Below are 144,179 nucleotides of genomic sequence, written 5' to 3'. Positions count from 1 at the left end.
AGGGTGACGTGAAGCATCTGCAATTGTTAAGATCTGTGAATCGCACGAGAGCAATTATTACCCAAGACTTTTGTTGGAACGCACTCAAGTGTAAACAATGAATTTATTTTTAAACGGCTCGTAGAAGAATAGAAAGGTACGAGAAATAAAGGAAAGAAATTAAAGGAAAAATCGAAAAAACCAAGAGAAAGAAAGAAAACGCAGGTAACAGTAAAATCAGCCTTTATAGTATTTGGCTACTAGCCAACTAAGTCTGATAGTTGGTTGGTTAGGTGCAATAGTTGGTTAGATAACTATTGCTTTTCGTCATACATTCGCAGATAATTAACAAACACCGAGACAAACACCCCTATATAATTAACCCTTTAGATATTAAGCCTAGAATAGAGGCATGTATACTTGAAGAGATTGTCAGGGAAGCCTTGATGATCAGTAAAAAAATTACTAATTGGTTGTCCAAAATGAGCATACAGGTAATTGGCCCGATGTTATGAGTCATTTGTTCGATTTCTTCCTATCGTATATTATTATTGTATATAGTATATTGCCTCAAAGGTTTTCACTTATTATCGTTTAAAACACTATACATTGCAATAGTTGTCATAAAATTTTACAACCTTTCTGACGTCAGAATATAAATAAATGAAAAAGGCCTAACGATTAAAAAGCAGCAAGTACAGAGTCGTTTATAGCAAGCTTCACACATGGTGTGCCCTGAGGTTTATTTACCATCATTATTTGGATCATCAATAAGACATTAGTGCAAAATCACATAAATCCATGTAGGTAAATAAGTAAAAAACAAAAACCAATCATTAAAATGCCTGCCATGTGTTTTTTTATTTCCAAGCAATACTGCCAATCCAGAGGCATTTTATTTTATATGGTTACAATCCAATCATAATTTAATCAAAAATTTTAATACAATTTTTTTGTAAAACTCCATCATAAATTAAATTACTACTAGTACTTAGGATTCATGAATCCTATAAAAACTCTCCAGGCGATATTAGGGACATGACTCGAAACCGTAAACTTCGATGGTAGGTAGTACTAGTTATTTCACATACTTCGAATGCAAATGGTGCATAGAATTATGATTGTTGCATATTAAAATTATTAGTTAATCGATATTCATTTATTGCAAACATGTTACCGCATCGCATTCGACGATAATCAATATCTAGCACTACCATCATAATACGTAATTCAGTACCACGGCCTGATTATTATAGTCGGCCTTGAACAACTCCATGTCAGATGATTAGGAGGCAAATTGCAATAAAATGTTCCTATAAAAATTGTAATATTTCTGCAAAAACATTAATATAGTGACGAAATAAGATATTTAATAAATAAATCATTGTAGCAATCAGATATAATCCATAAATCCTCACTATCGTCACGAGTCCGTCACTCGACCCACCACTCTGTCATTCCACTCGTATCCAATCTCTTAGTTTATTAATATAACCAATCCCTCGATCACATCGACCACACCAGTACATCCATACCCGCGATTATAACCTCACGCCGGCATCTTTATTATTGTATTTATTTATTATTGTGACGATAAATAAACTCTCACCTCGAAACTTCAATCAAGACAACATTCTCTCTCCACACCCATCATCCCCAAAGTGGTGACCCTGGCGTGATCAAGCAAACCCGGTGTGATATCAATATATCGCCAAACTGGTGACTCCATCAACCCCAAATCATGTATTAAGTAAAAAAAAATATATTTTATCTTAATTGAGATAATTTTATGCTGATTGTCAGTAAATATTTAATTATATAAATACTTTTTATTTGAAAACTTGTCTACTCCCAATATTTTTTTGTATTTTTTTGTAAATAGGTTGTTTAATACAACATTGTAGAAATTAAACAACCCCGACCATAACTGTACTTTGACAAAAAAGTGAATTGAGGCTATTTATTTTATGAGGCCAACTTAGTAATTCAACCTCTTTTTCTTTCATAAATAAATACCATCGTAATTGTTCTTGATATTGTTGTTCACGTACTATCGAATTCCGTTGAAATACAAAGCATAAAACTTTAATAACGACAAGCTAGCACTGTCTATTTTCTAACAACCAGTTCATACGTATGTCCATATAAGGCAAGCATGTTTCATTATTTTTCTCACGAACCGCCACTTGTTCAGCTCTTTCAGGATTCCAGTGACGCTACGTGAAGTGAAAAATAATATGAAATTGGTCCTAGGTATATAAAATCTATTGCTAACCAATAAATCACACGATTCTATTTGTATTCAGTCATTTTCTCGTTTCGGACACAGTGGCAATCATAACATGGGCCCACACTTCAAAATGAGATTTAAAATTATGACACAATATTGACATTTTCAATTACTATAATATTTCACTCACACCTTTGTTTGTTGTCCGAAGTGGTGAATAAAGACACCTTGGGCCCATGGGACAATTTGTGATTACTTGCGTTAGAAATAGATTTTTTCAGTACAAAAAAATCGTCGTCAATCTAGTTTTTATTTCCGCATTAAAGATTGTGTTCTATAATTTTATATCATTTTTAAATAATCTTTAAAAATTGTGAAACGTTTAATCTACAAAATTTAATATCTACCAGGGCCGGTATAATCCGATTAAAACAGTATTTCCCAGAAAATGGAAAAGTTTACGAACCGGAGTGCTCGACAGTTTTCTGAAGATATTTACATAGTTAACAAATTTTACGTGAATTTCATAATAAATAAGTGTTAGATTTTCTATTATATGGCATGTCTAGCTCAGACGGTCAAATTACCTTTTCCACGAGACAGCGATAATTTTACCAATTTCACGAACAGGAACGGCGCTCCGGTGCGCTCCGGTCCATTTCGAGCCCTGGTATTTCCCAAAATTCGCGGGAGCAATCGAGGTAGAAATATAAATTCATAAAAGAACGCCAATTCTTCACTGCATCTTTTTGTTTGTTCGTTTAAGAATATGTGTTTCCAGGGTAACCGGAAAGAACAAAACGTGACAAAACAGAACATGAAAAAACAGAACGGTGACAAAACCTCAATTTATCTATTTGATTTTGGTAATCATGCACGACTATTGCCACTCGATTACTAAAGGTCTCATACTTTTTCTTTATAACTTTAAGGTGACCTGTATGAGCATTGGTTAATAATAATCGCTGAGAAGCTATTGAAAAATGCATTATTTCCAAAACAACGGTTTTGTAAAAAAAAAATGTACATATACCTAATAAACAGTTGACTATTTCGCTTAAAAATTGTAAAATATTTAATTAATAAATAGATTTCACAAAAATTAATGTTTTATTTATACCCTGGCTGTTCTGTTTTGTCATAGAACAGTTTCCAGGGGGTTGAGAGTATTTTTTTTCTGAAAATGATACTACTTAACTGAATAATAATTGAACTATGATCAGTTGAAATATTTGCAATGTAGCTGGACGAAACCAGTTATAATCGTTATTAAATTTTATGTGATTGATGTTATTGACAGCTAGTAACAGTAAGTGAATAAATTTTATATCCATTAACTGATAATAAAAACAACGGATACTGAGATGATTACGACTTCGTGTTGAGGCTATTGAATAGTACCTAATATTACTATATACCTCATATAAAAAAATAATATACATATTATATTTATCTAATCTAACAATAATTACTTTATATATAGGCTACGTGAAAATAATATAAATAAATAAATCCGTTTCATTTTTCTTGCTTTTTTCATATCTTGATCTGATATCGACTTTAATATGCACCGTTATATCATAACTCCTGACATTTTAACGGCTATCTGGGGAACTACCAATCTATCATTAATCGTATATACAATACATAGAGCGCTATGAATTTGCAACCATGACATGTTGGTTGTATAATATTTCCTTGCGTTTTGCTTTGTTCCATGTCAGGTGTAATTCATTAAAAATTTTCAATTCTATAATATTATTTAGAAAATCATCAATTCTAAACAATTTTAATATTTTTGACGGCCCGCCACTGTCTCGGCTATAATAATACACGGTTCAAAGGCTAGTCGTGAAGGGTCCTCAAAACGACAAACGCTGCTGAATGAGAGCGTATTTTTTGCCCTTTACTTGGTTTGCCACTGTGGCCTAGGCAGTAAAATGAGTCCGGGACACGTTTTTGAGGACATTTCAAAACACAATGCGTTTTGATACCTTCACGACTTTCATATAGCTTTTCAAACTATGAACTGAAATAGACTATCTATTCCAGTACGCCTATTGTGTATATAAACCTACAACAATATCCACCAAGCAACTGATTCCTAGTACAATCAGATAGCTGTGTGTATTTTGGTCGATGATTGAACTACCTACTGTCTTAAGGCGATACTTCAGTGAAACGGCAAATAATTTTCAACTATAGGCGCGATGAAATTTTGGACCCGCTGGCATTCGGAGAGCGAACGTCGAAGTGAGAATACATCAATTTGTTTCGTGATAGCGACGGGGGGGTATTAATTCTTTAAGTGTGTAAATATGACTAAAAACGTTACCCATTTACTTGAAAAAGAAAACATGTCAATGAATATATTATTATTGTTACTAATAGAACAATAAATTCATACGTTAAAGTTCCCACCACCACCCGTCATATATGCACAGCCGTGGATATGCACGGTCGCTTACCATGATGCTTTAAACGTGTCTGAAAGAAGTGATTTTAAGTGCTCATTCCGTCCCGAGACGGAGCCGCACGGGACTGATGCTGCAACCATGCACCGTAGTGCTTAAATAAAAAAGTTAAGAAAGATTTTTTTGTTTGTTTTTTGGACTGGCTCTGCTGTCCGCTGACGTTAAGCGCTTTGTGTACCCGCATACTGAGTGTCACGAATTGAAATGGATGGGTCTACAGAAGAGTCGGAACTATCCCGCTCCCCATACGACGCTGCAAAATTCTCGAATGCCGCAAAGTTTGCCTCGGTTGCTCTCAGATCTGTTACTAATAGAACAATAAACAGAACATTAAATGGACGCATGTTGTATTAATAGGGCATATGACTGACTGTATGACAAATTATATTTCGTTCGGCATGCGTCATTTGCACCCGCGACCCGCAATCCGCGCATCGCCTAGCCACGATCTTTTTAGACCATGCCTCAACTGAGGTATAGCCTTAATATATGGAATAATATGCGGGACACGTATGATTCTCGCAATGATCCGAAATCTACTACAGCGACCAACATATTATATTGCCGTCAAATGCATGATAATATCATGGGGTTGCAGCCAACAAAGTCGACATTTTGACTATTTTGAGTTAATGATCAATTATGTGTATTCAGTTAAATCGGTTGATCTAACCTTTATTGTAATAATTACACTTGCAATGGTAACATAGCGATAAAACTTTCTCAATTATTTCAATGCGCAGTAAACTATCAAAAGATGCTATAAGATTCCTATAAGATTCAAAAGTTTTTATATAAAATAATTCTATTCGTAAACTCAGATGATTTGATAGAATTCTTTTAAGTTTCTATAATATTAAATTTATCTACGCGCTATGCCAACGTGAGTGCAAATATATAAATATCAATATCTTAATAATCATCCTTATAATTTAATGGGAAAATGAACGATAACCTAAGTTTGGCCGGACAACGTCGCAATGCTATCTACTATAGGTATATTATAACATTGAAGTTAATGGCCCTACCAAACCATACCGCCCCCACCACACCCGGTCTTAATTGAGCGTATCACAGGACTCTACGTTTGGTTGTGAAGCATTTTTTTATGACTGGGAATGTCTCAGGTGCAGTTTGCCAAGACTGAAGTCGCAATGCACTCAAATGTGCTTTGACTGAATTTATATGACTTAGTTAAGAGTTCCCATGGGAGAGAGGACCACGTAAAGGCAACATTAAAAATTGTAGTACCTAAGTAACAAAAGTTAATACAAAACTGCCGAACAATCTTAGTGAAGAGATCTTCACGTTATCTATATTATGAAGCCGCAAAATTTATAACAATACATCGATAACTATGTGCATTAGATTTTCACCATAGGGCATCATTAGAAAAGGGGAAATGGAGTAAGTCTATTCTACTTCTATTCGCCACGGTTGGTGCCATGGTTTGTAGAGTCTCCTTTGAAGAGGAACAAGAATAAGCTATTACTGAGGCTAAGAACAGGGCACACAATGGGTAAAAGATTTGATGTCCTCATGGGGAGAAGCGATTCGTAGCTCTGCGATGAATTTGATGTTTTAGAGGACATTGTACATACAGAAGTACAATGCCTTAAATATGAACGTCACAGAGTACAGCTGCGAATTGCTGATATGTATGAGAATGTCGACGAATTGAAAGGTGCCCTGGCGGTGGGTAAGACGGAAGAGCTTGGCAAAATTGTAAAGTTCTTCAACAGAATAGGAGTGAGGACCTGATTGACGAATCCCCTTCTAGAACAGAAGAGGCAATATGACAGCGAGTCGCAGTCAAAGCCTAGGTAAAATCACAACAAAAAAAACTATGCATTCTAAATAGTATTGTCGTCAGTTATAATCTTTTACTTTCATCAAACATACAGTATTCGCCACAGCTGTTCTCTGTAATCATACATACATACATACATTTTGACTTGATCTTTTTTATTGAAAAGTCATTAAACGGAGGCTCTAAATAATATATGATAAGTCTCGGAAAGCTTTCCATTACCGGCCGGTCTGTGGCCACGCTATAAATCAATTCAGTTTCAAGTGGTCTGTGTTATTTCAGATTCAAATGAACTAAACTCAATAAATCATAATCCATCAAGCTCGGCGTCAAGTTTGGAAAATACAATGATGCTATACAGTGCGCTCTTCACAGTACATGAGACCATGTTATCATATTTATATAGTAAAATAATTAAAAACATCTTTAGGACAAAAACTAATTTATTAGTTAAGGAAATAGTACATAAAAAATAATATAACTAACATAATAATAACATAATTTAAAAACATCTCAAGCATAAATACACACTATAAAAATTGTTTACATTAATCGTTCGACGGGACTTGAACCTATATCTGCTGGATTCGCGCCAGTATGTTTTACAAATCAAAAATTTTCGATTTCGCCCGTAGTTTATTAAATGGTAAAACATTTTGCCGCAAATCCAGCAGATATAGGTTCAAGTACCGTCGGGTGTCGTAATTTAACGTCTTTATACAGGTTGGGGCGTGGGAAATTCCTTTTTTGAAAAAGAAATAAAAACTGTACACGTTTCAAATTTCTTTATTCTTATTTTTCACATTTTTGAGAGATTTGATTTTACATCTTTTTAAAAATAATATCTTGTAAATATACCTCTCCACTGTCAATATACTGTCTCAGTATTCAGTCTAATTCAGCAGTTTCGGTTCACTCTTTCGAGCATGCCGACCGGTACATTAGCAATTTTAGCTCGGATGTTGTTCTATAGGTCTTCAAAGGTCCGTGGGTAATCGTTATAAAACCAAAGATTTGAGATAACCCCACAGGAAATAATCACAGGCGGCTAAATCAAACGAACGCATAGGCCAGTTTATGTCCCCTCTTAGGGAGATCAGCCGCCCGGGGAAGGCTTGTCTCAAATAAATCCATGGGCTGTGACCCTATTTTGCTGATACTACATAATATTGTCCAGTTATATTTCTTCAAGACCAGGAAAAAAAAACTCCTGGTACCAAATAACGGTCTGAATTCATGGTTATAGTACAATCGTTTTCTGAAAAAAAAAAAAAGTAAGGGCTGATGATCCCTACTCTTGAAATTGCACACCATACCGTGACACGAACTGAATGCAGGGGTCTCTCATATAGTACTTTGGAATCGTTTTCACTCCAGTACCGCATATTCTGTCACTAATATGAAAATGTACCTCATCAGAGAAGAACACAATTATTGCGTCGATGGGTAAGGTATCAACTAGCAGCTCACATGATGTTTATCGGGTTACATAATCACACAAACACAAACCTTAAGTCCAGCACCTCTCATTGATTCCCTTTTCTCCCTTCTGTTACCCCACTAACTTCACCATGCCGTTTTAAAAAAAGGAAGTTCCCACGCCCCACCCGTTATCAGTAATTTATTATTATTATTATTAATATCATTAAATTGATTGCTATTTCTTCCAAATACTAATATTTGTGATACAATATAATAATTCAATGGTATTTTTATAGAATGGAAATTTTAAGTGTTTTCCGCTACTTTGAATTTGTGTTTTTACTCCCTTATGGAAAGTATTGAATAAATAATAATGTAAAGTTTAGATTCAATAGTATATTAATAATACGTCGAATACTTTACTGCTCGTACAAAAGACTTCCTAGTCATAACAATAAATTCTGTTTTATGAATACACTTGACTTATGAAGGGAAAACATCGCTTTTGTGTCCAATGTGTAGATAGGTAAATTTCATATATTAATTCAACATTTAGCGGAAATTCGCTCAAGGATCAGAGTCTGTATGCGAGGACCTTTCTCACACCATTTGCGCAAAGTGAGTTGAAATGAGGAAATATGGTGCACGAACATTTTCACAAATAAGAAAGTGACTTTAAATTTCGGGAAAGGAAATTATAGCAATGCCGCGTTGTCTACGTAAACTAAAACCACAGTGCTGCGCAGGGAATATTTTCTTTTATATCCGGGAAAATGGCATAAAAGCCTACTTACACGCATGCCTATAAAAATATATTAGTTGTTTAACCCACCTAATAATATTTTATCATCTATTTTATTCGAAGTGATATACGGCCGTTTACTTACAATCTGAATATTACGTTATTATTCTTCATATTGAATGTTTTTAGCATATATCTTAGTTGTTCGTGTTGACAGCTGTTTCTGACTATAAACACATATTCAGTAACACATCAACAATAAGGTAACTAAACGTTTGCAACTAACAACCTACTAGCCAACTCGCCAACACGCAGAGTTGTGTTGCGGGAATTTCCCGACGGGAATTCTCGAGAAATTTTCGAGATTTTCCATCCCGAATCTCTAGAATTGAAATTTTTAACATGTCGGGAAATCCCGGATCTCGAGAATTTTTTCTGGGGATTCGGGATTTCTTTATTATCAAATATTAATTGAAAAACTATTTTCTATATGAACAAAAGTGGACAGAAAATACAAAACGTTCAGAGACTGATCGGGGCATTTAACACAATTAAGCCAACGTCGACTCAAAATGAGCGCAATTTTTGCAACATCAGGGAATTTTGTGTCTCAAAAGCGTACGCGACTGTCAGATTCAGCGATTGACAGTCTGTGTTTTTTGAAATTCTATTTTAATAAGTAATGTTTTGAATTATTTTTGTTTACCTACTTTTATTTTGTTTGCCATCTTACATAAATAAAAAAAATCATATTTTTTTGGAATTTGTCTGTTTTTACACTAATTTTAGGATTTTTACAGGTTTTTTTAAATTCCCTGATATCTAGAGAATTCTATTCTGGAAATCCCGAATCTCGATATTGAGATTTTCTCAGGAAATACCCAACTCTACCCACAATCCAACAAAAGAGATGGTGCATTGTGTTTATAATTTTTGCACAAGTGGCGTATTTCATTTACTTCATTTATAATAATATTATTTCGTTCACTATAAATATTTAGTTCCACAACATTTAAAAATTTTCGGTTGTTAGAACAGTTTTAAGAAAAGACTAATAAACAGATCTATATTAATTACGTTATCACTGTACTTTTTTGCAATCAATGATAAAAAACGTTACAAAACAACATTGAAGTATGTGTAAAAAGTAGTAATTAAATAATAAGATACCATACATAATTTGTAAATACGCTAAAGAAATATATACCTTCTAGAAAAAAATCGTTTTATTTTTAAATGCGCCACGGAATACAGAAGGATAAGCTACGTGTGTCCTATCTAATTGTTACGAAATTAACTAGCGGTTCTTAAAATTCTCACTGAATTGCATTCTAAATTACGTTTTTGTTTTTGTCAATCTGCTTTTGTATTTTAAATCAAAGTATTAATGTTTTATATTCATTAATAACCGATTTCAGGACAATAAAGTCAGTTTAATGAAAAAATATTTTATTTATAACATATTACGGGGTCGCAGCTATGATTTATTCTGGATCGGAACCGTTTCCTCGTGTAAAGCCTATCAGGCACCATTAGCGAGGGGTGCAAGACTAGTCAATGCGCTCCCCAAAGACGCAGACATTTTAGGTGACGTTCTATTTATTTTGTATTCGAAATTTTATTTTTCTCAATAAAATTGTTTTTCTGTTAAATTATTGTTATTATATATTTATTCTCTTCTTCTCTCTTGCAACGGTTATATTTGTTGTAATGTAAATCTCATGTTGTGAAAGTCTTTAATTTAGATTTGTTATGTCCATAATGTTTTGTTTTCTTAAATAAATAAATAGTGCAGATAAATCTAGTGCCTACAATCTACAGACAAACCAAAAAGATCGCAACCTAAAATGTTATTGAGGATTTACGAATTAACTTTGAATGACAGACAGCTCGTGAGTTCGCAATGCTTTTAATAAAATGGACACTTCATTGGCTCGACGTACAAAATATCAAGCATTCTTGAAATTCAGCTAATCTAATCTTTGGTATAGTGTAAATGCCGACAAGCCAAAAACTCTCACTATTAATTGCTCGTCAACGTATCTTGGGCTTAACCTTTCTTTTACTGTTCTAATAAATTACATTCTCTCTTGTGGCATAACATTGTGTTACCGAACTATTTTTACACTATGTCATTACTTTAAAATATGCTGTCCTGGCTGGTATTTTCTCATTTGAAGCATCCACGATGACTTCAGAAGCAATAAAGTGAACGTCGGAGACTTTCACCTGATAACGCCTCTTCACTCGGATCAGTACATAATGAAAACTTGACAGACCTGCGCATCTATTCTATACAGAAGACTGCTTTTGGCCACTACAGCAGCTATCTAGGGTTGGTTTGTATCGAAGTATTAGCACTTATTGTAATAATTAAAATAAGTTGGCCGTCTAAACAGTCAAAACTGTCTATCTCGCTCTAAATTTTACTACACCCAAAAGAGGAGCTGTTAAAACATGGCACTTATTGTAACAATTACAACAAACTTACTGTAATTGTTACAATAAGTGCTAATACTTCGATACAAACCTACTCTAGATAGCTACCGTAGTGGTCGAAAGCAGCATTGTGTATACGTATAGAATAGATGCGCAGGTTACAGGATATATTGTTACAATAAGTGCTAATACTTCGATACAAACCTACTCTAGATAGCTACCGTAGTGGTCGAAAGCAGCATTGTGTATACGTATAGAATAGATGCGCAGGTTACAGGATATATTGTTACAATAAGTGCTAATACTTCGATACAAACCTACTCTAGATAGCTACCGTAGTGGTCGAAAGCAGCATTGTGTATACGTATAGAATAGATGCGCAGGTCGCAGGATACAAATCACAGCGTATGAGGACATTTTTTAGAATGTTTTGAAATGTGTACAGAGAGGTAAGAGGCCAAAAACGCGTTTTTTTTTTAAATCTAGGCTTCATATATATTAAGATCATTTAGTCAGCTCTACCAGATTTTTTTAGTTTCTTCTACATATATTTTTATTGTTATTATTCCTTTTTCTTTTCTCTTATCTTCCGTGACATTTATTTTTAATTAAAATTAAAATTTAAATTAAATTTAGTAAAATTATACTTGAATAGGTAGTGATCTCAATGTATAATGACATAGGTATCCAAAAACATTCGCAGGCGTGACCTCATAACCTAGTGACATCTATGTACACCGCGTTATGTGCACATTTAAGACCAAGTGTGTAAATTAGTACCCAGTATTTAATGAAAATATCACTTTTGACTACTTATGTATTATAAATATAATATAACGATTATTTTTTTATGAAATGAAATAATTTAAGAATTAATACCCCCGTCGCCACCACGAAACAAATTGACGTGTTCACAGCTCGACGTTCGCTCTCCAATTGCCAGCGAGTCCAAAATTTCATCGCACCTATAGTTGAAAATTATTTGCCATTTCACTGAAGTACCGTCTTAATGTTTCTTGTAATAGCACAAAGAAGTATATGAAGTGAATATTAAAATAGTAAAGAATCTGTGTAATGTAATTTGACATCAGAGGATGGGATGGGTATGGTTAACACAACAAACACAAATAGAAAGATCTCATTAAATTTGTTTTTTGGCAAACACTACATTCTGTAAATAAAAATTAAACGTTATCCCGTCAATCGATTCCGCAATAAATTCCGATAAAATCAAGTGTTTATGGCGCGAAACATTTTGATGGCGCGAAATTCTTCACCACTGTTTGCGCACTTAGGTTGGGCACTAAAACTCTGAAACGTTCTGCCCCGCGAGTATCTGAGATAAATCTCATTTTGTTATCATTCCGCGAGCAGAAATCAGCGCCGGAATTTTCCCTCCCCAATTATTTACAAAGTGCGTTTCGACAATTCCAAAATTCGGCTTGAAAATAAATAAAAAATATTCCAGTAGGTAGTAAATTTAGCTTATATCGCAGTGATATCACACCTTTTTCTAGTTGTTTGCTTTTTAGTGAAATAATATAATAGCTGTGTTTAGACCCTAAGTTACAAACACTGTGGCAATTGCTTATGCGTCAATGACATTGAGCTACTTTACGAGCTGCTTGTTGGCGAATTTACAATCTGCCTGTAAAGTCGCCCAGTGTCATCATCGAACAATCAGTAAACAATCTACCGAGAAAAGTTGAATGCCAGTCAACTTTACACACTACACGCCGGCGTGTGGGCCTACTGCGTCTGCGCAGTAGAGCGTAGTAGCGACCACCCGGTAAAAAACGAACTACGTTCTGTATAGTCGCTAGCTTGGCTTCTCAGCGAATGGAAAGTTTTGTGTGTCATCATCACGATCACAGTACCTGAATCGCCCGCTTTTAAATTCGCCAACAAACAGCTCGTAAAGTAGCTCAATGTAATTGACGCATTAAAAGCGTACATAAGTGAAACGGAAAATAATTTTCAACTGTATGTGGAACAAAATTTCGGCCGCGTTGCCATTCGGAGAGCGATAGTCGAGGTGTCCGCACGTCGATTTGTTTTGTCATGGCGTCGGATGAAAATATTCTTAAATCGTGTAAATATGACTAAAAAACTTTACGTATGTACTTAAAAAAGAAAACATGTCAATGAATACACTATTAGTATTACGAATATAATAATAAACGTAACATAAAAAGGACGCATGTTGAATTTTTGTAAAAAATTATATTTCGTTCGGCTAACGTCATTTGCACAATCCGCGCATCGCCTAGTCACGGTCTTTTTAGACCATGCCTCAGCTGAGATATAGCCTTAAACTTTGTGTATTATTCATTGGTAAAAATAATTTCATTAAACAATTTTTAACCAGTGGAATTTGGAAAGATCCTTACGCCGTCAAGGAATTGGAAGGTTAGTATTGTTAATAACCTGATTAAAATCTACAGAATACGATCGCCAATATTAAGGGCCTGTGTACCCTGTAAAGGTCTAAAACTAAGAATTAGTGATATCTTTGGGAGCTAGTTCTAAATAATCTGAAAACGTTTGTAACCTAACACTATAACACCTCAAACTTACATTCATGTCCAAATGATTAGTAACTATATCAGTTGACTATGTCTCATTAAAGCAGACGAAACCGGTCCAGATTATTATTAAATAATGAAATAAGTACTAACTACATATTGTGTTTTGTTTTGCTTAAGCGAATATTATCATTAAATGCAGAAGTCTATTATAATATATATTGGAATATGTCATAAATTAAGACTATACAACTTCTAATAGATTATATTGATGAAATAGATAAAAGCCTGTGTTTTGCTATAAAGACCAAACATTTCACTCGGGGTTTTTTCATCATAGACAATGTCAATGGGTTTGACTAAATCAAATATACTTATCATCCAATGCATATTTAAGATGATTTTAAACATAGCATCGACTATTAAAAGTAAGTCATTTATAAAAACTAACAATAAGTGCGAGCGATAAAGCGTTCGGAACACATATAAACTCTAAAATATACGTTAGAGTAAGATAGAAGAAAGACATTTAAATAATCTACTTAGTGAACGCGGTAAATATTGGTGTGACTTGCTTAGGGAAAAACTGCGAGTACCCACGTGTTGATGTAATATATTTTGTTTTATGCGAAATATAATGTTAATGGTGAATATTTTAGTTAATTTAGTAAGTATACAATGTGGTTAACTGCGTTGTGTTTAATTTTAATAGCCGTACTGAGAGAGAATGTGGCAGTATAAAGTTTCATCGGTAAGTTAATAATAATAAAATGTTGGTTCCACTGAACGTCATACGTGAAAACGGCTTCATATAGTCGAATAATACCCTCTATTTATAGTATTACTACTCTGAGTTTGCTCAAAATCGTACAAGTGACTATTGCTAAACAATTAATACTCAATCCAATCTAAATTTTGAATATATTATTTTTCAAGAGCAGATTTAATAGACCACACGAACGAGGTAAGTATGTCGGAGTAGTTATTTTTTATCATGGCATTTCAGCGGATGTGTGAAGCGTGGGGAAAGTAAAATAATTATAATGTGATTTATATATTATCAAGGGATGATATATTTTATGATGAAGTGTGGTGTAGGTATATGAATGTAAACGTTGCTCTAAAAATTTTTAGGTAAGAACAAACATTGCTCAGAGTAATGTGGCAATCGTCACGACAAGAGATACCGGCTCGAATATTGGATTTTGCTGATAGTGCCGGAATCCATGACGTTTTTAACCGTAACCTATCATACCTATTAATCATTTCAGGGTTTCTATGGATTTCGATGCCCTTATTTACCAATTGTGCGAAATATCCTTTATTCCGACCCAATATCTTGGTTTCAAAGACAAATTGGTGTCCTGTATCCATCGAGTGCTCGGCAATTGCTGACATCGTGTAGTGTGTAAGTCGGTATGCCCGCTCGTGTTTTTTTTTTCTAGATGCCTTTATGGGTACTTCGCATTTACGATCGAGGTTTCTTTAAGGACTTTGGCACGCAAACTACTCTACTTGATGCTAGTCAAATGAAAATTGTGCCGGCTGAGAGAAGAGAGTTTTTTTCCGTGGTAAAAGAAATGTCGCGTAGGATTGATATTCTGAGCATAATCTTATCCTATCTTATACGACTTCAGTCACTAGATTTGAAATGCATGAATCATCATTACATGTCACCATTTAATATTTTGATTCTTTTTATTACATCAATACAAAAATTAAAAAGTGCATCTCTTCCGGCCTCGTTTGCCATGGTCCCGGAAGGTCTCGAATGCCCGCATCTGCCATCTGCAATAAAAAGTTCAGGTTGTGCTGCTCTTTGCTAAAAATTTGTCAATCTAGGAGTAAATGTAGGACGTCTTGGTCGCTTCCGTCGTCGCATGGGTACTTTCCATCAGATGTTATTTTAAACCGGTGCAGGTATGCTCGCATGACTCCGTGACCTGTAAGGATCTGAGTCATCTCAAAACACATGCCCGCTCGTGTTCACTCACACGCTTCTTTACCATTTGGTACAGGTTTGGGCTACCTACCTTTTCGGGCATCCGCGACAGCTCAACTGGTACACACCTGCCGAGTCCAAAGGCTGCAAGTCCTTTACTGGTCTTACTACTTTACTGTTTCCGAAGCATCCTGGAAATGGTATCGTTAGTGTTTTAATATAAGGCAGATAGGCCCGGCCTTTAAACTGTATCTCTTCCTCCTGACTAACTTAAGGTAACTAACTTAAGGGGGAGACGCATGCCAGCAGAGAGCCTAGCGGAAATATACGCAGCTTGCAATTTGAGATTTTTTTGATAATTTACAATTTCATCTGTATTAATTAATAAATATTATTTATCCGAAAACATTAAAAAGATTTTTTATTTTTTTTTAAACTTAAAGATAAACTTACAATTGTAAAAAAATGTAATAAAATGTGAATTCGTCGCAAGGTCAAATCTTATTACTGCATTATATGTTATGGTCATAATTATCATTAAAATTTAGTTTATTAAGTTTTAGATTTTCTGTCGTTTAGATTTTTGACTAATTCATCGTTTTAATATTTTTTATATTTATTTTTAAAAACATCAATTTTTATAAAAAAATAAATGTGTATAACTTGAAATCCTTTTTATTTATATCAACTCGAGCTTCAATATTGTGACCATTCCTAAAATAAAATTTGATATAAATAAAAAGGATTTCAAGTTATACACATTTATATTTTTATAAAAATCGATTTTTTTAAAATATATATAAAAAATATTAAAACGATGAATTAGTCAAAAATCTAAACGACAAAAAATCTAAAACTTAATAAACTAAATTTTAATGATAAATATGGCGATAAAATATAATGTAATAATAAGATTTGACCCTGCAACGAATTCACACTTTATTACATTTTTTTACAATTTCCAGCTTATCTTTAAATTTAAAAAAAAATAAAAATCTTCTTAGTGTTTTCAGATACCTGTTTATTAATTACTACAGTTGAAATTGTAAATTATCAAAAAAAAATCTCAAATTGCAAGCTTCGTATTTTTCCGTTAGGTGCCTCTTTTCGCCTCTGATAGTATAAGCGTCCCCCTTAAAGATTAAGGTTGATATTGTTTTTAATGGCTTTTTGTATCATCTTGTTATAATATCCGTTTGCTTGAAGAGTCTTTGATACTTGACATACCGCGGATTTTAATTAATACGATGATTCGCAGATTCGCCGAGCTCTTTTCATATGAAAAATAAAAAAATATGTCTAACAATAGGTGTACAACAGATATGTACAGTGTTTTGTTTAATTTTTAGTTTTGAGTGTCCATAATAAAAAGATATCTTATTACTTAAATAAAACTAGGTTTAGATATTTTTAAAACGCATTACCTTCCATATAATAAATCTGGTAGTTTGGGCCTTTTTTTATTCCAACTCTTTATGTGAATACGTGATGAACTTATGATTTGCAATTTAAATTTGAAAAACAAAATAACCACTAAAAAGGTATGCCACTCTATGACTCTATAACTATATCTAGTACAAAGGAATTGGTTGAAAAATAAAAAGAAAATAATCACATAACTAGTCACGGTGAATTCACGTAACAGCCTTCGATTCGGCCTAGTATATGGTTAAAACATATCCGGATAAAGAATACGTCATGTGCTCCTTGGTCTACTCTCATTAAATTCGTAAAATGAGTCCCCATGATAACTTCACTTATGCAGCACATCTGAAATGCTTACACCGGATTCGATTCAGACACAAGATACATTTACATGGAAGCCCGATATTAGCCAATCGCGTCGCCAGAAGGCCAATTCTTGAATGAAGCAGTAAAAAACACCGCTTTAATGAAGCACGTAAAATTTTTAGTTTTACAGGAGATATTGTGTGTTAAGAGCTTCGAACGAAATGCATTCGTGCGAGTGAGAAAGCATTCAGCATGCTTATACCTTATATCCATGCGTTAGAGTAAGATAGAAAGTAAATATGCCAAAACTAACCGTTTGTGAATTTCATAGAAAATAAATAAAATTTTTATCCATTTTGGTAATGACTTCATATTTAATCAGTACTTACTGTTAACGTTGCATGATTAAATCATTCATTGTTGAAGTACGTAGCCAATTAATCTTTAAACAAGCTAGTTACGTCTCCAATATAACAATATTACAACACGGAATTTCCGTTGTATTTTGCAAACAAGCATGTGTGTTTCTGTATTACAAAATCACAGTAAATATTTAAGTGAGAATTTAAACACAAACTAATACTTTCAGCGGTAATAGTTGTGTAAAAGATAGAAAAAATAGAATAACAGCCTGCTCACTACGTACAAATTTTTGACGTTTAATAATATGTCAAAGTCAAATGGAGAGTTATTAGCGCCTCTACCGGCAAAGCGTGTATAGTTAAATTGCATACTGTACTCGACACCACCGGTCGACATTTTATATACTTCGTTGTAGTAGGTTTGCGCTTAGGTTGTGCAACCGGTAATACTGCTTCATTCAAGAATTGGCCTTCTGGCATCCTCCTGCTTACTCTCAATCTGTAGCAATTCCTCTCCTGCAATCCAGATAGGATTTCTTGAGTGAAGACGTTTATTTAGTGAAAAAGTTGCCAGTGTAGAGCGGAGGTTTATCTTATTACCTAATTATTAAAACTAGGTTTCGATATTTTTAAAACGCATTACCTTCCATATAATAAATCTGGTAGTTTGGGCCTTTTTTTATTCCAACTCTTTATGTTAATACGTGATGAACTTATGATTTACAATTTAAATTTGAAAAACAAAATAACCACTAAAAAGGTATGCCACATCTGGCGGCCAGAAAAGTTGTGTACGTGATGTCGTATTCTAGAATTAGGGGGTGATAAATCCGAAGGCAATCGCTCGAAAAGTAATTGGTGAAATATTACCTTCGACTTGTACGGAAATCAAAATAATGCTTTATTTTGTCCCTATCCTGTATGCCTAAATTGTACCAATATACCATACTTTACAAGTTTTTGTTAACCAGTATCATCATCAATAGAATAGACTAGTCCATTGTCCAGTGTCCATTTCTCAAACCAATATCGATTATACAATATTGACACTACTTATGTCCTTTTAAAATGATGTCCTAACTCATATTATCGTCACAATAAAGTCAGGGTTAATAGGTGGTTTTTTCTCTATAGCCTTTAATACTACTTATGTATCATGAAAATGAAAAATATTAAGTACAGTTCGGTTATGAGGAATACTGTCAGCGGAAAACACATTTTGAAAATAGCCGATATACTGGATTATTTGTTAGGTTAACCTAACCTAACCTAACCTAATCTAACCTAACCTAACCTAACCTAACCTAACCTAACCTAACCTAACCTAACCTAATCTAACCTAACCTAACCCAACCTAACCTAACCTAAACTAACCCAAACTAACAAATTAATAATCCATATCGGGTATTTTTAAAATGTGTTTTCCGCTGTATTCCTCGTAACCGAACTGTACCAAATATAAATATTAGGCATATTTTCGTGATTAAATAAAAACTATATATAGCTATAATATTTTCAAGCTACTTGGATAATGTGGTCACGTTGTTAGATGCAATGAAACTAGAGCCCTTCGTAACGTTTATAAATGAACCATAGCACTGTATAAAGGCAAGAGTATGACTGAAAGGAGAGAAATAATGCTCAGGATTGAGGATAAATATACCTATGGAAAGGTTACGCAATTGACCACAAACTTGAATAATCTTTTAGTGTATTCTTTTTATAAGTGAACCGGTTCTGGCGAATTATGAAATTGTTTGAATTATGTTTTATAAGTATAATAATATTAATGTGTATTAATCAAAGACATCAAAGAAAATCTTCTTACATACTCGTATTATAAATGTAGTCTTATTATTATTATTAAACTGGCGCTAGGGGCCGTTCAGGTCCATGGCCGACTGCACAACGTTTTTCCAGGCATCTCTGTCCAGCGCTCTCTCTTCCGAGTTGACTATCCCCAGCCTTTCCGCATCCCTTTGAATGTTGTCCGCCCATCTCCGTCGAGGGCGGCCAAGAGGTCGAGTGCCAGCTGGTGTGCCTTGTAGTCTAATAATTGTAAAATATGAACAGATAATTTTAATGCAAACTCTGAAAAGAAAACGGATTTAAATTGTTTTGATATGAAAAAGGCCCTTACCTACATCAAACTGAAATGACCGTTAGCAATTTTATAATATAAAAATGCCATAAGGCTTTATCTAGAAGCAGATTTATTAACATATTAGTAATTATTTATTCATTTTATTGAGTATGTTTATATTAAAAACTTTAGAGCTGTATCTAATAAAATGGAGTTATGATTATTTTGTCTATCAAGAATGGTGTTGATTTCATGTTTTAAATTTAAGTACATATTAAAATCTATAATAATTTAGTTTATACTATGATTATAAGTTATACTTTGTTGTATGGTGAAAAATAAATAGAAACTCACCGAATAAGTACCGCTTACTCTCTCGACGAACTGAAACCTCACTTAATAAACCACTTTTAGAACCTATGCTAGCCATGGACTCTATTACCAGACGCAGCATCAGCTCAAACAGGTTCCATGATATCGTAATTTTATGAATTCGGTTGAAATATGCACTCTATATTATATTTCATTGTATATCTATACCAGTGAGGTAATTTTCTTCCAATTTTCTTCCAACGTGTTAGTTTAAATAATATCTATAATACCCTTACATTAATTAGGGATGTCACATGGAAAGAAAAAGTATTGACATCTATTTTCGGTATTGTATGGAAAGAATTAGTATTGATTTTTAACAATAGTATACAATGATATAATTTATTCAACTACATATAAAATATACAAAATAAACTCTGCAGATAATACAATATGGCTGCATATTGCAAGTTATATTTTAGATTTAAATTGTATAACTGTCTATAAATATGATAATTTTAAACGTGGTTTAGTGAATTAATAATATAAAAGATTGAGTAAATTCTCCGATATGATTTATAAGTTATATAAATATATTTAAATACTAACCACATTGTGAACATTACAAATTATAAGTACAATAATATATTCACGTAATTATATTTAAATATTTTTTAAACATATGAAAAATAATTTAAAAAAATATATATACCATGTTCAATCCTAATAAGATCATAATATTATATAACAGATTTTTTTATTAAGAAAAATTAATGGTAGCCAATAGTTCAACATGTGATTTTTTCCAGACTCTGGATTCGAACCCGGAACCCTTGACATTATAAGCCGACGCAGTAACCGATCGGCCATCGGCCTTAATTACAATGTAAATAATACAGTGCGTAATGTTTCAAATACATTATTATCACGTTATGTGCTGTCAAAAAAGTGTGTAATGTCGTTTTTCTTGGTTATCAAACTGATGCTCCCATCCCGTAGCATATTTTGAACCTTTAATTAATTACACAACCATTGTCGGTTAGCAAAATCTGCCGAAATCGCCAGAACAACCATCAGGTCACCTCACGCGTACCGCGCTACATCGGAACCGTATGACTCGATGAAAGTTAAATGACGCATGTCAAAATCGCGTGCCCTTTGTTATTAGTGGTTTTCTATTAAATTATTATATATGTATGGTGTTTACATTTATTATTATATGGTCTGCAGGTTGGCAGGTACGACCACGTAGAAACTGTTAAAATTAATTGAAATTAGCATAAATAATAAATAATAATCCAAAATACTAATACATTAGAGTTAGCACTCTCCATCATTGAATTTATAGAGATAGTAATCATTCAAAATATTCTGCGGGATGATGAAACTATAGACTAAGTTTTTCGCTGTATCAGAATGTGACAGTACCTACCTACGTGACGTGATCATAATGTAATTGCAGCTTAAGAAACAATGTAAAGAAATAATAATTGTGACTAGTATGAATAATGAACAATCTACTATGTGAATTAAATATACCTTATTTTATTAAATATTGTTAAAACGATGTTCATATAATCAATAACCAATTAATATTACTAATGGTAGCTAATCCTTGCAAAAATTAACCACTGATGCTCCCGGTTTCATAATAATAATATATAGTTATCAGGGACATACAGGTAAACACTAGCAAGTACGAGAGAGTTAAAATGAATTTATTACTAACGTAACTAACCTTTTCTACACCTTTCAATATTATTTTTAAATATAATGTTTCTTTTTCTTCTTCTCCCTGGTGCTGGAATAATAATATAGAAGTCTTCACTTTCTCCAGGAACTGCCTGCATCCAGGTCTGTCCAAAGCTGCTTCGAGATCTTTAAATCCAACTTGACACGAGGTCGATATGATGTTTGTTTCCCTTTCTGGTTACTTGATTGTCAATTTCTTGGTCATGAGGATATAATACCATATGATGTGACACACTTTGATGGACTCTACGATGCGCAGACTCTATCCAGTACAAAGGATTTGGTTGAAAAATATAAAGAAAAAAATTACAGAACTAGTAACGGTGAATCCACGAAACAGCCTTCGATTCGGCCTAGTATATGGTTAAAACATATCCGGATAAAGAATACGTCATGTGCTCCTTGGTCTGACTCTCATTACATTCCTAAAATGAGTCCCCATGTTAACTTCACTTATGCAGCACATCTTAAATGCTTACACCGGATTCGGTTCAGACACAAGATACATTTACATGGAATCCCGATATTAGCCAATCACGTCGCCACGCATCCTCCTGCTCACTCTCAATCTGTAGCAATTCCTCGCCTTCAATCCAGGGAGGATTTCTTGAGTGATGACGTTTATTTGGTGGAAAAGTTGCCAGTGTAGAGTGGGAGTTTCGTGTTTGCCATTCTAATTACCGTCCAATCAATCAACCCTCGTTTAATTAGGCAGTTACAAATTGCTTGATAAATAAATAATGAAAAGCAGACATTTTGCTATAGATTAAATTGTAAGAAGCATTGTCTCCCTTTAAGAAAGCGCAAAAAAACTGTCAAACGATGGAAAAGAAATCGCATTTTTTTTTATTTTTCTCCATTATTAGATACAAAATAGCTGACGCGCTGTTTACATTTTCCTCTGTCGAAATAATTACCAAAGTTTTTCTTTCCGATTTGCTTTCGAAGGGACAAAGGCGTCTCGTGATGGGTGTTTGTTTTTCTCTAGCAGTGTTTGTTTATTATAAACCAGGGGCGCACAAATCCCAGAGAATTTTCAAACCTAAAAAAATATAAACCATACACATAAGAAGGTTAATTTTTATTTTTATTTCAAAGTATATTTTGTACATCTCCGTTATCTCTTGTGCTTTAGGTTCCATGACTTAAAGGATAAAAATGATCGGATTATGCATTGTAGGTTAAACTGAGAAAACGTTCGGATGGGATTGTATTTTTTATTCATTCAGGACAGTTTAAAAGTATAAACATTCCATACACGTCGTACAATATAATATGATATAGGTTAGATAGTATATAGATTTTTTCATTTAATCATTTCGCTAATATTACTAAAACGAAGACAAATAAATATCTCTCTTAGCAAGAACATTAATTCACTTATGTATGACAACAGGCAAACAATAACCGTACCTAACAATATCGTGGTAAAACTATGTTTAAAATAATTACAAGATAAAAAAACTTTTTTATATACCACTTTTTTAATTTTTTTGTTAAATCATATAAACTTAACAATTCTATGTATTAATAAAAACTTTTTATTGTACTTGATAGAAATATTCAATAAATATTATTATGACATTTCAAATTGATTTCCATAGTAACGCACGTATATATTATTAATTTAGTTGCTAGGACACACTTAGCAACCAATAATAGTTAGTAGTAAATATTATTTTTAACGATTTTTTCCGAAACATACAAAACAGAATTAACTGAAAATGAATTCAATTCTACTTAAAGATGGCTAAAAGTATTAAAAGAATGCATTGGCATCGTGTTCTGATATATTCTAAAAGTTTCAAATGTCTAGCTGGTCGGGAAGTTAGTTAAAAATCGATTGCAAGATTTGTACTGGATAAACAACCACCGGACAAACAAGATACGAGCTAATAAAAACGTGGTAATAATACTTAATGTTAGCACTGTAGTCTGCTATTATTGCGTTTGATTTTAGCAACATCAACACTTCACTTCAAAGTTTAGTAGACATTACCATATTTTATCATTTTTCTTTTCTAACCAGACGAATGAACTATGATAAAATGGAGAAAAAAACTTCTGTCATAATCTTTATTTGTACGAAAAGTTATGCATTTCAAATAAATATTATATTTATGGAACTGAGATTTTCTAAGTGATCCACTGTTATTTTTATATTTTTACAGGTGACTCATCTCCAGGCGGGTGCGGTAGACGTTAAATAATTGCAGCATAAAATTGGGTAAGAATATTGCAATAATTATGTTATTTTCCATGTTAACGTGTGTTTTGTATTAGTCAGTATACAATAAATTCGAAGCCTAATTCAAATCGGGGATGATTTTAGTTATTTTTTCCTGTCTGTCACTGTTTTAATCAGAGGCGGAGTGCTGGACTTTCACCAGTTTCTAAAATTCTTGAGCTAGGACATTTTTCAGATTCAGAAATTTATATCGATCGAGATGTCATATTAAATGACCAAAGTATACCAACGTTCTTGTTTTTAATTACCTTATTATTTTTTTTGTATTTATGGAACATTGTTTTAGTTACAACCAATGACATTAATATGGACGAAGCATCTAGAAAATAAAATGACACTCACTTTGTTTCGGGTCTGCCGGATGGCGAAATTCATATTTTAATATCGGTATCCTACGCTCAAATGAACATTCTGCTTGCAAGCGGTCTGGCGACACCGCTGGGTCTGCCCATACAAAATTTCTGACTGTCAGGTTTCGACTTCACCATTATTATTGTGTTACAAAATGCCAATGTGCCTAGTTAAAAATTGTAAAAAAATCTACTAAACACTCCAAGAAAGATGGGATATCACTTTGCATGTGTTATTATTATTTATTATTTATAAAATGCCATTTTAAGATATTGATGAATGTTTATTCAATGCAATTGAATGACAGGAACCATTGGACAGTCAGTCGCCTGTGATTTGCTGGGCTCACTTGCGTCTAATCTCCGAGAAGTCGTAAGTAACCGAGAATCTGTTTCTAGCGCAATGAGTCATGACACTAATACGCCATTACAATAAAGGTTATATTACTATAAATTCTCGAAGCTTGTATCGCATAATGGAAACGGATACGTCAATGGTCACGTGACATCTACTTATACATCTGTGAATGACTTTCATGGACAATTTCTCGTGCGCGCCTGGTATGAAGTGAGTCGTCCATTTAATATGTCATTGGTTACAACGGACAAATTTTTCGATGTGAACTGTCTATACATGCTTTTCCATCCACCACCCGCCACGTCTCCACACCGTTATGCAGGCGTATACCGTGGCGTAACTAACGTTATACGCTCTTCCAATTTGTGCCAAAAGTTTCCCAGGAGCAACTTCCCAAGACCTTGGTTGGCATGCAGTATAGTGTGCGTCATGAACTTTCTATATTGCATTTAATTTGCTAGCAATGTTTCAGGTGTGAAAATGCATTGAGTTTCAAACAATTGTGTATGTGCTTATGCAGTTGTGTAGCGCCATATTTTTACAAGCAACTGTATATATTTTTGGTGTTATACTTCTTTTGGCACATTTGGGAAATCAGATTAGAGTGTATTTTTGGCTTGTGACATGTAACACATAATTTATTTTTAAAAAAACGCACTCGATTGGATTCGAACCACCGATTATTCGGTTATCAGCCAAACGCACTACCTTTACGTCATAGTATGATACTACAATCGTGACGATTATACAGTATAATATTAATTTTAGAATTGTTTCGTTGAATAGGGAGCAAATTTATTATTGTCGGCCATTTGCAATTCCTTACGTAAACAAACGATTTGAGTTGGTACTTTAGAAATAAAAACAACAAGAAACCATTATATAATTTAGTAATATAAGTTAAAGTGTATAGAAATAAACCAACGGCGTTCCAATAAGCGGTCCTTTTACTTGAGTGTGTAATTTAACAAGATAATTAAGAGCTAGTCAAAGAATCTAGTTTATCACAAGTTTTGTTTTTGTTTTGTTACTCCAAAGAAGTATAACTTCTAACACACACCGATTTTTTTTTTGATGAAGTTTATACAGGTAATTCTGTAGTCTGTCTTAAAGGATTTGAAAAGGTTTAAAATTCTTATTTCGTATTCCGTGATGGTGTATATTGATTTGAACTATAATCTTAATCGCACACTCTCGGAAAATTCACTAGCTTCCATAATATCAACTTGACTGTGATAATTTTCATCTTAACAGGAGATAAATATTATGAAAACTCGTGCGAAACTCCCGGGTGGCAGAATTCAGGGGGCGGCGAAAGTCCAAAAAAAAGACACTTCTAAACGATTTTATTAAAAGTATATTTTATTCAATTACATAAACTGAAACTAACGATGAGATATATTATGAAATACATATTCTGTACGTTGCTTACTGTCAAAAAGCGGCACTCACCATAGGAAAAGTACTACAAGTATAAGTAGTAAAAAGATCGCCTGAGGTGCAATTATTCTTATAATATAATCTTATTAAATATATTTCTAATAAATTTAGTTATATTAATCACTACTAAGGTACATAATATGTATATAATATTATTATAATTCAGTATGTAAAATATGCCACATTTTTTTATATGAGTATTTTGATGAAAATTTTTTTTTAATTCTTTTAGGTTTCCACTACATTGTTTTTTATTTGGAGGGGCGGCAATTTTCGGCTGGCACCCGGGCGGCTACCATCCTTAGCGTGAACATGAATTTGAAAAAAATATTTTATTAGTTTCGTTATATATTTTTCACTAACTACCCTACCAAAAAACAGTTACAGAATAAGTCTTCCTGGCGCACTTGGAATACTGAATAATGAAATTCTAAATTTAATAATGTAAGCTTTTAAATAACTCTATATATAGTGTATCGCTATAGCGTCCCTAACACCTTATTGGCGTAGCACCCTCGGTATAATAATATAATGACACCAAAATAATATTATTATTTTGGTGTCATTCAACAGATGAATAAACGCAACTCCCAGATTGACAATCCACTCTCTTTAAAGAATGACTTTAACATCTTTGAAAGGCTTTCCCTATTTTGGGCACAAATAAATTAGCAATCAGCTTTCAGTGTTTTTCCGAGCAAGAAAAACAGAAGTGGGATTTATTTTTTATTTTTCCTTCGCTCCTGAAATCGAAAGCTTGTTGACTGACCTCGAACTTAGAAACACTTAGCTACCATTATGTGAGCATTAAAATAATTATTACAACATGTAGATTTTTTTAACTTATTTTTATTTTTTTAATTTTATTATAAATTGACTAGATTGATGGTAAATTATTTATTATATTATATTATTTACTACCAATCTTAATTTATAATAAAGTATAATATTATTTACACATACATAATATAATATATATCTTATATAATTTAATTATGTCAAAAATGTGTTACTAAAGGGCACGGTCTAAAACGATCGTGACTACGCGACGCGAAGATTGTGCAAATGACGCGTGCAGAACAAAATATAATTTATTATAAAAAGTTTACATGTGTCCATTTAATGTTACTTTTATTGTTATATTACTAATAATAATAATATATTCATTGACATGTTTTCTTTTTCAAGTAAATGGGTAACGTTTTTTAGTCATCTTTACACGATTTAAGAATTAATTCTCCCGTCGCCATCACAAAACAAATTGACGTGTTCACAGCTCGACTTTCGCTCTCCGACTGCACAGCCAGTCCAAAATTTCGTCGCACCTATAGTTGAAAATTATTTGCCGACTGAAGTACCGTCTTAAATTATTAGTTTCGTTTCGTATAACAACCAGTTTTATTTATTCAACGTTGCTTTGTATACATTATTACTAGTATGTACTCATAGTATTGCAAACCATAATATAATTAATAGTATTGTACCCACTAAAGTTTTAGTCTCACTTAAAATACACGAAAGCTAAATATCATAATATAAAATATATACTTATTTCGTTGTACGTAGGGCATTCATTAATTTATTTTCTGCAGTATAAAATTAAATGCTTTGATATAAATTCGTAGGTTGGGACTAGTCTCAAGGTGCATGCAGAGTTTCAGATCAGTATAAGCCGGCTCGCACATCACAACTCGCCTCGTGTGCCTGGCCGCCATAAATCAAAACTTCCGAGAACGGCTGGCCAGTGTTGCATGACACAACCTCGCACATCTATCTAGCGACAGTCGCGCGTAGCCTTCGAAACGTATTGATATTTCAATGCGGTGATCGGCGAGCCGGTATAAGAATGACCAAATTGTAGGTGTTTCTTTGTGACATCGACCCTCCGACTCAGAGCCCGAGAAGGATGCAACGTGTCAAATGCAACAGCCAGATGTTTTTTTTCAGACGAAACAGTTGCATTCGATCAATCTGCGAAGCTCCATTTGGCAACGCGTGTTATGTTGTTTCGTTAAATAACGATGACGTCACATCGACGTATTCGACACGTTTTTAGACAAGACGAGTTCTGATGTGCGAGCCGACTTATTCTGACATTCAAAGTGACAACAAGGTAAACTGATTTTCGTGTGAGGCTACTAAGAAATTGGGTTGATTTGGAGTACCGTTCGGCGACAAAATGTCTCACCAAGGAAAATAAAAAACTGAATAAATTTCATGAAAGCATAGTGGTAGTTTAAATGTACTCTACTCCCTCAAACTATAAATCAAATTTTGGCGTTAGCAGTTTATGTGGGGTAGAAAATGCATTTAAGACAACTCTGGCATATCTAAATAAATGTGAAAGAAAGTCGAATGTTTAATATTGCTAGATTGATGACTGAAGGCTTATTGCATATCTGAAGAAAAGGACATCTTGGCCGGTAGTTCGAGGAAAAAATAATAAAATGATTCATGCCATGAAAAATCATGCCAAAGATTAGTGCAAAATGGGTCCCGTTAATTCTGATGCGATTCCGAAATAAAAAGGATTTCAAGTTATACACATTTATATTTTTATATTTAGATTAATATTCACCGCTACTCTTGATGACTTATTCAAGAAACTTGATTGGGAGGAAAAATGGGTTCCAATTAATGGGAAACACGTCAGTCACCTGCACTTTGCAGATGATATTGTTATATTCTCACAAGACCCGAAGGACCTCCAAGGTAGAAAATGCAAGAACTCGAAGATGTCAGTCAAACGGTCGGCCTAAAGATAAATTTCTCAAAGACAAAAGTGATGGGGAACTGCTTTTCGGACCCTGCGATTATCTGTATTAATGGCACCCAACTCGAGCAAGTCAGCAGCTACGTCTATCTCGGACAGCAGGTGCCCATAGACGGAAGCATGCACGATGAGTGCTTTCAGACGTCTAAGTTGTATCTTCAAGAATGACCTACCATTATGTCTTAAGCGTAGAGTGTTCAACCAATGTGTGCTGCCCGTGCTCACGTATGGCTGCGAGACGTGGACCCTCAACACGAGAGATGTCCAAAGGCTAAGAGTCGCACAGCGAGGCGTGGAGAGGTATATGTTGGGCATCACGCAAAAGGACCGTAAGAGAAACGAATGAGTTAGAAAGCAGACATGAGTACGCGACCTAATAGACGTTGCTAAACAGCTGAAATGGAGATGGGCGAGGCACATTGCTCGCCGAAAGGACGGCCGCTGGACAAATGCCGTCATCCAATGGTACCCAAGAGGCACAAAACGGTCACAGGGTCGCCCTAAAAGCCGCTGGATTGACGAACTGATAAAGTTCGGCGGAAATACGTGGCAGCGAACGACACAGGACCGAGAGACTTGGAAGAAGCTTGGGGAGGCCTTCATCTAGCATGGGGTTTGACTCCGGCTGATGATGATGATATTTTTATAAAAATCGATGTTTTTTTTTAAATAAACATAAAAAAATATCAAAACGATGAATTAGTCAAAAATCTACACGGTAAAAAATTGATAACTTAATAAACTAAATTTTAATAATAAATATGACCATAAATATAATGTAATAATAACGTTAGACATGACATAAATATGTAACAAATTCACATTTTTTTACAATTGTAAGTTTATCTTTGACTTAAACAAAAAAAATCTTTTTAATAATTTCAGATACATATTATTTATTAATGTAAATTATCAAAAAAATATCTCAAATTGCAAGTTTCATATTTTTCCGCTATGTGCCTCAGCTGGCATGCCCAGCCTCTCACCCTTAAAAATTGTCTTACAATAATTAATCTAATTGAAGGTGAATTTTGACGTACTTACGTGTGGTTTTTTGGTGATAAGAAAAAAGTGTGCACAGATAACTCACTGCTAAGCTTTAAATACGTATTTAGTCATAATAAAATACGTCAAGTTTTATATTCCTTTGGATTCTTTTAAACCCGTGATAACGAAATTGAAAATTCTATTCAGGATTGTAATACCCAACCTGAATATACCTACAAATATTTTTCTAACGTGTTAATTACTTTTATAAACCCATCCAAAAACCTTCTGTTAACTGTAGGTAAAAGTATGATTAAATTTTTTATAATAAAAAAATAATTTATACACAAATTCATTAAAAATATTTACGTTCAAATAAAATTAATGAACTTTTTCGCCATTAAATTAAACCTTTATATTTACACATAACAATGCGTCAAACAAATTTTATTAACTATTCCTCCGCACTCAGCGTTGCGTGGGCAATATTTTACCACTGCTTACTTTAAAATGTTTACTGAGCACCATAATTTTAAATGGTTAAACCAAATCCCTTGACCTTTTGTTAAATTTGAGACTCATGACATTTGGCAGGTTATGCTGAGCTTTTAAGTAAAGGCTATTTGATTTTTTTCACTCCAAAGATTATATTAATGTTAATAACAAGCAGTACCCGTGATTTACAAGAAAAAGGTTAACCCTTCTTAATTATGTATTAATTAAAATAATAGCTGGGCATTACATGCTTTTTGAATGATTTTTTTTTTGATAAAAATGAGAAACTGTTATCTCATTTTCTTATATATATATCATATCTACAAGTATTCTCGAAGACACATTATAGTGATATACATATTGTTTTATATTTTAAATGTTGTTTAATCCTGTTTTAATTTTATTTATTTATTTAAAAAAAAACACGTTGAGCACATAACAAATTATTAATTCAAGACGTTCACAACATGACAGTTAGAATAAAAGTATAGTAAATCAACTAGAGAAAATAAACAAAGCAAAAAAATAATTTTATGGAAAAGAAATTAAAAAAAAAAACAATAATAAACAACAATAATTCAAAAAAAATACAAATTAAACGATAAAATAGAATGTTAAAAACAGAATGCATAATGCATCGCTAAAATACATATATTTGAAAAGTAACGCAGGCCGCATCACTGCTGGTGTGACGAAAAAAAACATTTTTGAGATTTAAAAAATTATGCGTGTTTTTTAAATTGATCGTGTGCAATAGCAACACTCTTATACCAGATCTTATGTGGACCATAATGACAATCCTCTTCGGGTGTCACTATCTGTGCGTCAAAGTCGAAACGAATCTCAAGATATACGAAATTCCTGATAATAAATGTGTTTCGGGCCGCACATAAAAGCTTAAAGGGTCGTAGGTTGAGTATCGCTGCTCTAGGGAGTGCATTGACCAGCGGCACAGTCCTTGCAATTGGTGCATGGTGAGCCTGACATGAGGAAACAGCTTTCACCCAAAAAAGGTCACGCTGAAACCCATGCATGTAATTGACGGGTGCATAATTTTTTTTTTTTTTAATTTTTCATTCTTTCAAATTCTTTTAAATTTAAATTTTTACCGGAATATCGGGATTGGAAAATGAGAGCAGGGAAAAATGCTTTATTATTACTATGCAATGGACAGAGATATCTCACATGCCCGTGCTCCATTCTCAGTTGGCACGCTCAGACGATTCCACAGTCTTCTGACTTTTGAAATTCAAACATGTTTGATATTTTACTCTCCTAGTTGCCAGAATTCGTCCGTCAATCACTACATTCATTCGTTTTGACATTAATACGCAATCATTCAGACCGAAAAAAATCTGTAATAGTTCTAAACATTTTTACAACGTTTTTATTAGGTTGTATTCTTATTTGTCCGGTGGTTGTTTATCCAGTACAAATCTTGCAATCGATTTTTAACTAACTTCTTGACTAGCTAGACATTTCAAACTTTTAGAATATATCAGAATACGGTGCCAATGCATTTTTTTAATACTTTTAGCCATCTTTAAGTAGAATTGAATTCATTGTCAGTTGTGTATGAAAAGTTATTTCGGAAGAAATCCGTAATCCAATCCACTATTATTGGTTGATAGGGGTCTGGGGTCCTAGCAACTAAATTATTAATATATACATGTGTTACTATGGAAATCAATATGAATGTCAAAATGACATTTCAGTATTATTTATATCAAGTACAAATTGTTGTCAAGTCAAGTTTATGTGATTCAACAGAAAATTTAAAAACGTTGTATATAAAAGTTCTTTTTATCTTATAATTATTATTGATTAATTTGTCAATTTACATATTTAAACATGAGAGAATTTGAATTTATAAAGTTTTTAAAGAAAACGTAAAATTTGTGTTTTTTTCACTCCTATATTATTTTATGGAAATTTGTATATAAATAACACAATATTTCTGAATTATCGGAACACATTACGATATATTTAACTATTGCAACTGTCAAATTAGACTTTTTTACTTGTTCGTTGGTCATAAACAGAGGGTAGAAAAATCCTGCGACTTATTGTCCTCAGACTTTTGGCTCGTCAATGAAGCGCCTGCATTAGTTTTGAAAAATGTATCTATATATATTATTGATATATATATATTTTTCTTAGTTTTGTATTAAAAATATATATTATAGATAATCAAATTACCTAACAATCATTAATAATTACAATATAACGCCACGGTTGGGCAGTCTTAATTATAGCACGACGCGAAAGAAATATGTTTACACCAAATTTATCTTTTTTTTGACCTCAGGGTCTATTATCTCTGAAAACAAATCGGTGGCACCCATATTTTTACCACGTTTTTATTAGCTCGTATTCTTGTTTGTCCGGTACAAATTTTTTCTTGTTTGTCCAAGATTTGTATTGGACGATTGAAGATTTTTAACTAACTTCCGGACTAGCTAGACATTTGAAACTTTTAGAATATATCAGAACACGACGACAATGCATTATTTTAATACTTTTGAATTCATTTTCAGTTAATTCTGTTTTGTATGTTTCGGAAAAAAAATCGTTAAAAGTAATATTTACTACTCACTATTATTGGTTGCTAAGGGGATCCTAGCAACTAAATTATTAATATATACGTGCGTTACTATGTAAATCAATATGAAATGTCAAAATGATATTTCTGTATTCTATAATATTTATTCAGTATTTCTATCAAGTACAATAAAAAGTTCTTTTTATCTTGAAATTATTTCATTTCTATTTGAAAACTAACAAACAAGATATTCAAAAATTAATATTGTATGAGTGTATAGTTTGGAATACATGGCAGTACTCTACTTGTGCTATGTATACCTACCATCACCCCCGTTTTAACTTTATTAGTTTTGAGTTAATCAAATTTAAGCATTATATGGTACTAGATTGTGGTACCAAAGTTTTAAGGCGATTGAAAGAGTATGGGCAAGAGAGATTATTAATAAAAATTCGAAATATTAACATTTCTTTTCAAATAAATAAGAAACATGCTAACATTGTTAACGATATTATGAATACCCTAATATTTTAAATAACATTACCATTTTTCAAATTACAACTGTAGCAGTTGTCGTTGGCAATATAATAATTCCAATTATTGAGTTTTTTTCGTGGCTCGGGGACATCATTTTTCTTAAACATCAGACATCCATTGTCATCTTAAGAATCTTGATGTCTGCTATTGACATCTGAACTAATAGGTAGGGGAAAAGATTTTGCTCGGGACAAAAAATTAATCCAGTCGATGTTAAATCCTAACAACAGCCACTCAATATTGTATTTTTTAATATCTGATATTTTATTTTGTATTTAAAGATTAATATTTTTTATTTGTTAAAAAACACATATTATAATAAATACTTGTACATATCTACTTCTTTATTGTTCAATTTATTCAGAATTCGTTAAAGCGTGCTTACTGTTAAAATATTTAGTTTACGGTAGGTAGTTAGTGTTGTTAAACCATCAAATATTTTTTCGCAATTACTTTTATAAATTGAGTTCTGAAGACAAGATCTGTAGAGAAATCGTTTAATTACAATTATTATTAACTACAATATGCATTTGGTACTGAAAATGTTTGTGCATATTTGATATTCAATATAGTGTCATATATTTTGTGATTTCAATATAATATAATGATTAATATGATTTACGCTAGTAAAATGTATGAAACTTGGCGGTAAAGACTGGTCAAAAAAATTAACAAAAAAAATATACTTTACACAATCACTGCTAACGTTTTAATTACCACATTTAAATATCAGTTCTTAAAAAAATATAATCGGTCATCTCTGAGATGGCATCCCTAAAGAGAGACAAATTTTGCACTCGTATAATGTGTAGATAGAGTAACTTTTTTAGTCCTGACAGAATATGTGCGGGTTATTCAAATTATATGTTTGTCTCACTTCTTCTAATCCATCCATGAGTAATTTTCTCCGATTTGTTCAACCGCGAAAAAGACATGCGTCAGTACTAAACATTAGTCGGCTCGCACATTGGAACTCGTCTCGCCTAAAAACGTGTCGAATACGTCGATGTGACGTCATCGTTATTTAACGAAACAACATAACACGTGTTGTCAAATGGAGCTTCGCAGATCGTCCGAATGCAACTGTTTCGTCTGAAAAGATGCATTCAACATGTTGCATCCTTCTCGGGCTCCGAGTCGGAGGGTCGAAGTCACAAAGAAACACATACGAATTGGTCATTCCTATACCGGCTCGCCGATCGCCGCATTGAAATATCAATACGTTTCGAAGGCTACGCGCGACTGTCGCTAGATAGATGTGCGAGGTTGTGTCATGCAACACTGGCCGCCTGTTCTCGGAAAATTTGATTTATGGCGGTAAGGCACATGACGCGAGTTGTGATGTGCGAGCCGGCTTACTCTACATGATGGTTACGATGGTTGGATGGTCATTTTCAAAGCGATCGATTTGGTGTTATAGGCCATCCATGGACTGAAACCGTATGCGGTTTCGAACCGTGTGCTATATTAAGCTTATATTTTCTGGTCATGGAAATATATTTCCACAAAGTATATTATAAGCATCTGATTGTATCCATTTATACCATACACTTACACTTACAAATTTAGTGAAAATATATTTTCATGAACAAAAATCATAAGTTTAGTATGGCACACGGATCTAAACCGAATACGGTTTCAGTCCATGGATGGCCTCTTAATGTCGTATGTGGTTATGTTTTTAGGTATTTACTTATGATTTATATTTATTTTTTAGTGCGTAATTTATTATATATTCAACATGATTGTTTCTAGTTATCAAATTATGGAATGATTTTTAAATTTCTTAAAATGCCATAAATCACAAAATCTAGATGCTCTAAGCCTAACCATAATTCATTAGGAAACCTTTTAAATGTCATTGATTTCGTTTATCGTTTTATTTGTGTGTACTATCAGTAGTACTCACCATCATCATCGCCGTCAGCCGGCGACGATCTACTTCGAGATAAAGTCATCCCTAGGTCTTTTCGCTTTTTTCAGCTCCCTGTTCTTACCCTTAGTTTGTTGTTGATCCGCTTAATTCGAATGCCATTGGTTGAAAATGCGGTACAGTTCGGTTATGAGGAATACAGCGGAAAACACATTTTGAAAATACCCGATATACTGGATTATTTGTTAGTTTGGGTTAGTTTAGGTTAGGTTATGTTTGGTTAGGTTTGATTAGGTTAACCTAACAAATAATCCAGTATATCGGGTATTTTCCAAATGTTTTTTCCGCTGTATTCCTAATAACCGAACTGTACCAAAAATGCTTTTGTTCATCGGAGCTGTTTATCACCACTTTTTTCATCATTTATAATATGGTATTAATACATTCTTGAGACCTGTAAGTACCTATGATTCTCCAAATGTGCACTGTGTTCGAATACTAAAGCTTACCTCCCTCCAACAGACCATTTCATCTATCGTGCTAAACTATATAAAATAAACGACTCCCTAACTGTTACCTGCATTTTGACAAAAATATGAGTTAATAATATTCATTTTATGAGAGCAGAGATGCTTCGATAATATTTTCATTGGCAAGCCCTTGCGTTAAATGAGAATTGGTCGTGATGTAGTCGATTATAAAATATGAAAATGCGGATTTGCCGAATGAAATCTCGACAGTAATTCGATTGATAAGAAATCTGGGCCTTCGTAAAAAAATCCATTAACCATTCGATGTCAACCATTAATCATTTTTGGGTAGGGGGATTCCAGGAATTTCATTATGTATTTTCAATATTGGAAAAATCAATGTTTTTTTCAAACTGTGATTCTGCATTATTCACATTTTTTTACGATACAAGGGTAATGATCTGATCTGAAAACAAATATATCATAACTTTTTTAGGTATTATGAACATTTAAGAGTCTTGACCTACTCAAAACAACTTTCGAAATCGCGGACGATCTGGGGCCCTATGTTAGAACTTGCGAGTGCAAGCCGCCCGGTCGACATGACCTCATATGACATCATTGTGACGTACTACCGGAGTGATAATAGCATTCGAGTAAATAACGCTGGTCAGACAGTGGCGTTATTCATTGTCATCATACACATATAAGTGTTTCATCATAATAATATCAATGGTGAGCACTGTGTGCTGGGCGGCATGCCTCGAGCGTGTATTGGCTGACGTCACAATTACGTCATGTCGTCGGCTGACACACGAGTCGATGGTTAGGAAATCGCGGTGCTGGTGTCTCAGTTGCTTTGACCGAGCATCCTAGACACAGTCTAGACATCTCAATTTCCACCGTCCAGGTATTCTCTAATCATGAAAACTTGAGTATTGTCGAACATAAGCTGTATTATTTGTTTTTTTATTAAACACCACAACAGGCCGTAAAGCCCAAAAATAGTGGTAAAACTCCCAGGCTTGAGGAATTTACATAGAACTCCACGATGGAAGGCCAGCGCCTTGCGCACTGCACCACGAGAACCGCTTCTTGTCTACGTGTTAAACTGTGAGCTAACAAACCTCTCCTATGCAGTTAACCGTACTTCCGTTTAAAATGAGTAACGCCCCTAAATTTATCATTTCGTTTTACGCTTTCGTGGTATACCTACGGATCTATCAATTTTCGTTATTTGATGCTTTTTATAATAAAAATATATATTAAACGATAAGGGATGATATTAAAATTACTATTAGTAAACTTTTCGTTTATTGCGAAGAAGAAAAAGAGTCGCATCTAAAAAGAGAGCCGATATATTATACACGCGTTGCCGCCATGACAGGTACGTCACTGAGAAGTCTTCTATATGCGACTACAGCGACTTCCGGTTATCGACGAGATCTTGTTGTTGGACAGTATGTACATATCATTCTTGCTAGTTAACTTTACTATACAATCAAAATAAACATTCGCAAAACAATACCTACAATTTTTTTTTCTGACGCATTCCATACAATAATGTTCCGTTCTTTCACAAAATAAAAAACCGAAAATTAACCTTCCAATCCGTAGCAAGTTTCATTATTTCCTATTGTTACCCATAATATTTATAAGATTTTCTTTCTCAAAATATTTATGTTGTTAATACTAGCACTCGATATGTTTCATAATATTAGACCCACTATCTCAACCTTTTTCGAGGGGCCACAGAGAACACTGAAGAAATTCTCATTCTTGCGAGCGGGATATAATATCAATGCGACAGCAGGCTTTGCAGAGAATTTCCTCCACGGTTAATATACCGCACCACATTATACTAGCGGGGCTTTCCCCCATAAACCGCTTATTGCGGGAAAATCTTTTTATTACGTGGACGTCTTAACTAACTCTTCCGTTTCCTGTGTTACTGATAATAAACAAGTACAGTATAGCCGGCCTCGTTTCTGAATGTAATGGGAAATTCCCTTATAAAAGGATTTTTGTTCCCTTATTACAAAAAGCAAATACTGTACACGAGGACAATAATAAATATTATGATGATAATTGTACATGAGGCGGTAGTAAAATATATAATCTTTTTTATTTAAATTGCAATCTACAACATAACGAGTATGTGCACTATTATTTAATCACACATTGATATATTAATACTATCGACCGAAGGTACTTGATGGAATTTGAATTTAAATTCTAATGGATTTAAGTTTTGAACTAATCCATTTGAGTCGTTTTTTGCAACCCTGGTTTCGCCTTTCGGCATCTTCAGGCACTGTGTATACTCACCAAAAGGCAAACACTCTCTGATAACGAACACCATTAACTCTAACGTATATAACAAATCAATACAATAAAGTAGGTAAAACTTTTCACTAACCTATTAAGTCAAGGATCAAATAAAAAATACAACAAACAAATTAAGAATAGTTGAAGTATTTGTAAAAAAACTCCATACCTTATAATATATAATTATATACCTTATATATACCTCGATAAGCATTAAATCAATACTCGATAAGCGTATAAGTTACTAAAGGTATTAGGTACAAAACTTAAATCCATTAGAATTTTACACATTGATATAGTTGGTAGAGCTCCCGTCTCTGAAGCGATAGGTTCGAGTTCGATGTAGGGTTACCAACCTAAGACCAATCTATTTGTTTAGCTTTTCTTGTTAATGACATTTTTCATTCAAGAATTTGATTTCCAATCAATAATATATTTTTGCGTGTAACAAAATGTCGATTTAAAATTTTCAGGATAAAATAGAACTGTTTTTTGCCTCCGGGGAAATTTCGAGACATTTTGTATCCCGGATATGATCCAACAGGGATTCTCAACAGACTTTGTTTCACACATTTTTACGGTACAGTTTTTGTTACTCATGAATAGGGACCATACCGATGAAGTGGAGAAGCCTCGGCTTACTTATAAATTATTTTTTTATCACACGCCTACCGTAATCAAGATGGCGTTGTACTCTACCCCTACCGGAAGGGTAGGAGGCCATTGGTGTTTATGATGATATATAAATCATTCTTTTAAATAATAAAAATAACCGAATAGTTAACAATCAATGCTTGTAAGAAGTTAATTCACCTCCTTCTTTGGAGAGAAAAGTGGTAAAATAAAATTTGTAAGTAATTCATTTTTCAATTAGTATGTCGACTTTTAGCCGTTTTTTTTCACGAAGTTTATCTCAAGACAGCTTTTTGAATATCTCACGAGATCTTGCTTGAGGCGGTCACATCATTTTTAGATGTTACAATTCTTTAAAATTTGAAATTATATCACACATGAAAACATTAAATAATAATTAAAATCAACTAAAAATATTGAATGATGAATGAATTGTAATCGAGATTTTATTGGAGCATAATTTGCTTCAAATTTTCATATCTTTCAGTACTTACCACTACTGAAGGGGGGACATGCTCAGCGTAGGTCAAAATGGAGCTTTATTGCATTTTCAAAGCATGATCCTGGACATTCATAAGGCTTCAAAATTATAAAAATAGATTATCTACAACGTTTAAGGAATGTCCAGGATCATGCTTTGAAAATACAATAAAAGCTCCATTTTGACCTACGCTGAGCATGTCCGCCCTTGAGTTATATAAAATATAACACGTCAGTACTGCCTTCCCATTTGTGGAGTAGGAATATATTTTAATTGGCTCTACAATCATAATCAGACCGTGGTACGAACTCGAGAGTTCCAAAGATCTTCGAGTGCATATTTCATTCGTACCAATGAACATGTTTTTTTATCTGAAACAATCAATGACATTATTAATGGACAACGCACTCAATACAGTTGCTAGCAAGTAAATTCTCGCATAGCGACATTCGAACATGTATAGGTAGACGTCACGCAATTTCTATTATGCGATATCACGTACAGGGAATTTATAGCAATATCACTTTTATTGTAATGGCTTTTGAATAGTGTTTATAGTGTCAATGTTCATTTGAGCGAACCCGTTCGAACCGAACTATTCGGCAGACCCTATAAAAAGCATTGGGAATTTATAGCAATATCACCTTTATTGTAATGGCGTTAGAACAGATTATGCCATTCGGCAGACCTGACAAAAAAGTAAGTGTCATTTTTTTTCCAGATGCTTCGTCCATATTAATGTTATTGGAAACAATATAATCATTTTCTACAGACAGTTTACCTTTTGCATTCAAATTATAAACAATAACCAGTACTACGATCAAAATTTAAGATTGCATGCTGTCACTTTGCCTTTCTATAATCCTATACAGAACTTGGTCGCTTCCTAAACATGTTTCTTAACTGATTTTTACGAACAACGGTTGTTATCATTCGTTTAACCTATATTCTTACCCTAATTTCAACAATATACACATTTCTCAGACAAGAGAACTCAAACTCGTGACCTACAAGTAAAGCAGGCAGTTTGCTACTCTTTCATCGTGGGGGACAAACTTGCAATAAATGTGATCAGGATTTTTTGTAAGAAATGTTAAGGGGGGGACATGCTCAGCGTAGGTCAAAATTCAGCTTTTATTCTATTTTCAAAGCATGATCCTGGACATTCCTTAAACGTTATAGATAATCTATTTATATAATTTTGAAGCCTTATTATCTTTTATATTTATTTTAAACATTTGATGACTGCATAAAGTATTTTTATTACATAAAATAGTATTCTTTTAAACCTCTCGCTCTAATGTTTTAGAATATAGTCATATTTCAGTACATAAATGTGCAGTGTTGTTAAGATTTTTTACATTTATTAATCTTTAAACGCATTTATAAAACCATCAGTATAATTTATGTCGACATTACTATAGTGAAATATTTACGATAAAAAATTATATTGATAATCTCTGTGATCCCAAATTTGACAAGAATTAGGCATTTTATTATTCAAAAAATGGGCAAGATTAACACATTTGAAGATAATTCTAAAGATACTTATTATAAGCTATGTCTTTGAACATTTAAGTGTGATAAACATCTTACGAATTATGATTGCTTTATAATAATTATTGACCTAAGAATAAGGTAGTGTTTTTTTTTAAATACGCCATTTCTTCTGGCATTCCCCAGTGGTTAAGCTACAACATACGGCCGTAGCCATAAATTGACAAACTAAAACTGAAGTAGGGAGTAAGAACATATTAACGCGCGTGTTTGAACATGTACCTAACCGAAAACAAAATCTTTTTTTACCTACTCGAAATGATTATAAAAGCAACAATTACTAAGTAAAAGATAAAAAGAGAAATCGTCATCAATGCTACTCACCTCTAACAAGTGAATATAGTAATTCTATCTGGGACAACGAGTATATATAGATGAATGTATATTTGATGATTTCTTCACAATAAAAATCTGGACAAGAGTGCTTTCGGCTACCTGAATAAAGTCAGTTACTATTGTGTTTTAAACGCAAATCTTTTAACCAGTATGTACCTACTTCCGACAATCACAAATGTGTGCAAAATATGGACCCTCGATAAATAGAAGATACAAAAAATATAAATTAGCGCAACGTGGTATAGAAAGGTGCGTGCTGAGCATAACCCGAATGAATAAACAATGGAATAATTGTATAAGGAAACAGACAATAGTGGTTACATGTAAATTGAACGTAAAACATTTCACGGTGGCACTTTTCGCCGCGAACTTTCTTATCGGAAAGAATTTTATCAGATTCAATATGAATATTTATTCAATTTCCATAGCTGATTTTGGTAAAATTCAAAAATGAAAACCTAACCTAACCTAGCAAATAATCCAGTATATAGGCTATTTTCAAGATTTGTTTGCTGCTAGTTTCCTGTAAAGTGGAAACCGACACGAACCGTGTTTTATTTAGACATGAATTTTATATCAGTAAACCCAAAGAAGTTGAACGGTCTGTAATATGCAGCCATATATTTCTGATCAAACATTTCACGGTGAAGTGTGATACGGCGAACTGCATACGTACAAGTTTCCGGATACGGGAAATAATACCTATGCTACGCAATAGAATTCCCTAAAAACATTAAAGAGAAATAGGTATGACAGATTTTTCGAGGAAGAGATAATTTCTAGACAAATTTAATCATCAAATGGTACCCTAATAGTTGAAAACATCCAAAAGGTAAACTTAGCAATTAATCCAAAGTACAGGAACTGAAGGAATGGAAACAGCTTGAACTGGCCTTCATTCAGCAGTAGATAGATCCAGGTTGACGGTGATGATGATAAAAAGTCAAATCTTTTGAAGATTGTATTATCGATTTAGTGTAACTAACTATACGTTAAATCAATCAGGTACGTAGTGCCGGTAGCGCGTCGTATATAACTTTCGTGAAAGTTTAAGGAAGTCTAAAAATATTACCTACCTCTTATACCTACTAAACTTTTAGAGGTTTTAATCAAAAACTTTTCACATTGAAAAGCGATCTATCCTCGTTTAGTGGCAAATTACTGGCATTAGAAAGGGCGTATAGTCTAGAAAGAAATATAAAATATTAGTTGTATTATAAAAATATTTATTATTACATATTCATTCAGTTTCCTTTTTTAGTGACTGATAAAAATAAAATAATTACCCAATATTAACAAAAATAAATTCAATATTAATTTACAATCTCAATCCTTCTGTACTAATTTTATAGCGCGAAATATTATAATGTACATTTTACGATTATCACAATTTGTGCTTATATTCAGAACTTCTATAGAGTATTATACATCACTTGATTTTTTACGAGGTAAGGCTGTTATCTATTTGCCCATGCTTTAAACCAGACACGCATTTTAAAAACAGTAAGCACCTGATTTATCCACTCGTATGCTCTGCACATTATTATAATACCTAGTTCCAAATATATATTTCAATTTTTAAAAGCCCCAAGTAGTGTATATAATAATATGCATCACAGAATTAATTAATTAATTGTCGTATTAAACTGATTAAATAATGTTATACTAGCGAATCTTCTTATTTGACCATATCTTCGTACGCTGAGGATATCCTGGCCTTATTACAAAACTAATGAGAAAATTTTAATCCGAGCCAAAAATCTAAGATAATATTTTTATATTCATACATAGCTACAATCAAACGCAGAAAAACTATATATTATACCTGTATTTGTATAGCTATATTTACCACAATGAGAAATTTTATTTACATCTAACCAAAGGGTTGGAGAGAACCCTTTTTTGAGTTGCTCCGTTCCGGGACCTAATACTTGCTCCAGCTCTGCTCCAGGGTCTGCTCCGTTCCGGGTAAAAAGTTTTATTATGTATTATATGTTTACATTTTTTTTTTAATTTAAAAAATGAGTAGTTTTGAAATAAGGGTTATTATTCGTCCAACAAAATCACGGCAGCAAATCGTCTTTCATTATCTGCCTCTTCATCAAAACAGTGAGGTTATTTACCACTCGGCAGTGTTGGCGTATTTTAAATAATTCTAATGTTGCAAAGTGTCAAATACAAAATTTTCATTCGATTTTTGGACGAAAATTTAATAATAAAAAAAACACCGGAGCAGTAGAGCACTACAAATTTTCGGTGATCCGGTGTCATGTTATTTACACATGACACACTTTCTTGATCTCATCACCCACGACCATGCATCTTCCCAAGTCTCATGTTCTGCGGCACTCTATTTCCCCTCCAATTCCCAACCCATCATAAATCCTACCCACATTTCTCCTTACCTTCTTTCATACGTGATACTAGGTAAAACCCCATTACTCCACTGCTCCGTGCTCCTGCTCTGAGCTCCGCTCCAACGCTCTGCTTCTAGTATAATATTATAATGAATGACAATTTTAAGGGTAGTAGAGACATAGGCAGAAAGAGATTTACTTAGTTATGCAATATCCGTACCTAAGTAGTTCACTTTCCATGGCAGTGAACTGATACTATTGGCTCAGAATAGGGATATGTAGGTACCAACCTTCGATAGAAGGCGGCACCTAACGAAGTAGACTCGTGTAAAATAACATATTACAGATCGATATATTAACCACTGCCATTATCATATAATTCATGTTTTAGTGCTGCCACCCTTTCTGCGTCCGTACAAATTGAAATATTATACAATCAAGTTAGAGAGAACCAAACCGCCCTTCCAAATTGAACTTTCAATTCAATCGAACCACACTCTCTAGGGTTTGGCTTAGAGAGAACAAAAACCAATCCACTGATTCTTATAACAAATTCTTAAATGTACGAAGGTGTGCTTCAGTTATATTAAACAATTAAACAAACCTAGAATTCTCTTTAGCCCAATAATTAATATTTATTTAAAAAAAAAAATACTTCTCTGATATTTTTCACACGGGGAAAAAATTAATTACATTACATCACCACATTTGATCCTAAGAGGATCATATTATGGGCCTCCAAAGAGTGGAGGTTGTATTAAGAGATGTTTTATTTACGATAAATGGATGTTAACTATTTTCTCAGGTCCTACATTGATTATAGATACACACTTTAAAAACAAAAATCAAAATGTCAGACACGGGATTCAAACGTGGGACTCTCGATAGACGACCCCTCGGACTATAAATAATAATAATTTTCAAGTGTTGTTAAATACATCAATACATTTAAGCGCGTACATAAGTGAAACGGCAAATAATTTTTAACAGTATGTGACACGTAATTTCGGCCGCGTTGCCAATCGGAGAGCGATAGTCGACCTGTTCGCACGTCAATTTGTTTTTTGATGGCGTCGGATTAATATATTCTTAAATCGTGTAAAGATGACTAAAAAACGTTCCGCATGTACTTGAATGTCAATGAATATAATATTATTATTACGAATATAATAATAAACATAACATTAAAAGGAAGCATGTTGAAATTTTATTTTCAAATTTTATTTCGTTCAGCTAAAAATAATACATAATCTGACGTATAAATAATAGTATTAACAAACATTGCGATATCAGTGTTGCAACCCGTCGATATTGAATGTTCCTTAGAACAATAATAATTATGACCGCTAGAATTTTTTTACTTCAGCGTCACGTTCTTTTTTCAAATCGTAATTTGGTGAAAATTCATTGGATTTGTAAAAAATGAACATTTTTTTTTCATTTCAAACCCTTTGAAATAAAAAAAAAGTAAAGTGTCATTAGTGATTCAATACGTTCGATTTAGTGGGGGACTAGGGATGGCTTCGCAGAATGAATAACCCCAGGGTGGATCTCTCCTCTGATTTAAATTTAAATTAATGCGTTCATTGCGGTAAACGGATTATCGCGTTTTAGGCTGTATCGCAAAAAGCTATTTTTAAGTCCACCTTTTTTCTTTCGGTGGAAACGAATGTACAAAATTGCTGTTTAAATAAAATATAAAAAAACACGAAAAAACTTGGCGAAATTGCAGATACGACAAAAACACAAATTCTAATTCAAACAAATTTCGGAGAATTGCGAAATAAATTTCGATTCAAAGTGTTCCAAGATGTTACCGTAACAGCGCCATTTTACTTTAGGATTTATATTTGTACTTTAATGAGAATATTTTTTTCGTTTTTTTCGAATTAAAATAAATCAAGCCGAAAAATGCACAATACTTTATCTATCATGACCGGTGTTACCCACTTAATTAAAAGATAAACTTTAACCGTTTCGCCATGGAGCATTTAATTACCTATTTAATTACCACATTTAAATAACATGCCATTTATATCTATTGGCCCCCTAATGAGCGCACAACAATTGTGCCGTCAGCGGTCAATGAGTTAATTAATTGTTCCGAGATGGTCAATAATGATGAAACATTGGTAAACTTTTGCAATTTACTTCGGAAATATGTTACTTTAAATCATGGGTGGCCAACCCGCGGCCCGCTTTGTGTCAACTTGTAGCCGTGGAGCAGTGCAAAAAAAATAATAATAATATCAAATGCTGCCGCTAGATGGGCTAATTTCGCAAATTGAGATTCGATATTGGCTTTTAAGATTTTAAAAAGTACCATGTACTGTAAACGCCATTCTCCGTAGACGTGAATTTATTACCGGGAAATTTACAAATGGAACATTGTGAAATATGTTGCGATGAACAGCTGAAGGAGAAATTCCATCAAGTTGGTTTGGAAGAGTTTCACAAAACATATTTGGATAAGGAAAAATCTCCTGCATTTTACAAACATGCTCTTATGGTGACTTCGCTATTTGAAAACACTCACACGCGTGAATAACTTTTTAGTCGGATGAAGCATAGCAAATCCCGAGTGAGAACACGAATCACTGATGTGCATTTGGAAAACTGTTTGCTTGTAGAAACAACCTCACTCGATATCGATATTGATGCACTTAGTTCTGCCACACAAAATCAAACTTCTCCCTAGTTTATGATTGTTATATAATTTTGTTTATTTTTTATTATTTAAAAAAAGTCTAATCTAATAAATATATTTGATTCTCATTTCTGTTTTATTTTATTAATTTATAATATATATTTCTATTTTGTTTTGGATAATCGTATTAAAAATCTGTTGTGCGGCCCGGTAGGAAATCTCATTTTTAGAATCTGGCCCGGCTGCTGAAAAGGTTGGCCACCCATGCTTTAAATACTCATTGGAGTATCACGTTTTTGTTTTCGGAATGGTATGAATCTGTGACATACCCACTCAAAAATAAATATTTTTCTTTATTAATTTACCAAATACTATTATTACATGTTTTTTTGAAAACAAGATTCAAGAATATCAGACTGTTTATTGTGTGTATTTTCAAAGTTAAGCAACATTGCAGTACTATATAATTATGATGAATATAATACATTACAAGTTTTTTTTTATTATAATTAAGTATTAATAACTATTTCCTTGCTTTTTCGTACAAGGTGGTTGTTAGTAATTTTGAACAATCACTCATTATTATTACATTATGAAATGCGTTTGATAAGATTTGCTTTATCGCACCATTGTTCTGATGTTCTAAACGACTATCTAATAATAAAACTTCTTCCTGTCAGACCTTGATAAACCGCTTGACATATTTTACACTGTAGCGATTAATATCACAACTTTACTGAAGTGAATGTATGCAGTGTGCATTTAATACTTGATACCAAACCATAAATTCGATACTCAAAATATTTAGTAAAGTTATTCGGCAATATTTTGTTTTCTTCATTAGACTTTTATAATTACACTCAGGCTTTGAGAAAAACACATAAATATTGGGGTGCCGGACGAAATCCCGAAGGCCGAAATCCCGAAGGCCGAAATCCCGAAGGCCGAAATCCCGAATGCCGAAATCCCGAATGGACGAAATCCCGAACGGCCGAAATCCCGAATGGCCGAAATCCCGAATGGCCGGAATCCCGAAGGCCGAAATCCCGAAAAATAAGAAAATATAAACAATAATAATTTTCAACCAGCGGTACGCAAATAGGCGGCGCTTTTTCGAGAGTGTGTAATTTTACAAGATAATAAAAATAGTTTTATAAAAACTATTATTAATTATGGATTGAAGCATAAAAATAATTTTAAACCAGCGGTACCCAAATAGGCGGCTCTTTTTCTTGCGTGTGTAATTTACCGAGATAATAAAAACAGTTTTATAAAAACTATTATTAATTATGGAATGAAGCACAAAAAATATTTTCAACCAGCGGTACCCAAATAGGCGGCTCTTTTTCTTGCATGTGTAATTTACCAAGATAATAAAAATAGTTTTATAAAAACTATTATTAATCATGGATTGAAGCATAAAAATAATTTTCAACCAGCGGTACCCAAATAGGCGGCGCTTTTTCTTGCGTGTGTAATTTACTAAGATATTAAAAATAGTTTTATAAGAACTATTATTAATTATGGATTGAAGCATAAAAATAATTTTAAACCAGCGGTACCCAAATAGGCGGCTCTTTTTCTTGCGTGTGTAATTTACCGAGATTTAAAACCAGTTTTATAAAAACTATTATTAATTATGGAATGAAGCACAAAAATAATTTTAAACCAGCGGTACCAAATAAGCGGCGCTTTTTCTTGAGTGTGTAATTTACCAAGATAATAAAAATAGTTTATTAAAAACTATTAATATTTATGGATTGAAGCATAAAAATAATTTTCAACCAGCGGTACCCAAATAGGCGGCTATTTTTCTTGCGTGTGTAATTTACCAAGATAATAAAAACAGTTTTATAAAAACTATTATTAATTATGGAATGAAGTAAGAAAATAATTTTCTATCTCAATACAGATAATTTTTTTAAATGTCCCGGAAAAAAACATTCCCAGAAGAGCTAAAAAGGCTCTCAACTTTCATTCATCTGAATAAAAGTTGGCAACCCTTCATACAATTTATCATACTTACTATCGAATGAACAAAATAATTAATGGATACATATAATTAAATCCTTATGAAGCACATTTTTAGATTATGTTTATAACCAAAAACTTTGGTAGGGCCATGGAATAGTGATTCCAAACGGGTATCGGAAACGATTATGAAATATACTGCAGAATTTCATTCTATTTTCTTTATAAATCATAGAAATTCTGACAAAAAGTAAAAATAAACTTTTCCCACATTTTTTTTATACTACTAGTATGTTAAAGTAAAGATGTCGCTTGTGGCGCAATTTTATTTGGTATTAAAAAAACTGTACTGTGAAAAATATGTACGCCATAGCATATTATATTTTCGATGAATGTTTATCATTTTTTAGCATTTTCTCCCTGGTGAATTATCTTTTATGTTGAAAGTTCACTGTTTTTGTGGAATATAGCAGCACTGGCTTTGCATATTATGAGGCTGTTAATTTCAAAGTTGGTAACCTGCATATTCCACCATTTTGAGACACTCGCAAACAACAGCTGTCAAGCACATTTAGGACTACAAATAGAATATTTTATTTTTGCAAACATATTAATGATCAATTAGGAAAAGCGAGTAGTAAAATAAAATATCCTTAACGTCATAAGAATTAATAAAAAATCATGTATAGAGTTGATATATATAAAAAATGGAGCCTGATGAATGTATTCAACTTTGCACTCGATTTCCTGTTTAATTCTATTTAACTAACAATCGGAGCTGGATTTGATATTTTATGAAAATACATATGTACGATGGAATTGTACTCACAGAAATTGAGTCAAGAACAATATAAATAAAAGTATTTATGAAGGTTACCGACTTTGAAACTAATAACCTAATATTATTTATGTTGATTGAATTATTTCAAAAAAATGCAATTAACAGTGTGACATAATAAGTCACTAAAGATAATGATTATAAGGAAGAATTTATATTTGCTATCATTCAGAATAATTTTTATGGCTACCAATTCAATAAAATCAATGTGAAATCGCTATTATATGATACATATAAAAATGTCCCTCTAGTAATCTAGTTGGTCAAAACTCTGATGTGGTTAAATTAAATATTAAATTAAAAAATGGATAAAAAACGATAATTTGAAAGTCCGAATGAAGTTATATGTCAACCAACATGTTAAGTATTTTTCAATGTACTGCGTAAATATTATAATTTGTAAAGTGTGCCGTGACATGAAAAAGGTTTGGAATCACTGCGATAAAATTAAATTTTCTTCAACGTTTTTGTACATAATTATATTTATTTCATATCATTACTAGTCCAAGTCGACCCTAGGTCTCGAAAAGGTCGCCAGTGTTAAGCTAGATTTGATATAAATAAAAGAGATTTGACGATTTTCAAAAATGAAATATAGAAAGTATGATTTATTCAAAAATATTTTTATTAAATTCAACAAACTTATCACACTACATTTTAGTGATAAAAATACCGATAAAATATGATACTCGTACCTATAATAATCAAAGACGGGTGTTGAACGACCGCACATTTTACGACGGTTTTTTTAAATTGTGAGTTTTAAGAAACGTACATATTGATTAGTTAAAATACAAAAAAATGTTATTTAATTGGATGGTAGGTTTTAGAGTGGTGAAGGGTGGAAGTCAGCTGTTAGGATCTGACATAAATGATGCATATTAACTTTGTCAGTTACACGTATTTGTTTTTATTGAACTAAGACTATTCCCACAATGACCGCGTGGCTTAAGCGTCGGCCTATAGCTTTGTGGGTCCCAGGTTTGAATCCTGGGTCTGTGCAAGTACACATATTGCCTTTTCAATTTGTGTATGAGTCAGAGTATGGACCTAATGAGTTGAGGAAGTGGCTGACATCCATTTCTCGTAAAAAAATAAACCTGGATCGGACATGGTTGAAAAAAGAAAGAAAACTTACAGATTGAGTTTGGAACATGACTACGTATTAACAAAGCTAATGAAAATGTTATGTATACCTGATAATTATTAATAAAAGACAGCTTTATCACTTTCGTTCTCAGATAGGACCACATTGAACTGTCCATCATCAGAAATCAAATTCCGATAAAACCTATAATCAATATACGAGGCTTGTATTACAAGCGCATTTGATAATTATGATTAGGTTATTACCCATCTAAAATGATATTTAAAATGAAAATTATTTTTGGGCTTCATTCCATAATTAATAATAGTTTTATAAAACTGTTTTATTATCTCGGTAAATTACACACGCAAGAAAATGAGCCGCCTATTTGGGTACCGCTGGTTGAAAATTATTTTTATGCTTCAATCCATAATTAATAATAGTTTTTATAAAACTATTTTTATTATCATGGTAAATTACACACGCAAGAAAAAGAGCCGCCTATTTGGGTACCGCTGGTTGAAAATTATTTTTATGCTAGAATCCATGATTAATAATAGTTTTTATAAAACTATTTTTATTATTTTGGTAAATTACACACTCAAGAAAAAGCGCCGCCTATTTGGGTACCGCTGGTTGAAAAATATTTTTATGCTTCAATCCATAATTAATAATAGTTTTTAAAAAACTATTTTTATTATTTTGGTAAATTACACACTCAAGAAAAAGCGCCGCCTATTTGGGTACTATCACTCCCCTCCATTTTGGCGTGTGTGTGTGAATTTTTCAACTGTCACTTTTTGTTTTGTTTTCTTTTTTATCGTCTGTATTTGGGATGAAGGTGGATAATTGACACACTGGAATGGTTTCGGAAACGACGAGGTTTATTTGGTGTTAATATATACTATATGGTTACATTTTTTATCATTTAATTCTACGGAGCGCAAAATGTACGCGTTCGCGATTTTGCTGCTTGTCGCGATCTGCCCGCCAAAAAAAAAACCGTTGGACTCGCGAGCTGTGCACAATGCGACGTTGCCATACGTGTTTTTTTTGGACAATGTTGCCGGTCAGATATTATTTATTAGTGGTATTATACATTATTTAATTATTTTCGCAATCAGCCGTTATTATTTGTTGGCTTTGATACCGATTCGGGCGTCTCCAGGTACACAAAGACACACCCAAATGGGGACCATACGGGGGTGTCACAGTACCGCTGGTTGAAAATTATTTTTATGGTTAATTCCATAATTAATAATAGTTTTTATAAAACTATTGTTATTATCATGGTAAATTACACACGCAAGAAAAAGAACCGCCTATTTGGGTACCGCTGGTTGAAAATTATTTTTATGCTTGAATACATAATTATTAATAGTTTTTAAAAAACTATTTTTAATATTTTGGTAAATTACACACTCAAGAAAAAGCACCGCCTATTTGGGTACCGCTGGTTGAAAATTATTTTTATGGTTAATTCCATAATTAATAATAGTTTTTATAAAACTATTGTTATTATCATGGTAAATTACACACGCAAGAAAAAGAGCCGCCTATTTGGGTACCGCTGGTTGAAAATTATTTTTATGCTTGAATCCATGATTAATAATAGTTTTTATAAAAATATTTTTATTACTTTGGTAAATTACACACTCAAGAAAAAGCGCCGCCTATTTGGGTACCGCTGGTTGAAAATTATTTTTATGGTTGATTCCATAATTAATAATAATTTTTATAAAACTATTTTTATTATCTTGTAAAATTACACACTCAAGAAAAAGCGCCGCCTATTTGGGTACCGCTGGTTGAAAATTATTTTTATGGTTGATTCCATAATTAATAATAATTTTTATAAAACTATTTTTATTATCTTGTAAAATTACACACTCAAGAAAAAGCGCCGCCTATTTGGGTACCGCTGGTTGAAAATTATTTTTATGGTTGATTCCATAATTAATAATAGTTTTTATAAAACTATTTTTATTATCTTGTAAAATTACACACTCAAGAAAAAGCGCCGCCTATTTGGGTACCGCTGGTTGAAAAATATTTTTATGCTTCAATCCATAATTAATAATAGTTTTTATAAAACTATTTTTATTATCATGGTAAATTACACACGCAAGAAAAAGAGCCGCCTATTTGGGTACCGCTGGTTGGAAATTATTTTTGTGCTTCATTCCATAAATAATAATAGTTTTTATAAAACTATTTTTATTATTTTGGTAAATTACACACTCAAGAAAAAGCGCCGCCTATTTGGGTACCGCTGGTTGAAAAATATTTTTATGCTTCAATCCATAATTAATAATAGTTTTTATAAAACTATTTTTATTATCATGGTAAATTACACACGCAAGAAAAAGAGCCGCCTATTTGGGTACCGCTGGTTGAAAATTATTTTTATGCTTCAATCCATAATTAATAATAGTTTTTATAAAACTATTGTGATTATCATGGTAAATTACACACGCAAGAAAAAGAGCCGCCTATTTGGGTACCGCTGGTTGAAAATTATTTTTATGCTTCAATCCATAATTAATAATAGTTTTTATAAAACTATTTTTATTATCATGGTAAATTACACACGCAAGAAAAAGAGCCGCCTATTTGGGTACCGCTGGTTGAAAATTATTTTTATGCTTCAATCCATAATTAATAATAGTTTTTATAAAACTATTTTTATTATCATGGTAAATTACACACGCAAGAAAAAGAGCCGCCTATTTGGGTACCGCTGGTTGAAAATTATTTTTATGCTTCAATCCATAATTAATAATAGTTCTTATAAAACTATTTTTAATATCTTAGTAAATTACACACGCAAGAAAAAGCGCCGCCTATTTGGGTACCGCTGGTTGAAAATTATTTTTATGCTTCATACTATAATTAATTAATAATAGTTTTTATAAAACTATTTTTATTATCTTGGTAAATTACACACGCAAGAAAAAGAGCCGCCTATTTGGGTACCGCTGGTTGAAAATTATTATTGTTTATATTTTTTTATTTTTCGGGATTTCGGCCTTCGGGATTCCGGCCATTCGGGATTTCGGCCATTCGGGATTTCGGCCGTTCGGGATTTCGGCCATTCGGGATTTCCGCATTCGGGATTTCGGCCTTCGGGATTTTGGCCTTCGGGATTTCGACCCAAACCCAAATATTGTGCCTCACTGACAATCGAACCCAGAACTCCAATGCCTTACGCCCTTGCCCAAGTTTAATTCAATTCAATTATAATTATATAGGTATAAATGGTATAATATGAGGCACCAAGGCTAAACGGCCTTTTATCCTCGTCATCTGTAGTATTCGCGTTTGTATACCTTTACAAGTTCGGTAATGTCCCACTAAATCGTCTAGTTATTCAATCTTATGTGTTTGTATATCTTCAAAAACCATCGTTATTACATTTAAGATAACTAGACAATAGTGTGTGTTGTGTTTGAGCCTACTTATTGCTATAAACATTTATCGAGTGAAACTATTTTTACGCACCTACCCTCCTGGGGTTATCTTACACTCGGCAGAGAGCCACCAGACGAAATTTCAAATGAAGTTCAGCGCATTCAACTTTAATTGAAATTTTAACAAAATTTTCCACTTTGTCGGCCAGCCACAAATGTTTATTTATACAGGAATTTGACCAGAAACTACGCATGAGTGTTATATTAACGTATTATAAAACGAAATTAAATGCCAATATTAGGCAACTGAGTAGATTTCTTTACCCGAAAACTTCAAACTAGATGTTTTATAATAAAAACTAAATCCCCACCATAATAACATATCAATTTTTAAAATTGGATTTTGGTATACCTCAATGCCCCACTGTAATAATGACAGACTTCTCAGGTTTCATAAAGAAATACACGTAAAGCCATTCTCAATTTCCTTTATGGTAAATTTTATTCTTATAATATGGTATTTATATTATAATGTATAATATAGGTACTTTTTTTAAATGACAGTTAGTATGAATATGTATTTTAAACGGGTGCTTACTGAATCAGTATCACAATATACATACTAATTTCTTTTCTTTCGACCATGTCCGATGCTAATAGGATCATATGGGCCACTACAGGGTGGAGGTTTGTATTGACAGATTTTGTTTGTACGAGAAATGGATGTCAGCCACTTGCTCAACCTATTTTACTAGTAACAAATAGAGATTGCCGTCGCGGACATAATTTTTAATACCGGAATTTTGAGATGAACAATTCCGTATTAAATATTCTGGGATTTACAATACCAATATAATATAATATATAAATCTATACCTATGTACATTATTTCACATTTAGTTTTTAGCATGGAAGATGTTTTAAAGATGCTAAATTTTACAAAAAGAGAAAAAATTACGTTAGTTTTTAAAACTGACTAGTTTTATTTTTAATTAGATGATGTCAGCATTATTTAGCAATATATTTTTGAACATATATAATTCTCATAAAAAATACGACACTCGACGGGATTCGCGCCAGTGTGGGTTTCCACAATGCTTACGGGCCCTTTTAATTAATTTTGTAATTAACGTGTTAATTTGCATTTGAAAAGTAATTAGCAAAAACACAATTTTGTGCGGCCCGTAAGCTATGGGTTAAGCTACGGGCTACCTACTTAATTACGACGATTTTAACTAGTAGTTCATACATGAAATGCTTATCAAATTCCGTTACAATGTTGGCTATCGGTTTTTGTATATTAAATCAAGGTAAATATCAATAAAACACTTTAATTACTCACTGACATCACGGATCATTCCATTATTTAGTTTTTATAGGTGCTTAAACTTGCTAATAATTTAATTAGATATTTAATAATCGTTGAATAAAAAAATGTTTTATTATAATATATATTTTTAAATTTTACTTTATTCGAGCTGAATTAAATTTTACTTTATTGTAATTTAAGAAATTCCGCTATTTCGTCATTAAACATTTAAAAACTAATCGCGTGTAATATAATAACTGGATCCTGAGACTTGAAGATAAAAAAATCGAATGATATCCCCAGATTATAAACTCTAAAGCAGTGGTCTCCAAACTCAATACGGATGAGAACTACTTTCAGAAATTGAAATTGTCTGGTGAGTTACTTATAATATACATATTCTTTCTTTATAATTTTTTATCATCGTCCTTTATCGTATCATACATCATATTATTATATTACAATAAATTAGGACATCGGACTTCCAAGAAAACATGAAATTTGTACTTTAATTATTTATAATATTAATAATTGAAAAATATCTTGAAATACGTGTGAGTAAAAGTAAAAAAATAATAAGTGGAAAGAATGACATTCGCCTTCCTCCACAATTTTTTCAATTCTCAGTGAGTACCTTGTTACTCCCATCTGAATGCAATTATCAAGATGTACATCTGTGAATCGGTTTCTATATTTACTTTTAACCACCTTCATAGTGGAAAACGTTGATACACATAAGTAGGTAGAACAAAACAATGCCTTCATTTTGAGCGCAATTCGATATATAATTGGATACTTTTCTGTTGGGACAGGCCATGCAGATTCCATAGTTGAGACAACACTCTTAAGCGACAAATCACATTCAAATTTATAAATATGATTAAAATATCCTACGCGTGCTACCGAAAATGCCTCCGCAAGCTACCGTTTGGCGATCACTGCTCTAGAGTCGAGAGAACAAACCGTTTGCTTCGAAGAAGAGTTTTCTTTCATTGAATATTAGTCATACGTGTAGAATTACAAAACAAATTACATCTAAACATAAAATAAAACATTTCCTCTCTGGCTATTATAACGCATAAATTCTGAGAGGTAGCGTGAAAGTTTAAAGGCATTAATAAATGAGTTCTTCGTATTTCGTGAACATTTTAAACGATGCCTTGTTAATCAGTTAAGTGCTGAAAACAATACGAAATGTGCTTTACTCGTTTATCGCCATCTTGTGATGTTCATTACTTTTCTCCGTGAAAGAAAATGGCGGTCGTAGAACAGTGACGTTCACTGTCGTATTAATAAACAGGACAACCTAAAACGTACTACTTTCAATAGTTTTCACTATCTATTTAAACGTGGGTAAATATAATATGATTCATAGATATTATATTATTCTTCATATCGAAATTTTAATCGCTGATATCTTTCAATAGAAATATTGTTTAATACAAAAAGTTTCTACTACAACTTTTATATAAAGCTCTTTGTGTCACATTTTTATTTATGATTTAATTATTGTAACCGGCAAAAATGTTATGATTGTGTGCATTGAAAGATGTTTATTCATAGGCAGCCTGTTTAGATATTATGTTATAATTATACGTGCTGTAGTTGTATATTTTATTACGTCGGGGTCACCATTTTTTTATCCCCAATGCACTCATTACTTAACTATATGTTAAGGGTTTTCCGAAAGGTTGCGGCGGCAGATTACAGAATATTACATATTGTTTTTTATTAAAATACTTAGTAGATACGTAAACTGTATGTATTGTTATGAATTAATTACATGTGACACTATTTTTGGTAAGTTGAGTTAATTAAGTTTATTTATTGAATTTAATTTATGTAGTATATAGTCGATGCGGACGGATACGGATAAGCGACTGATGGACACTGTGTAGAAATATTATATTAATTAACCGGGTTTCACTCTTTGACCCACATGTATCGCTAAAATATTTAAATATTTAACTATGGTCTATTTCTATCACAAGCGATTACAGCTTAAAGCCTCAATTACATTGAGCTTCTTTACGATCTGTTTATTGGCGAGTTTACAATCTGCCTGTAAAGTCGCCCAGTGTAATCATCGAATAAGCTAATAAGCAGGTTGTAAACACTCTACCGAGAAAAGTTGAAAGCCGGTCAACTTGCGTACCAACCTCCCGGTAAAAAAAACGGACTACGTTCTGTCAAAATAGTCACTGGCTTGTGGCTTATCAGCGAATGGAAAGTTTTGTGTGTAATCATCAAATCGCAGTAGCTGAATCGCCCGCTTTTAAATTCGCCAATAAACAGCTCTTAAAGAAGCTCAATGTAATTGAGGCTATAATATAAATTCTTTGATTATGGTATAAGTTAAACACGTATGGAAGTAAAAAAGAAAATTACCATGTTCAAGCCTATGTGGAGAATGACGTGGGCATCCACCGAGTGAAGGTTCTAATCGCAAATCTTTGTTTTTACGAGAAATAAAATTTATGTCAACTGCTTGCTCAACCTATTGCGTCCACACTCTTTAACGTCATTACCGCTCGACCACCGTGGGTCAAATGTTTGTAATAATTATTAAAACAATAGGTAATATCTACAAAGAGAAGATAGGGGACAGAATAAGACTGATTTCCTATCTAAAAAACATTTTTAATTCAATATTTAAAGCCACAATGAATAAAATTATATTACCAAGCTTCTGAGCTGAGGATATGGGCGTCCAACAAGTTGGGTTGTGTTAATAGACTTTTTACAAGAAATAATTGCAAGCAGTTTATTCAATTCATTGGACTTATCACTATATCATACTCAGATTTTAAAAACAGCATGCATTTTATGACTAGTCGTGGGTTCGAACCTGTGATCCATGACTTCGTAAGTATGCATACTCTACGTTCTAAGCTAACAATAATGAGATGAACAAAATAAAAACATTTTTGGTTAGAAGATCTCCTTTTCTTATGAAATTCATGTTTAAGATTTGTATCTGAATCTATGAATCAGATGTACACACACATAAGTTTACGAATGATCGCTGTGGCAAATACTCAATAATTCAAGCTGAAATCTACAAGCCGTAAACATGTCTGAGTAAGCTGTGTATTTACCCTTGTGTCAATCATCCCCTATAGGTGAAAATGGTACTGAATGTAGCCGCAAATGGCAAACAAGGATCATTCCGTTAATACTTACTCGATCCGATTACTGACCTCAATTGGAATAACCAGCTGTTTCCAAATAAACATTAATTTTAGTCCTTCCCCAATGGACACCTGAATTATAGGCAATATTATCGGATTTAATTATTAAGCACCTACCCTGCGATTCCTGCGGTACGCCACTTTGCTCAACACTGCCCGTGCCTCGTAATTTCCAGTTAATGGTTCGAGAGGAACTATGTTCAAAACGCCATTGTATTTCATTGCGGTGCGTATTGCCTACCAGGTGCGAACACAAGGGTCCGGACCCCACCCAAAAACAAAAAAATCAAATTAAATGGAATATTACTTTACTTCTTCTTCTTTGTAAGGAACTCATAAGTGAATATCGTGAACTGGGTGGATTGGCTGTTGAACAGTCTTCTCCAGGGGTTGGCCACACTCCTCTAGACATTCTAGAACATGCTAAACCTGTGACAGACACTAATAAATAGGTCCAATTATCTGATCCATCCGAAGTTTGCTTTGATATTCCGATGCGATATGTTGAAAATATAAGACAGCGCGGAAGATACAAACAGACACTATCGATACTAATAATTATGACAAGCCGCGCGCATTCGATAACCACTTGTAGATGCGATGCGAACGTATAATTAAAAAAAAAATAGCGCATAATTAAAAATGTCTACGTTTCTAGGGAGTGCATTGACCAATCGCACAGCCCTCGTTATTGGCGCTCAATAAACCTGACACGAGGAAACTATATTATTATAAAGGACCACGATGGCCGCACGGCTTAAGCGTCGGTCTATAGCATCGTGGGTCCCAGGTTTGAATCATCGGTCTGGCAAGTACACATATTATTTTTCAATTTATGTATGAGTCAGAGTATGCACCTAATAGTTTGAGCAAGTGGCTGACATCCATTTCTCGTAAAAATAAAATCTGTTAAGAGCATACATCAGTGAAACGGCAAATAATTTTCAACAATAGATGGATCGAAATTTCGCACTCGTTGCCAATCGGAGGAAGGTAGTCGAGATGTGAGCACGTCAATTTGTTTTGTGATGGCGTCGGAGGAATATATTCTTAAATCGTGTAAAGATGACTAAAAAACGTCACGCATGTACTCGAAAAAGAATACATGTCAATGAATATATTATTATTATTACTAATATAACAATAAACATAACATTAAATGGACGCATGTTGAATTTTTATGATAAATTATGTTTTGTTCCGCACGCGTCGTTTACACAATCTGCGCGTCGCGTAGTCACGATCTTTTTAGACCATGCCCCAACTGAAGTATAGCCTTAATACAAACCTCCACTTAGTCCACTCTGTGGAGGACTACATAATCTTATTAGGATCGAACATGGTCGGGATAGTATTATTAGCACAGAACAGAAAATAAATAGAATACCGATGGGCTATATTCAATTCGCTGCACGTTGAAACAGAGTTTTTGAATGTGTGCCTTAGTGCAATAGTGTGTGTAATACACCAACATTAAATGAGCGTAAATGCATAAACCGAGAGCAGTATTCGACGTACAACGTATTCTTGACACGTGTGTAAGTTTAACCCGGATTCTTCCTTACTCGAGACGGTTACTTGCTATCGCCTTACCCGTTGGGTATTTAAGTTCCCATTATTTCTGAGTTCCCTGATTATTACATATCTTGCGTAAAGAGAGTAGATATTAGTTAAATAATAAATATGTATGTAAAAGAGACATTGTTCCCATTTTATTATTTACCTTGTTATTTGACATCTAATGTATTCCATTGTGTTGTTTTGTGCGAAAGAGGGACATTTTGAACTAGTGAAATTTATACAGCTGACGCTCTGTCGAACATTTGGGCCGTTTTCGAAGTAAATCGAACTATTTGAAAGGTCCATTGACGCCCGCTGACGCAGCTAACGATATTGTATTGACTGTAGAAGTAGACCGTTGGTGACAAACCAATGGTACATCTATTTCTGTGACTAGGGATTGCAATACCGGTATTTCAAAACCGGTATCCCAGTATTTTTCGATATCGAAATACCAGTTTTAAAAATCAGACAATACCGATATATTCGGTATTGAAAGTGGAAACAAAATGTATTAATTAACATAAAAGACTTAGGTTTGTAGAGTTTCCTTTGAAGAGAAATGAGCTTAAGCTGATACTGAGGCTATGAACAGGTCACACAATAGGTAAAAGATTTGATGTCCTCATGGGAAGAAGCGATTCGCAGCTCTGCGATGAATGTGATGTTTTGGAGGACGTTGTACATATAGTTGTACAATGCCCTAAATATGAACGGCACAGACTACAGCTGCGAATTGCGGATATCTTTGAGAATATCGACGAATTGAATGGTGCCCTGGTGGTGGGTAAGACGGAAGAGCTAGGCAAAATTGTAAAGATATTTAATACTTTGGACGCGAAAGACGCACCCGGCGCGTAATGACCAGGCGGCCGATCGATGTAATTAACGTGCATTTTAAAGGTGCTAATTAAAAAAATCATTATCTACTCAGCATCGAATGAGTTAACAGAATTGGAGTGAGGACCTGATCGGCGGCCTCTAGATGAGAAGAGGAAATATGACAGCGAGTCGCAGTCAAAGACTCGGTAAAATCATTGAAAAAACATAAAAGGCTTAACATGGCTGTATTTTTTGTCTGGTTTACCTCCGTGGCCCTTCATCGTGCTTGGTAACCACTAATGACACAAAAAATATTAATATTTTAAAGATGTATATATATTTATATTGGAAGATACGTCAATTTTCTTTCAATTATTTTACAAATACCGGTATTAAATAGGAAATACCGAAATACCAGTATTGGTATTTTCATTCGGTATTGCGATCCCTATCTGTGACCACGTCCAATTAAGATTGCTTTAAATCGAAATTAATCCATACTACCATCCTATCCATAATAAAATGTATTATATAATTCTAATGGATTTAAGTTTTGTACTATTCCATTTGAGTCATTTTTGCGACCCGGGTTTCACCTTTTGGCATCTCCAGGCACTGTGTACACTCACCAAAAGGTAAATACACACTAATACGCAACATATTATTATTTAGTACTTCGAACATAACTTTTCTATAAACACCATTCAACCATTATAAAAACGTACTGCGAAGCTATTCAATATACAAGGCGGCTATCGACGGTAGTTTATGATACATATTATGTATTGAGGTAGTTAATTGCTACAATAAGTTAACCGTCTAAACTGTCAAAGTGTTATGTTTTAACAGCCCCTCTCTTGGCTGTGTTAACTTTTTGAGCGAGGTAGTCAGTCACTTATTGTAACAATTAACCGCCTCAATACATAAATGTGATAAAGTGATAATATTAATTACGTTAGCCGTCGATGGCCACCTTGTGTATAAAATAGGCCCACTGGAATCGCTATCAATATGTAGCTATTATAAAAATTGTTCCATTATTTAGTAGGTAGTAAATACTTGTTCGTTGAGCAGCATTTTGTCAAGATGGCATCCAAAATAAATAAAACAAAGATTTTGAATGTTTACTGTGTTTTAAAAATATTGCAATATTTAGTACAAATATATGATTGGTAGCCCCTTTTGGTAAACAAGAAAAAATTAATAAATAATAAATTCTTACGGTTGCCGACTTCTGGTATTATCTTCACACAATCTTAGATAGACCTCGTACTCTATATGCAAAATCGAGAGGCTTGTCTGCTATTTCAGATCTGATTATAAACGAAAAGAAAGAATAAGTACATATTATGTACATTGTATGTATATAATATTATGTAGTTGCCAAAACTATATACCGAGTACCGACTAAGGTAAATTCACATACAATCATTAGATAATAAGATATAAATTGGATACAATTTCATAATCTTTCATGATGAAGAAATCGCCCATGACTTTGCTCGCGTGTAATACGAAAAGAAAAAATAGACAGAAATACACAATGAATAAATAGACATATTCGTATTATAAATTGTTTGACTTCTTGACTCGCACTTCTCAATACGTACTTCCGCAGAACTTTATCATTTCTTCGATCCGGCGGCCTCTAGATCTACCTTGCGGACGTTTTGTACCTTTTGGATACCACTGGATGACTACATTTTTGTCCAACGATTGTCTCTTCTTCGAGCTATGTGTACAGCCCTTTGAGGTTTTTTGCATATATATTATTTTAAATACTACAACAAACCTAGATGCCCAATGACAGTAGCGTAGTTTAACAGTAGTGTGTTTAGTAATACAATTGAAACAATCACAAATTCCCAGGCTTTAAGAAAATCACATAAATATATTGTGTCCTCACCGAGTCAAACCCGGAGCTCCCGACGTTTATATGCTGAAACAACTGTCAATATAAATAACTGAAATATCTTATAATCGATGTTTAGTTCTTTTTTATAAATTATATAATGGAGTTTTGCCATGATAACGCCAAAATCAATTAATAATATGTTATTTAATATTTATTTTGGTTGAATTTTTAATAAAATATTTTACATTAAATAAAATAAAACATATTATTTAGTTTACTTTTTAGGGGGGAGCGAATTTAAATGTCCGTTACAGGATAATATGCCATATATCCGATGTGTTGACTTATGTCTTGACATTAGCATTGCACGGAATATCAGATCTTTTTCTTTCAAACAAAAACAGCCAAAGGTATCTATTTTAAAAAGGTTTTATTTTATTTATGTTTGTTGTATAAACTAAAACAAACATATTTGCAAAAAAAAATAGAAAAACAAACTTTCGCAGTTAAAAAACTGTAACACATACAAACACACCCATGGGAGCCTGTTTCGAAACTCTAGTGCTGTTTTAGAAAAGTCTTATTGTATTGTTTTGTGAGGAGATGTTACTGAAACAATGTTTTTCAACGTACAAATGTTATTCAACTGTAAACATTGGTTGTAAAAATTGTTTATGTATTAAATTAAATAAATACCCTAATAAATTATTTTTTAGTTGTAGATTATCTACGATAGAACTCATACGTAACAAAGTATAGCTAGAGGGGTCCGAACGAGCGATCCACTATTATATCATGACAATCTCAATATTCAGATTTCCAATAATTACCCTTATCGCAATGTAAGTGGAGTTTATCTTCAACTACATATTATATATTTATTATTCAATACAATAACGCGGACAGCTGTAAACGAGTTAACTGAATATGATCTCAATGATACATCGAGCCAACATCAAGCGAGCTCATCTTTAGTATAGTTTTTGGAAAAAAAATGGAAATGAATAATGTCGATGGACTTGTGACAACTCTATCATGAAAACATTCTAATGGTGGGCCAAAGAAGATGGTTACATATAAATTGTACATAAATACCTATACTTATATATTTTGACTGTGAACATTTATTAAAATAACAGACGGTAGAGTATTGAGACCAAATGACACGTTCTTCGTCGACGAGTTCACCAAACGGTAATTTGTACGCATTTAAAATAAATCTATATCCGCTATATTGTAAGTCATAGCCCTCACAAGGGAGGGGTTGACAGGGCCCTAACCTGGGGGCTCGGGCTTAGAGGGGCCTGGCGTAACGAGTCGATCAGCTAAGTGAGATAGACACATATTATCAGAAATTTGCTCCAATAGTAAAAGACACTATTTTACTTCTATTATATGTATATATTTTTTTTAATATTTGGTTGAACGGTACAATTTAATATGATATGACAATTGATATAAAATGCTACTCTCGAACTCACACTGTTTTTAACCTTAGCGATAGATAGAGGGCCTCACCGAAGATCCTGACCTGAGGGCCCGTTTCAGGATGTGGAGGCCATGATTGAAACTATATAAATATATGCGATATTATTGAATTTCATCAGTGTTCAAATATGACTATGTTACTTAGTGAACATATTCGGAATCGTGGCATTTCTCTCAAAAACATTGCAGCGGAAATCACTCTGTCATTTGCCATTTGCAGACCTCTTCGAATATCATTGGCGCCGTGACCATCACCACACTCAATTGATAAACCTCATCTCTTCAGATTGGTCTTGTATCTTGGGCCACAGATTCTTAAGGTTCAAATATATTATAATCACGCTATGTACTGTCACGTGCTGTCATAACAAGCTACCGCTACGGTAAAAAAAGGTGTAATGTTCTTTTTTCTTGGTATTTAAAATGTTATTGGACTGATCCTCTTATCCCGTAGAACATTTTGAATACATCGACTTAGGCTACATAGACACCCGCATGACTCAATGAACGTTGTTTATCATTTTCTACATGTCTACACTTTTTCAGTTGACGTGTTTTTTGTTTTTAGTGGTTGGCACTGTGTATTCTCTATAAGAAAATTGTCTTTTATCTATGGTTTGCAGCTTGGGTTATATTCAAAATATTATCTACGGATGCGATATCGCAAGTAATTTAACATACCTACATGTAGAAACTGTTCAAATTAATTGAAATTAGCATGAATAATGAATAATAATTCAAAATATTAATACATTAGAGTTGGCACTCTCAATCTTTGAATTTATAGAAATAGTGATCATTCAAAATATTTTAAGGAATAACGAAATCATACACTAAAGTTGTCGCCGACACAGTACGTGACAGCACGTGATAATAATGTATTTAAACCTTAAGCCTATTCAATGCCCTTCAGATATCAAAAGGCAGTTTGTGTCACTTTGGCATCATCCAGGCTGAGTCTTTATTTCCACTTTTGGGAGAGAGTCTCTTATTCTGTTATCCTTTTAAGGAAATGCTATCTCGATTATCAGTTATAGAATTTAAAATTCTCAATTATTATCCAGGTAAACTCCACCCTCGATGGCCGCGCCGTTTAAGCATCGGCCTATAGCGACATGGGTTTCAGGTTCGAATCCTGGGTCTGACAAGTACGCATATTGTTTTTCAATTTGTGTATGAGTCAGAGTATGGACCTAATAGGAGCAAATGACTGATATCCATTCCTCGAAAAAACAAAATGTGTTAATACAAACCTTCACTCTGTGGAGGCCCATAATATGATCTTATTATGATCGGACATGGTTGAAAGAACGAAACTCTTTAGTATGATTGTTTTAGCATTTTTTTAGAAAAACAACATATTTGAAACAGTTTGCCTTTGATCTTGCTTTTTGATGCTTCGTTGTTTTATGATTCCGCGCTGTGATTTATTCAATTATTCATAATATCAAAAAAGCATTTTCGCTGATAGACAGGAGGATAAACAGCATCGATCCGTGAATAAATAAAACCCGGGCTACCCCGCGAAAACTTTGTTTCACTTCCTTCCCAAACTTCTGGCGGCTTACTTTCACCCCGTGCGTTTTCCCCCGAGCCTTCGAACCTGCCACTTTTAAGGCTTCGGCTTTTCTTGTAAATATTTGAGGAGAGACCTTTGACGGCTGAGTACAATCTCGCCATGTCAGACATCGGTCCACAACACGAGGTACCACCAAAGACAATCTAAAACTATGTAAATGTGCCCAATATGCCAACATCTGGAGCGATTACTTGAATAAACAAACATCAGTGATGTCCCACTGGTAGTTTGGCTGTTGAAATCAGATTTTATGAATCAGTTACTAATTTGCTGGTCTTGGCACGTATAGAACCAGTTGGGAATCCAGAAACAAAAACGGCAGTTTCCATTTTCGAAAAATGTTGGCAAGTCAACAAAAATGTCTATTATATAGGTATAATTTCTGAAAAAAAGTATCACAAAATGTTATATAAATTATTAGTACCGATACAAACAACATTTTAAAATACTTTTTCTCAGAAATTATACCTTCAAGAGATGTTTCATAACTCGCCAACAATTTACGAAAATGAAAACTGCCGTTTTTGTTTCTAAACCCGTCAATTATTGAAAATATTATCACACAAATAACATCGTTTAGTTAAAGCATGTTTAGTTTTATGAGTTATCAATTCATACATAGGCCTCTCCAAAAATCTACCCTTCTTCTGTGCTCTTCCCCTTTTCATATTTTTAAAGTTTTTTCAACCTATCACTCTCCTGCCTTGAAGCATAGGTCAAACATAAGCTCGAGCAAGTGCACTAGCAGGATCCCAAGCTTAATTTCGTGACTGGCAAAAATGGATGTCGTTGTTTTTTAAATGTTTGTATGACCCATTGTATGGATACAAAGGGTTGGACAAGTGGCTAGCAACCACCCCCCGTAAAAAGTATATTAACAATATAACGTCTACTATATGGAAGTTGGTTTGCTGCATCAAAAATGGTAATTAACTATTTACTCGTCACTACTTTCAGTCCACATCGTATTCTGCAATATTTTCTTTGTCAAATCTGCACTGCGTAGATTGCTCTTGTAGTATTGCTGCAAGTTGAGAAAGGACCAACCACGGAGACGGAATGCGCGATGTTGATTCATAAGCCGGCTCTCACATCAAAACTCGTCTCACCTAAAACGTGTCGAACACGTCGAAGTGACGTCATTTTTATTAAACACAAAGAACAAAACACGCCTTGCCAAATGGAGCACCGCAGATTGGTCGAATGCGACTGTTTCGTTTGAAAAAACATTTGGCTGTTGCAATCGATAAGTTATATCCTTTTCGGGCTCCGAGTCGAAGTCACATACAAACACCTACGAATTGGTCATTCTTATACCGGCTCGCCGATCACCGCATTCAAATATCTATACGTTTCGAAGGCTACGCGCGACTGTCGCTAAGTAGATGTGCGCGGTCTTCACAAACAACACTGGATCTCAGTTCTCGGAAGGTTTGTTCGGCACACTAGACGAGTTTTGATGTGAGAGCCAGCTAAAAGCTAGGAGTGTCACACCCTCGGAAGTTAGCCATGTTCCGGTATTCATATTCTATTAACTTTTGAAAAAATATTCGATTTTATGTTATACAAAGCTTGTCGAGTATCACTGAAATAAGGTGCCTGCCACTCGTAAAAGCAAAAATCTCGTAAATTGCAATGATTAGGACAATAAATAAATTTTACGCGAGTTTGGGGACATTGCGGAATGACCTCTGTATCGATTTTCATCACCATTGCTATGGTTGGTTATCTCTGAATAGAATTGGTTACGAACCTGCGGTTTGCGAGCCCCGGGAGACTAAAAATTCCGAAATATAAACGTGATACCTGCTGATTTCCATTAATAATAATAACAGGAAACGTTTTTTGCATTAGATATTCCGTTGGATTTAATAATATTTCAAAATTGCGCTATACGGATCTGGCGGACACATTATTTCAAATAAAAATTAATATATACCTAATAAATTTAATATATTTGTGGTTTCTAAAACCTCATAGCGAATTTTGCTCAGGAGCGACAATCCATAATATATTTTACACGATGGTCACTGCTTGTCAAACATTGCCCTACCGATGTTCGAAACTTGCAAAAAGATCGATTTTGATTTGTTGATGTCGATAGAAATCGAAAACAAATATGTACCGAGTTTTTTTATAAATAATATAAGTACATAGAAATCATTTTTCAGATAAAATCAATTTTGTGTCGAGTAATTTACTCACCACTAAATGCATTTATTAGTAACTGAAAAGTGTCCAAATACAATACATTAGTGAGTGGCGTGTCAAGATAAACAGAGTACAAGATAAAGTAAAAATAAATAAATTTATTTGAACATAATGGTTTTATTAGAAGAAGCGAAGGACTGCAAGACAAAATAAAAGATAATGTGAATAAGAAAATGGATTATTAGGAGAGATGCACGAGGAATTACAAATTTTCTTTCCAAGGAATTAAAATTACACGGCCCCAAAGAATACTTTTCAACATTAAGAATGACAGCGAGTTATTTGAATTTTCGAATAAAAAATTCAACGAACTTGCACCCATTTAAGAAGTTAAATTCCTGTATAAACAAAATCTTGTCAACAATAATGAACATGCTAAATATAACGTGTTCAGAATTGTCTCGTGGCTGGGGTTGAGGGCGGTGAGGACCTCTACTCGACCGAAAAATTAGAACAAAATAGATTGTCTCGACTAAATGATTTTACTAAATTACACGACTAAATTTGTCTGTTCACACATAGTTAGTTACTAAATTACTCACCACTCGACTAAAATAATAGCTTAATCTAAACTAGGCGTAATAATTGGCGAATGTACCCAATGATTCCTCTTACGTCTGATTAGACAGAAGAGAGATTAGATTATATTGGAGATTATTGCATTTCTATTTACTGAGATGTTGTCCAATCACGTTTTAACAGTTAATACAGTAAGTTGGATATTAGCCGGCTCGCACATCACAACTCGCCTTGTGTGCCTGACGGCCATAAATCAAAACTTCCTAGACCCGCCGGTCAGTGTTGCATGATACAACCTCGCACATCTCTAGCGACATCGACATTCGCCGCATTCGCGCGTAATCTCCCGAAACGTCAAAATATACTCTAGCTAGACGACGCCATTGCGCAAATATGTCATCAGACGCGGAAACAGCGATTATTATGTATTGGTACCGGAGACATTTAAGGAGAAGTCTCTCGTCTGCCATTTTTATTGTGTTGATTGTATGAACAAACGTCAAACGCGGTGACCAGCGATGAGCGAGCAATGGAATGAGAAATGGCCGATTGTGCTGCTGTGCGCATGCGCGGAGTCAACATTTGTCGATATCGACATGCAGGCTCTAGCAAACGCAACTTATCGCATGCAGGAGCGTCGCAGCATCGCAGTTGCATCGGCCAATCTGCGAAGCTCCATTTGATAAGGTTTGTTTCTTGGTTTACGATGACGTCACATCGACGAATTTGTCGTAAGACGCATGCGGCGAGTTCTGATGTGCGAGCCCTCTAAGTCAATATTAACATTTTGACACTTAAATAAATCGCGTCTATGAAATCGGAAAAATAATTTTCTTGGGGCCTTTTTATATTAAATTAAATTGATATCAGGTCGATTTTCCATGCCCGGTCCAAGCCAACTTATATTACTCTATTTACCATAATAATATTATATTATATCCTCTAGTTATTACCTATATTATAAGTTAAATCGATAAAAACATCATCCAAATTTCTAACTTTTTGACCTAGTATTCGTATGCTAACATAGTATATACCTAATCTATTTTATTCAACCATCTTATTTCTTATATAATGTTGATAAGTTTTATAAACTAAAACTAGGTGTGTATTCAAGCTCATTCTGAATTGTATTACCTGTACTGACTTTGGCCACGGATGGCCTATTTAACTCTACGGATACAGTGGTGTGGCCAATCGAGGTGTCGGTCTATTTAATCAACGGTTTCTCTTGGCGTTGGTAAAACCATAGACATGCAAACAGTAAAAGCCATATTTATATACATTCAGTAGACACAACCAAATGAACGCTTCACTCAATGTGTCAATTTTTTATTGATTAAGCTATATATTGGCTTACTCTAACAATTTCATCCATGTCATTTTGATGCAGAAGATTTGTAATGACAGTCATCAAATGTTGCGTTACTAAGATAATATGTTTTCAACAAAAAATCCAATGATTTCTGCCTGAATTACGATAATATAATAATATTATGTTAACTTGATAAAATAGTAATTATGGTAACGCATTAAAAATTGAATTATGTCCCAAAAACATAAATTTCAAGCGTAATGTAGTTGACAAATTTAATGTGCTGTTCTCAAATCGCCATGAATACTTATTCTATAATTGAATAATAATCATTATTTATTTAAGTACATATTCGAATTCACTAAAAAATAATTAATTTTTGAATTCTATATGTTTATTTTATGTTTATTGTTTATGTTATTCTATATATTTTTTTTTTATATTTGGCACGTAGTTCTTATTGTACTTTATGTATTAAAATGCATAAATAATTTGATTTTATAGAATCAAGACAGTTGTATATACTTATACATATTTTTAGAAAACACTTCTGAGAAAATATACTAAAACCAATAGAAAAAATCTTTTTGAAAAGGGTAAGGAATCGAACCTGCATCTCTCGGATTTCGCGCCCACGCACATATACCACTATGCTAAAGGTACCATACTAATTAGGTACGACAAATTTTAACTAATGGCTCTTATAATAAATACTCTATGAAGTGTTTTCTAAATTGAGCTACTATTGGCTATCGGTTTTTGTATTTAAGTAGGTACTCCAAGATATTTTAGTGTTGAAGCTTCCTTGAACTTGCTAATAATTTTATATATTGTGGTAATAGTAATATAATATAACACTTATTTCAGCTATTTCTATTAGTTCCAAATACTACCTACGTTCTCTGATGTATTTTCAAAATAAAATATAATCATTGTTTTCTTTATGAGGTTAGTTATATGATAAAATTACTAAGTATACCAATATCGATTATAATGGGCTTAAGTTTACCAAAAGCTGTAGCCACCGAATAAGGTATGAGGAGCTTTTTCGGCAATGTGTGAAGTTTCTCTTCTGAGAAAATAATAAAAGCTTGCAAGATAGATTCTACCTTCATCTTAAATTTTGAATTAAGTACGACTATCCAAATAAGTTGATGAATATCATTGACTAACTTTACTGAAAGAAGTCATCTAAATATCTGGTTTTACTAGACACTGCGGTGATTTCACAACGTCTGTAATGTAACCTCATGGTAGTCAGAGAATAACTAATGCAACATCAACACACAGATGCTTTGTCAATTTCGACAAAATATCCATGATATTTTTTATTGATTTTTAAGGCGGCGGGAGGGGACACGGTTAACAAAATCTAGCAGGCGCCACTGATTTCCATATTAACCCCGCCTACTACTTATAGCATCTCGTCACTTTGACCGCCGAATACCACACTTTTCCAGGTACATTATCCATACCCAGACACTGCCTAGCGATAACACCTAGCCTGCAAGTATAACTAAAGTTATTCACCTACGAGTTATTGCGAGATATCACATCCACAAGTGGTGAAACGTTAGCGTCTTTTTGTGTCGTCTGCGCTGTCTTGTCATGCCGCGTCATAATATTGAATCTCTTGAAAAATTAAGTTAAAATAGTTAGTTTTTAACTGGTCTAAATCTGACAAGTACACAAATTGGTTTTCAATTTGTGTCTGTCAGAGTATGGACCTAATAGGTTGAGCAAGTGGCTGACATCTATTTCTCGTAAAAAACAAAAATCTGTTAATACAAACCTCTACTCTGTGGAAACCCACTTGATCCTATTAGGATCGGACATGGTCTAAAGAAAGAAAAAAGAAAATGTTTGCTACAAAAAAAGTGTAAAATTGGGGTTTTATTTAGTTATCATTATTTAGCCTAGTTTTTACGCTACGAGTAGGTATTAAAAAGACTTTTTTCAACTTTTTATTTCAATATTTTCTGTAAATCGTTTATTTATAAGTTATATTATACTAAATGCAAATTATTATTATAGTAACACGCGTCAAGCGACGTTTTTTACGAAACTGTGTGTGTATCTTTCATAAGTACTTTAACTAATGCATAACATTCTCTAGTTTTAGACTATGCACAATAAACAAATCTTACTTTTGCAGAAAGTATGCATTATTAGCAAATCCAAAAACATGCGAAAAACCATTAAAAGTAAGTTTTGGGTAGGTGGTTTTTTTTATTTATTTGTAAAATACGAGTAATGCATATTTAAGAAGTTTAAGATAACTTCAATAAAATGAAAATTTTATTTTAAAATATGCATAATTATAAATGTCTCAAAGTCCCAAAGTGTTTACTAATTTCAAAGTTGACAAGTTAGACGGAGAGTCAGAAATCTGAATTATAAAACAAATTCTGTTTTAATATTCATTTCTATACTTATAAAATCTATAACTAAATAAACTCCATAGCTTCGCGTAGATATTATTGATCATGTATGGCACTATAACTCTCTTTCAAAAACGTCCTCCATTCTGGACGACCCAGTTCATTTTACTGAGCACTTAAATCTCCTGTGGCTCAGTCCAGCCATCTCAGTTTCAGCCGTCCAAGTATTGTCTTGCCCTCGGGGGGTGCGTACATACCCCGCCTTTCTGATATCTCCTCCAGTATTCTATGGACGTAGCCGATTTAGCGCAGTCTCTGCATTTTCATATGTCACTATACCTACTCTACACTATACCTTGACCTCCACGTTCCATCTTCTTGAATAGCCCTAAAGATTCTTTCCAATACTCTCCTCTCAAAGTATCCACACTTCTCTCATCCTGTTTGCTGAGCGCCCAGCATTCTGATCCATACGTTAAAACTGGGAGTATATCCTATAGAGTTTTCTTGGTTTTCTTTGATAGGGCCTTTTTTCAGAAGCCTTTAGTAGACAAAATCGCACCTGTTGGCGAGGTTGTTCAGACGATTCGTTGCTTGTTTTATAAGTATTTTTAGCAAGGGACCGTAGATAAACAAATTAAAACACAGTTTCAAAAGCATCACCGCCAACAATAAGGCTGATATTATCATTTGTTGTACTATAAAGAACTGGCATGTATTTTGTTTTACTATCGTATATTCGGAGTCTCATGTTTGTGTCAGCTAACTTTACGGAAATAAATGCCTGTTTGAGACTTCTAGAGACCGAGAAATGAAAACAATATCATCGGCATATTATGTCAATAATTGAATTATTGAAACATCTTTGATTAATACATATTATATATATAATTATTTGTATCAACAGTTTTCTGCATTTTGTTAAATAACTGTCTCCCCTAGTTCCTTCCACTTTTCTTGGTCAATGGTTTTTTGCTTCGCTATCATAAACTGTACCTGTAATTTACTTTACTTTTTAAGTTACTACACAAAACCACTAATTTTAAATTTGGATAGGCGCATAAATATAACCACGGAACTTATTTTTGTTATGTTGATTTTATTGTTTCACTTGCTGCACATAGACGACATTACTATATATCTATATTTTTAACTGTAATTTTATAATATATTATAATTAATTTTATTAGTTTTACATCCTTGCGGATGGACAACGTTTGCTTGTGAGTGACGACGAGTGGCTTTCATTGTCGACCGAAGCAGTTTTATTTCCTCCCAATATATTATGTTACTAAGTATATTATAATATTGTTTACCCACAATAGTTATTATTAATAGTTGATTTTTTTCATTGTTTCAGATAAAACCATGTCAGCAACGAGCATCCACGGCTGGCCGTACCTGGAGAAATAAAATTAAATAGTTTCTAAAACCGGCCGCCATGACGACGCCGGTGATCCTCTCGCCCGTCGAGCGGGTGACAGCTTCAGCTGGTATCGCGACGACGATTCCTCCGTCAAAGAACATTCAAAACAACAACAATTCGAAGAGGCCTACCATCATTATCTATCCCACTGGTATGCAAACACTAGCAACGCATTTACATTAATATCCATTAAATTATAATATTATATTATACACACCGATTTTTTTTCAATTAGTAAAAAAGATAAGTTTATTGAATCAATAAAATTCTATGATTATTTTTTTTTTACTTTTTTATAGCTGTTTTTTGGAGTGGTCACTAATATCTTGTTAATAAGGATATTGTTTAAACACTTGCGCATTACGAATGAATGTATGAATAATTACCACTACTTTCAATTAACTATTTTTTTTATTCAACGAATAATTCAAAAAATTTAAGAATGTAACATTCTAAATATTGAACACACACAATTTTGAAAACACTTCTGAGAAAATATATTATAACGAATTTCTATTGGTTGGTTACAACAAAAAATCTTGGAGTGATCCATGACGTCGGTTAGTAATTAAAAGTAATACCTACTTTCATTTAAAATACAAAGGCCGATCGCCAATAGTAGCTCAATTTGGAAAACGCTTCAGTGAGTATTAAAAGCCATTAGTTAAAATTTGTCGCAATTAAGTATGACTCCTTTAGCAAAGTGGTCTATGTGCATGGGCGCGATACCCGAGAGATGGACGCTCGATTCCTGCGGGGTGGGTGTCTTACTTTTTTCAAACAGATTTATTCTATTGGTTATAATATATGTTCTCAGAAGTGTTTTCAAAATCATGTATGACCACTATTTTCAATTAATTTATATTATTTCAACATAATAATATATTGTGAATATTGCACACTATTAGTTTAAAACTGTCTCGTGGTTTCACAAATATAATAGAATAATATTTGTATCGTATTGCCTTCTTTATTGTTAACTATTATTAAGTTAACTTTATTATAATGTACAAGAAAAAATAGCTCACATCCATCAACGGTATCTAACGGCAGAATACGAAGCATGCTTTGCTTCTTAAAGTATGTTTATTAATAATACGTTAAAATCAAGAAAAAAATAATTTAAAGATAAACTTACAATTTAAAAATAATCGCTATAAAATGTGTGTTTGTTGAATCTCATTCTTGTACCTCATAGCATGGCTATTTATAATACAAATGTAGTTTAATAAAATTTTTCAAAAATGATCATTAGAATTTTACATAATGCATTGTTTTAAAATAGTTTATATTTAATTTAAAAACAAAAAAATATTCTGCAAAATAAAAATGAATTTTTTTAAACAAGCTTCAGTATGGTCAATATACTAAACCGATAAAATATAAAATATCGAGAATTTGTTTTAAATTTCAATAAAACTATCGTAGTAGGTACTGTAGGTACTTTGCTTTAACTAGTACCTACCCCATGACTTTTATTGTAATGTTTCTAGTTTCGCCAGAGTCTGTGATCGTGCCAATCGTCTCCAGCATCCTAGGATTCCCACTCCTGGCTCTCCTGGTTATATGCTGCCTAAGAAGGCGAGCCAAGTTGGCAAGGTAATTAAATATTTACTATGTATTACTTTGTACTACCAACTAACGGCTAAATTGCGTATAAGCAACGTCTAAGACCACATGTCTAAGTTATTTTAATTATTTATCCATCATTACAAATTACAGCCTCATCGTCTTAGTTAAGGGTCCTTGATGGTTATGGGAATAGTGATAAGTGTTGCCACAGTCATTCACAAAATTATGCCAGATAGAATGAGAAAATAAATTCTAGATTTTTTTTTTAAATTTTAAATTGTAAAAGTGTGTATAAACTAGCATTCAAAAAAAATGTTCCACAATATTATAAATGTCGTTTTTACAAAACCAAAGAACGAAAAAGATTTTAGTATTTTCGTCATAAAATTTAAAACTAGCACATATAAAAAATGTAGTCGTCATTTTGTATGTAAGATTTAGTGTATTAATTATAAGATGTATATAATATTATATTTGACTTGATTCGTCAGTCTGCCACGTAGCTCAAGACACACACAGACGCACACACATACTCTACATCTGCTGCGCATTGAATATACTGAACGCATTCAGAGCATCGTCAATAATGTTGACACTGCCACCTAGTATTTTAGCTTAAAACTATTTATACACCATATGGAAAATTTGCAAGCTAGATGCCTATTCAAAAATGCTAGATCTGGCAAGAAAAACACTAAGTTGGCGTACCCCTCTCCGGTTTAATGTCTGAGGATAGGCAGATGATAATTTGAGCCTATTTAGTGTATTCACACAAACATTTATTACATACATAAATTATAATATTAAATATGAGAAACACAAACTTTTATTATAATTTATATCGTAAGATTATAGTAACGTATCTAATGATCGAAGATAGAATGCTCACTTTGATGCTGGCCGATTAACAAATGCGTTAATATTAAATAACATTCAATCCGTATCAATTATTATCGTATTAAAACAATGAATAAATATTTTGCGTAACTAGACCAGCGTTTCCCAAATGGTGTCCTGCACAATATTGTTTCGTACAGTAAAATTCAAGCGCTTACTCAACGTCACACGATTTGTTGCATTCAACAATTAATTGGCTAGACTATTTTCGAACCAAAAGTAACAAAAAAGGTTTGAACGGTTAAATTAAATTAAAATTTAAAAAATTAAAACGTTATGTTCGTCCATAACGTGAATATATTGTGTTTAGATTAAGGGGACGCTCTACAGAATTACCCTTGAGAATTGAAGATATGATTTTTTTACATGTGGTCCGGAATTGTTGCTCTACTGGTAATATTCAAAGGTCGCCGACAATGCTGTGGTCTAAAGTAAATAATGATCTCTTAATTAAATTTAAATCATAACACTGTCAAAGTGAATTAAGTATGGGGTGACCAAAAAATGATATCTTCTAATATACGTAAATGTTACTAAATTCAATTTGTTAATCAGCTGTTTGGTGGAAAATATTGCAACCAATATGATGGATAGCCACGATATAAACTTAATAATATATTAATAACGTTTTAACCTGAAATTGTCCGAGAGCTAAACATACGAAGGATGTTGAAATACATATCTACCTACATTTTTATTTCATGTGCTATCCAAAAAACATTATTAATGAATAGTATTTATTTTGAATGTGTAAGACCTATTACATAATTATTTAAAAAAATAGGTACATATTGTTTAATTCTAATGCATATTTTTAAAAAAAGTGGAATATAGTGATGTCTGTTTATTATAAAAAGAAAGTGACTTTTTATTAAAAGAAATGAAAATATAATTAATTATATTTTCATTTCTTTTAAAATGGAATTCTACCAAGTAAATGGTAACTCAATTAATGACTTTTTATTACCCCGACTAGTTTAATTAATTTAGTCTGACACTATTACAAACAAGTAACGCAATTTTACTTTTACAAAAATAGGTAGGTACAATAATTATTGTATTTTGTTGGTAATTAAAGCCAATGCAAGAAATAATTTATATAAAAAATGATTATTAACGTGGAGACACCCACAGATTATTTTTTTATTCAAAGCTAGCGTCGCTGAGAAGATAACAAAGGTACCGACAATCACGCCAGGGCTGTCGAAGACCTTTTACTTATTTTTATAATAAGTTGTTTTTAATTGTGTGCAATTTGGCGGAAAAATATAATATATACAGTTGCTTACCATTCGGTTATCCAATGAGCTGGGTTTTGTTTAATCTTCGGCAAACATCCTACAGCTTTATTTTTTATCTTGCCCATCTCGCGTAAGGCTATCTGATATTATAAAAGTCACACAGTACAACCGTGTTTAAATCTAATATGTAATTGTACAGGTTTAATTAAAAACTATAACGAAATTAACATTTTAATGATTTACAGATTTTCCTATGTTATATCAACTAAATACCAATTTTAATGATACAAGATGCATATTACGATATACTCAAAATACACATCATCAGATAATATGTGAAATATTTTGATAAGCAAAAAAATAAGAACAATACTAAAATAACATAACATAATCAGCTAGTCTTTTCATACTTATTTTAGATGAATGTTGTATGCCGTTTGACGCTTGGAAATGTGTAATTATTCCATCTGTACAGTAAGCTATTTTTAACTTTAAATTTGTAACTCTTTAAAACGTTTCATTAGATTGATATTATTTTGACGGCTCTGTATTCTTTCGCCCGGCATCAGGTTACGTTGCACACATTTTATGTTTGAAGATAATAATACTAATAATAATAATGACTATTCATTCGACCGAGAATTGTAATTAATAATTATTGCGTTTCTTAAAATAAATCCCTGATGGTTAGAGGTTTTTGAGGTTAGACTGAATTAAAATGACGTCCTTTCAACGCTGAGGTTACTTTCTGACTGTGAACTTTCTTACTTTATGAATGACTTTGTCTTGTTCAGCTCAGTCTTAAGAGCATATGTATACTATTCTCCTTGTCATCTTCCCATTTTGCTTCCATTAGAAGTTGAATCAACTATTAATTATTAAAATTCTAATGGATTCAAGCTCTGTACTATTCCATTTAAGTCGTTTTTTGTGACCCGGGTTTCGCCTTTATAATATATTATAAGCGAGTTTATATGTATTTTTTATAAAAAAAAATTATGAAAAAGTAGGTACCATGGAAGAGTATTATTAAAGACTAATATCTCATTAATTATTTTTCTTAGAATTGACGATTTACACCTCTTAATTGTAGTATTTTTATTGTTTATAAAAAACAATGATCTATTATTAGGTTTTGACGATTTATTATTATATGCTATCGAGTATATTGTTATTAATAAGATAGGGTTTTTACTAATTAGGTTTTTTACTGACACTTCAACTATTCATAATTTCTTTATAGTATTTTTGTGACCTTTAACTTGATAGGTGGGTAATCGAGTTTTTACTTACTTTATTGTATTGATTTATTATATAAGCTAGAGTTAAGAGTGATCGTTGTCAGTGTGTGTTTACCTTTGGTGAGTGTACACAGCGCCTTTGGTGCCGAAAGGCGAAACCCGGGTCGCAAAAAACGACTTAAATGGAATAGTACAGAGCTTGAATCCATTAGAATTTAAATTCAAATTCCATCAAGTACCTTCAGTCGATAGTATTAATATTAATTATTAGCTAGCATTTATTCCTCGTAAAAAATCAATGTCATCTACCAATATGTGGCGGTGCAATAATTATATGTTACATACCTATTGATTTGGAATAAAGGCAGTAGAGAAAATAAATGTGTGATGTTCGAATTTTGCGTGGTACCTATCTCTATCTGATTTATTTCGTTTTTTAATATATAGTTTTAATCAATACTAACTGCCCGGTTCGTATGAATATGTTTTCAAATCTAGAGTAAAGTAGAACTTTCTGAAATAAAGCTATTTTCTAGTGAATTTAATACTTAGTAGTACATAAAAGTGAAATTGTCATATATAATTATTAAAAACTAATTTGTCTTATTAAATTAATTGCCTACTACTTCACGCTCAATCGATAGGAGTAAAATGTCACTACCCAGAATTAAGAAAAAATAATAATTTTTAAAATTGGAATATCCGGTGCGATAAAAAAACATTACTTATATAGATATATAAACAGTATATGATAATATTACAAAAAGAATGAAAATTTCAAGCCTACAAAATATTATATATTAAAATATAACATAATTTTCAAAAGGAAAATATTAAAATCTCCATCACACAATTTTTTTTCTCCAATTTTCTTTGATGACATATTTTTCCGGCATAATTCTACATACATGAACGTTTTTCATAAACAAGACATTCTCTAGTAGCGCAAACATTCAATTAATTTACTTACTTTGAACACATGTACCTACATAAAACTTCAAACGATAAATAAAAAAATATGCTCCCAAAATGCAACATTATTTTCATTGAAGAGAAGAAAAGTCTCTGTTGAATTTGTGTTCTTTATTAATTTGTTTGATTTTCTTTCATGGCGAAATTCGTACATGGAACATAATTCGATAGTAGGTATATATCCAAAAAAGCGTAAGTGGAAATTTTCAACTCGCATAAGAACAATTTAAAACAAAAACCTGTACTTATTGGTTTTGTCATTTTATATTTTCACTAACTACCAGTGGTAAAGGGTGGAGATAGGCTGTTAAGATCCGACATAAATAGTGCACATTACTTTGTTAGTCATACATATATGTTTTTATTGACGAAAGTCTACAATTTAAGGATGGTGTTGGTTAGTTTTAAAAAATCAATTAAACCCTACTTAAACCATAATAGTTTTGGTATGCTTTGGGCAATCCAACAAAATTGTGCACACTTTTTCATTCTCACTTATTTGTTTTCGTTAAGCTATGAATACATATTACAAGTGTTATGTTGATTATTTTTTAATTCATTAAGACCTGTCTAAACCAAACTATAATAGATAAAAAATATTCTATCTAACATTCAAAATTATGAATGATTTAATGGCATAATTTTAGATATTTTATAGATAGAGTATTTTATAGAGTATTTGTTTTACTATTATCTATCATGGCTTGGTTTTCGCAGGATTTAATTGAATTTTAAAAACTAAAACACCATCTGTAAATTGTAGTCAGAGTTCAATAAAAACAAATAAGTACGACTGACAAAGATTAGTGTGCACTATTTATGGCGTATCTCAAAAGCCTACGTCCACCCTTCGCCACTGCTAACGACCATGTCAAAAAACATATTAACGCGATTTTAAATCATACTGTGTGTCATTGTGTAGCTGAAATATTCGCGTAATTGTATTTATAATTTAATCGGTATAGCTCACCATACAAATTGCGATGGACGTAAGATCGAGTCCCATTCAGTAAATGTATGTTTATGAGATTGTTCCAAATTAAAAGTATGAATGTTATAATAATATACTCGACAGTAAAGTTTTCACATTAATCAACTGCTCGTAGACATTTGAAGTGTCTAATAATAAAAACCTGTGGAATGATATTACGAGTATTATGACAGTAATATTATAAACGTGCCAGCTATAAAAGGTACCGCCGTGTTGCCCTCGTAAAAACACCCCGACTTTTCACCGAATTTCCCAAGCGGAGGTAAAATAATAATAATAAATAAATAAAACAGCCTATTCCGTGTGGGGGATCCCCTGGCGGTTTCAGCAGACCAATGCAGCGATGGTCAAGACATCCTGAAGTAACTTCGATCAAAACATTTTTTGAAGTTATACTTCTTTTGGCGCGTTTGGAAAATCAGATCAGAGTGTATTTTTAGCGTGTGACATGTAACACATATTTTATTTTTTCACACGAAAAAAAACGTACTCGATTGGATTCGAACCACCGATTGTTCGGTTATCAGCCGAACGCACCATCTTTACGCCACAGTATGATACTGCAATCATGACGTTGTGACGAATTGTTTCGTTGCCTAGGCGTTCCAGCGAATTTATTATTGTCGGCCATTTGCAATTCCTTACGTAAACAAACGATTAATCGTCAGATTGAAAGTTGGTACTTTAAAAAAAAAAAAAAACGAGAAACCATTATATAATTTAGTAATATAAGTTAAAGTGTATATAAATAAACCAACGGCGTTCCAATAAGCGGTACTTTTTCTTGAGTGTATAATTTAACAAGATAATTAAGAGCTAGTCAAAGAATCTAGTTTATCACAAGTTTTGTTTTTGTTTTGTTACGCCAAAGAAGTATAACTTCTAACGCGCGTACATAAGTACACACACCGATTTTTTTTTTATTGACATTAAGTTTTTACATTATCCAGTTCTAGGCGATGTAGACATTATCTGTAATCTTGGCAGAAATATATTGTATCTTCAGCAGTAGCGAAGGGTGAAGGTAGACTGTTAAGATCCACCATAAATAGTGCACATTATACTTTGTTAGCCATAACATTTTCTGGATTTGTAAGGAATGGGTATCCAGTAGATATATCAATGCTGATAACAGTGATAACAAATCAAAGCCCTGTCTAGCCTTAACCGACTGACTATACGGACAATGTCCGGTGTGGAGACCTGAAAATTGACAGCTGTGTAGACCTTGAATTTCCAATTATTGACCGATAAAATGTACCATCGATACGTGTAACGCCGGAAACTGTTTGAAGCGCTAATGTCCAACTTTTTTATGTTCTTCATCTTCAATTATAACGATTTTTTATTAAATTCATAGATCCTTTTCCCGTTTCTGTATTTAGGTCAACTTTATTAAATATTCACTATTTATCTAGTTGATCATTATTGCCATAAGATACTAACATAATAAACACATTTTAAATTAAAAGTTATTTCTAAATTATCTGTTTAAAAAAATAGTATATCAACACAGGTTATGAGAAAACTACAAGATTATTTTATCACATTATCTTTTTATGGCAATAGAAGTTAATTCAACAAATACTAAACTTAACAAATGTCATAAAACGGCAGTAATTATTATAACATCAAAATATTAAATTTCACTTTTTTAAATCGAATTCTGCGTCAGGAAAAATCCAATGCTTCAATATAATATTATATTTGAATATAGAACTAACAATTATTTCTCAAAAAAAAAATTGTAGAAGCAATGAAATAAACATTATAGTTGTTATCTACCTATTTCAATTATTGTAACACCATTATTAGCTAACTTATACCAAGACTAATAATAAACTGGTTTTCTGGCTTGTATATTATTTTAGTCACAGAATAATGCGAGATATTATTTCTTATTGACTCTAGGAATATTTCAATCATCATACCAATAGATATTCTGAATCATTTATCTAATTAATTTTAAAATAAGTTCAATATATTATTGTTTGCCAGAATTGATTGTTTTCCATTCCATTAAGAGTTTCCTTGCGTCTTAAATTAGTAAATTAAAAATTAGGTACATTGGGCAGAATCAAACTTATTAAGCTGGACCCGAATGACAATATTAAAAGTGTAGTAATTATTGTGAATTTCATTTTAATTAAGGTGATAAATGAATTATTTAGGTGTGTTTATAATTAATTTACTTTTGATAATTTTTACAATTTTTAATGATCACACAAACTATCTTCTTCTTCTTGTGTCATCCCCTATCCATATCGGATCCATCAATCAATGAGGTTCTTCAGTGACGAAATGCGATATTTCCTTTGCTACGTAATATATTGTTGACCCACCCTTGCGTTTCTGTAGTTTTATAATTTTAATACACTGAACTTCTCGGTCATTTTCCGTATATATGGTGATTAGCCACCCTGTTAATCCAAAATTTTCGGTATACGTTTAGCCAAAATTAGACGCGAGTTATTTTCATATTTGATATTGTTAAAAAATCCTATATCTCAATATTAAACTAATCTCAAATCTGTAAACTGCGGTCACTTTATTACGGATATAACATCGTATTTTATTCACAATCCATTACCGATATTACCATCAACGCAAAGATGTACATTCACTTCGAGGAACATTTTGCAGGAAAAGTTTTTCAAAAGAATATATTATAAAAAAAAATTGGCAAGCGCTGAAAGAAAATAATTTCTTTGTCACTGCAGAAGTCAGCACTGCCGTCGGATTTTTTTTCCCAATTTGAGTTATAATTTTTTTCATCGCGCCAAGAAATACCATAGAAATTTTTTTCACAAATAAACAGAAACGAAAACATCCAATACCCTACGTTGCTTATGAGGCTTTTAATTTCAATTATGAAATGAATTGAAAAATTATATGATTTTCAACCATTAATTAAAAACAAAAAAAAAACATATTAGGTAGGTACATTTATTTAATCACGGAACACGAAAATAATAGAAGTGGATGAAGCTTTAAGAATGGATAAGTATGGGAATACCCACGGTGGCCGCGCGGCTTAAGCGTTGGACTATCACGCCGTGGGTCTCAGGTTCGAATCCTAGGTCTGGCAAGTACACATATTGTTTTTCAATGTGTGTGTGAGTTAGGGTATGGACCTAATAGGTTGAGCAAGTGGCTAACATCCATTTCTCGTAAAAAACAAAATCTGTTAATACAAACCTCTACTCTGTGGAGGTCCATATGATCCTATTAGGATCGGACATGGTCGAAGAAAAAAAAATGGGAAAGAATATTTTATTTCCATTAGTTACATTTTTATCATAATATAATATATTAACGTTTATCACGTAAACGAAACGCGCATTCAATATTGGTAATATTTGAGGACATTCGGTGGGTTTTATTTTTATTACGTTGTATGGCCTGACCGTCATTAAGTAATAAACAGAAAACTGGCTTCAATGCCTTGGTCTTTGGCGATTGATTTTCACGTTGTACATATCATTAATCCCGTTCTATGTACGTATTTAATATATTTAGAGAACTTTTACATATTATTTGCGATAGGAAATGTATCATAGCTCTACGACCCTTTTGGCTTAGGTTTTGACTTTTACATAAATTTTCTCCACCGCTGACGACCCAGCGCCGCTTATTTCCAATGATGCTGACCGAACATCATCAAATATCCTATGATGCAATTCAGCCATCATATTATTGGACGTGCAGCATTAATGTTGTAGTTGGTCTCTAAAATATAGATTTTATCATTTATTGATATTATAATAATATAAGGAAACACTTTCATGTTAAAACGATTCGTCACTAAGATTTGTTTATTTATTATTGGCATTTCGGTTACTTTTGATCGATAATATTTTAATATATTGTATACTTTTCAGATTAGTCTATGAAAGGAATTGTATCAATTATTATGAAGGAACAACACAAACATATCGATGGCTCAGTTCCATAGTGGGACAACTAGGAATTAGTAGTTTTGAGTAATGGCTGATCAAAGTTTTGACTCACCTAAACTGAGTTGTAGAAAAGTGACAGCTTATGATTTGTATTATCTTTTTAGTGAAATATGTAATGAATAGTATTTAGTTTAAGAGTTCAAGTTGTTTATGCAAATTATCATAATGATTTTAATAGTTTTGAGCAATAATCAGACATAACCCTCTATGGAGCTGGCAATTCTGTATGAATACTGAAAATAATTAGACATATCACTATGGAACTGACAACTTTACAATATTGAGTTAACATAATGTTCTTTATTGGCGTCATCTCAAAACATCAGTCACTGATAACAGTATATCCACATATTGGGTAACCACCAGTGGCGAAGGGTGGAGGTAGGCTGTTAAGATCGGACATAAAAAGTTCACAATAAACTCCGTCAGTCAAAGGTATTTGTTTTCATTGAACGTCTACAATTTACAGATAGTGTCGGTAAGTTTTTAAAAATCAATTAAGCTTGCAGTCGATGAAATCCATCCATTCTATTCCAGTGTCCATTTCTTTACATAATTTATATAGTTTGCCAGTTTTCTTGGTTAATCGTATTATTGGGGCTAATTGCACAGCTATGTAAATGGGTCCGCCTCTTATGCCGGGTCCACACTGGCAACATGTCGCGCGACAACCTCGTTAAATTTTACGATAAGTATGATAATTATTGTAAAATTTAACGAGGTTGTCGCGCGACATGTTGCCAGTGTGGACCCGACATTAGACATCTCTTTTTCTCTCGCTCTATTAACGCGTGCATGGCATCACCTTCATTTTGGGTATGACCCACAACCAAAAATTTGTGGCAGATTTCTTCAATGCCATCTATTGAATTGACTGCGTACATGAATAGGGAAGCAACAAATTAATTTTTTTATTAACCCGCACAATTATACGAATATAATACAATATTTTTTGATAGGTTTACTTGTAAAAAAGTTAACAAGCAGCTACCTATTTCGTTTGAACCTCTTTTTCCTAAGCCCTCATGCCATAAGTAACAGTGGCCTTGCTTCTTTGTTATGTCGTATATATAGTAAAATTATACATATTTAACTGGTGTTTATAAAAGAAGCTACTTATGTTTTCGGAAGCCACCGCCAGAACAGCTTTCAGATCGAAGCAAGCAACTTTGACGAAACTCGAAACAACGTCATTTTCTTTTATATGCTTGTGTACCTAATTGCTCCTATTTTCTATTTTTTTCTTCCGGGCTTGAATTTTTAAAAAATTCACAAGTGATACATTGGCTCTTTTTCGGGACAAAAAATTTAAAAAATGTTAAAAATTGTATCATACAAATGTTTTTTTTGCAATCGGCATATCTTTCTCCGTACAAAATTCTTGGTATAGCCTGTACATTGTAGCAATGTTCAGGCTTCCATCGAGATAGATTTTTTTCACTATGAGCTCTACAATAATGATAATAAGATTTTTTCCTTTATTTCAACATCAATTCTCACTCCACCTTTCCTATGCCTTCCCCTTAAATCTGAATGCAACACTCCATGTTCGTCCTTTTAAGTGCAGTTTCAATCACTGTCTTGCATGTGCTCAAAGTATGCATATAAAATAATTTGCATACTCTTATTTGGACCCCATTTATATAAAAAAAAAACAGTACGCCTTATTAACTGTAAGTGTACTACCCAAACTGAGGTTGCCCCGCGCTCAAGTGTGTTATGAGCGATATTACAGAGCCTCTTATTAAAAGTGCTCAAAAGAGAAAAAAATAGTGAACTAACAAAAAAAATGATTCTTATATAATAAATATATGGTACCTACACAAAAAACAAAATCCAGAACAATACAGACATACAAAACTATGTGAAGATAATTACAAGATAAAAAGAACTTTTTATATAACACGTTTTTAAATTTTATAAACTTGAAAATTCTATGTATTAATAAATATTATTTTTTTTTGTACTTTTTAGAAATACTGAATAAATATAGAATACTGAAATGTCATTTTGATATTTCATATTGATTTCCATAGTAACGCAGTCTAAAAAGATCGTGGCTAGGCGATGCGCGGATTGTGCAAATGACGCATGCCGAACGAAATATAATTTATCATAAAAATCCAACATGCGTCCATTTAATGTTATGTTTATTGTTATATTACTAATAATAATAGTATATCCATTGACATGTCTTCTTTAAGTTCATAATTATGTAAAGTTTTTTAGTCATCTTTACACGATTTAAGAATATTTTCATCCGACGCCATAACAAAATAAATCGACGTGCGGACACCTCGACGATCGGTCTCCGATTGCGACTACTAAGAAATTTCGTCGCACCTACTGTTGAAAATTATTTGCCGTTTCACTGAAGTACGCTCTTAATAATTTAGTTGCTAGGGTCCCCTTAGCAACCAATAATAGTGTTTTACTTTTTACGATTTTTTTCCGAAATAACCTTCCATACAACACAGAATTAACTGAAAATGAATTCAATTCTGCTTAAAGATGGCTAAAAGTATTAAAATAATGCATTGTCGTCGTGTTTTGATATATTCTAAAAGTTTAAAATGTCTAGCTAGTCGGGAAGTTAGTTAAAAATCTTCAATCGTCCAAAACAAATCTTGGACAAACAAGAAAAAATTTGTACTGGACAAACAAGAATACGAGCCAATAAAAACGTGGTAAAATAGATTTTGACATCCGAAATATTAATAATGTCGCAAACTGCTTAAACGCAACAAAAATTGGTCTTTGTGTTAACTAGGTCGGACGGCCCGACGGCTTCAACGGTGTCTAAGGAACAATAATTAATCATTAACCACATTTAATTTAACAGAATCTTGCATATTGGGTGCACGTAGATCACTAATTTTGACATATTGCTTTAACTCAGTCGGCCAATGACAATTTTTATTTTATACCGCAAGATGTCAGTATTATGCTTCGATCTCTATATGGTATAATAATAATATATAAGCATTCTTTGACCCTCTAATGATGTACCTATACATAATCCTATGACAATAATATGGACGAAGCATCTGGAAAAAAAAATGACACTCACTTTTTTGTTGGGTCTGCCGAATGGCATAATCTGTTGTAACGCCATTACAATAAAGGTGATATTGCTATAAATTCCCGATCCTTTTTGCCGGGTCTGCCGAATGGTTCGGTTCGAACGGGTTCGCTTAAATGAATATTGACACTAGAAACACTGTTCTAACGCCATTACAATAAAGGTGATATTGCTATAATTTCCCGATGGTTTTTGTCGGGTCTGCCGAATGGTTCGGTTCGAACGGATTCGCTCAAATGAACATTGACACTAGAAACACTGTTCTAACGCCATTACAATAATGGTGATATTGCTATAAATTCCCGATGCGTGATATCGCATAATGGAAATTGCGTGACGTCTACCTATACATGTGCGAATGTCGCTATGCGCGAATTTACTTGCTAACTACTGTATTGGGTGCGTTGTTAATTAATAATGTCATTGACATAATCCGACTAGCTGCTAGTGTCTCCGGTATTTTACATAAGTGAGCGATTCAGTCTAGTGTTTGCACATTTACATACTACTTGATCGTTTCACCCTCAATGAAGTGATCATATATCACGATTCTGTCTCCAAATGCAACATTCAGTCAAGCTCCAAAAATGGTATCCATATCAAAACGTGAATTAAGGTAGGTACCTATAAAGCTATTCGCGGTAGCTGGTAATGTAATATGCATACATATATATTTATAAACAGTATTTATCACTCGTCTAAGGGTCATATGCATGTCATACAATTACGTATGAACATATGTGGGCTTATACGTTACAGGAAATGGGAATTATAATGGAATGATACTTAGATGCATTCTCATCCCAAGTAATTCGCAAAGGCCGTCAAGGAGTATTTATATATAATATGTATGTAAGTATATGACTATGCATACGACTATTAATTTACTTCTTAACAAAAACGTTTTTTTACTACGTCATGTTATATTATATTTTTTCGTTACGGTTACGGACTAGCTAGGCATGAATCAGACGTCATAATCGTCATATTATATAAAATAATATTAATACCAACCTTACGTCATAGGTATTATATACATACGGTATTTATGAGTAAATTTTCAGTGAATGTTTTCATGACTAAAAAGAAAAATAAAGATCATTTTTTTTTTTAAAATATTGTGTTAACTGTCAATTCGTGTGGAATTATTAATTTAAATAAAACGTATTTTTTGTCGTACTGATTCCATTTTTACCACGTTTTTATTAGCTCGTATTCTTTTTTGTCCAGTACAAATGTTTTCTTGTTTGTCCAAATCTTGCAATCGATTTATAACTATCTTCCCGGCTAGATAGACATTTGAAACTTTTAGAATATATCAGAACACGATGACAATGCATTCTTTTAATACTTTTAGCCATCTTTAAGCAGATTTGAATTCATTTTCAGTTAATTCTGTTTTGTATGGAAAGTTATTTCGAAAAAAATTCGTAAAAAGTAAAACACTATTATTGATTTCTAAGGGAGTCCTAGAAACTAAATTATTAATATATACGTGCGTTACTATGGAAATCAATATGAAGTGTCAAAATGACATTTCAATACTTATTCTATATTAATTTATTCAGTATTTCTATCAAGTACAAAAAAACGTATTTATTAATACATATAATTGTCAAGTTTATATGGTTCAACAGAAAATTTAAAAACGTGGTACATAATAAGTTCTTTTTATCTTGTAATTATATTAAATATAACTTGGCTGGTTTCGTCCGCCTGAGAGGGACATTTGTGACAAATGTTTTCAAAAGAAGTTACCTTATATTACGGGGACTAAGAAATCATAAAATAACGAATTTATGGGATAAGACACATATTTGCTCATCGAATCAATAGTTATTATTATCATTTATGAATAAGTTGAAAAATTAGACAAAGATTTTTAAAATTCTGATAGTAAACCGAAATCATCACTAGTGTACATGGTCGTAAATAAGAATTTTGTATGTTCATATTCTGCCACTAATCTTGGCTCTACCAAATTATCAATCATTTTCATACAAAAACACGAGAATATTGTAACATTTTTTTTTGTCACCAATAACACGTCAGTACTTATGGTGATTCTTTTTTATTATGCAACCCTGTGATGGAAATGTGTTTGAATTAACTTTATTATATTTTATATGTTACATATTATCCCGGTTAGCGGTTTCGTCAGAAGATTTAAAAGAGAGTTTAAAATCACTTCAAACCAGTGAAGAAATAGTTATACTTGCATTATAATGTAAATGTTTCTAACAAGTTTTGTTGGAAATGGCCATGGATGCAGTAAAACAATAACATCCATTTATATTGAACTCATATTACAAAATCTTGGCAATAGCTGCACATTTAATAATGCATGGAATTCATTAGTTGACAACTTGAAGATCCATCGACTGTTTGCATTTCCAAGGATTTAAAGTGGGACGTCTATGACGAGCCGGTTACGTCGCAAGAATTGAGTAAACGCAGCCTCCAAAAATAAAAATGACAAAAAACCTAGAGGGAAGAAAAAAATTGGAAGACCCCCGTCGTGGTGCTTAACTACATTAGTAGAGACGCCACCATATTGGATCTTCAAAACCAGAGAACTTCAGCTCTGGGTAGACAGCTGGCGTCGAGATAAAATATCCAGGAGGCGGCCAAAGTCCACATGTTAATTTAAACATCAGTCCATAACTATTTCTTTTATTCAACGAATATTTCACAAGATTTAAGAATGTACCATTATAATTATTGAACATTACATAATTCTGAAAACAAACAGGTATTATAAAGGCCAATAGTTAAAGTTTGTCGCAATGAAGCATGGCAGTCGTAGCGTAGTGGTAATGCACAGGGCGCGAAACCCAAGAGACGTAGGTTCGATCCTGCCAGGTATCATACTTTTTTCGAAAAAGATTTTTCTATTGGCTATATTTTCTCATGAGTGTTTTCAAAATTATGTATGTTTAATAATTAGCACATAAGTTATTTTTGTCACCATTGCCTTTATTTAATTAGATTCCGTCTTACTAGCACTTTTTTTCAACGATTCTATTTATATAATTAGACGGAACCTCATCTCATTGTTAATAAATAATTTAGAGGAAGTACCTACCTACTTATTTTTATAATTGGCTTTACAATCTAGTGTGGATATTGGCCACCTCTACAATCATCCTCATCAGTAGCTTAACAACCCCAGGCGGGCCCTAGTCTTCTCCAATAACTTATTCCATAATATCCCATCTAAAAAATAGCACTCGATAGATGGCAGTCGAGGTGGTCGGCATCCACCAAGGGACGACAAACGTATCTGATTTTCCAGATGTGTTCTGCAGGCTTCAGATGAGACAACTAAGACCAACACACTGGGTAAGCCAGTTCCTGACCGGCCATGGTGACTTCGCAGCCAAGCTGCATGGTTTTTGTTTGATAAGATATGGGCTGGAATGCACATGCGGGCACTACCATCAAGACGCTGAACACGTCCTCTGGAACTACCCGTTGATGGGATCCAACCGAGCGGAGCTGTCTGTCAGGGTCTGTCCATACACGGACCCGATTGGCCACGCTGACTTGATATTAACCATGGCCAACTTTGAGGCATTCGAAAAATTTTCTGCGTCATATGGAGGACGGAATAATTCCGATCCCTCCTTAGATTCATCACGTTCAACTCCTGACTCAATTTCTGACTGAGTTTCAGTACACCGGTACAAAGGACACGTCTTCATTTCGTTAAAGATAAATGACGGCATAGCATGTCAAGATTCTTTTTATTTTCTAAAACTCTTTCTTTAAGCACTAAAGTGCATGGTTGCTACATCAGTCCCGTGCAGCATCGCTTCGGGACAAAGAAGTATGGCACTAAAATCTTTTCATTCTGACATGTTTATAGTGTGATGGAAGGCGGCCGTGCACAAACCGCGGCTGCATATACATGGCGGGTGGAGATGGGGCAACTCAAATCATATCCTGGGCCAGTGTCATCCTAGTATTTGCATCGGCCGCTCTAGTATCTTTGTTGACACCATCCAATCACCGGAGTCCACGCCTGCCAGTCTGTTATCCAGGATTCCCCTCGGCGGTTGGACACTGTCCATTCTTGCTACATGACCCACCCATCTACCAAGTGTAACGAACGCGGAAATATCGCATCTATAAAATATCTCTTAACATCAACAAAAATACGAGAATGGTCGTTACTCCATTTACATAACATAATATACATGAAATAAAAATTGGCACTAAGTGCCCGAAAATCGAGAAAAAAAAGTGAGTATACAGAAATATTCTATGTGCCATCGCCAATATCCTAAATACATGTCTAAGTACCAAAAAAAATATTAGAACTTCTATGGATATTCAAAGATGGCTATGGGTGTAAGAGAGAGCGTGATTAGTTTTAAAATTGGCACTAAGTTCCGTTTTGTTTCAACTGGCATTAGTATCAAAATGGCTGACAATGGTGTTTTAGCGTCTTGTCCTAATGTTATAAAACGTTATAAAAATATTATTAGACAACAGTCTGCATCAAAATACACATGTGAATTTTCGCTCATACCCGGGATTTGATCCCACGATCCCCTTATTCAAAAATGACTATTGTTTACTATTCGACCTCAAAATATCACCATAAAAACCATGAAATTAAATATATAAATTAATTTCTTCATTAAAATGTTTATCAACTTTCTTTGCGCATTTCAGGCCCTGCCAAAAATAGCCTAAGTTCTTTAAAAACTTAAACTTACATAAAGTTAAAAATAATGCCTTCCAAAAAAACTAGCCTTTTTAGCATTTTTTATGGTAACAGTGATAACGCCTACGCACTTTTGCCATAGAAACATACGCATAGCTACTAAAATCAGTTAAAAAGTGTTTGGAATTTTCTCGGTCTCCCAGCTCACCCATACAGGCGCTTAGATCCACAAAATTTCATTTTCCACTCGGCGGTTTTCGATATTTATTTACCCGGAAAACATGTTAGAATTTTGCGGAAAAATTTACATGCATTAAATGCTCCCAGAATTTCAACCGAAAGTGTCCCTAGGCCCTGGGGAACAGTGGCAGAATAAGAAATGGAAACGACGCTAATGCAAACAAATCGGGGTTCCATTTCTGAAAAATTTTAATATACTCGTAATATCTTGCCCTAGCAGGTGATTACATTTACCAAGGAATTTTATTTATATAGTTACTGTAACGTGTCATAAATAAATATAAATTATAAATCAACAGTCAAACATGCTGATTTATCATTTTTTCAGTGGTCGGCAATATTTTCAGAATTAAGAGACATATTATTTTGTTTTAGTAATTGAGCTGCAAATTACATATTGATATTTATTATTTCAATCGTTAAATATACTGAAACGTCTAATGTACTTATGAGAAATTAAGTAAACCGAATGAAAATATATTATGTAGTGTGAGTAATATCATGTTAACGCGCGTGTTTGAACATGTACCTAACCGGAAAAAAAATTAAACGGTACATGTTCAAACACGCGCGTTACTATGATCTTACTCCCTACTTCATTTATCTTTTGTCAATTTATGGCTTCGACCGTATGTTTTAGCTTAGCAACTGGGAAATGCCAATAGAAATGACGTATTTCAAAAAAATACTACCTTATTCTTAGGTCAATAATTATTATAAAGCAAACATTATTCGTAGAATGTTTATCACGTTTGAATGGGCAAAGACATAGCTTATAATCAGTATCTTTAAAAATATCTTTAAATGTGTAAATCTTGCCCATTTTTTGAATAATAAAATGCCTAATTCTTGTCAAATTTGAGATCACAGAGATTATGAATATAATTTTATATTGTAAATATTTCACTATAATAATGTCGACATAAATTTTACTAATAGTTTTATAAATGCTTTTAAAAATTAATAAATATAAAAAATCTTAACACCACTTCACATGGACGTACTGAAATATGACTATATTCTAAAAAAAATAGAGCGAGAGGTTTAAAATAATACTATTTTATGTAATAAAAATACTTTATGCAGTCATCAAATGTTTAAAATAAATATAAAGGATAATAAGGCTTCAAAATTATGTAAATAGATTATCTACAACGTTTAAGTAATGTCCAGGATCATGCTTTGAAAATAGCATAAAAGCTCCATTTTGACGTACTCTGAGCATGTCCCCCCTTACGAGAAATGGATGTCAGAGCCACTTGCTCAACCTATTATGTCCATGCCCTGACTCACACACAAATTGAAAAACAATATGTGTACTTGCCAGACCCAGGATTCGAAACTGGGACCCACGGCGTGATAGTCCAACGCTTAAGCCGCGCGGCCACCGTGGGTGTTTTGTGGGGGTCTTTTTTCAATAAAATTCTATCTGTAGTCGATTGGTATGTATACCATTGATGTTTACGTTTAAATGGTTGATGTCGGATATCACTGCTGTTCTATAAAAATCCATAAAATATAGTTGAAAAATTTGTTCATAAACTTGGATGTTAATAATACCAATGATATTATTTTGTTGTATGTGTCGCCTAACTCCAGGTACAGATTTACAGCATATAAAATTATGTAAGTATGTAAGTCCATGTTTTTTCAACTGACTATATCCGATCCCAGGTTCCAGGTTAAGGTAAACAGTTACAAAAATCGCGTGTACCTACATAAAGAAGGCGGCTGTAAATAATTGTTTATAGAAACTTTACGGAATTGCCGTCTATATAATATTATACTAGCATCATATGCGTATTCTTAGTATTTCATGGACAGCAAAGAGTCTGCACATCTCCGTTCTGAAAGAAAGTAACGTTAAAAGACAGGCTCTTTATGTTTCCAAAGAGTTCTGCAGTTTTTATGGTGACCAGAACTTCACCGAAAACGCCGAAGGCCGATATGGATGATGGATGTCGGCCAGCTAAGAGCCTGTCCAGATGGCGCGTTTTTACACGCGAGTGACAAATCGCGCGTTCTCCAGGTACATGTGACCGAATTCAGCTGTCCACAAGCGCTCGCGCGTGACGACTCTCTCGCAGAATACGCCGGGCAGACGCCAGACTCTCGACCTCGCACGTGTTGTACGCGAGTCGAGGTACTATGCCCCCAATTATTGCGCCCAGTAACAACGCGATCGCCAACGTGCGCGGAAGTGATTTGTCGGCTTGTTTTAAAATATACATAATTTTTTTCAAAATGGAGCGTGAATACTTCGATACAGAATTATTTATTGATGAAATGGAAATAAAGGAAGGCTATATGGGACATGGAATCTTCTGATTATTCTAATAGAAATATAAAACGCACAAGCTGGGAAGAGCTCGTAGAAATATTTTGTAAACCTGGTGATTCGGAAGAACAAAAAAAAAATTCTAGGTAAGTGAATAACTTTAATTAGAAAAATGTAGGTGCTCTAACAATGAAGTATAGTTAATTATATAGTTATAGTAACTCTCAGTACCTAGAGCTGTATTTCAATTAAATTTACGTATTATTATTATCAAAATAACAGTTTGTTCAAGGGTGACAGTGTATTTTTTACTTGTTATTTAAGTAGGCTCGGTAGATACATAAATATCCTAGATTTTTGGACCGAATGCCCTAAAATATTTACATGTTGACCCTTTTCAAAAAAAAAATGGTGACCGCTGCTTTAGATCATCTATTATGACCATTGGCGGTACGCAAGCCACAGTTTCCTCGGTTTCCATGTTGAATACTGAGTGTAAGCATTTTTGCTACTCACGCGCTTTGCGCGCGCAAGAACGCGCCATGTGGAAGTAAAGAACTCAACTGGTCCTCCAGATACACAGACTGCGGAATGCAAAGATTTATTTATTTATGAAAACAATACATTGTGGACATGACAAATCTAAATCCAAGACGTGCACAACATGAGATTTACATTATAACAAATATTACCCTCACAGGAGAGAAGTAGAGAATATATAAAATAATAATAAATAAAAATAAAAACATACTTAAGTACAATTTTATACAGAAAAATAAAATTTCGAATACAAAATACATAACACGTCACCGAAAATGTGTATGTCTTTGGGGAGCGCATTGACTAATCTTGCACCCCTCGCTAATGGTTACAATTCGCGTCACATCTGGGACATTTGAAAGGTATCACATTCCTTAAACAATGACATACAAATTGAGAAAAATATCGATAGATTCAACTGATATTTGTGCAGTATACTTCCATGCCAATAATGCGAAACAAGATTTTTAAAAAGTATAAGTTCTAATATTATACTTATGATGTGAAATATATCTAATATTGTACTTGGCTAATATTTCAGTCAAACTTTCATAGATTTTTTTATTACCTACCTTTTTCCTTACTTATTTGCTCAGTAATACAATGATTCTAGCTGACCAAACAGAGAGAGAGATTTCGTGAAATTTTCATCTAAATAATGGAAAGAGCAAAAATGTTTCCGTGAAAACATATTAAGCTGGCGGAAGTAATGAGACCGACCCCTATTTGTCGGAAATGCTTACTAGCATATTGACCGACAACCGGAAGGAGTAGTTTAGTTTAGAATCAGTACAGTACTCAGAATTTCCACGAGTACCTAGGTAAAAAGGTCTGAAATCATGACTATATGATTAAATCGCGGGTGTGCAATTATTACATTTCTTTCTATGTTTCTCTTCTTCTTCTTCTTCTTCCACGGCGCTACATCCCGGGGTGGGATTTGGCCTCCTCCACAACCGCTCTCCACTCACTCCGGTCTCTCGCCACACTTCTCCAGTTACCGGGTCTTCCTATATGAAGCCAGTCCACTACTACGGCGTGAGCCCATCTCCTTCTTGGACGGCCTCTGGGTCTCTTCCGTTGGGGTAGCCACTTCGTCATGATCCTTGGCGCTCTAACTTCAGGCATTCTCTCCACATGTCCCGCCCATCGTAGTCTTTGGGACTTACAGTATCTTATGATCGTTTGCTGTTCAATCAGCTCTTCCAACTCGTGGTTCATTTTTATTCTGTAGTTCCCATTTTCCAACGTGGGTCCAAAGATTTTTCTGAGTATTTTGCGCTCGAAGACAGCTAATTTGTTTTCCTCGATTTGAGTTGAGCACCAAGTCTCACAGCCATAAGTGACCACTGGCCTTATAATTGTTTCATATGTTTCTCTAGCTAGAATTAAAACAATGGTTTACTCTACTTATCCATGTTCGCTCTTTGGTAGGGCACACCACGAATCCACGTCGCTCGCGAGTCTTGTGCCAACTCAGGGCATACCAGTGTAGAGGTTTCGTATAACTCTACAAACTGTCATGTTGTTGTCTGTGGTCATTGATAGACCGCTCGTCTGCGTATCCTTTCTAAATTCTAAATTCAATCTACTTAAATCAACCAATATAAATGTGACAGTCGTTTACCCTGTGCCGTGTTTATACTAAATTTATCCTACGATATAAAACCATGAAAATACAATCTCTGTGTGTTATTCATCACGTCCCGAAACACTCCATATCACGCACACATCCGCAACCTTCAGAACATAATATATTAATAACATCGGGGACTACAAAGTATTCTTCTTCATCCCCCCGATACCAGCATCTCATAGCTTCAGAGTATTTTTTTTTATAATAAATAATATATTTACATCAAGACACAGGCTTTGCATTTACCCAATTTATAATCTTAATTTAAACTAACAATGCAGTTGTTAATTTTAATATTATATTAATCGGACGCAAGAGAGCGTGTAACGAGTTGCAAGTTAATTAAGTAACAGAGAAGAGGACCACTCGCTTTGACGGCCGCAAATGAAGTAGCGCATTCCCGTTTACAATGTTGCCATTTTTCACCAAATTATAGTAGGCAGTCCGAGAAATTATAGTCATCTTCTTATTGTGCCATCCTCTAGCGGAGGTCAGCCACCATCAAAGCGATCTTAGCTTTGTCATCTGCTACCCGAAACAGTTCAGTAGAGCTGCATTCGTACCAATTATTGAGAGATTATTAAGCCACGAAATGCGGCGTCGTCCTCTGAATCTATCTTTGAATGACAAGTCGGGGAATGCTGTACTTTTGTCCTCTCATAATATGGCCGAGGTACTGTGGTTTCCTTTTTTGATACTACGCAGAACTTATCTGTCTTTTTTCGATTGAGATCTTCAACATTTGTCACCCGGTCAGTCCAAGGAATATTGAGGATGCTTCTATACAGCCACATCAACTCTCCGTGACTTGGTACTAAATGCTATACAACACCTACCTTGCTGCTGTTAAAATTTAGCACTTATTGCAACAATTGCAAACATCGTATTGTAATTATTATTGTTACAATAAGTGTTAATACTTTGATACAAACCTACCCTAAGTTTGATAATATTTATCACTTTATCACTTTAGTGGTCGATAAGTATAGATAGACCCACTGGTCTCGGTGTGAAATGATGCTTGTCCGCAGGGGATTTATTTCTCGAAAAAAAACGCAAAATCAGTATCGCCATCCAGTGACGTCTCGTGGGGGTAGGCAGATTGAGCGTCGCTTGGAGGCGGCAGGTACTCGAAGGGCGGCAAATCGAGGAGAATCATTTGGTATATATAGAAATAGCTACCAAACTTAGTAATAACGTAAATATCTTTCTATTAACAAATTCAGCTCACTGGTTGGAAACAAAATGTATAAATTAACATAAAAGGTTTAATGTGAATGTATTTTTTATTGGGTTCCCAATATCTAGTTTACTTCCAATGCCCTTCGACGTCCTTGGTGACCAGACCCGACATGTGCAGATTTACGAATAAATTACATTCTACCAGTCCGCATGGAAGTTGCGTTGGCCTTCAAAACTAAAGATGTCAACAATTTTAATGTGTCTCGAAGTGTCACGCTGTCATTATATTGATTTAATAGTGCATAAACCTTTGCAACCTCAGGCTAAAAATAATATCATTACAAGTTTTGCCAAGTTCTGTGAAAAAGAAAAGTGAGATGCATCGTCCTTAATTCCTCAAGACAGAGTAAATTAATGTATTTCAAAATGACATGTAGGAATTATCACCATCTTATTTTTAATTTAATGTTGTATGTTTTAGTGGGTAGGTATATATTTTGTTAGTAATGTATCCATATAACACATTTCTTAGATATTGGATTATCGAAAGGATTGTAAAAAAATACTGTATAAAAAATGGGGCGGCATTTTGTCCAGGGACGTCACTGTCGCCATCAAAAAAAGTATCTATGCTGTCGTGACGGTCCTAGGCATGGCCCCCATAAGGCAGGAGCTGACAGGGCTCTAGCCTAGGGGCCCAGATAAATGAGATCAACACACATCTTAAATTTGCTATAATAGTAAAAAAGTCGCATGCGGCGCTATTTTACTTCAAGGTTATTACCTTTTAAAAATATATGATTGTGCGATGCAATTTTTGGTTGATGTGTGTTGATACTCGACAACTCCATAATTAGATGTGTTAAAAAATCGCTAAAAAATACACTGAATTTTATTTGACCTCAAACACCATTTGGAAAGCGCTACTGTAGAGCGTCAGACTGCCTTTAACCTTAGCGATAGGTAGGGGGGCCGGAAAGGATCCTAGCCTGGGGGGCCCGCTTCAGTATGTGGGGGCCATGGTCCCAGGTAAGGTAGCTACCAAATAACAATAATAAATTTAAATGTATTTAAAATATTTATGTCTTCTCATTGTATCGATTTAAGACAGTAGGTATTCTTATAAATTATTGAAGCTTAAAAACAAATACGAGTATATATATTTTATCAAACTTAATAATATATATTAGGCATTTGCGTTGATAAAAAACAATAAAAACATTATTTATCTCAGCAAAATGTCGTGTAATTGTCTCAAATAAAAATAATATCACTTTTGAAGATTTGTGTTTACACGCGCTGTGCTCGCGCGGTGTTGTTTTGTTGGGAGAATCTGATGAAAATTTAGTGCGAAAGTTTAGGTGTTTTTGCCAGCCACACGGGAAAACATATTGCCCGTGCGCCGTTTGTTTGTTGTAGGTATTCCCAAATTATGTTCGCCTTATTAAAACTGCTGAGGGAGCTATAAATAAAATTGTTTATTTTACGGAATAAGTTTCGAATCATTTACAGCAAAATAATAGGAGTGAATATATTATATAATGGTCTTAGGTATTAATTATACTGAGATTGTTTGATAAAAAATATTATACAGTACAAACATACATGTACAACAAATAGCAGGCGCGCTCTGCAGGGGATGTTCAAAATACATTTTTTTTTTTAGATAAATGTAATATTATTATTATTTTTCATCAAGACATTCTATGATTTGGCTGTCGAACGGTTTGGTTCAACTCCTCTCGGCATTGGTACAACTATCTGTGCCATCCAATGTTTGCTTTAATATTCCGATGCGACATGTCTGAAAGACAAGGCAGCGCGAACGACATAAACGGACATGATCCTAATAATTTTATTATTATGACCGTTATGCCACACGCATTCGATAACCACTTGCAGATGCGACAGCTCGCAATAACTCATATGTGAACACCCTTAGTTATACATGCAGGCCATGTTATCGTTAGATTCAAAGTGTATGGATATGGAGAATGGACCTGAAAAAGAAGCGATGAGTAGTAGGCGGCACAGTCTGTAGGACCGGCTAGATTTTCTTAACCCCACCATCACCCGCCACTTTAAATATAATTAAACAATATTATGGATATTTTTTTTAAATGGACCCCCGCCTGAAACCATTTTGCTGTTTGCACGCCTGATAGAGTCACGTGAATTAATAAAGAGAAAGTATAAAAAGATATATGTATAACAAAATCATGACTCCTTTTAAATATCCTCGTTATATATGCCCATTGAACCCTGTGAAGAGATGAAGGTATTGAAAGGACCGTAGCGTCCTTCACTTGGTCGAACCATCGAGTAGGGGGGGGGCCTTCTTCCGCATCAACCCTCAATGTTTCCGCTCATGATGAGCCTTTCAACATCATCGCTTTCACATCTGACTGTGGCAGAGCATTAGCAGAATACTCTAATTTAGGGAATCGGTTCTTCACTGTTATATCGTCTACAACGTTATAATAATTATATTATATACATATATATCATATAACATACTAAAAGTTCATTCCGTCTTATATGTACAATTCCAAATATTGTGTTGGTACATAACATGGTTTATTTTACCAAATCGCCCAGTGATCAATCTAAGTAGATTACGTAGTCATATATTAAGGCGAACTGCAGTACTGCTGTTGATTTACTTTAGGCATCTAGCGACTAAATAAGAAATATGTAATTTAATACGTTTTACTAAAAATATATTTTTAATTGTTTTAATTTAATTTACCAATCAAACTTATCAATCTAAGCCGCAAAAAGATAATATATAAATATTCAAAATATGTAAACTTAATTATAAAAATATGTGCGTTCGTCTTATCACTAAGTGTATTAATCATTGTTTTATTGTTATTTTTGTCATTTAAATGTAGGGAGTTAAGAATTTATTTCGGGTTTAGCGGCACGATTTTTATTATTTATAAATTTGAAATCCTTTTTATTTATATCGAATCTAGTTTCGGTATTGTGACCACACTAAACTATTAACATTTATCATCTGTATTAGAATTGTTTTTAGATTTATTTATGGCTGTTTTCAGTGACGTCCCGTGGTAGTAGACTAGTCATACGTAGCTTAGGGGTAGCACATTATAAAGGGGGGGGGGGGGAATTAAAGAACAAATACGGATATTACAACCTTTTATTACGACCTTCGTTGGAAAGTGGCAAGATCTTAGTTTAAAACAATGGATCCATAAATCCTGGAAACCTTTTCTATTGCAATACCCAATGACGGTTTATCACAGAGGCAAAATTTGTCACAAGGGAGTCTCCAAACCTATCAGAGTCTCAGAAGTCCGTCCTCGTCTCAAGTCCTTAAAACACCGTTGTTTGCGAGAGAAATGCTCTAATCCTCAGTAGATTATGTGTATGTATGTAGTTTGTTTAAATATGTTTGTTTCACTTGTCTGTTTAACGGCCCACGTGCTCGTCGTTGGTCGAAATTGAGTAGCTTTACGTGCCTGCCTACGTATTTTATAATTTATTTTTGGCTATCGGGGGACATGCTCGTCGAAGGTCAAAATTGAGTTTTTATTGTATTTTCAAACCATGATCCTGGACACTCCTTAAACGTTGTAGATAATCTATTTATATAATTTTGAAGCCTTATTATCCTTTATAGTTATTTTAAACATTTGATGACTGCATGAAGTATTTTTATTACATAAAATAGTATTCTTTTAAACCTCTCGCTCTAATGTTTCAGAATATAGTCATATTTCGGTACATAACTGTGTAGTGGTGTTAAGATTTTTTACATTTATTAATTTTTAAACGCATTTATAAAACCATTAGTATAATTTATTACGAGATAATTTTTGTAAAATATTCACGATAAAAAATTATATTGATAATCTCTGTGATCCCAAATTTGACAAGAATTAGGCATTTTATTATTCAAAAAATCGGCAAGATTAACACATTTGAAGATGATTCTAAAGATACTTATTATAAGCTATGTCTTTTACCATTCAAGTGTGATAAACATTTTATGAATAATGATTGCTTTATAATAATTATTGACCTAAGAATAAGGTAGTGTTTTTTTGAAATACGCCATTTTTTTTTGTCATTTCCCAGTGGTTAAGCTACAACATACGGCCGTAGCCATACATTGACAAACTATAATTAAAGTAGCAAGTAAAATTATGTTAACGCGCGTATTTGAACATGTACCTAACCGATTTATTTTTTATTTTTTTTTAAACGGCACATGTTCAAATACGCGCGTTAATATCATTTTACTCCGTACTTTAATTATAGTTTGTCAATTTATGGCTACGGCCGTATGTTGTAGCTTAACCACTGGGGAATGACAACAGAAATGGCGTATTTCAAAAAAACACTACCTTATTCTTAGGTCAATAATTATTATAAAGCAATCATTATTCATAAGATGTTTATCACACTTAAATGGTCAAAGACATAGCTTATAATAAGTATCTTTAGAATCATCTTCAAATGTGTTAATCTTGCCGATTTTTTGAATAATAAAATGCCTAATTCCTGTCAAATTTGGGATCACAGAGATTATCAATATAATTTTTTATCGTGAATATTTTACAAAAATTATCTCGTAATAAATTATACTAATGGTTTTATAAATGCGTTTAAAAATTAATAAATGTAAAAAATCTTAATACCACTGCACAGTTATGTACCGAAATATGACTATATTCTAAAACATTAGAGCGAGAGGTTTAAAAGAATACTATTTTATGTAACAAAAATACTTTATGCAGTCATCGAATGTTTAAAATAACTATAAAGGATAACAAGGCTTCAAAATTATATAAATAGATTATCTACAACATTTAAGGAGTGTCCAGGATCATGGTTTGAAAATACAATAAAAACTCAATTTTGACCTTCGACGAGCATGTCCCCCGATAGCCAAAAATAAATTATAAAATACGTAGGCAGGCACGTAAAGCTACCTATTAATGGTCAGGCCGCGGCAATCTAGGGAATCCAATCCCGGGATCCCGGACAATTTTCGATACATATGAATCCCGGTATTAGTAAACATAATCCCGAAACTTTCGGGATTGATTTTTTTATCAATCATATTCAATTGGTATTGCAGGTATAATATTATATGAGTAATGAGCATGCAAAACAGTATTTGTCAATGAAAATACACACAAACCCGCGAGATTTGTTGATTATAATATAACTGACTGTAGGTAGGGATTCATAAAATTTTCTCACAAATATCTATATAAATGGTCTACAGGTTTAGTCACAACTAGGGTTTCCAATCCCAGGATCCCGAACTACTTTCGATACCTATGAATCCCGGGATTGGTAAACATAATCCCGAAAGTTTCGGGATTGAATTTTTTTATCAATTTTTATGGAAAATAAAATAAAAAAGAAAATATAATAGAAAAAATACTTTTAATAACATACAAATACATTAGAAATAAACTGAGTTTGAATGAAGTTTGATTTATTACCCATGTGCTGCCAATTCATTTTATTTTTTCACATAAATTAATACAAATGAGAAAGATTGGAAAAAACAATCCTTCGCACTTTTAACAAAGTGATTCCATCATGTTTTTTAATGCATTTGTTTTATTTTTTTTAATTGAACTTTTCTTTGTTATCTTTTCATAAATAAATAAAACTGTTTTACTTTCACATTATTATTTATACATATTACAATATTAGTTGCTCCATTAAACATATGTATTTCCAAGATCGGACGTACACAATATTAACAATAAATGTCTTAAATAGTATAAATTATACTTACTAAATATTATTTTGACTGATTTTATCAACGTTATTTGTATATAGAAATTTTATATTAACTATTGAAAAAAATGCCAATCCCGGGATCGTCAAATCGTAATCTCGTAATCCCGGGATCAAGATTTTGGCTCGGGATTGGATTCACTAGTCACAACATGGTGGTCCCCTTGAAATTTGCCATTTTTGAAGTTATATTTCTTTTGGTGCGTTTGTGAAATCAGATCAGAGTGTATTTTTGGTTTGTGACATGTAACACATAATTTATTTTTGTTCGGCTATCAGCCGAACGCACTACCTTTACGCCACAATATGATACTGCAATCGTGACGATTATACAGTATTATATTATAATTTAGAATTGTTCCGTTGCATAGGCAGCGAATTTGTTATTGTCGGCCATTTGCAATTCCTTACGTAAGCAAATGATTAAACGTAAGTTAGTTATATTGGTTAAAGTGTATAGAAATAAACCAACGGCGTTCCAATAAGCGGTCCTTTTTCTTGAGTGTGTAATTTAACAAGATAATTAAGAGCTAGTCAAAGAATCTACTTTATCACAAGTTTTGTTTTTGTTACGCCAAAAAAGTATAACTTCTAACGCGCTTACATAAGTACAGACACCGATTTTATTATTATACTCGTAATACGTATTGTAATTATTTTGAAAACAATATATATATATTATTTTAATATAAATCAATAAACTGTTTTACTTTCATTATTATTTATATTAAAATATTATTTACTCCTACTATCTACAATATTAAACCTATGTTTGTCCAAGATTGAACGAACACAATAACAATAAATGACTTAAATAGTAGATATAAATTATACCTACTAGACATGTTTGACTGACTTTATTCAACGTTATTTGTATAATTATATAAAAATTTAATATTAACTATAGACAAAAATGCCAATCCCGGGATCGTCAAATTGTAACTTTGGCTCGAGATTGGATTACCTACGCGGCACTAAATTCATATTAATAATTAACGTATGTATTACTATTTTTATATATGAAATAACCATCAATTTCTACAAACAGTTTACTATATTGTATTCGAAGTATACGCAATAACTATCACTACGAACGAAAATCAGTTTCGTGCCGAGGCCTGAAGATAGTGGACCTTGGTGGTAGTTAACAATTAATTTGCATACAGTTTGAGATTAAAAATGAAACGGTATGGCATTCTCAGCCTTTCTAAGGACGACACTTTACGTATGGATGTCACTGCTCTTAGAAAGAATATTTTCAGTATACATAGACTGTTCCATTACCTCTTAAATGTCTTAATGCGTGAAGGGAACTCTTTAATGTATATAATGTATTACTTTTATAATCGATCACATTTAATCATTTCTATTAATATAAGCAATTAGCAATGGCACATATGAATAAAAACTATAACTATTTTGTTATCACACTTTATCCACTACAGAAAACTGCAATTTTTAAATAAAATTTCATTTACACAATAAATATAAAGAATAATAAAGTTTGTTACTGAAAGGCAACACCATAAAGTGGGGGGGGTGAAATATCATTTAATTGTATGACCTTAATTTTTATACTTATTGTATTCATGTTTCTTTTCAATTATTGTCATTCAATATATTATTTTTTTTCTCTTTAGAGAAAGGGCGAGACGGAGAAATTGTGGGATGACCAGTGCTGGGTTGTCTTTGGTGAGGCTTGGTGCAGCAAAAAATAATCGTTCTCCTAGTATCTTGAAAGCGGGTCGTGATAGACCATCCTTGGACCTTGCCACTGTGCTAGAAGAAAGATCAGAACCAGAAATAACTCAGGTTTTTTCATATTTAATTAAAACCATTATATATTATTATTAAGTCATGTTGTGTTGTGATTAACTGTTATGCGTCGCAGGACACGACACATACAAGAAACTACGTAGGGATTGCAATACCGGTATTCAACTATTTATCGATACCAAAATACCGGTTTTTTCGGTATTAAGAAAGCATACACGTTTATGTTTTTGAAAATGAATTAATGTTATATTTTCATTATTTACTACTATGTTCTATAAATATATAGTGTATAAATTTTAGGCTGCCAAAACGCAAATATATTGACTGAAACCAACAAAAGTTACATAATACTAAAACAAAATCCCTCAAATATACTTATAGAATTGTCGCGATGAATTAATATATTTCGAAAAAGAAGACATTCGTGGCAAATGTCTCCAATTATTCTATAACTATTGAGCCAACGTTGATAGTACATCCTACAAACGTTGTGTTTCAGAGAGATTTTCCTGTACCCTAGTATAGTATAGTATAGTATAGTATAGGGACTAGTATTTTGTAAAAATTAACAGTTCTAAAATATTATCATCTATACATATTTATAAAGGTCAACATAATAAATGTAGGTAGATAGAAAAAAAATAGTGTTTCAAATAGATTTTAATAGTTATATTTATTGATAGGTAGGTACTTATTTTTTTCTATAATAAGTTTTGACGAATATCTGTATTAATACCGGTATTCAATAAGAAATACCGGTATTGATATATTCATTCGGTATTGCAATCCCTAAAACTACGTCGCAGGAAGTGGCAGGCCAATTTTATTGTTCACTACAGGGACATTCCGAATATGGGAATATAATGTAAGAGATACGGATGTTCTGCACGCTCATCAGTCCAATGTGGAAGTTGTATACATGGAAGAGCAACAGATTAATGGGTGTGCGGGACTACTGCATCCCCCTCGCAATATTCCCATGTACAAACTCTGCTTGTCATGATCAAAGTGTTCTGAAAATGCCAGGTACTTGATGCAACGTTTTGCGGTTGTCGTTTTCAGAGGAACGGAGTATGCAAGAGGAGACCTATATCCCGCGGTTTATGATACAAAGCTGCAATTATGGAAACGGAGATATAAATTTTGCTGTCGTGGCAACGCTGAAAATTAGGATGCGGACATCCGGTGATGTCGAAAAATAATAAACAAACTATAAAGTCACTCAAATATGGAATGGAATTGTTTGTAAGATGATTTATAGACGGTGTCAGGAATATTCAAAATGTTATTCATGTTTCATGACTACATTATACTTGCCAATAATTATTATACATTTATGCAAGACTGAATATTGGTACTTACACAATATTACAACATGATTTTATATTGAAAATTCATGATTTAGAAAAACATCAGAACATTTTGATTAAGTATGTACTTTTTATCAATCTGTATGATTTATATTTTTTCATAGCAATATTAAAACTAAAGGATCACAAGATGATTAATGTGAACAACATGTTTAGTGGTTCCATTTTCAACATCTTACTTATATCTATAATATGTATATAATTGAATATGTATAAAAGATATTTATGTAACCAAATCATTATTATGGTACTTATGTCGTTACAGACTGAGCTGATGACCCCGGACAGAGAAGACAGGCTGCAGATAAGTCGTCTCCTCAGCCAGCCGGCCCGCTATTTCTTGGAGGGAGGCAGATAGCGTCAGGCCCCTGTGCCAGCAGTTCCAAATATTGCTGCTGCCATAGTGCCGGACAGGTCGCCGCTCTGGAACACCCTCACCCATGCCCAAAGCCTTAGCATCCCTCTGGACAGCTAGCCATTATCATCGGAGATCGTCTAAGTACGCACATCTCCGTAAATTGACAGTAATATTGCTTTACTCCGACTCTGTTGTATGTTTGAATACAGACATACTGTCCACATATTGCACACGTATACATGTAGGCAATCCGAGGATTCGGGCTATCTACTCTAAAGATTGATAAGGATCTTTCCACTTTGCATATCGTGACACCAAAACCATCATCTTTACAAAATAGCACCTACCGACGATCGTTTAGTATTGATGAAGAAGTAATTTTAAAGTACTATATTTTACTCAACTGAAAAATAAATTCAAAACCTCTCGTTACTCGTAAAATGACATTTTGTGAATTTATTTTGACAGGTCTTAAACGGTGAATATACAATATCTACAAATCCAGACTTCAATCCTACTTTGCACAACTTTTTGAACTTTATTAATATGTTATTATTAATTATAATACACTTTAAAAAGTTTTTTTACTAGCATGGTTGAATAACTACATAATATTATTATGATGTCCACATTCTCTACGTAGTACGAATATCTCGAAAAAATAGTGAACAATAGACACCTACATTTTGTGTTTTGACATTAATATAAAATATCCATAATAAAATAAATATACATACTTATACGGATAACCGGAACCAAACCATTAAAAAATTGAAGGCTTTAAACAGCTCTGTTATAAAGTACAGCGCGACTTCTATATCAAGTCTTCTACGTTTCCGAAACTAAAACCAGCCCCTTATAATTATTGCTTTCACCGCCACTACATTTCTCACCCCCGTAATTCAGTGTGTGTTCGATATGCGTGGAGTTTTATTAACATTTACGAAAACAGACGAAGAGCATTAGGATTTCAAATCGAAGTAATTACGAAGTGCTTACTAATTATCGTCACAATTACGTAATTATGTCATTCTAAATTCTAATTACATGTAAATATTTTATCAGCTCCCAATTCTCAATAGAAACCCGTTAAGTACGTATATAAAACAAAGTAAAACGATAGAAGAAGGTTTTCTTTATTCACGAAATTTAATACAAAATGTTTGTCAATGGCCGGTTTTGTATTATACTACTAATAGATTTCTTTATAATATACGTATATTTATGTAATCTATAATAGGTACTTTTGGTGGCATGTGTGATGTAGGTACATATATGAATTTGAATTGAAGACACAGAGCCGGAGAAAAGCGTATTATTATCCAATAATTGGGTCCAATTGAACCAAAATAATGAGACAATTTGTTTAATATTGTAATGTTTTATTTGATTATAATTATTGTGGTGTTAATGATAGTGTTATCTATGCTTACAATAGTAAATTTATTTAGTCCTGTGTTCATAATATAAATAATATAAATAATAATAATATAAATAATATAAATAATAATAATATATCATGAAAACGTCATTATAGAAAGTGTTACCTAATTAATATTATCATGAAATTATTGTCAATTCTTTCGTAAGCCTATGATAAATAGATAGGTAGTCAATAATATTTTAATTTAAATGTTTAAAAATCTATTAGGTTTAACTAATTTGCAATATTTCATATGTTTAATGAAAATAATTGATCATCGCGGTATTATCATTGCTTTTTTTGATTCCCTCTCGGCCTATCGATATATACAATTTAAAAAAAAATACTCAATCGAAGATTATTAAATTAAAAATTAACCTGCCTTGTAACCAGAGGTGGAAATAGAACCGGAACCGAACCTTGGAACTCTGAGAACGCTTCGATTATTTTGGAACCGGGACCTTTGATGCCGAGTGTTGAGAACCCCCTTAAATATAATATATTTAAGGGGATACGGGGTTCCGGGTATTCCAATTTTATATTATTTGTGTGCGCCAATCACTCATTATATAGTCAGCGATTCCAAAAAAGTAATATGGTATGTACATTCGCGCGTAGTTAAAATACCTATACCTGGTATGTGGGTATAAACAGGTAAGTAATATTGGTGGAACCCATTTGAATTTGTGCACAGGAACCGAAACCTTCAATAAAATTAGCGGTTCTAACAGTCCTGCTTGCAACTAGGGTTGCCATAAACATTGAAACAATTACGGGTCATGTGGCAGGGACAGGAATTATTATTTTCATAATATTCTACGCTTAACCATAACCACATAATTTAGCTAGGTATCTGTCTATCTGAAAATATTGTAGGAAAATAGATATTATTCCGGCAAAGTAAGTTCTTCGAACTTGGAACATGTTGTAGTTATAATGACCGAAAAACATTAAAATGCTCTACCTATTCCCGATATCAATAAACTACGGTCTGCGAAACTATAGCCAAATATGTTAATACGTCATCTGAACAATTATTATATCCTTGGTGTTGGAATCTTCAGCTGCTGCAAGGCGTCACTTCATAAGTTGGCTAAGGCAACCATGTGTACTTCAGCTTGTATGATGCTTTTCAACTCGACGCAAATACGGGCCGGGTCATCGGGCCATTCCCCGTCTTAAGTACCTTCCCCCCCTACTTTAGTTCGAAGTGTATTGAGGGCGTTCCATGTACAGTACTCAAGACTGGCACCGTAAATGCTCTGCTATAAACATACCATGTAAGCGCGATGTTCTATAGTTTTGACAGAAAATATGACGTAGTTAGAGCGACGCCGAGCGAGAGAAAATGATACAATAGGCTTCCCGTAAGAGCAGTCGGAAATAATAGCCGTAACGAATTCGCGGTTCACTTTGAGCGCTCGTCCAGCGTAGGCGCGTCCGGCGGAGCGTTGAGCGGCGCGCGCAACTCAAACGTATAACCAAAAAAGACATTGTCTACGAACATTTTCACACACGGTTATACGTGTAAGTTGCGCGCGCACGCTGGACGAGCGCTGAGAGTCGCTTGATAGAAAAATAGTAGGTTAATTACTGATCAGTGGTTTCCTCCAGAATACCGGGACATTGAGCATCCCGGATATAATTTAATCGGGATTCTTGAAAGGATTTTAATTTATGTATAATCCACACAATCCAGGACGGTTGGCAACTCTACATTAACTACTATTAACTTAAATTAATACATTTAACCGGTATTATATGATTTTACTTCAGTAGCAATAGAAAAGAACTTCAATAGATTACTCTATTCGTAATATTATATAAATCATTACATATCTTTACGTTAGATAAATCAATTCTCAGAGAATGTTCATCGATAATGTTAATTATTTATTTTTAAATGACATCCTGCTCCTAATTCGTATTTTTAAAATTATATTATATTCTTAGATGTGAAATGTCGTGTTTTCTGTTATATTTAAAATTTGGATAACAACACAGTGACAGCCCGTGACAATGCTTTAAATAATATGAAGTTCTCTTTTATTAATATTATTATCAAAAATAAATGGCCTAAAATTAATAATGTATTATAAATAATGTTAAAAATGTATTAATATTCATAATTAGTATAAATCAGCATGAATCTCTATCAACATACCTACATTACATTGTATTATCAGCAATGACATTAATATGGACGAATCATCTAGAAAAGAAAATGACACTCACTTTATTGTCGGGTCTGCCGAATGGCATAATCTGTTCTAACGCCATTACAATAAAGGTGATATTGCTATAAATTCCTGATGCTTTTTCTTGGGTCTGCCGAATGGTTCTGTTCGAACGGGTTCGCTCAAATGAACATTGACATTAGAAACACTGCTCTAACGCCATTACAATAAAGATCATATTGCTATAAATTCCCGATGCGTGATATCGCATAATGGAAATTGCGTGACGTCTACCTATGCATGCGAATGCGCGAATTTACTTGCTAGCTACTGTATTGAGTACGTCGTCCATTAATAATGTCATTGATTATCAGTCGGTTTGTTGAAGATTTCAATATAGTATAATATTATAATATTATTAACTTGTAGGTATCCAGTACCGTTTTTTGATAAGATACCGCCCTTAATCATGATCAAAATTTCTCCCCTTACCAATTTTAGCTTCAAACTGTTTTAACAGCGTTATTTCCACAGAGTATCTACTTATGTACCAATATTTTTTTTTTCGAATCTTAAATGGACAAATTTAATATTATGAAATACTTTAAACACACAATAATTAAATAAAACACAATGTTTAGTAACAATTTTTTTATATATAATAATATATATGTAGGTATATACCTATTTATTAATACAGTGCATTTCCACCATGAATTTTGACAGTTAACACAATTAAAGAAATTTGGTACTGACAATAATTATTGAAGTATGCATCATTTGTCAACACTGCAGACGAAAGAAACTCTTTTACACAAAACCTAGATAGGTACCTACTAGGTATCAAAAGTTCTATTATTCTGTTTACTGCCATTATTTGCCGCCTCTTATAATGTGCCACCTTTGAGGAGTTTATTATCTACCTACCCCTACGAGACGTCACTGTATATAGGTGCCTAACTTCAAGTTGTGGTCTTATATATAAAATATTTCTGAATATTTTGTTATATTATTTATTTATTTTTAGTACATTTGAAAAAGTGGCCATAAAACTGCTGTAGATCTACTTTATTATAATACATTTTAGTTTTTATTTTATATTTTGTACACTGCATTAACAAATTTAAAAAATAATCAGTCCCTTATTTTTATCAATAGAATTTATATCGATTTGCATAAATTTTGTAGGTATTTATTGTGCATTGTAATTATATATAAGTAAAACAAGATGAGAAAACCCTATAATCTGTAATTCCCAATACCAATAAATCTTTAAATAACCTGTATCTATCTAAATATGTATTAAAATTATTTTGTACAATATTAGGTAGGTAGGTAGTCAGTCAGCTTATTTATTCTCTGAACCTGTTGGCATTTCTATAACGTAATAAAATAAATATAATTACAATATAAACAGAACTTTTTATGTACCACGTTTTTTAAATTTCTGTTGAATCATATAAACTTGACAACTCTATGTATTAATAAATACTTTTTTTGTACTTAATAGAAATACTGAATAAAATATAGAATAATGAAATGTCATTTTGAAATTTCATATTGATTTCCATAGTAACGCACGTATATATTAATAATTTAGTTGCTAGGACCCCCTTAGCAATCAATAATAGTGTTTTACTTTTTACGATTTTTTTCCGAAATAACTTTCTATACAAAACAGAATTAACTGAAAATGAATTCAATTCTGCTTAAAGATGGTTAAAAGTATTAAAAGAATGCATTGTCATCGTGTTCTGTTATATTTTAAAAGTTTCAAACGTCTAGCTAGTCGGGAAGTTACTTAAAAATCTATTGCAAGATTTATATTGGACAAACAAGAAAAAACTTGTACTGGACAAACGAGAATACGAGCTAATAAAAACGTGGTAAAAATATATAGACGTTGTTTTAATAAAAAAAAATCCCCACTACTGGCACCCATACCCATTACACTAATACCATTAAATAAAAAAAATACTTTTACACGATCCTTGCCCTACCTGTTATGCTCCTCTTAACATTTGGCCAAGCAAGGCGAATGTACGCGGTCAGCATTGTGTAGAGTGACACGCGTGTTGTTTGGCCCATAGCTGACAAATGTCTGCCGTACTTTGACGCAGCGTCGGTGTTTCTACAATCTACACGCATCAAAGGTGCCAACATTCACCTTGCTTGTCCCATTGTGGAGGGAGCAGAACTAGGACATTGTGCGATATCACAAAAGCAAAAGCATAATGAAATTTTATGTCCATTCCAATTATTCATCATTAACAACGTAAGCAGTAAATTTAAATCTACAATAAATATGCTGTAGGTACCTATTTTTGAAGCATTTATTTCAATTTGTATTCAGCGGGCACTACTCAATGTTTTGTTATAATCAGAGGTTGGAGCGACCCTTTTTTGAGTTGCTCCGCTCCAGCTCCGCTCCGGGTACAAAGGGTTAATAGGTATTAGGTATATGTACAAAAATTGAAAAATAAGTACTTACCTAGTTTTAAAACAAGGTTTATGATTCGTCTTTTTCATTATTAAAAATGTGAGGTTATTAATCACTCGGCAGTGTTCTCGTATTTCAAATAAAATATTTTCATTGTATTTTAAGACGAAAATTTTATGATAATAAAAAACATTCGGAGCAGTGGAGCCATGGCCCCCACAAGGGGGGGCCTGACAGGGCTCTAGCCTGGGAGCCCGGCGAGGCAATTCGACCAGAAAACTGAGATAAACAAACATCACAAATTTCCTTTAATAGCAATTGCTTTAAACTATTTTCCGTCAATAATGTTATTGTTTAAAAATATGTGGTTGTACGATACAATTTTTATTTGTTTATCGATACTCGACAACTTCCTAATTCAATGGATGTATATACAAAAAAAAACAAAATACACACATTAATTTTACCGCGTACACCATTTGGACAACGCTACTGTGGAGTATCACACTGCCTTTATCCTTAGCGGTAGATAGGGGGGCCCGCCAAAGATCCTAGCCTAGGGGCTCGCTTCAGGATGTGGGGGCCATGAGTGGAGCACTAAAAATTTTCGGTGCTCCGGGTAAAACCCCATTGCTCCACTGCTCCGTGCTCCTGCTCAGAGCTCCGCTTCAACGCTCTGGTTATAATCGTCGATGACCGCAGAAGGATGTCACCCATTAAAGTTAATAGGCAGTACCGTATAAGTCGTACGTTAACCGCACTTCCATCATAAACTATTACTACCATTTAATCGCCAACAGCGCTTTCTTCGCGTAACCAAGATGTTGCAGAAGAAGGTACCTATATTATGGGCTGAACAGTGGAATAATACGAAAATCCTTACTTTTTAGAGATTTTTCGCGCAAATAACATTTTACGATCTAATACATACAATACATTTTAAGCATAAGTGCACAATATCAAGTCTTGATGCATTTTTGCAAAATTAAATTGTACCTAGGCACTTAATATTTTATTTTATAATTTATTATTCTCCTGTATATTGAGTAGAAATAAATCATTAGGGACATATTCATTATTGAGGCAGACGATTAATTGGGTTATATTCCTTAGTCCTAATGTGTCCAAATTAAGTTACATCGATTGTATTTATTCAATCTTTACAGTCTACTCACTCTACACACAATATAATTAAAATAATTAAATGTATACACGATGTTTAAGTAAACACTATACATATTTTTCCAATGGATACATTTCTTCAATCATACTAGCAACACTGATGCAAATTCACCATCGTGCCTTTTCAGATTTCCGCCGGGCGGACATCTGACGTTCAACGCAAGTCCGCGCAAGACTGCGTATTTTATAGTTAAAATGGTACGTATTTTCGTTCAATCTACGTTACAAACGATAGCTTGATACTATCACAGTGTATTTTTCAGTGAATAATATTTATTGGATGGTGGATGGTTCAGATTGTAGCCGATTACTTTACAGCAATGTCGGTCCTCCATGCTGTTGATTTGACGTATTCCATTTACCACATTCATTTTTCGTTTCTCTAAGGATGATTGTGCCAGTTAAAAGTGACGTGATATTATTGTATAAGTTGGTCCATTGTATATAATTTATAGAAATTAGAATTGTTCTTTTATATTGTGTAAATTACATATACAAATGATGAATTAATGACACATGCGCGTCATATGAGACGGTCAAGAGTGTCGACAAACGTACCCCAGAGTCATGTTCTATGGTTCTGGTCGTCCGCTGTCAACTACTCTAGCTGTATTATTGATTTTAAAGTGTCTCTGATCGTAGATTGTTCCACAAATCCTACGTAGCGTTGTTTTGCGTGATCTAATGTGTGCCATTCTTTCAGGGTTTCGTGAAAGTCGTGAAGAACAAGCAATACTTTAAGAGGTACCAAGTTAAATTCAAAAGGCGTCGTGAAGGTAAAACCGACTACTATGCTCGCAAACGGTTAACTGTTCAGGACAAGAACAAATACAACACCCCCAAGTACCGTATGATTGTGAGGTTATCCAACAAGGATATCACCTGTCAAGTCGCGTTCTCTCGCATCGACGGAGACAGGATCATCTGCGCCGCTTATTCCCATGAATTGCCCAAGTACGGAGTGACGGTAATTTCAAACTTAATCCAAAACAAGCCATAATTTATTTTTAAGCTTTTAGTGCACCCCTTCTATTTCAATCCAAGGTTGTGGAGATCCATTAAAAGAAAACATGTGTTTATTCAGAAAGGGGGCTAAAGCCTGCATCTCTGAAATAGCCAATAACTTGGTAATTGTGCCGCAGAGGTGGACATGAGCTTTTATATATTAAAAAAAAAAACGAAAACAGTTTATTCCATGTAGACAATTATAATAAATACCTTTTTCTGTCGGCGCATCGGCTTTTCGATCCAATAATCGTTTATTGAAAATTTGAAATTGTCATACATTTTGATACACCATTATCACAAACTAAGATTATATTAGGTTTGGTTTAGTCTAAACTAAACTCTAAACTTTATGTCACATCACCCCAAATCTGAGCTCCTATTAACTGACATGAAATAAGCTGTCTTTGAAACTATAATTGAAGGCGTCCATATGCAAAAATGAAAATTTTCATGAGGTGAAAAACGCATATGAAATAGGCATATATAAAGTAGGCATTTAAGTGTGGCAATATTATGAAAATAAAATTCCCCACAATGTGTATACTGTTTTGTAGGTCTTTTGGTCAGTACTGACTTGAGCAAATTTTCTCTGTCAATACAAAGTCAAATTTGTGTGTGGGTATGCTTTTACATGCACAAACACCATTTATTCGATTTCATCAAAGAACTTGTTGAACAAGAAAGTTGTGTACAACAATTTTAATCCACACAAACGTTTGTACTCAAATCAGTACCAACCTTTATATAGACCCTTTTTAGAGGGACGCCTTGAATTGTGAAATAAGCCACATTTGGTAAATTTCGCAATATTTTGTATAATATAATAATGCGTGTAAGACCATCCAACCTCTTCAGGTCGTATAGTACTGAAATAAAATTCAGGTCTAAATAAAACACTGTTCTTGTCGGTTTACAGGAAACCAGCGGCAAACAAAATTTGAAAATACTTGATGCTGGTTTATTTCTTAGGTTAGATTTTCATTCTTGAATAATTCATGAATTTTGTTCTGTCCGTTCCTCAAATTTGTCTTGTTGTTGTAGTAGTGCATACCTTTATACCTCACTGCTGCCTTGCGATGCGATGTTTTCAAATGTTGACTTTGTCTCCAGGTTGGTTTGACCAATTATGCCGCTTCATACTGCACAGGCCTTCTGATGGCCAGGCGTCTTCTAGGCAAGTTGGGACTGGCTTCGCTCTATAAGGGAACCGATGAGGTCACCGGAGCCGAGTACAACGTCGAAGGAGTAGATGATGGACCTGGTGCCTTCAGGTTAATATTAAATATTATTCCTTTCAATCATCTTTCATTTACCTGTTTGAACCTAACTCCATGATTAGCTATTAAATATATAGTTAGCATCATAACTTTCCATGTTGATAATTGATTCTTGTAAATAAGGTTTAATATGTTTATGTGGCCAATAGGAAAGTGCAGGAAACCCTGAGATGTTTAGAGATTGACCCTACTTATTTCTGGCACACAGGAAGAAATGTTCTTACTGTCATACCACTATGGTAATTGATTTGCTGATGTAATTTTTCCTGTAGCGTTGATTTCAAGTGAAAGTAAACAAATTGGAGAAAGCCATGACGTGAGGCTGATCATTCAAACATTTTTTTTTTGCTTTATTATCTCGAATTACTCTTATCAACTGCTGAATGAAGGCCTCTTCTTGCTGTATCTCTCCCTCCAGTCTTGCGGTCGTCCGTTGTCATGTACTTCCACAAAACATAATAATCTCATTAATAAAACGCACTCTTGATCCCCTTTTACATTTTTTAATATCTACCATTGGACGGTTGATTTTTCCAGAGATATAGCCTGCTTGCATCACTGGCACATTCCTAGTAATTGAATTATATCCACCCAGTTCGCTATTTAATTATAGAAATTTATGAAAGTAATCGATATATATACCTGTTTTTGTTTTGAATCGAACACTAATGTTCACAGATGCCATTTGGACGTAGGTCTTGCCCGCACCACCACCGGAGCTCGTATCTTTGGAGCAATGAAGGGAGCTGCCGATGGCGGCTTGAACATTCCCCACTCCACAAAGCGATTCCCTGGATACGACTCAGAAGCTAAGAGCTTCAATGCCGATGTGCACAGGTTTGTTTACTATTTTATTGACAGGGTACTTAGTGAACAATACATGTAACTAACTATTTTTCAAATAATTATTAATTTATCACCAATCATCTTAAACTGACACTACAATTCATGTCCTGTTTATTGTATAAATGACACCTTATTGATGGACTTTGCCAAATTATTAACAGAAGTCTACTAAAGAAGTTACTTTTTCATAATTTGATTGCTTTTCATCAGTGCCATTAATTCGAACAAAATAAGGACATGTCCAGTATTGTACTGAAAAATTGTGATGGTGATTAAGAATTACTCTACAAAAATTAGAATAATATTGTGCTCCTCTCATCCCCCAAGTAGTCAACAAATGCCTCACTTGGGCAGCATATATTGGAGCTATATCAACAATGTAATGGCATTTGGTTGTGAGAATGATTTCTCTTTGGGAATCAGTCAAACCGGTCCTTCCCACACCTTCAACTCATATCATATATAATGTCAAATTGATTGGATTGTGTTCATTACCTATTTTTTTGTGTTTTTTTCATTCCAGGGCGCACATTTTCGGCCAACATGTAGCTGATTACATGAAAGCCCTTGAGACTGATGACGAAGAAGCATTCAAGAGGCAATTCAGCAAATACATCCGACTTGGAGTCATCTCAGATTCGGTGAGTAAACATTTTATCGAGATGATTCTATTATTGAAAATCTTCATAGAAACTGTTTTCTTTTTTCAATTAAATTATGAGCACACTTAAGTCCATGCTAAATTGCTGTTGATGTCTACTCTGGACTGACAGTGTCGAACGTGGACGACAGTAACTGTGACGGAACCTTAAAAAATATCTTGGTGATGCATCCAATTTATTTGCCAAGGTTTTATCTCTTACATTATTTCGTGAATCATCCATTATAACATTATAAAATATTTGAAAATAAGTAACAGTTTATTTTTTGTTTTATTCAGATCGAGGAGATGTACAAGAAGGCCCATGCCACCATCCGATCAGACCCAACTCACACCAAGAAGGATATGAAGAAGAAGGAAGGACAAAAGAGGTGGAACAAGAAGAAGTTGACATTGGCTGAGCGCAAAAACAGAGTGACCCAAAAGAAAGCAGCATTCACAAAAGCCCTAAGAGCAGCGCACGCCGCCGAAAACTCGTAAAAGCTTTTTGTGCTTTCTATTATGTTATAAGATGTCATCCTGTTGTATTTTATACGAGTGAAATATAAACAGCACTAAAATATATAAGTGTTTTATTTTTTGTATCTAATGTCTACTTATTTCTAATCATATTTCCCTTATAATTTTAAATTAACTACTGCAAAAAGAAAATTGAAGTTCCCTATCTCTATTTTTTTACAACACGCAACTACTAGGCTTTTTAGGTGAGCATAAACAGCGCGGTAGTCATTCATATGAGAGTGGCTTTAATTTGACGTAATCGCCAGTGAAAATAGCTTGCTTAGACCAATGGACGTTTTTAGATTCCAGTATTCTGTACTCCAAATTTATTGCCAACCCTCAAAATGACCCTATGTATACCAAATAACTTTTTCAGTAGACTTAAAACTGGGTTCTCGACCTATAGTTTTTGAAGGGACCAGTGAACCAAATGATAAATCTATAAGGAAAACAAATCTAAATTCTAATGACAATATTTATGATTGGAGTTTCACATTTTTTTTGCATAAAGAGTTTGAAGTGAATGCAGTTCCACTCGGAGAACAAGATTATTGTATCTTGTACTGCTCTTACATGTGGCCTAGTTTTTTCTCACTCGACATGGCTCCAACTGCATCATATTTTCTGTCGAAACTACCAAACTGCAGCTTTAATTATTGCAATATGGTTAAACTATCTAGAACAGCGATACTCAACCTGCAGCCCTTTAAGCTTTTATGTGCGGCCCGAAACACATTTATTATCAGGAATTTCGTATAGCTTGAGATTCGTTTCGACTTTGACGCACAGATAGTGACACCCGAAGAGAATTGTCATTATGGTCCACATCAGATCTGGTATAAGAGCGTTGCTATTGCACACGATTAATTTAAAAAACACGCATAATTTTTTAAATCTCAAAAATGTTGTGTAAAAAAAGGGGGGTTTCATAATTTTTATTCCTCACTAGTAGTAGTAATGCGGCCCGCGTTACTTTATAAATATATTATGTATTTGGCCCGAAGAAAAAAAAGGTTGAGTATTATTGATCTAGAAAATGATGATTGTTGCATAAGTATTGATATACATAAATGGTTATCATATGAAGGAATATTCAATCAAAATTCATTAATTGTGATACGGCATTGCATTCGAAGATAATCATCGTAATTCACAATTCAATGCCACTTACTAAATAATCGGCTTTGGATGGAACTCAATTTTATTTATTTTAAATTTGGGTATTTGACCAACAGGTCAATTGAAGATTTATTTCTACCTACCTGCGAACAGTCAACTGTGTAAATACCACACCGCACTCTGCCAAAGAAGCAAGATGACCCATACCAATAATTCATAAATTTAATGTAATGGCAATTGATCATAGTAATGTGATTGGAAAAATAATTCATTCAAAACTATTTGTAGATCAGAAAAACAAATTTCTTGAGAATCAAAAAAAATTAAGAAATCAAAAGGTTATATTGTTTTTACTGAGAAGATAAGATCTACTTAACAATGATAGAAAGAATTAAGTAGTTAATATGAAAGAAATAAGCACCATCCAACTTCTGGTTAATATGGAGTGAGTGTTGCCATCTTTTTCTATGCTGATTATACCATGGTACAGACACATTTTTCAACTAGAATCCTCGGCTCGAAATGACTGGAGCGCCGTTCCGGTTGATGAAATCCCCAGTCTTATCACTGTCTCGTGGAAAATTAATTTGACCATTTGAGTTAGATAGGCTATATAACAAAAAATGTAACATTTTCTTTTTAATTATACTTCCATAAAATTAGATAACTATGTTAATTTTTCGTAAAATTATTAAGCGCTCCAGTTTGTAAAATTTTCCAATTGTGCTGAGAATCCTTCATAATTATAGTATGTTCGGTGTAAAATTACAGCATTTTACATTTGTCAAGGAATAAACGGGTTCGTAACCAACGTTCCCTCTAATTTTTCTATTGTGTGCGGATCATAACGCATCTAAGCAGTGGTGTAACTAGGGTTGGTGCCCCAGTGGAGTAAATTTATTAATAATATTAAGGTTGGTAATTATTAATTTCAGTGATTTTATATAATAACACTGACAACAATAATTAACTAACGGTGTAAAATTTCACTTGCGTGCTCGCGTTAGTCGCACTTGACCTTCGCCTTCCGAGAAATGATTCAAAGAATTGTGCATTCAAGCAAAACTAAAATCTGGCAAAGAAAACTTTCTTTTACAATATTTTTGTGTGAGGACTGCGGGGGATGAAAACAGGTGTGCGGACACATTTTGGTAGGTGTTATAGGGAACTTTGTTCGTAACACTATACTTGTATATTAGCAGCGCTGTCCAACTTCTTTTGGTCCGCGGGCCATTTTTTCTTAGTCAACATTTCGGGGCTAGGTAAATAGAAGAGGATAGGTGAATGAAAAGTCAGTTAATGTCAATTCAAAAGTTATTTTTTTATACAAAAATAACACAACTACAAATAAAAAAGTCTAATTATATTTTCAAGCGTTCCTTCAAGCTGTTTCTATATTTTGACGTATGTATAGAGAAGGCACGCTCGCAGATATATGTACTTCCAAACATAGAAATGATTTGAAGTCTAAAATCTCTTTTTTTTTTGGGTATTATTCTATATCCAAAAGTTTGAACACTTCTATTCCAGTTGCTCCACTAGATGTAATAAATAGGTCAGCCTGAAGGTTGCATAATTACAATTGAACGTAGTTATGCAGAATGTAGCGTCCACAATTATGTCGAGCTGAGATAATGGCACTTTAGCAACAGCATGATTATCAAAAATGTATGTATAATTGTAAATAGTATTTTACTTCAAGAATAATTTTTTGCAGCTTGGCTATTTTCAGCAGAACGTAGAGAAAACCTTCTCGCATCTGATCTATATCATCTCATTTTTTTATTTTTTGTGGACTGGCTACTTTCTGCATAACTATGTCCAATTGATATTTAGGATCAACAGAGCTAATATCGATATTGAATGGATCACTGAATAAATTAATACTCAGCTTAAGGTGAAGCCTTTACTGAGCCTTTTTTAAAGAGGCACCTAGCGGAAAAATACGAAGCTTGTAATTTGAGACATTTTTTTGATAATTTACAATTTCAACTGTATTAATTAATAAATATGTATCTGAAAACACTAAAAAGAAAAATATTTTTATTTTTTCAAAGATAAACCCTACAATTTAAGAAAAATGTGAATTTGGTGCAGGTTCCGACGTTATTATTACATTATTTTATAGTCATATTTATTATTAAATTTTCTATTTTTTGTTGTCGAGATTTTTGACTAATTCATAGTTTAAATATTTTTTATATTCATTTTAAAAAACATCGATTTTTATAAAAATATAAATGTGTATACCAATATGTCTACTCCCTATTCTCTACAAGCATTCACAAAAATTTTCTTAAACCCTCTGCAAAATGTACTAGACGAGAACCAACCGAGAGAACAAGCCGGATTTAGAGGAGGATACAGCAGGATTGTCAGATAAATAATAGAGCGGTGCCAGGAATACAAACTGCCACTATGCATGGGTTTTATACACTATGAGAACTCGAAATGTAACAAAGATGAAAGTCATGTTCAACTGCTTTACGGGCCAAAAAGAGATCCTCATCAATGGCACTCAGCTCGACAGGTAAAACAGACAGGCGAACTTTCAACAGGTGAAAAGCTACATTTAGGCATAAAGCCCATCAAGACGGACGAGCGGGCGCAGTCGGCGTAAGAAGCGTATATTCATAAACATAATCACACGCCTCTTGCCGCGCATTACCCTTCACCTATGTAATAAGGGGCCCAAGAAGCACAAAATAATTATTATTACAGCGTCTCTCATAACAAAGCAATAAAAATATTATATTATTTCTCGGGGCTTGTAATTAAATATCGGACACGCAATAACTAAACAAAGCGTACACTGTTCTTAATAATGGCTTCTCGCCCGTCTTATCGACGACGCTTCGAGGAGCGTGATTTTGCTTGCTGTGTTCAATGAATGGACTCCATTGTATTTTCGTTAAATCGTATCGCTGAGAAGCGAAAAACGGTGACTCATGCGGCACGCGGGCAGAAGGCGTCGCCAAATCCAATGTGCGCTGGCGTATTTGATTACGTTGTATTTTCGACGATTTACGCGCCACTTGTAGAAATTTTGCGCGAGCGCCCCACTCGCTGCGTCAATGGGCTTTATGCCTTATAGTCATATAATATAAGTCACTTCTATATTACATTTCTTCATAGAACTCTTTGGAAGATTCAAAATGAAATAAATTATTTTTCTCAAGTAATTCTCTACCCAATTTTTGAAGAAAAATTTGCTGTACAGCTCGCGGGCCGCAAAAAAATTTTGGCGGGCCACCAGTTGGACAACGCTGTTATATAGTATAGTGTTCTTAAAGAGGTATTTTCAAAAATTTTAAATTTCACCACATCATTGTCTCGCTATAGTTGTAGGGATTTGAAATAAACAATAAAAATCGGATAACATCAAAATTTGTTTTTATTAACATTTGTGTCACAAAAATAGTATCAAAATTAATTATTACTGGGTTGAAGTTATTAATACATTGAAGAATCCATATGTATAACTGGATAACATAAATAATATCCAATGAATAAGTTAGTAAATAACCAAAAATGTTAAAAATACATCATAATGAAGAATTTATCAACTGTTGAAAGGCAAACTCCGCATGAGGCTTTTCCTTTTTTAACGAAGCTTGATTATTTTGTTTACTTTTCTCTGTTGATGTCAAATCAGCACATCAGGAAATCTGTCTACTAATTTTTACAGTTTTTTTCCACATTTTAATCAAAACATTACAGCTTGCATTGGGAATTCATTGTTTTTTTTGCTCTGGGTACTAAAAAGTTAGCAATAGTTACTTGTATGGTTTTGCCTTTCAAGTGTCAATATGATTGACTACAATATAGAAATAGAAATACAATTTGAATTTTACATAATTACAAATACTAATCGACCACTAGCATCGGTTGAGAACACTGCAGGGCTGTCAAGAAATATTGCATTTCTGGTAGGTATATTATGAAATTCCGTTTTCATAATTTAAAAAGAAAATAAAAAATAATTGCCCAAGATCTATTTCTATTTACTTCTCTAAATGTGCAATGATCATCATTTGAAATGGGATGCTTTCTTAGCTCTTCATCATAATGTATTCAAAATAAGATAAAAAATAATGAATAAATAACAAGGAAACAATCTCTAAGCCAGTGGTGTGTAACTATTAACGCCCCAAATTTTGAAAAAAGCTCTATATTATAAAAATTTCATGTGAAAATATGAATTTTTTACACAAAGCTAAAAGCATTGAAGGTGAAACTTTTCACAACTAGTACGTGCCCCAGTTTGGAAACCGCTGCCCTGTGGAATTTTAACCGATTAGAAGACCATTTGGCTGAATTACCATAAAGCAAATCCAACTTTAAGTTGAACTGGACGTCTAAAATTAACAGCAGTGGGTGACTTCTATATTCAGACTGATACCATCAGTGTGCAGTGTTACAAAATGAGTGTTAATTTGTAAGTAACCCTGTATTAGAAGAAAGCTTTTATAATCCTCTCACTGAATCAATCGTGGTAGTCAGTAGTCTCCTACATTATTATCGTTAAAGGAATGTATGTGAATCGATGGCGAAGACAATACAATTATTTTCAGTTTATGTTGTCAAATAATGCAAATAATGATTTATTCATGTATGTATTTAATTGACAGTGTGTACAATATTGTCGCAATGATAAAAGTCATTATTTCTATGAGATTATCGGACAATAATTCCTACGATTTCAAATATTGTAGTCAAAAATGTGTTTTAAACCAACATATTATTATCATCAAGTCTCGTAATGATTATCTTTTCACTCACCATTGTAGATCTATATTTAATCTTCGCCACTGAAATGACTACATTGCTTTTTTATTGACTTCTACATTTACATTTAGTCAGGATGGATGTAGAAGGACTGAAAGTGAACTTTTGCAGTGTTCAGATAAAACTACGAAAATATCAATTTCATAGACACCTTTCGTACAAATAAACAACTTAATTATAGGTATTTACACTAAATTAAACTGTTTTTAATAAAATAAAATTTAAAAGTTTAAATAAAATTAAATTAAACATAAAATGCTATTCCCAACTCTATGTTTTTAGTAAATTGGATAAAGACAATTTAATCTCAATGAAAAAATTACACTATTCTAATTATGGATTATTTCACATTGATTTTTAACAGCTTAAACAACTGACTAAAAAAAATCTATCAAATAATTGATGGTATTTACAAATCATTTATCAAAAATCAACTTGTAAAGTTTTACCCAAACGCACAGAATATAAACAATATAACAAGTATAAACAAATTACCTACAAATAATATTAAGTAAATAGTGGAAAATATGATGAAAAAATGCATTTTATTAAACTTTACAATTAACTATAGTCTCAAGAGTTGATGACTATTTGAGCACACTATGTAATAAAACATAAATACCAATAATAATATTATTAATTACTGTATCCCTGATAATTATCTGAGTAATCCAGAGCATCAGTTGTTTGCTCTCCCGGGGTGCAGTACTAAACCATTCAACGGTAATACCAATTGCGAGTTCAATAGATAATTTCAACAAAATCACTACAGATATAGGTATATCAAATATTATCAAATGTTTTGTCATTAATTAATTATTATGATAATATTTTACCAAAGATATAATTGCTACAAATGTTATTCTTCTTTTATTATAATATATTTTAGGTATGGTTATGTATTGAAATGACACTGCTAAATGGATAATTAAAAAGTCACAAAGCGATAAACTAACAGCATCTATAAATAATGTGTAATAGTAATGGTAACAATTTGAATGTATGGAATCATTCGTTGCAGTTCCACCTCACAAATGTGTGAAAACAATTAACACCACACCGCAAATCTCTCTGCAAAAAAAATATACTTGAACAATGTTTGTGATAATGATGATTATGATATTGATTATGAACGTGTTTACATTATGTTCTACATATTGGTATATTTAAAAAATTTTATTAACATTTACTTTATAAAAATAATCAATTACGTCATCACTCAAAACTATTAGAAATGCTAGTTAAACTTTAATAACTGGGTTCAATGTTCTATGTTGGATCCAATAATAATGTACTATCATCTGCCAACGTGTAACTACAAGATTTTTTTATAAAAAAATCACGCACCTAAATTATGGGCACTAACCCAATATAAAAATATCGCAGTACAAAATCATGGTTTTCCACCAAAAAGGAACACAATAAACTATTTGTTAAAACCTAGAAAAAATCATGCAGCAGACAGAAGATGTTGTAGGGTTTCTCATTTGCGTGCAAACGTTCTTGTGTAATTCGTGCTGATATAAATGCTGTGTGTAAGGTCATTCTCTGATGGGTTGGCGCGGTAACAGTATAACAGAGGTGTACCAAAATAAATTCTCTCATGGTACTGCACGTTTTCGGTACACAAACATTGGTATTTTATTTATCAGTACTCAGTAATTGTGCAACCTTCAATATATATATATGTTTTCTAGCGATGTAAAAGATATTGATTTCGTTATGTAAGGTAAATAGCTGGATCTTCCATAAAAAGGGCTAAAGTGGTTATACCCCCAGATGCCCCAAATATATTGAGTACATAACTCAATAAAAACATCATGAGTCCAATTCTAAGTACATTCCCAAATGTTCAAATTGCTTTTTAAAAAATATCTGTAAACCTGTAACTAATTACCAATACAAAAGATGTTTTTCTACTTTGTCACAAATTAAAAACTATTACTGCCCGATTGGACAAAATCGATGAAGTCCAGTAATTTCAATATAATTGATTTTTCAGACAAAAAACCAAGAAAAGTAATCATTACATATACATATTAAAATAATGATATTTTTTTGAAATTACAGTACTGTTCGGTTATCAGGAATACAGCGGAAAACACATTTTGAAAATAGCCGATAAACTGGATTATTTGTTAGGTTAACCCAACCAAACCTAACCTAACCTAAACTAAACTAACCCAAACTAACAAATAATCCAGTATATCGGGTATTTTCAAAATGTGTTTTCCGCTGTATTCCTGATAACCGAACAGTACCGAAATTACTTTTCAATGAGTTTCTTAGAGCCCCTAATATATATTAACCCTAATATGAACTACTACATACTTACTAAGTAAAAACAAATGGTGCCAATTCCAGCCAACCCAAAAAATCAAGCCTAAATCCGAGTACATTCATACAGTAAAATGAAATGAAAGATTAACTTTAGATTCTTTGTAGCAATACAAGAATTTTTCTTCTTACTTTTTCTTCGAACTTGTCCAGTTTATCGGTACAAACACTAACTCACTTGATAAAATAATGGAGGTTATTATTTAAGAAATTTTCCAAAAGATTTATAATTCTGATATATGGATGTGACACTGCCCCGGCATGCCAAGTCAATTCCACACCGATTAGTTAGGGACCAACCAAAGCTTTCTAGGTTATACATTTGGTTCATACGTTTTCAGTATACTCATATTTTGCAAATTTAATATTTTGATTAACTACAATCTCTGTCGATCCCCCAAAACATACGCCACTTGTTTTTTAATTCTTTTGCAGCCAGCGTTGGCAAAGATTGAATTGCCTGGGGGGCCATATGTCATGATGGACATGACATTGCTGAAAAATAAAAAAAAATATGGTTAAAATTTTAATCAAACATTATATCATATTTACTGATAGAATCGATAGTTAAACATTCGCGCAACCCATTGGGTTCACACCCTAGCCTGGCCCTAAACACACATGTGGTAAATATATAGTTATCCATGAATAACTTAACATAATTATTATGATAATGTAGTTATAAACATATCTTTTAAGGATCAATGGATGACACGAGATATTGGGTGAAAAAATAAAATAAAAATAACTTATTTTGTAACAATGGATAGGTACATTATTGTGACCATGACCGTACGTCAGAATATATTATGGTGATTCATCAATAATTTGTGCAACATATCGTCGGTCCCTATTAAAAAAGTCGGATCTGAAATTTTGTCATTTTCGGATTATTACGTAAAAGTTATTTAAACACTTTAAACATTTATACCACACAGTTTTTTTTGTTTGTTTGAAAAATTTCGAGATACTCAAGTTAAGAATGACGGATCTACCGAGAGTGTCCGAATAACAATGTCGGTTCTTACCAACCGACATTGTTGGCTGGGCGTGGGTGAGCAAGATGCATCGGATCTGACAGTTGCTGCTATGTTCACCGGACAGACGGATGTTTTTATAAACATTTAGAAAAGTTTCTATAACCTGTATTTTTATTCATTATGGCAAGCAATAGGTCACAAAGGATATTTGATGAAACATCTTTGATTGCTCGTACTGAAAAATAGCATTTTGCAGATCTGACTTTTTTAATAGGGACCGACGATATTAGGACCTTTATTTGGATCAAAGAGCACACTGAAAAACATGTGACAACATGTGTGAAAAACATATAGCGCCTGTACTGCCGTACTAAGCACAGAGGCCGTATCTGCATTTTAGGCAAGTGGGAGATCTGAGCTTTCATATTATTTTACTTTTCCTGCTAATACTGGGGAACTTTTTATTTATTTTATTTGCCTATAATAGTTAATTTTGGTTTAAGATTTGTTTACATACCTTGAAAATTTGATTTATGTTATTATTATTATTATTATTATTATGTATTGATATTAGCCATATATATTTCAGATACGGCGAATATGCCTTAGTAAATGATAGTTACAACCAAATCGCTTAGTATTTATCGAGTTTATTTCTCAAACTCCGTAGATACGGCTATTAAAACCCTTGATTTCTCTGTAACTATAGCAGTTACGGCTTGGATTTATTCACCGATCTTATACAAAAACTCTGCAGAATCCAAATATCTAAAAACATGAAAATACCTAAATACGTCAGTTACGGCCTCTGTGCTTAGTACGGCAGTGTACACATGCATGGATTTACTAGCAGCAAGTGTGTATTTCAAAATATCGTGACAATAACTGTGTACACGTAAAAGTACTGACTGTCTCTCCAATCTCATTCTTCAATAGAAAGCGAGACGAGATTTTGTCATTTTATGGTACAATTTGACAGGTCGTAAAAATCGCTTAACCTCAAGATGAGTCTCTGCGGTGTAGCGTGTTTTTTTGCCGACAGGTTCGCCACTATCGTTCTACTGCGCAGGTGCAGTTCAAAAAAATCCCAACTGTCGCATGCAAATTCAGAAGCTTTCGAACATTCTTGATGCATGCATGCAATCTTGCCACTTGCATGACTGTGATATGACAAACACGTATGACTGACCATGTTTAGTGTGTACTATTTATGTCATATCTCAACCGCCTACGTCCACCCCTCGCCACTGGCAAACAGACATTCAGCTCAACATTAAAATAATCCGAACTTACTTTATATCTTCCTGTGATGGAGAATTGAATCCAGATTTTTTAAACTCAGCTCTCACACACAATTCTACATGCTTCTGCTCCAAAGGAAGGAAAGGAATATAGTGATCTATAAGATGTGATCGTATGCTTGCGGCATTCTTCAAGCCACCTGTAAAGGAAAGTAATATTATGTATTATTGCAGTAGTATTGTGGTATGCGGTTGAATTTTTTTCCTGATGCGCAACACAGACATTAAACCGGATATCGCTACACAAGAAGTTTCAATTATTGAGCCATTAAACTCTTAAAAATCAGTAACCAAATGCCTGCCAAATAAGGCCTTTCTTGCTTTGCAAAAAATCAATGTTTATTTCTTTACAAGCAGATCTGTCTTTCTGGACAAGGCTTATCTAAAAAATTAACAAAAACTTTAGTTCAAAACCATTTTAGATATTGGCAATTTAAAATATTTACCTACCTGATGAAGTGAACGATCCAGTTCGGAGCATACCTTCAAAATCCGACAGCTTCAAAGAATTTCTTGGTTTGTTAATATTGAGCATATGCTCAGCAATTTCATTTCCATTTATATTCGATAATAATATAAAGATTACACGCCTGTCAATAAGAAGCAAACACAATTTTTACAAGATACAAAAATGTATATAGGTAAATAAACATAATTTAACTAAAATTTGTAGAGATCCTGACGCTAGCTAATAATTAAGATAAGTATTATAATAATACCTAAATACTTTGATGCAAATCACAAAAGTTGGTCGCCAATATGAAGTAATTAATTAGGTATGGTGCAGGTGGCTAAATTGGTAAAGAACATTATCTAGAATCCGATGGATGCGGGTTCAAGTACTACCTGGCACCAATATTTAGATAGATTTTGCTAATTGGTGTGTCTGTGAGGTGTTTTCAAATTATGTGGAATAAAAGTACTCCAGAATATGATAAATTTGGAATCAAAAAAATAATAAACCCATTTAACTTCCAGACTAACCTTTTTTTTTAAATAATGGATTATTCTTATAATCATATTATAAAACTGATACTCATGGTGCAATTTGGGTGATAATTGTGGCTTATTGTCTTTGTTTTTCTCAGGTCACCTACTAATTTTTCAGCCTTGCAATTTGATTACTATGGGCTTATTTGGGATATTTGGGCACTATTTGGCTGATCACCTATTAGCTAAACACCAATAAAGTGATTTCACGGCAATGAAGCTTAGAGCGGAATGCAGAAACATTTGTCATAACTAAAATTTAATTACAACAAAACACTATCCAGAAAGCCTTTCATAGTTATGATCGAGTTGTCTATGGTCCACCAGATCTGCAATAGCTTCGTTCTGTTTTTTTATTGAAAATATTACCATATATAAAAATTCTCTTTTTCATAATTTAGGTAAATTATTTTGTAATTGTTAAACGATGACAAAAATATGAAAAATATACAAAATAAATTCAATAACTATAAATACACAATTAATATTTAATTAAAATGATTAAATGTCTCCGCAATTAGTGAATTAATATAAGTTATTTTTTGACCCATGTTTTTCCCGATACGGTAACACTTGCCGTTGATATGTCAGCTGATATCGATATGGTGTCATTTACAATTATTACAAATATGCCATGATGTGAATAATTATATAGAATGATTAAAACTAATATTATCATGTTGGTGTGTAGGTAACTAAGTACTTATATATTTCAACTACCTATCTATTGCTTTAATCTCCTATATATTATTATCCTAAGAGATTTTGGAAAATACACTAACGGCTCATTTAAGCGACATTTTATTGTTATTTTTACATCTTCACTTCGAAATGTGCGCTACCGATTCATCTACCGATTGAATTGAACACATTTCAGAAATTTTCAATGATTTTACAGGTACGTGACGTTTATAACTGATATTTTCTCATACAGCGTATACAATTCGCCATACTTCTTTTAACATACAGCAGAATGACGTCTTCGTCGCTTAAGACCTTCTAATCCTTTATTTGACAAACAAATTCGATTATTTTTATTCAAATATCGTAATGTAGGCATTGGCGCACTTTTTTCCGGTGAAAAACCCATAATCTTGCTACAATTCAGTACGTAAATAAAAATCTGACAGGTGTGTCCGCCACTGGCCGTCATATCATAGATAACGTGATATTCCAAATTTGATTTTTTTAAATACTTCTTTGTGGCTGTTCACCCACTATTTTTGTTATTGAATAATTACCTAGGCTACTAATTTCCATACTAAAAAAGTTGCCATTGCAAACAATGAAAGAAATTAATACGAATTGTTATAGTTATCAAAATGTGTGATATTGTATAATATCTACCTATTTTTTTCGTCCCTATCATCATCAATCTTGACCTATACACTGCTGGATGAAGGCCTCCTCAGCCTTATTCTACTCCTTACTTACACATGAATTGTTATATTTATCAAAATCAGTGATATAATATTATTATCTACCTATCTATATATAATGCCATTATTATCACGAGCCTCAATAAATCCACTGCTGGATGAAGGCCTCTCTACGTTGATTGTATTCTTGACAGTATTGAATTTCTAATGTTATTTATCTACATATTCATATCGTCATCATAATCATCATCATCAACTAGGATCAATCCACTACTGGATGAAGGGTTCCGCAACCTGATTCTACTACTATCGGTTTAACGAATTTGTGATATTATACCTATTTCTATCATTCTTATATCATCGACCTGAACCAATCCACTGCTAGATAATGGCCTCCCTAGCCCGGTTCTACTCCTTTCTGTCATATGAATTGCTGTATTTATCAAAATCGGTGATATTATATTTAAAAACATATTCATATCGTCATCATCATCATCAACCAGGATCCATCCACTGCTTAATAAAGACCTCCCTAGCCTGATTCTACTCCTTTTGTCATATGAATGTATGTATTTATCAAAATCTGTGATATTATATGTATCTACACATTCATATCGTCATCATCATCATCATCATCATTATCATATACCTGAACCAATCCACTGCTTAATAAAGACCCCCTTAGCCTAATTCTCCTCCTTTCTGTCATATGAATTTCTGTATTTATCAAAATCGGTGATATTATATTTATCTACATATTCATATCGTCATCATCATCATCATCATCATCATCGACGTGAACCAATCCACTGCTTAATAAAGACCTCCCTAGCCAGATTCTACTCCTTTCTGTCATATGAATTTCTGTATTTATCAAAATCGGTGACATTATATTTATTTAAATATTCATATTGTCATCATCATCATCAACCAGGATCCATCCACTGCTTAATAAAGACCTCCCTAGCTTGATTCTACTCCTTTTGTCATATGAATGTATGTATTTATCAAAATCTGTGATATTATATGTATCTACACATTCATATCGTCATCATCATCATCATCATTATCATATACCTGAACCAATCCACTGCTTAATAAAGACCCCCTTAGCCTAATTCTCCTCCTTTCTGTCATATGAATTTCTGTATTTATCAAAATCGGTGATATTATATTTATCTACATATTCATATTGTCATCAACATCATCATCATCGACCTGAACCAATCCACTGCTTAATAAAGACCTCCCTAGCCAGATTCTACTTCTTTCTGTCATATGAATTGCTGTATTTATCAAAATCGGTGATATTATATTTATCTACATATTCATATCGTCATCATCATCATCATCGACCTAAACCAATTTACTGCTTAATAAAGACCTCCCTAGCTTGATTCTACTCCTTTCTGTCATATGAATTGCTGTATTTATCAAAATCGGTGATATTATATTTATTTACATATTCATATCGTCATTATCATCATTATCATCATCATCATCATCGACCTGAACCAATCCACTGCTTAATAAAGACCTCCCTAGTCAGATTCTACTCCTTTCTGTCATATGAATTTCTGTATTTATCAAAATCGGTGATATTATATTTATTTACATATTCATATCGTCATCATCATCATCATTGACCTGAACCAATCCACTACTTAAAGACCTCCTTAGCCTGATTCTACTCCTTTCTGTCATATGCATTGCTGTATTTATCAAAATCGGTGATATTATATTTATCTACATATTCATATGGTCATTATCATTATCATCATCATTGACCTGAACCAATCCACTGCTTAATAAAGACCTCCCTAGCCAGATTCTACTTCTTTCTGTCATATGAATTGCTGTATTTATCAAAATCGGTGATATTATATTTATCTACATATTCATATCGTCATCATCATCATCATCGACCTAAACCAATCCACTGCTTAATAAAGACCTCCCTAGCTTGATTCTACTCCTTTCTGTCATATGAATTGCTGTATTTATCAAAATCGGTGATATTATATTTATTTACATATTCATATCGTCATTATCATCATTATCATCATCATCATCATCGACCTGAAACAATCCACTGCTTAATAAAGACCTCGCTAGCCTGATTCTACTCTTTTCTGTCATATGAATTTCTGTATTTATCAAAATCGGTGATATTATATTTATTTACATATTCATATCGTCATCATCATCATCATCAACCAGAATCAATCCACTGCTGGATGGAGGGTTCCGCAACCTGATTCTACTACTATATTATACCTATTTCTATCTTTCTTATCATCATTGACCTGAACCCATCTACTGCTGGATAAAGGCCTCCCATGCCTGGATTCTACTCCTTTCTGTCATTTGAATTGCTGTATTTATCAAAATCGGTGATATTATATTATATCTATTTATATTTCCATTATCATTATGAGCCTGAATCAATCCACCGGTGGATGAAGGCCTCTCTTAAGTTGTTTAAATTTCTGTCGGTCATATGAATTACTATATTTATCAAAATTGCTGATAATACATTTACCCATTCATAATATCGTCATTATCATCATCAACCGAGATTAATCCACTGCTGGTTGAAGGTTATCCCAACCTAATTCTACTTTTCTTGGTCATATAAACTGCAATATTTTTTTAAATTTGTGATTTTATATACCTACCCATTTATATCGTCATTATCGTCATCAACCTGTATCAATCCACTGCTGGATGAAGGCCTCTTTAAGCTGATTCCACATCTTTAGGTCTTATAAATTCCTATTCTTATCAGATATAATATGTATTGCTTCATTATTTATCAACATTTGTGTCGATATGAATGTCCCGCACCGGGAAACTATATTGTTTAAGGTTAATTTTTAAATCAAAATATGATTTTTAAAATATTATTCTATGACTCCAAGCATTTATTTTTTATAGACAATGAAACAAAATAATGTTTAAATTTATTTTTTATGCTGCTAACTTTTTCTATTATGTACATGGGACCCGTAAGAGATTAATATTCGCGTTATATTGGATCGCTATTTATGATAATCACAATTGAGATGTATAATTACTTATCATATTTAAATGCACATACCTACACATATATTGTATTAAAATTAAAATAACAGTGGGAGCAATCGGCGATTGCCAGCTGTTCTGCTAAACCTAGCAGCCTGAAATGGTGTCAGACGATAATGAGAAGGACAGACTCCAGAATAGAACACGCACATGACTCCAAATTTGTATTTGCAGTGACGACATGCATATCGTAAAACTGACAAATCAGATAAATTTTCAATTGTCTGACGTGAATGAAAATCCATCCCAAAGGGAAAACTATGGCGCCGTCTATACACACTTTACAATTATTATATTAAAATCCAACACCAAGTCACTATGATGAAAAGCTGTCTGCAAGACCTAGCGAGACAGACTGGCGAGAGCCAGCTGGCTCAGCTAGTATTACATAAATATCTAAATCCGAATAAGAAAAGTTAATTCATAATTCATTGACACTGAGATTTCAATTCGATAATCGGTTTTACTAAATTAAGACATGAACAGAATCAACGAAAGTAAAGGAAAATATGTCGTATTAAATGTCACGGATATTTAATAGTTGTTCAACAGTTTTAATTTGCAATAGGTAATTAAAATATTGTATATCTACCATCGTACCTAGGCACGTAATCTTTTTCAATGGCTTTTTTGTCGACATGAATGACATGTTATGAAATTTTACCTACCTACTCATAACATTATAATAATAATATATACTACCTACCTAATAATAAGTAATGAATGAGTTAAGGATTGTTGACAATTATTCACAATATAATATTATCGTAAGTATTGATTGTGTTTCAATCGAAAACAAAAGATTTCGGTTCTCTATTTTCGAGATTGTCCATTATCATTGTTACATCATTGTTCGCAATAACTGCAAACTCCAATATGCAATATCCATATTGAGATCAATTTGTTAAATGAATTTGAGTGGATGGGCTGTATTATAGACACGTAAATTTATTTTGACAGCAGCTGTCAGTGGCAAATGGTAATACAGAAGGGGGCGGGTTCATAACAAAAGTAGTCTATGGTTAAGGATTCCTTATCTCTATAATCTATAGTTAACAGATTTCGGCTATTTACCAATTTTACTGTAAGTTTGTGGTAAGTACGAATTGAGCATTACGCCCTTAGGCTTATACTCCAGATTATTTAATTTCACTCTTAATCAAAACTGTATCACCAAGCCGCTTCCAAAAAATATAATTCTCACCGAAAATCCAATCCATCCAGTTTCTCATGATGACCCATAAAAGGTTTAAGAATATCCAGGACTCCTTCAGGTATATCGTTTACTTCGTCGAATATGAAGATAGCTCTTCCGCATTTTGAAACAGTTTCTCCTATATCCTTCTTTAATCGAGCCTGGAATATAATGAAATTAATGACAAATCATGAGAAAGCAGGTGGGCATCGGTTATTCTCTTAATCCTAAATAATTAAATTATTATGACAGTTTAAAATAAATTAAATATACTCAAGTATAGAAAAAAATAATTATTGTAGCAATAAGTCTATTTTTCATCAATCATTACGTTAATTTTGTTTAAGGGTTAGTAATTCATTCATTAATCTCGCGTTTACGTGTTAGAACTCCAAATGGTAAAAAAGTTTTTTTAAATTTTGTATTTGAGTTATTTATGTTCACAGCAGTTTCGGTCTACAAACCCGTTTTTGGAATGGTCTATGGCAGTGGTAACAGAAAAATCTGCAAATAAGTGAAAACCGAAAGAGTCCTTCACGAAATTATGAAAGCCGACGAAAGATCTATGATTTCGATTTTGCCAAATCGATCGCACGGGTCTTTCCATGTTACCCTCGCAAAGACAAGAAACCCTAATATTATATCTACGCACTGTTTTTTACACAGGGAACCTCTAGTTTCGAAAACATTACCAGCAGCACTAAAACCTGTACTAGACCAAGTTGTAAATATGGTAAATTTCATCAAATCGAGACCTTTAAAACCACACATTATTAAAAAACTTTGCATTTCTATGGAAGCTAAGTACGAATACTTTTTCACACTGACGTGAGATGGTTATCTAGAGGTGAAGTTTTATGCTGATTAATAGCACTTTGTTAATTTTTTACAAATTGAAGGTATGGATGATTTTGTAAAATGTCTTCAGCATGATGATTGGTGTGCTAAAATAGCATATTTTTAATTACAGTCGAACTCGATTATTACGATCACGGACATAGCGAGATCTCAGATGTAACGGGGAAACATTCGTTGAAATTTTAGTTTATGATTTTCTCCACGTTTGTAACAAGCTACTTATTGGATATACCGAACAAAAATATCGTCAAAATTTTTCTTAAAACTGTTGTCATACCTCAGTTGAGGCATGGTCTAAAAAGATCGTGGCTAGGCGATGTAGCGGGTGCAAATGACGCATGCCGACCGGCATTAAATGGCATATAAATCCAACATGCGTCCATTTAATGTTCTGTTTATTGTTCCATTAGTAACAATAATAATATATTCATTGACATGTTTTCTTTTTAAAGTAAATGGGTAACGTTTTTAGTCGTCTTTACACGATTTAAGAATTAATACCCCCGTCGCCATCACGAAACAAATCGACGTGCAGTCACTTCGACGGTCGGTCTCCGATTGGCGAGTACTGCGAAATTTCGTTCCACATACTGTTCAAAATTATTTGCCGTTTCACTGATGTATCGCCTTAATGTGTCGATCGTTTAAAAACATTTCGACCTTAAGCAATAAAATTCGACCAGACAGGATGCCGCCAGGTTCAAATAAAAAAAAAACAAAAATCTTGGTTTCAAAATCATCATTTTAGTAGTTCATGCGTGGTGAATATTACCTGATATTCATGAATGTGTGATGAGTCAGGAAAATCATTTCGTCCAATGTACATCTTCCTATATGAGCTTTCAAGTCCTCGCTTGTAAAAGGCTTTGAGTATGAAGTCAACCATAAAGTTTTTACCCGTTCCTGGCCATCCGTGAAATGATAATACCAACGCTTTGTTGCTAGCTCCTGGCTCCAATTTTGAATATTTGTATCCGTTCATAATCTTCACTATTTCTTGCAATAACGGTTGCCCGAAAATATGAGTATCAATGTCATTCTGCAATTCTAAAACCACAAATTAAAATTAGTACTTCTAAAACATAATTTATTTGAAATAGTAAAAAACAAATAATAGTCGTCCGTCTTATAAATACCTTCAAGAATATTATATTTAGCTGCAGTTTTAGTATATATTTTTTTGAACTTTGTATCTGTCATTTTGTATTTTAAAAAGGCTGAAAAAAACACGAAAAACTAAATTTTACATGTTTTCTTGATTCCACTGATACAATAGGTACAAAGTTAATTTAAAACATAAATAAATGGTAGAAGAATTCAATACCTACATACTAATTTAATATTTAAAGGATTTATTTGAATTAAATGAATGATAAATTAGTTACCTACAGGGCTTTTTTTGTAATGTAACGCGGTGGAACGACGTTTCGGCACCTTTTTTCATGGTATTTTTAAAGTTTCAAAAGCAATTAGACGAAATAGTGTTCGCGCTCACATAGTAGGTAGTGATACCAGATGGCGGTATGACACAGAGTACCACCGCAAAATAATCGACATAACCATCGCCTGTCCCACAAAAAACAACAGCCTGCCTCGACCTACTTCCACTTAATTGCGTAAGTTGCACCACATTTTACTTCTACGCCAAGCCAAAAATACCCGCAGCCTACTTCCGCCCACCGTGACGCGTGGCCATTCTCAAACTCCTCCACCCACACAGTAACAATTCTTCAGCTTCCTTTCAGCCTTGCCCTTAATAATGAATGACAGCCTTGCATTTTATTTTCAATTGTCAGATAACTAAATGTAAATTCATTGCCATATTTAAGGCGAATTCTTTGCCTCAATTTACGATCAAATGTGACTTCAACGCCATCTAAAGGCATCTACAGGCATCTACCATGAATTTCTAAAAATGTGTTACTAAAAACTTTCGTCGATCGCAACCAGATGGCAATAAAATATAAAATAAAATATTGTGTGTCGCCACATATTAAAAATCATAAGCTTGATAAAAATGCATTTAAATTTATTATATATTTACTTACCTATGTAAAAATATTTACAATTAATATTTTCCCCATAAAATATTTACAATTCTAAGATGTCTATTTGATTTCATTTAAAGTGTTTATGATTTTTACATTTTGTTTACCGTAGTTTTTTTTACAGTGGCAATACAAGGGTATCCTGTCCAGTCAATGAACCAGATTTTTTTACGTTGTCAATACGAATTAATATAAATATTTTTCTACAGTAAAATTCATTTATAGTAGTAAATGAACATTTAAGTACAAATGTTTATAAGATTGAGTTTAATCTTGTACAATTGACAATTACATCGAATTTCTACTAGAGGTGGAATAAAAGAATGATATGAAATGAATAGCAAAACAAATGCCATTCGAATTATTATTAAACAAAATAAGGAATATACAGTTGTACTTGGTTATTACTAGGAAGGTTGGACCGGCTGAATGTGCTCGTTATAAGCGGTACTCGTTATATCAGAGAATAGGTATTTTTATTGTCGGCGAAAACAACAATTAGACACTTAACTAGTGTCATAAACGTAATCTGTCCCCGGCAGCATCCTGTCCGATCGGATTTTATTGCTTAGGGTCGAAATGTCTTTAAACGATCAACACATTACCAGTATTTTAGCTCGGTATATCCGATAAGTATCTCGTTATAACAGTGAATAAAAATGTACGGAGAAAATCATATACCAAATGTCAACGACTGTTTCCTCATTACATCCGAGATCTCGCTATGTCCGAGATTGTAATAACCGAGTTCGACTGTAGTTATAATTATGACAATGTCGATATTATATAGACATCCCAATTCATTTTGTTTCAACCATGTCCGATCCTAATGGGTTCATATGGGCCTCCACAGAGTGGACGGTTTGTATTAACTAACTAACTATATCTGAGATAAGAATAAAGTAAGACACGCAACGAATTGAATAAAAAAGAAGTTGGAGGTAAGAAAAAACGTAAATAAACATGCGAACAAATCTTGATAAGCAAACCCAAGGACAAAATAAATGACAAATTAAAAAAAAAATTGTAAAACGTAAGAAAAAAATTTAGAATTTGAAGTAAGTGCACCACTGATTACATAATATTCTAAGAAAAAGACAGAACGTTATTTATTTGAAAAAATCTAATGTCGATTTTAAAGAACAGTGCAAGATAAAATAAAAGATAGTTTTATTTATTTTACCTATAAATGTGTAAGTGAAATGGATTTGGAGATATAAAAAGAAACCTTATTGGCCCAGTGGTTTTTAGGTGTGGACTTTTGTAATTCCCTGAAGATCTCGAATAAATAATTAAAAATTATCAACACCTATACCATATTCCTAGGTATCTACTATGATTGAAAAGTAGATCTTAATTTTTTGTATTTATGATTGCTTCATAAAAAAACAATATTTACGACTTTATGATGTAGCAGATAAATGAGCAACTAAATAGTGATCCAAATATTATGAAAAGTTCAACTATCAAAGCATCACGGCATAAAATTAGTAATACCACGGTTATACACAATTTATTGTACCTACCTATTGTTATAATTTTCTTAGTTCATTTAATCGTTTTTAATTTAATTTATTTTCAAATTCACCTCTTATGTGTTCATTCACTGAATTGTTTACCCTATATTTTATGGAGACTAATAATAACTTCTATTTTCTACATACTAAATTATCAACCTCCACTTTTTGACAGGACCGCATACAGTTATATAGGCACGTAGATAATAATTTTAAGGCCGTAGACAGGAATGAACGTTTGATGGCCCAAATATAGTACAATAGTATGTATGTAATTAAAGTTAGGGTACAAGTCGGTTATCCTGGATACAGCGGCAAAGACATTTTGAAAATAGCCTATATACTGGATTATTTGTTAGGATTACCTAATCTAACTTAAACTAACCCAAACTAACAAATAATCCAGTATATCGGCTATTTTCAAAATGTGTTTGCCGCTGTATCCAGGATAAACATATAGAACAAAAGTTAGTGAAGTGGAAGTTTGTCGAGGCTGTTTTGATCGGGTTAATTTGTCTTTGAATAATATTGTGACTAGAAATTTTAACAATTCTTATTATTTTTAACATTGTATATTGTTCATAATTTTCGCGACTACCACGTGAATAGACGATTTTTTTTTTACTTATAACATTTTAAACACTTAACATAAATATGGATAAATTGTACAGTTACTAGACAAAGATTAAATTTGATGTGTGTCAGAAGTATCTTAGGCATTTTCGCTCGTATGCTTTCTTTATATTATTATGAAACTATATTTATTTTAAAATCGCTTTATAAAAGGTAGGTACGTCAAAACAGTAATAAATATCTGAAATAATTACACAACACTATTTCAGAAAGTGGAGGTTGATATATGTAGTCCATTGACATATGCTCCAATATCGCAAACAAAAATTATTGACAGCAGAATTAACACAGTTTTTGTCTTCGTACCTGGCGAACCTTTATTTTCAATGTATGTGTGTGTGTATGTATTTTTTAATCTATGCAAGTACTGTTTCAAAAATAGTTCGATTTATTTCCGCGTTAGCAGCATATGTCGATAAAGTCTTGTCAAATATTCATTTTATTTACAATCGATTCGTTAATATACAAAAATACAAGATTAAATTTAAATAACTAGCCTAAAAATTATTAAATAATATTTTTAATAGAAACGCTAAGCGTTTATTGCGATAAATTACATCTGAACCGAGATGTTTCGATTTTAATTGCATGCTTTCTAACCTCTAAATCGATGTTTTTTAAATTTGAAAAAAAAGATATAAGGATATAATAAATTCCAATTAACGTTTAGCGTTTCCCTAGGTAATAGATTTACGTACATTTTTATCGTAATTTTGATAATAAATCTTATGTCATTCATCCATACCACCCGATAGAAATGTACCGAATTTGACACGTATTTTTGGTATATAGAACTCCACGATACATCTTAATTTTTTATTTTATTTTTCTCATTACTTTTGAATATATATTTACCAATTAATAAACTTTTCTAGCTATTTTTCGATAACAACTTTACCTAGAGACATCACCTTAACGTACTGGCGTAACGTCGTACATTTCGTAGCCGTGTCTTTATTCTAATTTAACTATTCGCGTCATAATAATTAAATATAGAATCATTGACCGTAAATAAAATACGTTTAATAATAATATTCACTCCAAATAACAGCATAATTAATTTAGCGCACCTGCGAGGAGTTGCATACAAATCTTCATTTCACCGACCGAGCGCATTCTAGGCAGTCGAATATTTCACATAGCATTTTTCTATTATTTTTCAAGTAACTTTATTCCAGCAAAGGCCTGAGTTTGCGTGCGAGGGGGTGCATGTCTGCACTGTTTTTTCCATAAGAAATCAAATCTTTTACTTCCACATGTTCAGCCGGGTATGATCAGCCTTAGAATCCCTCGCCTACGTCTCCTGGGAGTCTCATCAAAAGATGCGCCTGATGGAGACGAATCGAATAACTTCGGTCCGCCGCAGTCCGTCACGCGTGTCTTGCGGTATTCCTCTCACGAGCTGAAGAGCATCAATTCATCAATTTGATTCATCAATCAAAAGAGCAGCAAAAAGAAGTAATTCTTGGGATGGTCTGGAGGGCAAAAGTCTTGGCTTCCAGAATCTGTATCTGGATATTGCTTCCGACATCAGCGCTCGGTATGGTGAGCAAATGATCCCGTCAAGTTCTAGCCCGCGTAACACTTTGTTAGGCATTTTACCAAATTGTTTTAAAAATCATTAAAAAAACCTAATTTTTTTGCATAAACCAATAAGAGTAACATAATCAAGTAACTTCGGCAGTTTACTTGATTCAAATATTTTTCATACTAAAACCGATCATAAAAATAACCATATTTATATCACTATTCTAGCTAAAGTCGTACGTCGAATTCCGTGAAATCTTTACAATGCCTAGTCACGCTATTTTATAATAAAAATATTAATTCCATTTAACAAACTAATTAATTTTCTTTAAAATTCATTTTTGAGCCGCGTAATTTTAACCCTTAAGATTATAAAAATTATAGCGGATAGGTAGCCTTGTCACTTAAATCGTCTATTATTTTGTTGAATTAAATTCGGAAAATTTTAACTAATTTAATTAAAAACCACCGCTTCATACAAATTATTTGTCAAGTCGTAGTTTGAGACGGCTATCCGCGGGTATCTAGAGGGTATAAAAAGAGGCACAGCTCGCGATACAGGAACAGCCGTGCTTCACTCTTCACACAACTCTGCCTACCCGCTACTACAAGATTAGCATACAAGACAACTTCAAGCCAACAATTAATGAAGAAACTCTGTTGCCTACCTGAATTATTCTAAAAATTTATATTTTTAAATTTAAATTTATATTTATTTATTCTTAAAAATTCACTTTCACAGCGAAAGGCCGGTGACAGTAGATACAAGTTAATTTTCCTGAATCATCTCATACGAAAAGACAAAGGTATCTGAAAAACTTACGCGTTTCATATTGTTGAGTTGAATTCTATTACCATTTCTTCAAGTTAATTTACGCAAATGTATTTAATTATTACCCCAATAAGAGCTTCTTTGAAGACCAAAACAGTTTCTGGACTTTTGTTTTGATGGTCCTTCAAAATACGTTGATCGGTGGTTACTCAGTGGAAGACAGTCATCCATAAACTCTAAGAAAAGGAATCAAGACGATTTGCCAAACGAAAATTGGACTGAACTTTGGAAATAGGGGGGACTGACAGGGCTCTAGCCTGGGGAATTGACCAGATAAGTGAGATAAACACACATCACAAATTTGCTCTAATCATAAACAAAATCGCTTGCAATTTCCTTCAGGCATATTAACATTTTAAAATATGTGGTTGGGTAATTAATTGCATTTTTTGGTTTATGTTTGTTGATACACTGAATACCCTTAATTTTACCTCAAACACCATTTGAAAAACGCTACTATAGAGCGTCACACTGCGTTTAACCTTAGTGATAGGTAGGGGGCCTGCCAAAGATCCTGGACGGGGGCCCGCTTCAGGATGCGGGGGCCATGGAAACCACTATTACTTTTATTCAAATATCTATGTTTTTACAGTTTTATTTTTTACAACTTAAGTTGTTTATTTGTATGTTTGTTTGTTTAATTTTTTATGCAATTCGCGGCATAGAAAAAGTTGCTTTAAATGATATTTGAATAAAATTTTCTTTAGTAGGTAAGAAGTTTGGCAAGAAGTGAGTTCCGGCACCTTTGTTTTTTTAAAAAAGCCCTGGTTTCCTATATCAATTTTAGTATTCAGTATGCCTTTTCAAGTGATCCTGCACAATCTTGGTTACATCCTCCAAAACATGGCAGTCTCCATTTTCGCAATATGTTGGTGAGTTATTAAAAATGTCTTACATCTTTCTTATAGGTATAATTTATGAAAAAACATGTTGTATGTATACAAACATATTGCGAAAATGGAGACTGCCATTTTTGTTTCCAGAACACACTCATTTTCGTAATTTTAGAGTAGGGCAGAGCGGGGTCATTTGAGCCACGGGGTCACCTGAGCCACCCGTATTATCACTCTTACGCTGCATTATAGATACAAGCGGTGGATTCCGA

The 144,179-nt window shown here is 33.2% G+C and overlaps 3 protein-coding genes across 4 annotated transcripts in view; 2 read left to right on the top strand and 1 right to left on the bottom strand.

Moving 5' to 3' along the window:
• The first annotated feature begins 23,973 nt into the window (after positions 1-23,973).
• Positions 23,974-107,041, top strand: LOC147071840 (uncharacterized). Its single transcript, XM_085947583.1, has 5 exons — positions 23,974-24,030; positions 73,112-73,328; positions 74,671-74,776; positions 105,108-105,279; positions 106,879-107,041. The coding sequence occupies exons 2-5, from the start codon at positions 73,193-73,195 to the stop codon at positions 106,969-106,971; spliced, it is 507 nt and encodes a 168-aa protein (XP_085803709.1). The 5' UTR covers positions 23,974-24,030; positions 73,112-73,192; the 3' UTR covers positions 106,972-107,041.
• Positions 107,042-114,311: 7,270 nt separating this feature from the next.
• Positions 114,312-118,569, top strand: RpL5 (ribosomal protein L5). The gene is made up of 6 exons (XM_085946738.1): positions 114,312-114,391; positions 114,897-115,160; positions 116,312-116,472; positions 117,157-117,315; positions 117,848-117,965; positions 118,265-118,569. The coding sequence occupies exons 1-6, from the start codon at positions 114,389-114,391 to the stop codon at positions 118,463-118,465; spliced, it is 906 nt and encodes a 301-aa protein (XP_085802864.1). The 5' UTR covers positions 114,312-114,388; the 3' UTR covers positions 118,466-118,569.
• Positions 118,570-126,537: 7,968 nt separating this feature from the next.
• LOC147071838 (torsin-like protein) overlaps positions 126,538-144,179 on the bottom strand; it is a 19,720-nt gene continuing 2,078 nt past the window's right edge. Inside the window, exons 3-7 of one of the 2 annotated variants that reach the window (XM_085946672.1) lie at positions 137,290-137,564; positions 135,669-135,820; positions 129,458-129,601; positions 129,004-129,151; positions 126,538-127,225 (exon numbers count right to left, since the gene is read on the bottom strand). In XM_085946672.1, coding sequence (XP_085802798.1) covers positions 129,049-129,151; positions 129,458-129,601; positions 135,669-135,820; positions 137,290-137,564 — 674 coding nt within the window. In that variant the 3' untranslated portion in view covers positions 126,538-127,225; positions 129,004-129,048. The remainder of the gene's footprint in view (positions 127,226-129,003; positions 129,152-129,457; positions 129,602-135,668; positions 135,821-137,289; positions 137,565-144,179) is intronic. The other variant, XM_085946671.1, reaches the window with a different exon arrangement.

This window comes from Rhyacophila brunnea, unplaced genomic scaffold (assembly GCF_057557595.1).
Source record: "Rhyacophila brunnea isolate RB1 unplaced genomic scaffold, BYU_Rbru_1.0 scaffold_2, whole genome shotgun sequence".
NCBI classification, from domain to species: Eukaryota; Metazoa; Arthropoda; class Insecta; order Trichoptera; family Rhyacophilidae; genus Rhyacophila; species Rhyacophila brunnea.
The sequence above is the reverse complement of the archived record's forward strand: the minus strand, read 5'-3'. Positions and strand labels throughout refer to the sequence as shown.

Bases quoted from the DNA above. Each gene is read 5' to 3' on its own strand.
- LOC147071840 (XM_085947583.1), top strand. From the start codon at position 73,193: ATGACGACGCCGGTGATCCTCTCGCCCGTCGAGCGGGTGACAGCTTCA. The intron at 74,777-105,107 runs GTAATTAAATAT...TTTTCTCTTTAG, and splicing joins AGGCGAGCCAAGTTGGCAAG to AGAAAGGGCGAGACGGAGAA. The intron at 105,280-106,878 runs GTTTTTTCATAT...ATGTCGTTACAG, and splicing joins CAGAACCAGAAATAACTCAG to ACTGAGCTGATGACCCCGGA.
- RpL5 (XM_085946738.1), top strand. The intron at 116,473-117,156 runs GTTAATATTAAA...TAATGTTCACAG, and splicing joins GATGGACCTGGTGCCTTCAG to ATGCCATTTGGACGTAGGTC. The intron at 117,316-117,847 runs GTTTGTTTACTA...TTTTCATTCCAG, and splicing joins TTCAATGCCGATGTGCACAG to GGCGCACATTTTCGGCCAAC.